The 144179-nt window shown below is 41.1% G+C and overlaps 1 protein-coding gene across 4 annotated transcripts; it reads left to right on the top strand.

Moving 5' to 3' along the window:
* The first annotated feature begins 29405 nt into the window (after positions 1–29405).
* On the top strand, positions 29406–141098 carry LOC117766407 (alpha-1,6-mannosylglycoprotein 6-beta-N-acetylglucosaminyltransferase B-like). Of its 4 annotated transcripts, none has more exons than XM_034593414.1 (18): positions 29406–29968; positions 36293–36405; positions 68941–69091; positions 77834–77943; positions 80581–80657; positions 80846–81025; positions 83154–83318; positions 89594–89763; positions 115386–115517; positions 126693–126826; positions 127863–127993; positions 129006–129011; positions 131409–131564; positions 131801–131947; positions 132571–132687; positions 135685–135759; positions 138218–138501; positions 139118–141098. In XM_034593414.1, exons 1-18 carry the CDS (start codon positions 29901–29903, stop codon positions 139314–139316), a joined length of 2415 nt encoding a protein of 804 aa, XP_034449305.1. In that variant the 5' UTR covers positions 29406–29900; the 3' UTR covers positions 139317–141098. The 4 variants fall into 4 exon arrangements, with proteins under 4 accessions (XP_034449305.1, XP_034449296.1, XP_034449322.1 ...); XM_034593405.1 differs by having other exon boundaries at positions 131406–131564; XM_034593431.1 differs by lacking the exon at positions 129006–129011.
* Positions 141099–144179: the final 3081 nt, after the last annotated feature.

The following is a 144179-nucleotide window of genomic DNA, read 5'->3' as shown; positions in this document are numbered from 1 at the left end:
ACCAAAAGACTATTTCCTTTTTTTCTTATTCCAAAAGCTGGCCAATAAAACAGCCGAATCGACAACACGGCATCGTCAGACGCACCCCTGTCTACTAACCAATCAATGTCAAGTAAAGGTCATGCAGGTGATGATGACACAACGTTTGTATGTCATATAAAGGTCTTTAGTGTTCTCCCTAAATAACAATATGATACCAAAACTAAGTGGATCAAATGTAATAAGGACGTGAACGTTGGCTCACACCTTGATCCAGACCGTCAGGTATGAACACCTTGGCTTAATTAAAATATTTTTTGTTCAATAAATATGAACATTAACTTAAATATATTAAATATACTATAATATACTCAAATAATTTGCTGGTCTTCCTTTGCTCTATTTGCATTGCCAGACGAAAACAAAGCAAGTATTAGTCAATAACTTTTGCTTTGGATCCTGCATGTGTGTCATGTACTGTATGATACCATTGTTCTTGAAGACTGATTGTGGGAAGAGGGGCGTCAGGTTTCCATCACATATCTTCCATTTCTTCCCTGCCAGAGTCTGATGAAACTGGCAGGGAAATATTTTCCTAACTTGACAAAATGCCTAAAGTGTGTGCACTCTTTATACGAACATTCATTTCAAACATCAAAGTCTGAAAATGAATCTAGTGGTTCTGCTCCCCACTGACTTTTACATCTTTGTCCGACAGCCTCGGCAGAAAGCAGCAGGGCTTTGCTGCTGTCGGAGCACGGCTTGTCTTGAACAGAGCTCTGATCAAGGTGATGGTCAAAATCAATAAAAGCTTGACAAGAGAGATTGCCAAAGGCTTGCTGGGTCACATCAGTCACCTGAAATTACTAAAGCAACAGGAAAAATGGCTGCAGAGCTGACGCGGGAAATGCCAGAAAGTTTGGCACATGATTTCAGACAAAGTAGGACGAGCGTAGAGGTAAACACAGGCAGGAAATGTCATTGGGTCACACACCTTTTACCCTTTTCTTCTAGGAACCCGCAGAGGAAGCTGACAATTGGGCATGCACGTGTTGTATGAGCGAGGAAACACAGACTGGACTAGAATAGAATCAGATTTACTTGTTCTTGCTCTTTTTTATAATGCAGCTTCAAAGCAGCTCTGTTTAAGTAGTCAGATGTATTATGTAAATGGTCCTTACGAGGATGCCTCATAGAATTATCACTTGCCTAAGTAGTAATTAATTCTAAGTTCAAAAATTTTAAAAGCTTGTTTGATACATTGACTATTGTTAGTTTTAAAATGTCTGAAGAAAGGCTGCTTTTAGACAACATAATTTAAAGTTAATTAAATTGCTATAGTGTTTAGTTGCTAAATTATTTATTTCTTTATAACTCATCTGCTGGTGTTTCTATTGTTACTGTCCCCTGTGCTGCTGTTACAAGGCAAATGTCCCCATAGTGGGACAAATAACAGATTCTTATCTTTTCTGATCTTATCTTATCTGACAGTATTAGCAGCAGTAATACCTTCAGTTTTGTATTCATCATTTTTTTATGGAACAAAGATGTTATCTGGAAGCTTCCCGTCAATGAGGAACAATCGTGTTTACATTTGAGAAGAGGAAGACTGGAAGGCGAGAGCTTCCTGTTTCTACACTGAAGCACTATGCTTCCTACAGTTTGCTCCTATATTTTAGGAACATTGTCATTTTGCCTGAGAGAACTTCCAGCAGCTTCTGTTCCCGAAACTCCTCTTGTTACCTTTCTAAAGAAAATTGGACCAAGCCTTGGACCAAATACAAGCTTCAAATTACACTGGAAAGTTTGCCGTGCTGAGGCTGTCAATTTAGGGCAAGTCTGCTATATTACTTTGGTGTCAAGGGAGTTGCTCCATGGCCGTTTGGCCCAAAACAAAATCATCAGAAATGTAATTTTAATCCAGTTGAGAAAGTTCTCTTGCAGGGCTCCAGGCCTTGATAAGCGTTTGCCAGCATAAGTTTTGAGGAGAGCTTGTCCCCACCGTTGAAAGACTTGAAACTAAATAACACATCAATAACAAATGCCAGCTTCACTCTCAGTTTTTAACATCTGCAGGAAGATGTGATTACTTCCTGTTATTTTGTAGAAATGAGTCGTATAATTAAATAATTTTCTTCTTAAGATTTCTAATCTCTTCTCCTGGATTTTTAATACATGCTGAGGGAAATTGGGTTTTCACGCTGTGAAGTCACACACTTAAAAACATCCCAAATAAAGCTGCTTTCATCCTTAAAGTTGTATCTGCTACACTGACAAACAGATTGATAATTACAAAAGCAATTTTCCTCTTACCTCTTTTCTTTTCTCGTGGATGGCGGTTGAATGTCTTCTTTTCAGCTCGTGTCTCTCCTGGACTAATCCACTTTCACTACTCCACCGCTGCAATCTGCAAAGAGGCATCAGTAATGAGCTGCTGAGTCACTTCCTTTAGTGCAACATATCCTCTCTGAGATACCTTGACTTCCTATCTTTAGTGTATTCACTGGTGTCAAACACAATAGTCTTCCTTCCCTCCTTCCTTCTGCTGCAGTTAAGTGCATGTGTGTAGCATGTGGTTTTTCTATTTGTTCAGTCTAATGTGTGTTATAAATTTGCTCCTGTTTGTTCATCCTAATTATAAAATGACAGCTGTTATCAGATTTCTCTTTGTTTTTGTATTTTTACCAAACTTGTGTGATGGTTGAATTACATGCTTCAAATGCAGTAAATGATGTAGTGGTTCCCAAAATGATGAAGACTCTTGAAATTCAAGCCAATTTAAATATGAACTCTGTGGTTCTTAAAGTTGACATGTTGATATTTATCCCCCACCTCATGTTCTCTGAGTTCATTAAACAGTTGTCAGATATGATCTATGGATCCAGACATTTTGCAGAGTTTGTCTTTCACAGCAGGGGATTTTCTGGGTCAGACGTGTTTACAAGAACAGGAAAGTGTCTGGAACATTGTGGCGAGAGGTAGACGCCTGCAGGAGGACAGGAAGTATAATTCCACTGCGGAAATCACATGTATTTGTTACAGCGCATCGACTCTGGCATCGACCCTTGTTGTCTTTACAAGTTGACATCTTCGGCGGTGTCTTCTACATGTATGGCACTTCAGGAGTTCAGTGCACGTCTGATGTCCCGTTTCCACACTGTTTTGTTTCATTCCCTTTCATATTCGGACTCCACCCACTAATGTACAAAGATTATCTTAGTTTTCACCATCTGGTTTTGTGGAATATGCGCCTGGAGCAATATCACATGGTGAAAGATCAGTGAAAGCACATTGTTTATATCAGTTATGTAATTATCAGTCTATCTATTGATATATACAAGTAAATGAATGTATATGAATTTAACAATGAACTCTTCCACATTTATTCTACTTAAATAAGTTTATTTTAAATATACAATGAGTCGACAGTATTTGACTATCAACAACGTCAAACCACAGAACTAAAGGAAATAACTAATAATGCTTTTATGTTAACTTCCTGTGGCAGGAAATGCATGCAATCTGTCTAACACTCTGCAACAGCTTCATTAGTGCAATGTACATGGAGACAAAGAGCGAAACAAAAAAACCCTGGAGGGGAGGAGTATCTCACCACGTCGGAGATCACAGAGGTTGCCATAGGAATGAATGCACTACTGGCTGACTTGCATATGGACACAGCGATGTGGAAACGAGGTGTGAAGCTGCGAGGGGGACCACCTCGTGTGTAGGATGTGGTGGAGTCCCTTTACAGAGACAGTCACTTTACAGAGACAGTCTCCAGCTCCACAGTGTAATAAGAGCTTCTGGTAAAACTCAGAGTGTGAGAGGTTTGATTTTTTTGTATTTATCAGTGATGTTTTCAATCCTTAATACTGGTATACGACAGAAGAGAAATTAAAATAAAACTGAACTCAACTTAATTATTAATTATTGAAGAAAGTTTGAGCCCGTTTCCTTTCAAGTTGAGAAAAAACTTAACGCTCACTTGGAGGCACATTAGCCTGCCACACCATATGCATTAAGAGGTACAGATTAAAGCCAAAGTATGCGTCACCATATTTTTTTATTTCTTCTCAGTGCTGAAAGGTTCTGAGATTTTCCATTAGGCCTGCACCCACACCAGCACAGCACAATTTACTCGCCCACAATGAGCTGCTGCTTCTGTACGGCTGCAGATGTAATGAGGTTTTAATGGACTACTGTCAATAACATTTTACAACAATTTGTTGCACCAATGTGTTTATGAGCAGAGTTGCACTGATGTTCGACAACAGCTACTCGGAACTTTTAGGAACGACAAGTTGAAGCACTGTCGATGCAGGATTTTAATGTTTTATTCTGTATTAAAGAAACTGATTAAATGAGAAAGACAATTATTTTCTCTTTGTCCCCTTGGAGTGTTGTTACTCTTTCTTTTATTATAGAGGATAATTTGAACCAGGGTGCTTTGGTTGCTCCGGAACATCCGATAATTCAGTTTAGTCTGAACCAAAATCCCAGGTGTGAAAGATTCCTCAGAAAACGTTCCAGGCCAGCGGACCAAAAATTTGTCCAACCTAAAGAGGTGGTCTCAGCTCAAAACAAAGGACCTATGGTGAGGATCGTTTAAAGTGTGAAACATTTTTTGGGGGATAGTTTGGACTTTCAGACCAATTGGAGAAATTTGAGACAGCATTGAACATTGAGTACAGTCTTCACCTCCAACGATGTAATGTTTGAACAATGAGGTTGTTTATTTGCTGGTAGTAAGACCATAATGATATTGCAGTGGTAATGAAATTACAAAGCGATTGGATTTATTTTCTTCATTCAAACAGAAATAATACCACTCGCCAAATTGACAACACACCGATGTGAGACGCACACCCATCAACAAACCACTAGTGTCAAGTGTAGGTAGACACAGCCGATGATGACTGGACGTGCGGAGGTCACACAAAAGTCTCGGTGTGACAACCTTTATTTCAATGTTAACCAAAACTAACCAGAATGAAAGCCCTGGGACAAGTTCGTCAAAGTAAAAATGTGAAAAATGGCCAAAATGGCCACTAAATGCAAAATGGCGGGCTTCCTGTTGCGTTTTTCAAAATGCTCCTTGAGACTTTTTTGTTTGTCTGGTCATGATACACCTGTGTATCGATTTTTGTGAAGATTGGTCAATGTGAACTCAGGCGCTGCGTTCCAGGGGGCGCTGTTGAGCCATTTTGCCACGCCCATTTAAAATTTATGTTAAAAAATGTTTATTACGTAAATTTTCACCACTTTGGTAACGATTTGAGCATGTTAAAGCCCTCAAAAAGCCAATTCATTTGCCTGAAAAAAAAAAAAATAAATAAATAATCCTTACAATTTCAATAGGGCCTCCCACTGTTCGGTGCTCGTTCCCTAATAAATGTCAACAATGAACCTGGGGCCGAACCTTCAGGTGTGAAAACGACCTAAGAATCTGGATTGGTAGATTGACACAGACTATTTAAATCTTCATGTATGACAATAATCTTTCCAGATTTATAAAAGACTGATTATTGTCAACGACCATGTAGAGTTATCACAAAAGCCTGATGTTTATGTTAGATACTTCTCTATGCATATGATAACTCGTTATTACATTATTAGTTTTTGCGTAGTGCTTTATGAGGCTTGTGGAAAAGAATGGCTTGAATATTCAGGGAGGCTGCACAGTGTGATCATTTAGTTCATGTTATTCCGTCATTGCACAAAACCTCGACAGGAGGAGGCTGCTTCCCCTGTCATCTTTATTCAATGTTCCTCTTGTCTCTTTTCTCCAGCACCTCTGGCTTTGTTCTGCCTTTCCCTAGTGGAGGCCTCCTGGCAAGAATGAAGGGATTTCTATGCTAGTGGAGTTTTCTCTCATCAATCCTGTTCGCCATGCTTCAGTCCCTGCCTGCCCCTCCCTCCCTCCCTCCCTCCCTCCCTCCACCCTATCATCCATCCATCCATCCGTCCTTCAGTCTGCCCATTCGCATGCACCTCTCCCTTCCGCAGGTCGGCGAATTGATTGCGTTGAGCTCGTGGAAAAAGGTTCGCCTCTGGGGACAAGCGCTGTCTGCCAGGCCTTCTGTTTTAATGAAAAGCTAAAGCCCCGGCAATCACACCTATACACACGCACACACACACACTCACACAAAGCCCTCCTACATCCTGCCACACAAACAAACTGCCACACACGCATGTGCACACACTGCAGAAACCTAGAGGGCAGATCTGAGTCCATAATTACCTATGCTGCACTGAGTCCCTGTGGCATTTAGCGACTGGAGTTACCAGCTTGTTTGCTTGCTGAATGGAGATTTATGTCGGGATGTCGAGGGGACTCTGCCTTATGTCAGAAGTGAGTGTTTATGGTGAAAATTATATCCAAATAAGGAACTTCACTTGTGTGTGTTAATGGTAGGTTGTTATTTGAAGAGTCCCTTTCTGAGTCTTGCTAAAGCAAAGAGATGCTCTAACAGGGGCGGGGTCAGAGCAACTGAGAAACTAGAGAAGAACCTAATGTCTTACAAGCTGTTGTCTAACAGTGAATCGATATAATGTATTGATTGGTGCTGGGGATAAAGACCTGTGGGTTGAGATAATGTGTGTTCGTATATACAGTGTGTGTCTGGGTTGTGTGCAGCCTTTATTTATGTGTGTATGTTCATATCTACTGCTGACCAACTAGGAATTAGTTCTAGGCATATAGTCCTAGTTAAGGTGTTGATGTTTTAAATGTGAATTAAAATGTTTTCTGAAGTTCTCATTTTTGGAGAATATAGACGGACATTAATTTCTGATTTGATGCAGTCCAGAAACGTTTGGATAACTGCACGCTCACAAAGCTGCAGTTCAGTGAGACAACTCACATTCAAACGTTTATTGCAGCAGTAGAACAGGTTTAGTGTTTGGAGTCTAAGCTCCAACTTAATCACTCCCCCATATGATTATTCAGGAATGATGGGATTGATGAGCAAATACTTGTAACCCCCCGTCGGAGCCTACAGTGGGATGTTGGGGTGGTGGAGGGGCTGAAGCAACTGGTAGCAATACTGCAGCAGCAGTGCGAGCAAAGAGGATGATGGGAAATTTCTCTCTGCTTAAATAGACCACCTGATAAGGTGGGTGTGTATCATAGATGGTTGTGGAGACTGATGTATGTCACATGAGTGGAGCAGCGCAGCTCCAGTTGGCTGCCTGAACTAGCTCGCAGGCGTCGCTCCATATGTAGTGCCCTGAAGTTGTTCAGCTGGAGTGTGTTTGGGTTTGTGTGTGCACTCAGGCACGTGCCTCGCGCCTCAGCTTTGATTGGAAGCCAGACAGACAAGCTGTTTATTTTAGGAGTTGATTTTCCTCCTTTCTCCATTTTTGCATTCCTCCTCGGCCTGCCATGCTGCCGCATGTGGCCGATCAATAATGTAATTCTTAACCAGCGGCTGCTGCGCTGAAGTAATTACCTCCTCCATTATCTGACCACATCTCTCATTATACTGTAAGCAGCCTTCATTAGGGCCACAGGCAGAAAGGCATGGGGGGGGGCACAGTATCACACACACACACACACACACACATTTATACACCAACGACTGAAAAGCATGCATAAACATGCACTACATAGAATTATACTCAAGTGATCAAGAACACAAACAGACAGACCCCTTCCTGCACTCGCCCTCTTCACTTCCCCGCCTCTCTTCCCCTCTTTGCCCAGTCAATCAGATCGCCATTAGCCAGTATTGGTCCCAGGGGCTAGTCTCTCACCGAGTGCACATCTATGGGAGCATTTCCATTCAGCAAGATGGCTCACCTCGTCGCCTCACTGTGATAGCAGAGCAGCCCAGGGGAAATAAAGGCTGTCCCAGGCAAATCAAATCCGCAGCTCAGTGGGGGAGACGATGGCACAGATCAGCATGTTACTGGCCCGTTACGGCCCCTTCTATAGCGCGTCTTGAACCAGGTGGGGCCAGTTTAATGCTTTAATATTCTTAACACCGCCCGGGCTGAGGCTTTGATTTCCACAGTGGGTAACTGCCAGCGATGGTCATGCAAGATACTTTGACACTTGGTTAATAAATATAATGCACGTCTATGCTATGTTTGTATTTACAATATGGCAATAGAGTGCAGCGTGGCTGATAAAAAGAGTCTCTCACTCTCCTCTCTGTCAGACTCCACTACAAAGCCCATTTTCAGCACTTGTACGCTTGTTAGCCCTCTCAGCAAAGGCAACAGTCATGGTGCATTAGCATGGGCCACAGAGATAAGGGCTCATGTGTGACGGGAGCGAGCAGTTCACTGCATCCAGTGACCTTTGTAGATAAGACCAAGACTGCTCTGTTCGCTGCAGTGTACTCGATCAGTGTAAGTGCGGCTTCACAATAACTGAGAGGTGAATTCATTGTGGGATTATACGGGATTAAATAAGAGGTTTTGAATGTTTGTGAGTTATCGTAAGGAAGAGACATCAGTATGTAAGCCTGTTAAAATACACTTTTAAGCTGTATGAGTGTAAATCTTGCTGCTTTCAGCTCTGAACTGGCGTTTTACTGAGGGGATGTATGTGAGAACGCAAATGAGGGTGAGTCAGTTGCTCCAGACATTTTCAGAAAGTTTGCTGCCAAAAAATACAAATATCCTAGGATGAAAATGCAGATGAATATTGCAAGTTGGAAAGACAACAAGATTCTAAAGCTTTTGGTGATGAGGACCAACGCCGGTGAATTTATACGTCATGTCCTGCCTCCTACGTGCTCTACCCAAGCATCAGCCCTCGTCTGAATGTCTAAACCTCCAGAAAATGTCCAGATCCGATTTTCCAGAAATTTCCAGAGTTCATGTCTGAAAACGGCTTAACGGCTTAACGACTGGCTATCAGCCTGATGGCAAGTTTGCTAATGGTGTCAGCAGACTTCAATTAGCTCACCGCCATGCTCAATCGCACCGTCCTTTCTGCCGGAGAGGTGCCTTAAATTGTCTGAAATAGCAGAGCCATTGGGTGTGAGTGGTTAATGGGAGTTAAAACAGAGGGAGAGAGGAGCTGGCAGAACAGGGGCACGACAACATCATGCAAGTGGACAGTTTTAGTCTCTGTTTTCCCAACTCCACTAACTGGCTGAAGGTGATAAACACTTCATGTCTGCAGAAGAGGGGGATGACTTCTGGCAACACACTGCAAATCCATTTCCTTCTAAAACTATTAGGAGTCAGTTTCCCCTGGAACACAAGCACATTTTGTTTCAATTCAGTTCAATCCACTTTATTTCAGGCAACATCCACACTGCTATATGTTTTAGTGTTTGAGCTCCTAAAACTGAGAAGTTTGGAAACGATAAAGCAGTCCTGAGCATTTGCTTCCTGATTGGTTCTTATTAGTCACGAGTGTCACTTTGTCAACACTGCCAGTTCCACCTCATCGTCATAAGTATTGATACATATAAAACTCTGTTTTAGAACAAAAACATATTTTTATGGATGTTGTCTCAGACTAATTATAATGATAAATAAAGTAAGCACAGCCAAGAATGTGTAGTTCAAAGGACTTTTTTTATTTTAACAAATTGCCGCTTTATGCCAATGAAATATACAACAATAGGCAACGGAATTCATTTAGTCCGTATATGTGCACGTCCTGTGAAAGCTTACGGATAAAGAGAAAAACAGACGAAATAGAGCAGTACCACCGAAAATTGTGGGCGGGGGGCAGTGTAGCCAATAGTAGCAAGACTATCTAGTTGGTAAGAAACTACAGGCATCTATATAATGTTAATTTAGCTGCTTTTTACATCATTTGAAGCGAATCTATCTCTTTTTCATACCTAAAAGTAGAATAAATTAGCCTTTAAGGACTGAAATAAATGCATCTTGGTGAGATACTTCCAAAAGCAGGAGCAGCAGGAGAGACTTTGCATGAGCCCCTCCAGGCCTGCAGCACTTCTCGACTGGACACCTCTCTCCGTAAGCATGGGAGACAAAAAAGCTGAGAGAAGAAAATTACTTTTTATCCCATCAAACAAGCCAGGGCCACAGGACTCCTACCCGTGTGCTCAAGTACAATCTTTCTTGGCCAGGAGACATTTAGGCATAAAGGCAGCCAGTGATAGTGTGCCAGATCAAGTATTGGCAAATCTCGGCTGTCTAGATATAGCAGGTGTGCTTTGAAATAGAACCCATTTATTTCTGTCTCCCTGGCTTCTCAAATTTCACTTTTTACAGCCAAACAACACCGGCTGCCAAACAATAGTGAACGGCAAAACCTTGTGCTGCCTCCTCCTGTCTCCCAAGTAAAAATAGAGGTGTAATCGGAATATTCTCAAATAATATTAAGAGCTTGCTTGTACTGAACTGACAACATGTTGGTTAAATTACTATAATTCAATCCATTCGATTCTGAGAAAAATAATTTCCAGAGAAAGCTCGAATGTAGTAGTAGTTATAATACATTATGGTCAAGTGTGAATATCCTCAAACTTCCATTCGTCTGTAGCAACCTGTCAATGTCACCTTTTGATGCGCAGCCCTCCCAGCGATCGATCACTGTTGACAGGAGCCCTCCCTCAGACGTGGGCTTCAGAGCTGATGCCTCAGCTGCAAACTAGATGAGGTGAATGAATGAATACGTTGTGCGAAGAGCTGAGCTTGTCAAATCACTTTCACGTGATACATGATGGTGCAATATTGATTGCGATGTCAGGGATCGTCTTTTTTATTTAGATGGCCTCTGGGTAGAAATACCGGATAAATGCATAAAAAATGACTTCTCCCATGTTACAGTTCCTGCTCACGTTTGAAAGCAATATCAAATTACTGCTGACAAGCTCGTTATTCACACTTTTATATCGAGATAATCGTTAAGTTACATAAGCAAGCGATGCAGCTGAATTAATAGGGTAAAAACATGATTTGATAATTGATTAATACAGAAGCATCAGTGTATGAGGAGCATGTCACTGTTGTAGTTGCCAGGGATGGAGCTAGTTTTATAACAAATGAAACACACAGGGACACACAATCATTCTGACAGGTCGTTAGGAAATAAGAAAAACTGAAATCTGCACCTTTTCTCTAATCTTTTATTCAATATATATGATCATAATGTTTATTGAAAAGAAACTGTAGAGGCAAAAATAACACAATTTGGCACAACTGTAATGTGACCCCTATACAAGCTGCTATTTGACGAGCACTCGTTAAATCGTTTACAATGATTGTGTTTTAAAAGCTATTTTATAGGTTGTATTTTAAAGGTGGTTGTATTATCTCCTGTGTAAAATCGACTCTTAAAGGCTGCTCTACTAGAAAAGCAGATACTGTCTTCTGCTTTGCATGCTTTGAAAATGCACTCAGCGTAGAAGGGTTCAGCACCTTGAAGAATCCAGGGTGTCACCCTCAAGAGCACCATGCAGATAGGATGAGAGGCTGGCATGGTTTTGCAAAATAAAATTAGAAAGCAGGACAGGGTTCATTTAAGTCCAGCAAGTTTTAAAGCAGCATGAGGGGGGGCACTAGAAGGGTGTGATCAGAAGAATCATCACTATCACATAGCATCTGTTTAATCTCTTTACAGATTCTGCATGATTTTGGGGCCCAACCCTTCTAGTTTCCCTTCATAGTTTGACCAATCACGTTTGAGCAGGCTTTGGTTGCACGCAGGTAAACAGTCCCAGGGAAGAGCAAAGAACTCATTGACCGAAATGCATCAGCCATCAACTTTTTCATTTATATGCATTCATATGCAGATAGCTGTTAATAGAGATAACCCAAAATTCCGTGAAGGCCTAACACTTCTACAAAGAGTATCGCTTTTTATGTTTTGTGGAGAAACTTTCAATTTGTGTGATAAAAGAAACCAGTTTGAATGTGAATGGTGTACGGTCAATGGAAGACTGAGGGCACAGTCACAGATATGTGAATATGAAGTGATAAGATACAGATAATCACAAGAGTAACCGAGGTGAAATTCTAATGGAGTCGTAATGGATTGCACTCCTAATGTAAACAATACATAACACTATGAGGCCATACATAACTCTCTAAACATAGAAACATCTGTATGTGGACTTCATTCACTTTCTTGTTATACAAGACAGAATTGGAAAAGTCCTCTTCGATATGCTTCTGGAAATGCTGGAAAAAGCCAACCTAAATAATTCAATCTGTCGTTCCCAGTCCTTTGATTACGGAGGCCACAGGATGGGACACAAACCGGGGGTTCAGGCAGAATACTGCGGTTGAACAGAAAGACATTGTGTGTGTTCTGCAGAACTCCCACTCTCATCTCCAGACAGATGCAGCAGTGGGATTTTGTTGAGATTGTACAATCTTTTTTAGTTCATCTGTGTCACGTTGGGCAATCCTGCAACAACATGCCAAGGACCTCACAGTAAAAGGTTTATCAGTGACAAGAGAGGAGGCAAGGAGAGACAGTCTGAAGTGTGGGTGGTACCAACTGCCAGAGAAGGAAGTTGCTGCGGGGAAAGAACATGAGACACTGTCCTCAAGCCAAAGAAAAAGATGGTCTGGTACAACGTCTTATTCCACATCAACCTGTGCTGGCGAAATATCACAAGGCACCATGGTTTCTTTCCAAATGTTAAGAACAGAATTTGGAGGAGAGATTGAACAGAAGCTTTCCAAAGTGAAAACAGGACTTTTACAAGAGGGCAGAGAAGAAACAGAATTTTTCAATAAATCATTATGACATTTAATCAAGCACAACTGACTGAAGTCTCAATGGGTTTTTTAACCTGGGCGCCCTCCACAGTCTAGGATCCCCACTGTTTACTGGTCACCCCATTCAGCAGACACAGCCTCTGCCTTCAAACGGCTGTAACATCAGATATCATGGTTGCTGTCAGAGGTATTTTTCCAAAATATATTTATTTCTATAGTAAACATCCGTTTGTCGTTATGTTAGAGAAAAACAGCTTCATTTAACATTTTCCATATAATATAAAAGCTATAAGCCTTTGGTTGATTAGCTACCCTAAAATAAAATAAGAATAAAATGTATGTAGCCAGCAAATGTGTTTTTAAGTTTAAACCAAACAGCTGGAGACATCCCAACTCACGCGGTTGATGTTATTTAGCTAACTAGCTGCCGATGATAAAATGTGACAGCAGCAGATGTTATTTTACTCAGCAAAATGTATGATCACTAAAAGATAATTGAGAAAATGAAAATGAAACAATGAAGCCTGGTTATGTGTCCTTCGTTGACAAGAATGTGAATGACAAGAACAAACTCTTTCAAAAATGTCACAGAATTTCAAGTTGTACATTGTGACAGAGTTTAATCACTGTAATTGGATTTGTGTTGTATACGACAACTTGAACAATATATACAAACCAACGTGCATCTGAGTGAAACACCTGATCCACAATAACATTGACTTGGCTAAAATGCACCTGGCTCCATTCACAGCTTTCCCACTCTGATCCACTCTCTCTCTCTCTCTCTCTCTCTCTCTCTCTCTCTCTCTCTCTCTCTCTCTCTCTCTCTCTCTCTCTCTCTCCCTCTGGACTCATCGTCACAAATAAATCTAAATCCTGTTAACTGACTGAAGCCCACGGCCGGTCCTTCCCAGCCAAAAACGTGAAATGAAACTTGACTTCCATTTGCATCTCATCACAATAGCCACTTTATGGTAATGATTCCTTCCTTCTCCTGCTGAGTCGATTAAAAAGCCAAACAGTACAATACTGAGACACCTGCGCTGGATCTTTTAATAATGAACCCTGTCCTGGCTTTGGTAAGAAATGGATTCGAGGCTGCATCAAAGGACGGATAAGACTCAGCTGTTGATTCAGTTTGACTCTGCGATCGCCTGCTGCTCACAGGCCTGTGATCAAGGAGTCTCGCAGCTCGTCGCAGGGCGTCCATCTCCAAGATCAACCACTGTGCCCGCTTGGCCTGCGATCAGATGTTATTTGCAGGAGATCCAGAAACATATCTTTTAATTTTTTTTCCTTTTTCAGTCTTGCATAATGTATTTGAGTCATCAACACAGGAAACAGCTAAAGCTCCATCAATTTTAGTTCTGTAAAGCTCACTCACCCACACTTTTTTAATAATCCCAGCAGAGTTCATGGCAAACGACTGGGAGAGTCTTGACAGGTTGACTGCAGACTTTATAGTAGTATGAAATTAATCCAGAATGACTTCAATTTACAGTAATATTTAGAACCTATATGTAGAAAAACTTGATGAACTGCAACTTGATAAAGATCCATGATGTGACAATAACAACAAGAGTCAGTAGAACTGACAGTAGTCAGTCTCTTTTATATTCTGATGTTGTGCTGTGGTCAAAAAAAGTGAAATTTGGCAGTGATGTTGTTACAGGGTTGTTAACTTCCCTGTTAGTGTCCCAGAGTGTCAGAGAACAGCTGCTGGAAGCCTTTGTTGTTATTGGTCTGTCAATTAAAGCAGATGTAAGTGTCCTGTTATTGTGAAAAGAGCAGTAAGAGTGGCAGACTGTGGGTGTCACCATCAATCACAGTTCATGCTCCTAAATATTGGCATTGACGCCTCTCTTTAACGGGATAAAGGATGCAAGCAACTGAAAGACAAGGATTGATTGGCTTTCTCTCTTTCAGTTGTAGCCAATGGTTATAATTGTGTTTCCTTGGTTTCTAGTATCTAGTCCTTTTACTTTTATTGTGTGTCCTCTATCCAAGGTTACTACAGTTTGGAAATCATGTTTAGCCAGGTGTTGAGTTCAGTTTCACTTTATTTCTCATTTAAGCTCTCTGTCCGTGCTCTGCTTTAATTTTTGTAGAATTTGTGCACATCTTCTGAAATCTTAGGAATACGATCTAAACAGACAAAATGGAGCAATACCATGTGGAAATCATGGGGGCAGTGTAGCCAATAGTTCAAACAAGATGGCCATTAGACACGAAGAAGAAACTTCAACCATGGTGGGACTTTCAGAAGAACGACCTAATGAGTTTGCAAGAAACTACACAGATCTTTATGTTACCTCGCCCGTTTACAATGTGGTCGCTTTGGCCTCTTTCTTAAGAGGTACAGCATCATCATGTTTGTTGTTGTCAGAAACTCGAATATGTTGCCCTCTAGTGGATGTATACCATGCCAACGTAAGAGATGTGGGCAGTGGCGGTGACATCGTTTGAAATAGAAGGATCTCTTCTCGTATGTAAAAGAAGCACAAATGAGCCTTTAGCATGTCTGCATGTTGAGGTTCGCACTCAAAGTACCAATGTGTCTACAAACAACCTCACAGAGCTGTTAGCGTTGGACTCTCAGGGTCTGTCCTGACACTTGGCACAAAGTGGCAATCCAAATGCTATTGCAATCCAAATGTGTGTACACTCTGCTTGTCGCACACAAATGTTCTACTCCACATGCTTTCAATTTCACAAGTGCACATTTCCTCTTCAGAGACGTGTTCTCTCCCACTACCTGTCAAATCCACCTTTATAAAAGCAATCCACCAAGGTTTAAGTGCACCTGACTTTAAAAGGGAACACCTCAGTCAGTCAGTCACCCAGTGCTCTGCTTCCAGCAAGCTAAACTCTGTCACACAGTACTCAGGTGAGATTGTAACACTTTTAACACTGTGATGCTTTTACTTCTATGGCTTGCATGTAGTTTGGTACAATAGAAAAGCTGAGTTAGCAGAAGACTTTACTCTGTGTCTGGCTGTTAAGTACGTAAATGACAACTTCCTGGTGGCAGTGCGAACTTTTTGAAAAAAAAGTAGCAGTAATAAAAAATCGTGTCACTTATTTTTGGCCTGCACAAATAACAGTAAGGTCACAACGTCTATAACTGACGGCCTGCAAGATAAAAATGTGTTTTAATGTGAAGTTACTGAAGTTCCATAGCTGCGATATCTATGAATCTCAAATTTAATGATTCCTCCAAACTATTTGTTTTTAAATGAGCTGCATAGGTGTTGTGGATGGACCACATTATGCCAATGTACAATTACAAGGTAATTATGTTAAATTAGGTTAAACTTTCACAACATTCATTTTCTACTTTAGTCTTTATAAACAAACATTTACATACAAATTTAGATAAGTTAGTTTTATAACTGAGAAGAATTAGTTACACCACTAAGTTCACTTGTATTTCTGTTTCAGTCTACACTAATATGTATATAATAATTTGATTAAGTTTTGCAAAATCAAATAATTCTTGGTTGTCTTTCTGTCCTCACAGCACAGAGACTCTCTCCACACCACTACCCACCTGCAAGTAACACCTGCTCTCATTTGCTCGCTGTTACAAAGTGGTTGTGGCCCTCCGCACACATCTACTATCTAGATTTATGGGTCTTGTTTCGGGCCGGCGAAGAATGAGAATGAAATTGGACGCATTTATTCAGCGTTGTATAAACAACAGAGTGAAAAACAACGTGTCTATGCTGAAACATCTTGCTCTCTCTCTCTCTCTCACTCTCTATCACACACACACACACACACACACACACACACACACACACACACACACACACACACACACACACACACACACACACACACACACACACACACACACACACGTCTTGCGTGTTCGATGACGCCAGCAGCTGAGACCTCCCCACAAGTGATTCATTGCTTTAATCACTCTGGCTCTCCAACCTGTTACCCGCCTTGGCAGGGTTTGACACATCACTGCCTTCGTGGAGCCTTTGTGCCATTCGTCCTATTTAGGGAACTGTCTCTACTCTCGACTATTAGATATTGGAGGTACAGTGTTGTGTCGAGCCTGTTAAACACGGCACAGGAGCATTTTCGTTTCGCTGAGAGACCTGCTATGTTGTCGTCCACTATTTAACTGAGGCAATGGAGGGTTTTTCTCGCACATCCCTTAAGTCATGCATGCCATTTGACCTCATCGATGGGAAAACCGCAGAACATGGTTAAAGAATATTTATCCCATTTACTGACCAGAGTTTTTGTTCTGATTATCTGGATTTCAATTCCACCTCATTCTGTTTAACTCGCAGTGGCCTTATACCCACAGTGCAGCAGCAACCTTTATAAACGTCCATTGATTTTGCCCTGGTCTGTCTTTTTATTGCTGCATAAGGTAGAAAGTGGATGGAATCAATCACTCCTCTTTTCTCCTTTCAACAACCAAAAGGTAGAGACCTGAGTAGCTCTGTAGACACCAGTGGATCAGGAAGTCCCATCATATCCCAAGTACATTGCTTCTTCACTCTGAGGGATCTGAGGGGATTGATGCAGAGTTGTGAAAATCCTCCTTTTGTTCTCTGAGGTTTTTTTTTTTTATATCACAAAGAAACTATAGTGTATAGCAACGGCAGCTGCTGTGCCACTATGAAGGAAACTGTAAGAAACTAAAGGGAGAGAAGCCTTGCAGATGGCAGTGAGTTATTTTCAGAGTACATGAGGACACTGACACTGACACTGGCAAGTGGGATGGTTGTTGGCTGAGTCGGTCATCTTGGGACTCAACTCTCATGCAGGGATAAGAGGTTTAACTGAAGTCAGCTCCAGACGCTCCTGCTCCTGCACTGTCTCCTCCAACCAAATGATGTGACGATGTGATGTGGGAGGTTAGAGGTGAGACCAGGAACAAGCAGGGCGTGCAGCGCAGCTTTGGAGTTAGCACACTATGGGAAACAACTATTGCAATCCCCGTGTATGAGAGAGGGAGACGAGGGTTCTGCTCCAGTGAAGGAAAGCCAGGAGCTTCAGTCAGAGGTGTTTGAAGCTGGAGTTCACTCCTCATGTTGTTTCTTAAGTCGCCAGACTTGTCAAAGAGGGATGACTGTTTAAACATTCTGCATCAAATTTTGCATTTCACACATCGTCTGTATAATGTGTTTCTTTCTAATTAATTTGATATTCAACATAATGCATGAGCCCTCATATCTGTGGGCATTGATATGTTGCTCTGAGAACATTCACTTCTGTTTTGAAATCCTGCTGCTGGAGTTTAGACTCGCAGTGAGTTTTATAGTTCATTTCAAAAGTGCTGGGGGGGGTTAAAGTTAGATCTCTGTTGAGGCCACGTCCACATTATCATTGGAAGACATTAACTTAATAGACCTTACTTTGTGCGCCGGGTCCATGTTGTGAGAGTGAAGAGTTCCTCAAAACTGTGGCCTCCCTGGCCTCCCTGGCGAAGATATTATTGTATGCTCTAGCAATAAGGCTTTTGCGCCTGTCCGTTGGTTGGTTGGTTGGTTGGTTGGTTGGTTGGTTGGTTGGTTGATTGGTTGGTTGGTTGGTTGGTTGGTTGGTTGGTTGGTTGGTTGGTTGGTTGGTTGGTTGATTGATTGGCTGGTTGGGTTGTCAACCGGATTTTGCAAAGAACACAGATTTCCTTGATTTCCAGTGGAAGGACGGGACATGCAGTAAGAAAGAAGCCATTCATTTTTGGCATAGATCCGGACCATAGAGCATTTTTGACAATTTTGCAGATTTTCCAGGAATCATTTATGGACCTTGATAGAAAAAGATTAGGCATATTTCCCACATAGCTAAATGGTTTGGGCCCAGATTTTGCCTCCATCTCACACCACCCACATCCCACATCCCACAAGCCATAGCAATACAGCTGTTGGTGTAGCTTGATTGCATTTAAGGGGACTGTTGGGCCTTGGCAACTATATTACATGCAAAGATCAGAATAAATTGGAGAAATGAGAGGCTCTATCTTGCGTGTATGTAAACTTATACGCAGTACTTTGAATCAAATTTCAACCTGTCATGTATTACCAACAGTTTCCTCTGTCAGGGCAGTATGTGTGTTTTTGTGGCTGCTGGCTGCCCAGGGTGTTAGACAGTCAGACAGAATAATTCAGTTTGGATCAAAATGTTGGGATCAGCTCCTTTCTGTCTCCCGGAGATTGCTATGAGAATCTTGTCACCTCTGTGTACTCCATCCTTGCCCCGCTGCCACAGAATGGGATGGAATGTCTGTCAGTCACATTGTCAGCATTTGGGCTCTCAGCGGCCCCCGCAGGCCCTTTCCCCTTTGGCGTTGCTCAGTGATGTCCCACTCTGATGACTGCTCCTTTCATTCCAAAGGCTGCTGTCAAAACAGACTGCCTGACAAAAGTGTTCGTCTGAAGAAGTGTGTGTGTGTGCGTGTGTGTGTGTGTGTGTGTGTGCGTGTGTGTGTGTGTGTGTGTGTGTGGAGTGTGTGTGAGTGTGTCTGTGTGTGTGTCAGTGTGTGTGTGTGTGTATAAATGCCTTCATCACACTGCACAACTTTTCTAAGATAACAAATGCAGTTACATTAAACTACCAATATTGTATTTGAAGTGAGACGTCTGTGCATGCACACAACCAGAAGCTTTGAGATGGTGTAACAGCCGTCAGACGTGTTCACAATCCATACTGCTCATGTCTCACATTTCCAATTCAGTCAGTTCAACTAAAGATATGAAATAAACGGTATATCTAGGTACGTAGTGAAAGTAATCAGAGACAAATGAAATGTGTGTTGACATACCAAGAGCTCCAGGGTGTTCCCAGTCAACTGTCATCATCTATTATAATTTTAAACCCAATCAACTCCTTTTAGAAACTCCTTATAGTATTTTCTATCTAGCACTTTGTGTTTCCATTGCTGTAGGCACAGTTTAATAATTTCTATTGCTCTCCCGACACACGTAGTACTGCTCATTACTACTCTTACTGCTGTCAAGCTTCTGTAGATGCACATCTGGGTTTAAAAATTCTTGTGTATGTATTCTTGACCCTGTGTACTTAAAACATAATCTCATCTCCTCAAGTTCTAATGGCTTCTGTATGTCGAATTCTTGAGATTTTTTTTTTCCCACTTTACCACAAAGCTTGACACAATAATAATTTAGGCTCAGTTGCTCTATTTTGAGAGCAGTTCTTTTGGTTCTATTTCCAAATCCCACACAGACTCACAGGGAGCCACAGTGTAGCTGTCACTCACGCACTGCGGAGATACTGAGGCTCTGCACTGAGACGGCACCTTGATGTTTGCATGTTCATATGGCTGTGTGTGTGTGTGTGTGTGTGTGTGTGTGTGTGTGTGTGTGTGTGTGTGTGTGTGTGTGTGTGTGTGTGTGTGTGTGTGTGTGTGTGTGTGTGTGTGTGTGTGGTGGGTAGGTGCGCGTGACACCACAAAGGCACAGCGAAGTCAATCTCAAATGCAATGAAAATGCAAATTGTCTTTCTCATGTCGACCTGCGCTGTCAATCAGCATCACGATACTCCATCGCCTTTCAACCGCTCACCAAACGGCCCACAATCAACCCGGACGTGACCGGGACAAATCACTCCGCTGAGCCATTTTCCTCATTCATTACAGATAAATCAATCTCCCTTATTGTTATGTTCTCTCCTCATGTCCATTCTCTATTCCTCCATCGATTTCTGTCATCCCTCCATTTGTCTGTTTTGTCTTCATCCCTGCTTTCAACAGTTTCCCCTCCATCTGATCCAGAGGGAGGTTTGTAATTGGTGTAAACAAAAGTTGTTGGAGTGAAAAAACGATCAAGCCTACAGGTAGCTGGAGGTGAATGGGATGATTAACGATAAGTAATTAACTCTGGGCTCTGTTTTCAATTACAGTTCAGAGGTAATGGATTGTTTTTTGTTTGCTTTTTGTGACCGAGTCTAGACACCCAATTAGCCTGTCTTTGTTTGGGGGACCAGGGAGAGCAGGACGAAGGGACTGAGTATATGAGACAAAAAACGGGGGGGGGGGGGGGGGGGGGGGGGGGTCGGGGTCTAAATTAACAATAGAGGCTTATTTCATTGCCTCGTGAGCTTTTCTCTCTTTTGTTCTTTCGATTGTAAATCTTTCGGCAGCAGAATCCCAGAATCTGGCTCAAATCAATCCTGCAGCAGAAATGTAACTGTCAGTCACCAGCGGTTTTCAGTTTTGATCGAACAGTACCACAGGAGTTTATTCCTCTGAGATGTGATGGATTTGTGCTGTAGACCAGATGACCGACAAGAGAAGACCGTGGTGCCACTTGTAATAAATAACAGCAATATACACAAGTCCAGTGTTGTTTCATCAACTGGTGAGAACTGGGCCATGTAGAAAACCCTCAGTACAGGGTCTTTAAACATGCAATATCAAAAGCCAACACTTGCCCATTATTTACATTTGCAACATCAATATTTATTTTAGAGTCATGTTTCTGTCCCTCCGACTCCTGAGGGCCTGGCTCTGTAGTTGCTCCACTATATTCACCAGCTAGCTTAAAGGTGCTATATTGCCATCCATCTATCCATCTATCCATCCATCCATCCATCCATCCATCCATACATCCATCCATCCATCCATCTATTCATCCACCCATCTATCCATCCATCATCTAGAGCTGGAGCCAAACCCAGCTGACATGCTGCATATAAATTGCCATGTTAAAATGTAATAAACAAACCGATTGATTATTGCTGCCTTAATTTATATGTATACATGTTTTTATAGGACCAGTTGGGTGTTCTTATGTCATACTATTCTAGGAGTGTGTTGCTCAAAGGAAGTTTCAGCAGTCTGAGGTCTAAGCCAAATTGAATTGAGTTAAATTGAACTGTTCATCCTGCTAATTGTGTTGGTCTATTGCCAGTGTTTTGTCCCAGCAACAAACCTACGGCCCAGACAACTACCAGGGTGTGTCCCTCCACCAAAGCCGTACAAGGAAACGCACAGAGGGAATGTCCCACTGAGAGGACGAACTTTGGAGTGTAACCTTTCAGACTGCTGAAGCCGCAAATTATCTTTGGCTGCACTTTGGAATACGTTCTGCACCGAGAAAGGACTTGATTTTGTTAATGAAGGTGTCACATCACTACCACTTGTAAAAGCTGATCATATCCTTTAATTTGAACGGTATGGATGGAAAAATACAATATAATTTAATTATACTATAAGAATAAAACATAAAGTGAATCACAGAGGGCAGATAACAGAGCTGCTTTGAATGAGGTGATTCTTTTAGGCATTGTGCTTGTTCAGCTTCACTGCAGTAAAGTTGATAAAAACACCAAATATGAAATAGTTGATCTGGTTGTGCTCTGTAGTGCCATAGAATTAGAAATATGAACTCGTATTTTTCTTTTAGTTAACCCAGCAGATCTACTGTAGTTGTTCAGACACGGGGACAGGATCAAATGTTTTTTTGCTGAAATGCTTACAATGTTTATTTGTCTAATTCTAACTGAGGCCATGGGGTGTTGTCTCGTTTTGGCCATCTGTTACTTCTGGTCACATGTTGCGTATTGCGACAGTAACATGGGTTTCTCCTCTCTGCCAGAGAAAGTGAAATTAGACCGGCTGCCACGGGTGCGTGACACTGATATGTAATTTGTGTACGTGATCAGAGTTTGGAGTTTGATCTCAGTCTGTTGTCCTCGTCTCGACTCCTCCTGTGAGAGCAACGCACCGTCATAATGCATAAATCACTTGATAGGAATCACACTTTGTTTGGCTGACTCGTCCACGTCGTCCCAACAAGATGGATTTAGAAATGACTTTGACCTTTGCCGGCTCCAGAAAGAGAAAATCAATTTATGCTGGTGTCCAGATAAACAACTTCTCCATCGACTCACAATGCTGGATCATTAGCCTTATCCATATGATATCTGTTACACCACTGTTAGAGGAAACCCATTGAGTAAAAGATACTTTCAGATACAGACTATTATTGGGATGATTTCTAATTCATCATTTAACAAGAAGGAAAAACAAGTGTAGTTTAACATCATATAATCCCAGGTTTCTTGTAGATCACTGTATATATAAATTCATAGGCTTATATGTATTTTGGTATCATCATTTATATCATTTGAATTTCAAAAATAAGTATTCTTCAAGTTTAAATTGGAATTTTCAAATGAGAGGTTGCAAGTGAGGCTACAATTAATTGATCATGAATACAACTCTTGAGTATTGATTAGTTTTGTAATCATGCATCACTTTTTTGCTTCCACTGTGAAATTTGCTTTAGATTATCCATGTGAAGATCAACATGCTTGAGATAATCCCGTGTGCTGTTCATTGACATTTGGAAGTAAGACAAGTTACTTAACCCTCGCATAGCACAAGATTATCGGTACCAATCATCCACGTCTGCTCAGTCTTCAGTCCGGAGGAATCCGACTTCCAGCTGCTAAATCAGCCTGTTGCATGAATCAGTCCATATGTGCATGTAAACAAAATCCTACAGAGACCACCACCTTTGGAAGATCATGCAGCTCCCTCAGCAAAAAGAAAAATATTGGCACGTTCTCAATAAAACAGAATATCTACACTACCGTTCAAAAGTTTGGGGTCACCCAGACAATTTCATGTTTTCCATGAAAACTCGCACTTTTATTTATCAAATGAGTTGCAAAATGAATAGAAAATATAGTCAAGACATTGACAAGGTTAGAAATAATGATTTTTATTTGAAATATTAATTTTGTTCTTCAAACTTTGCTTTCGTCAAAGAATGGTCCATTTGCAGCAATTACAGCATTGCAGACCTTTGGCATTCTAGCTGTTAATTTGTTGAGGTAATCTGTAGAAATTTCACTCCACGCTTCCTGAAGCACCTCCCACAAGTTGGATTGGCTTGATGGGCACTTCTTGCGTACCATACAGTCAAGCTGCTCCCACAACAGCTCAATGGGGTTGAGATCTGGTGACTGCGCTGGCCACTCCATTACAGACAGCATACCAGCTGCCTGCTTCTTCCCTAAATAGTTCTTGCATAATTTGGAGGTGTGTTTTGGGTCATTGTCCTGTTGTAGGAGGAAATTGGCTCCAATCAAGCGCTGTCCACAGGGTATGGCATGGCGTTGCAAAATGGAGTGATAGCCTTCCTTATTTAAAATCCCTTTTACCTTGTACAAATCTCCCACTTCACCAGCACCAAAGCAGCCCCAGACCATCACATTACCTCCACCATGCTTGACAGATGGCGTCAGGCACTCTTCCAGCATCTTTTCACCTGTTCTGCATCTCACAAATGTTCTTCTGTGTGATCCAAACACCTCAAACTTTGATTCGTCTGTCCATAACACTTTTTTCTAGTGGTGCACCGATGTATCGGCCGTATATCGGTAGCGGCCGATATTCGCCTCGTTTACTGCTATCGGCGTATCGGTAATAAACTTGACTTTCACCGATAACATTGGCCGATATTCATTGGTATGTTTTCTGCAGCCTGCCAATCTGGCATCCAGATTATGGTACACTGACGCCGGGTTTACACCGGGCGCTGAAGCGCCGCGCAGCGCAGCGCCAAGGAAAGCCAGGCGGCTGCGCGCTTGAGAATAACGCTGCGCGGCGCGGGGCGGCGCTTCAGCGCCCTGTGTAAACCCGGCGTTACACACCAAGAAGGCCACATGCAAGTAATAAACAAATATCGGTATCGGCTATCGGCTAGATTGTTGTTTTAAATATCGGTATCGGCCAAGAATTTCCATATCGGTGCATCCCTACTTTTTTCCAATATTCCTCTGTCCAATGTCTGTGTTCTTTTGCCCATATCAATCTTTTCTTTTTATTGGCCAGTCTCAGATATGGCTTTTTCTTTGCCACTCTGCCTAGAAGGCCAGCATCCCGGAGTCGCCTCTTCACTGTAGACGTTGACACTGGCGTTTTGCGGGTACCATTTAAAGAAGCTGCCAGTTGAGGACCTGTGAGACGTCTATTTCTCAAACTAGAGACTCTAATATACTTGTCTTCTTGCTGAGTTGTGCACCGGGGCCTCCCACTTCTCTTTCTACTCTGGTTAGAGCCCGTTTGTGCTGTTCTCTGAAGGGAGTAGTACACACCGTTGTAGGAAATTTTCAGTTTCTTCGCAATTTCTCGCATGGAATAGCCTTCATTTCTAAGAACAAGAATAGACTGGCGAGTTTCACATGAAAGTTCTCTTTTTCTGGCCATTTTGAGAGTATAATCGAACCCACAAATGTGATGCTCCAGATACTCAACTAGCTCAAAGGAAGGCCAGTTTTATAGCTTCTCTCACCAGCAAAACAGTTTTCAGCTGTGCTAACATAATTGCACAAGGGTTTTCAAGGGTTTTCTAATCATCCATTGGTCTTCTAAGGCGATTAGCAAACACAATGTACCATTAGAACACTGGAGTGATAGTTGCTGGAAATGGGCCTCTATACACCTATGTAGATATTTCATTAAAAACCAGACGTTTCCACCTAGAATAGTCATTTACCACATTAACAATGTATAGAGTGTATTTCTGATTAATTTAATGTTATCTTCATTGAAAAAAACTGTGCTTTTCTTTGAAAAATAAGGAAATTTCTAAGTGACCCCAAACTTTTGAACGGTAGTGTATATTATTCAGTTTAGTCTGAAAAGCATATGATTTTATAATATTCCTAAAAATAAATTAAATGCAATCAAAAGATTTGGTTTTAATATTTAACTATTATAATACCTGTAACATTTTATTAAGACATTTTCTTGGTGATATATTGCACATATTATATATGTATGACTTTAACTTTCTTTTCACATGCCTTTGTACTGTACAGTCCGGACCAAACACCACTATAATCATTTGTATTGTCCTTATCCCTGTAACTGTATGTCTATTTCTATCTAAATGTCCTTAGTGTAATTGCTGTACAGAGTCAAATTCCTGGCATGTGGTCACTTGGCCAGTAAAGCTGATTGTGATTATACTCACACTACTTGCTCTTTAAATTGCTTCATCTTTCCCCTCACTTTCAACTTATTATGTTCAGTGTTATGGAGTCAAAATGTCCCTCTATGTTGAAATCTACTCAGCAATAAACTTGATTTTGATCCTATCATACATCATAAGATGTATTGTGATGTACTTTTTCCTTTTGTATGCCATAAGCTTGATTGCAGTTCTGCACATGACCAATGACTAACTCCCACCATGCATCTGTCTGAGGCTTGTTTATGTTCCAGCGCTATTATTCTCAAAGTCATTTCTCCCTGTTGGTGAGAGAGTTTGTTGCGACTGAAATCTGATAACAACTTTTTGGACCAGATAAAAGAAGTTCTCGTGAAACACTTCAGACAAATGTGCCTGTATGCTCTCCTCTCTTTGTCCCTGTCCTTTGAAAGACAGATTGTGCTCCTTTTCTAGTTCTGTCATCCATCCTGGAAGAAAATGTGTTGAGCATTCCACATGTAAGAAACACTTCCTCTTGATCCATATTTCACTTGCTCAGTGTCTCTTTGTGTGTGTGTTTGTCTTAGTGTGTGATGGTCTTCAGGCTCTTTTATACCACAGCGATGTCCTATTTGTATACTGGCCAATTTTGAAAGTAGTTTATCTTTCAAAAAATAATTATCCTTCAAATAATTCCTTCATGTAACTTATCATAGTAAAATGTTTTCATTTTTTTCATATGCTAAATCTTTTGTTGCCAATATTTTCCTTTTGGATATTATTTTGTAATATGGTCACACAGGGCAACATCAGAGAGGAACTACGTTTATCATATTATTATTGATGGGTTTCCACCATCTTGTAAAGACAGAGTGGTCTTATATGTTGGATTATCCCAGAAACCGTGCATTGATGCATTTTGGGCAGGAAAAGATATTGACCAGATATTGATTAGCTGACAGATGAAAAAAAAATCCACATATTTTTGATTAGTTTAGTTACAGTGATTCAACAAAGTTTAAGGTCCTGCAGGAAACAGTTAGTTTTGGTGCTTATCTGAAACAGCTTCTGTACCTACTGCTGTATTCTAATGTAAAGCTATATTATGCAAAGATAACACATGACAAATAGAATAAATAAATAGATAATTGTTTTCATGCTCTAACCCCCTGCCCTGCAACTGTCTTTATAATCATCACAGCAATAGGGTATCTATCATTTGCTGAGGCCACCAATAAACCAGATGGGAGGGTTACTTATAAAGAAGAAGAAGGCAAAGAACAAAGCAGCACAAAATGAAAGTCATACGGCACCAAATGTGCGGCACGAAAGATGATGTCATAATCGCAGTGAACATCAGGTCTGCCTTTTGTTTTTTATTACACATCGCCTCCTTCGTCTGTGCCTGTGGGTGGATTTACAGATTGTTGTTAGCTCAGCCTCGGGCGAGATGCTGATTGAAGGTAGACAGCTTATTAGGAACAAGCACTGCAGAGGGAACTTAACCAGCTGAGGGGAAAGAGGACCAGACCAGCAAAACAAAAAAGCTACATATTATATCTGTGACAGGACCTGTGACACCTCCTCCGCTCTAGAGCTGCAGAACTGGACTTAATACCTCTTCCACTGAAATAATAGGCTACACTTCACTGCTGCAGTGGGCAGCTCTTGTCGTTTATGAAAATGCATCTATCCTGCCGACAGTATAACATTTTTTAAATGAGTCCTTAGAATTGGGAGCTGGGTAATAACATCTATATTTGCTTTGTAAGAGTCTGAAGTGAGGTAAAGTATCCTGCCTGTGGGTATTCTCAGCCTCTGACAGAAGGCTTTTCAGACTTCGCTGATTTCTACCACTGTGCAGAACTGTTCACACAACCCATAGAGAGGGACAGCAGGCATGGGCGTCGGGGCTGTCAGTCATATCCACATGTACCAGTGGTAAGTGATGCATGAAGGCAGTTTGAGATTTCACTGTCATCTTCGGTCTGGTTCCCTGTGGAACTCCCCCTTCTGCCTCCAGTTCTGCCCCAACGCTCTGCTGGCCACAAAGATTGTATAATCTGTGCCACAACTAAAACTGACTGCTGATCATTAAACTCAACAAATAAGGTTGTCCAGAGCTGTAGCTCAGTTTTATAGTGTCATTAATTGTATGTTATGGGTAAGTTGAATTTTTAAGTGGTGTTTAAGCCCATTTTTGACCCATTATAAACAGTGCTGCAATCTTCCCTGTATTATTTTAAGGATGTATACTACACAGTGTTAATACTACTAAGATTACTACCATCACTACTGCTGTTTCTGTGATTGTAGTACTCTAGTGGCTGCAGTAACATTGCCTGCCGCTGGGGGCCGCTGCTGCATCCAGTTCACATTCGCTGTCCGTGGTGCTGAAGTGCTCTGCTGCGATGCTCAACACTGTGACCATCACATAGACACACAATTACAGTATAGATCCTCATGAGCAAAAAGAAGCAAAGATAATCTCATAAATAACCGCATGGGTTTATTATATTCAGGTGGAACTGTGTGGATTGAGAAATCTACTCTGTGTACAGAACAGTTTTCCACACCCATGTCAGAGTGAGATTAAAATAATAAATACATAATTTTCTAGTTTTCTAATGACTGGGTAGCCCACCACCAATGTTTCTATAGTTCATGGTACGATAAATCAATGTTCCTTTTAAAGGCTGCGTGGAGGAAAAGTAGGTCTTAGTAAACTGGTCATTGTTTTATTCATTGTTCTGAGGCGGGGACAATGAAAGTTGAGGTTCTGAGTGCTTTGGTGTCACAACAGTGAACTTACAAAGCCGCAGATGGCGCGGTGCAGAGGCGACTGAGGCTGCAGAGGCTTCACACTATCAGATCTTTCTATTATTGTACAGACCACAGTCAAGTCAGCCAGAGGAAGATACAGCTGTGTAGGAAATGATGGGAATCTGCCTCCCAAGTAAAAGAACACAATGCTCGCACTCAGTAGTGGTTTAACTGCTGCAGTCTATAGGCTCTGTGGTCAAAACCTTTTCTTTTTAAACCAATGAACTCATTTAGACATGCTTTGTAGAGTTTCCTCCCACAGTAACGACAAATCAGAAAACACAATTAGGAAATTATATCAAATAATGAAAGAGGCAAACAATAGGACAAAACAAAAAAACAATTTGAAGATTACACAGCATTAGGCGACAAATACAAGAATAAAAAATATACAAATTAGAAAAGAGGAAAACCAATAAGGAAATAAATCATAATAAAATGATTACAATAGTCGGTAAGATCAGAACTACATGAAAAATAAATACATAATGATATTCATAATAATTTGTATAGTACCTTTTATAAACAAAGACAATGACAACAACAACTGAAACCTGGTTAAATGTTCCAATGTTTGTCACTTGCGACTTAAGTGTTACACTTAAAATGATGTGCTTCATGTGGAAATAATAAACATAATATGTTTCATCAGACAGACATTTATATTTATTTTCAGTCAAATGTCAATCTATCCATTCTTTTGGGACGTTTTTAATTGATTCAATAATTTCGTCTCGATGATGGTGATGATAATAATAACTTGTAATAACTAATAATATAGCGCCTTTCAAGAGACCCAAGGACGCTTTACATGTGTTGGTAGGGAAGAAAAAGGAAAAAGAAAGATGATGATGGTTATTACTGTTATTGTTGTTGTTGTTATTATTACACAGATATGGGGAATTAAATACAGCCTACACGGTTTGACATGATTGCTGCCAGTGATGGAGAAGTAGCCATTACTGTGAAGGGGTGGACAGGAAGTGGAAGACTCAACCGTTTCCACTTTCCCTCTAGAGAAGTGACGGGAACCCGCGGCGGAGTGGACGCACTCTCGCTGGCTTCTCCGTGAAGTTGACGTGTCCGTGGATCCGGCTCCTCGCTCTCCGACAGGACGGAGGGAGACTTTCCAACGACTCACACTTTTATTCACATCGTGACGCCATCTTTTTGTGCGCACACCTCGCGCGGGATACGACTCCGTGACTCCAGGACACGAGCTGCTGCGATGCGTTCGCCCGGAACAAGGGGACTTACGCTGTAAAGGGACATTTCCACACAAAGGACAGGAGACTTGCTGAATTAAACTTCCCACCATTTCTCCCGGAGGCGGAGAAGGAGCACCCGTGGGCGCCGGTTTGGTCTGAAACAGCCGACTCAACCCGCCGCTGTGCAACCGCTGGACGGGACGCGGGCAGAAGAGGAGCAGGACATGTTCGGACACCTGAAGTTGCAGGTCGGGAGGTCAACGGCGATGTCAGGGGTCCGAGGTTTTGGGAAATGATTCCTGGCTGCACCGACGGCAAAATAATGGTCAGAAGATGTCTAGTGACGTTCAAGCCGTTCAGGTGAGAGACGAACCCATTCCCCACCATGCTCTTCTCTCAGCCTCCGGCTCTGGGCTCCATTTAAATGCAAAGACACTAGGGCTGGGAATCACCCATATGCAATACATGGTCCACGATAAGGATAATATCACGATACATTGATTCTGCGATAATCCATATAGTGCAACACCATCGTAGACCTCATGGTGCCTCAATACAAAATGCCCCCCGAAGAGGTAAAGTGCAGGATTTCCGTATTTATTATTCACTGCAGTTTGGTGTCAGTTTCACAGAGTTTGACACAAACTTCAATGAAACAATGTACACGTTTTTTAAAATCTTACTGCCTCTGTAGTCTTAGACAAACACACAGTAACTTGTCACTGTCCCCATGTGCCGTCGTTTCAATGTAAAATATACAGAAACTGGCAAAAGTCCTAACTATAGGATATATATATATATATATATATATATACACACACACTAAATTACTAAATATCAATATTTGGTGCCAGCCTCTCAATAATCGTGTCTCATGAGTAAGATAATTTGCCATATTACAATTTTTTCCCTCATAATATATATATACATATATTATATCACACAGATGTCCGAAAGCTGAACAGAAACACGAGTTAAGAAATGACACTGTGTGCAGCCTGTGCGTGTCTGTGTGTGTACTTATTATTGTGCAGGGTCTGATATCGTCTGGGTTTTTTCCAATACCGTTGCCAAATAGATACTTTTAAAACCATACTGGTTCCTAAAAGGATTTCGAACTGATGCTTTTTTCCTGTAAAGCTCTTAAAAAATGCACTTCACAAAATCACTTAATAAACAAAACCTAACCCAACTACAATAATTTAACACAAAATAACAGTTTCAGTGCTTAAAACATGCCATCAAGGGTTAGAGACAGCCACAGTGTCGGCTGGTGAGCTCAGCATGGGGTCACGTAAGAAGTCAAACATGGAGCATCCGTCTGCATTTAAATACATCCGTGCGTCGCCAAGTGCTTCATGATGTCACGCTCCTCCCTTTACACAGAGTTGTTTTTAAACAAAGCAAATTTTTTACTCGCCTCCTGACTCCACAGACTGGCGTGCGTGTGCGTGCGTGTGTCAGCACTCACCCAAACACATGTCAGATGTTGAACTCCAGCAGATGACTTAGATTTAGATTCATACATTAAAAGATAAAGGGCAACCCACAGTGATAAATCATGAAGGAGCACTTGTAAATATAAATGATGCTGTGGCACCAGTCAGCCGAGCTCTAACTTAGTTCCTCACTGCATGGGTAGCTCCATTATCACTGTGTGTGGCTTTGTTTGTGATGGTGTAGAGAGGGGAAACGCATATTAACCACTTAACCAGCTGATACTCTCACATACCATTGGGCCATGCTGTTCCATTGAGAAATAATGGCGTCATTTTAAATCATTAAATAAATCATTTTTTTCTGAATAACGGGAGTTGGAGAGTAAAAACTCATACATTTTCCACCTGCTAACACTGTCTTGGATTTTCAAAACTATTTCCCCTCTGTGCTGGAGTAACGGTGCAGCAGTTGTGCAGCTGCCATCCTCAATAACATGTGAAAAACTATGATGATAATAAAATGTGTGTCAGTGATGTTACATTCATGCTGTAATGAATTGCTTTACCTCGGCAGATCAAGCATTTATACATTCCCATTTAATTGAGCAGCTCTGTGTCAAAGCTACACTAGCCTTGACAGCGCAGACAGACATGGAGAGCTCACTACAACTAATTTTTATTTAGAATGAAACCAGATCTGTAGCGCTGAGCTTAGCTCTCCATCATTTTACCGTGAATGGTAGGTGTGCTGTCATGTTAGTTTACGGAAAAGGAATACAACCTGGGGAGAAATTAAGTTTCCTGGCAAGGGTTGAACAAATTGTAACTGGGAGATGTAGTGAAAAATTATTTCTTTCAAGTATAAAGGCTGATTGTTGCTCCTCCTTGTTGAAGAAACCAGTCAATTTGTTGTTTTACACACATAATGGATGGAAATTAACTAAATAATGTATTGTTATATCTCTCACTATGATTTCACAATACATTAGCAGAGATAGATATTTATTGAACTTATGTTTTATTTCTATTAAAGTAAAATATATAACAACAATTATTGAGACTGGTTTGTTGCACAGGACTATTGTGAATATGAATTTTAGATCACTGAAGCACCAGAACAGTAATAGTAGGCTTTTTTCCCCTGGCAACACAGACCGATAACTTTTGGGCAACAGGATATTAACTGACAACTCTGGTCTTTTGACAAGACCTGGAGCAGTAAGTGTTGCAGAAATATGAAAATCATCATCGACCCAAAATGAAGGCTGTGTGCAGTCACCTTAAATTGCCAAATATCTCCAAGACTAAAGACTTTTTAAGGTTCCAAGAAAAGTTTCTTGGAAAACACCTACACCGCGACTCCTCCACGCCTGGCAGAACTCCTCGCTTTAAATCATCTACCTAGAGGCATGTGTGAGGAAGCCAATTAGCTGATAGCAGATCTCCTTCTGATCCAATTATAGGGAGCAGAGCATTTATTTTAAGCCTGTTAATTAAAGACTCGTCAGGCAGGACCGGGGCCTAATCCTCTCATATCGCCCACCTAACGCCACTTTGTAAAACGGCTAAATGATAAAGAGGGGAAACGATCACCTTAGGACGGCATCAGACCAGTTTCCGCACGCTCGCATGAGCTGACACTCACTTTCACTTTCTTTTCCCCTGTCTTTCCATCAGTGTTGTGGCTTACAAGCACCACTGTTGTCCCCCTGTCCTGCAAACATACTTGGATCACAGAGATTGGTGATCAGTAAAATCAGCCCTTTTGGCTTCATGCCCTTTTTGCAACCCCTTTATCAAACCTGTCACTGGGCCTCTTCAGTTTTCCTTTTTGTGATAATACAATGCACCGAGTGTGAGAGTGAAAAACAAGTAATGGGTCTTTTGAAATGTGTTGTTCTAAATCAGTTCACTGGTTTTGTCAGCTTCCACTCTCTCCACACTCTCTTGGTTTGCTGACCAGATGGTTGTATAGTAAGTGCATAATCCATGCAGGTATAAGTATCTCACCCATGGCCTTATAGTTATGACTAATAATCCTTTGAGCGTAATGATTGTATGGGATTGGATTCACATCAGTTACTCTTTGTGCTGCTCTGTGGTGCTTTGACAATGATTGAGCTATTCCAATTCATTCCTCAATATGCCTTGAACAGATGGGGGTAATATTTCATTATTTCATAATGCGACAGCATCTTAGGAGGGACAGCGTTCTGCTGTATGAGAAAACACAGTGAAGCTTAGACTGTTGTGAACAGTCCCCTTAAATTGAATCAAGAGGCACCAAATGGCAGACACTCATGGGCATCAGTTTCCTAAATATGCCTGTTTTTCCAAGATCCATGCATTATTCCCTGGGGAATCATTCAAATCACACACAAAAAAAACTTCCTATCTCGTAATGTTAAAGAAAGAGATAAAAACCCACCCTGGATCAGTTCCTTTGTCTGTATCTGTGTCAACATTAAATGGGTTCTTTCTTGGTGCATGTTCTGCCTTCCAACCAAGTTTTGTGGAAATCCATTAAGTAGATTTTGTGTAATCCTGCTGAAAAGGAAACAAACCAGCTGACAGGAGTGAGAATATAACCTCTTTGATGGAGGTAAATATTGATAAAGAAGTGCTCCATGCAGGAGGGGCTGTTGACTTGCTGACTCTTTGCTTTGAAGCCTCTTGCTGTAATCCTGATGATCGCAGTGATCATCACATTAAAGTCTCTAATAATCGGCTTTCACCAGCACCGAATCGAGACGATAATCATAATTGAGAACTCCCTTTGTCTTGTTGCCAGTGTAATCAGCACTGTAATTCACCAGATCCAACTCCAGCTCAAAGTGGAGTCTGATTACTTTGCTTACAGAAGGTACGGAAGATGAAGATAAATGACCAGTTTAACTGTAATGACTGTACAACTGGTTTACCTTTTAGGAATGATCAGACAACTGTTATCACGCTTGCTGCATCCCTTGATGAGCCTTGATGATAATGATACTTCGTTACCAATATTTTCTTTATGTTGTGCGGGGGAATAAAAAAAAGTTTCTTCTCCAAGAAGCTGCATCCCTCTGTCTGTCCTTGAAGCCATTTGAGTGCATTATACAACCCAGGGCAAGACACATCAGCTCTGTCTTGGAATATAAAGTCACCCTGGGAGCTTGCCAAAACGCAGAGCTCTATACTTAACAGATTATTCAACATCATCTTGATCCCGTTGGGTCAATCAGATCAATCTGGCAAATGTTCTTTTAAGTGGTTATTCATGCGTTGGTGTTGATAGGAACTCATTTCTGACGGCCTCATCAATATTAAGAGGTTTTGCTCTGAACTTTGCGTGACTGGAGCTGCTCAACATTCCAGGAAGTGCTGCCAGATTTCACACTGGGCCGCACATTCAAGCAAACAAGCCCTCGCCTGGCTTTGAAGAGATCGCAATAGTTATGAATAATGCATTCATTTGTTAAGTAAAGATCAAATTTTCCAACCTCGACTGCACAAGTTAAAAGTTTAAAGGTTTACCTTTGCAGGGTTGGCCTTAACCTGTGAAGTGAATTGGGATATTTATATAACAAAGCTCCTGTGAGTTATTTTTCGTCCTGCTGTTTTATTACATTCCAACCACTGCTTTAGATACCAAACAAATGATTAATGAACCATAGACTTCATATAAAGATGGTCGACATGATGGCTTAATCGTCCCCTGGTGGCTGGCTGCAGTAAAGGTCATAAACCCCAATGCTCCATCTTAGTGGATTAGAGTGTGGACAACCGACCCGAGAGCCTCTGGTCTGGGTTCAGGCAAACATTTTTGAAATGATATCTGTGGTTTGGTCGGTCATGTTGGCTGGCCGGATTTTTTTTTACATAGCACATGTCCGTAATCGGGGAAAACAAGCAATAACAATAAGTCCAGACACAGGAAACAGAATGCAAAGTGGAGACACATCGTCCATCTTTGTATAGAGTCTATGAATCAATCTTGGGGAAATTGCTTTAGCTTCTAAAAAATGTGGTGTAAGTGGCGGACTGTCAGCCATTCTCTGTTACGTAAGAATCTTCTCTTGTGGGGTATTGGACTTGTTAGTCACAGAGGCTGACAGGTATTTTGTCCAGCGGTTACGAATCACCGACTGCTCTGCCTCTCTGGTTCCCTAAAGAGTCTCGGCATAACAAGATAACCTTTGATCCATATACACTGAAGAGAGTAACTTAACAAAGGCAGGATTTACTGATACAAAAGACCTGATTTTCAACTCTTTAAAATCAAAGAGCTGATTCTCTCATGGCTCGCTAACAAGGGAGAACCCGCACAAGTCTCTTTTTGTTTTCCCCCTCTGAGGAACGGTAGCTTTTCAAATATACGATCTCCGACACAGTGGAGTAAAGCAGAAGTTTATATGCTACAAAGCCAGGTCTGTAGTGTAGATGTGAGTCTCCCCTCCTGAAGGATTTTTACAATTTGATGCTTCGGCACCCAGCAGGACACTTTATTAACAGCACAGTGAACTGTCCTCTGTATATATTTGATATCTCTAGATGCCAGTAACTCGCACAGTGAAGAAACGATTGCATTGTATGTTGTGGCTGACCTACTTTTGTGTTGTACAGGGAAGTGAGACCATGTATTAAGAGACTTAACTTGGCATGTTAGCTATCTTTAGACTCATTATTCACCTTAAACGCCCTGATGTTTTGGGCTATCTGCGTGCGGCTCCTGATATTTCAGAAATATCATTCATTTTGCCTGTACTTCGGGACAATCTGCTTTTCCCTTACTTTATCCCTTGTCCTAGTTTTAAGGCCAAGCAATAATATAACAACATCAAAATGTTTCAAGTGCCTTTAAGCCTCAAGTTTTAATTTTCTTGATGGTCTTCAGTTATGCCTGCTGTCTTTCTATCCTCCCCTCATCTTTTGCTTGCTGCAACATTCTCCCTGATCTTTGCATCTCTATTTTGCGTTCCTCTTTTTTTTTTTTTTCTCGCTGTCGATCATTCTGTTCTATAAAACCTGTCTTCCATCATTGTTGGCCTGTTCATCCGCCTAAATTATTCCTTTGGTTTTTTAAATCTCTCACCCTCAATCCACTCCTTTTTCTGCCACCAAATATCTCACCTTCTATCTCTCTCCCTCTCCTCATCTAAAAATCTATTTACCTGCCCACCACATGAATATATATAACATAAATATGTTGGTTTATATGAACTCCCCTTTAATCCATCCCCCTCTGTCCTCCCTTGTGTTGCAGGATATTCGTGGTGGGTATAGGCTTCTTCAGCCTGTGCTTTCTAATGACCTCTCTGGGGGGGCAGTTCTCAGCCAAGAGACTGGGGGACTCCCCCTTCACCATCCGCACAGAAGGTAATGACATGTGCTGTGTGTGTGTTTTCCTCTATGAATGAGCTGAAATGTTGTAATGTCACTGCACATTGAGAGGCCATAATTCTGTGTGGTGTTGCTGGTGGTTCACTGCCAAGTGCCACCTGGTCGAAGCCCCTGTCACTGGACACCACTAATGAAATATTCTGGAATATCAGGATGTAACAAAGAATTCATAAAGTAAACACAAATGCCTTTGGACAACCGGTGAATTTGTTAAACATTGCATTCATATAACCTTCAGCAGGAAAGCCGTTTTTTTCCCCGGAGTTGCTGTGAAGGGGGGAGAGATAAATCAACGTGCTTCTAAAAGAAGATTTACTGTGTATGGCAAGTGGGACATAAACTAGAGAGGCCAGCCAGAAGCTCAGAAATTACAGTTCCAATTCCCAGCAGTGACGGCAGGGTGGGTGGCTAATATTATATCTGGGTTTCACCCTCATTTCTGCAAGGATTCTGCACTGACGGCAGCACTGTTCTCTCTTTCACACAGTGGGACTGTGTGTGGGACTGAAATATTTGAAAAGGCATGTGAACATACTGTATATGTTTGGTGAGCAGTTCTTTACTCAGCTGACATCACTCTACACCCAGACAAAACACTAGAAACAGGATTATTCCACTTAATGGTCAAAACTCATTCCACTTTTATCTTGCTCTATCTTTGATGGGCAGTCCAGTCTAAAATGCATTTTACAGATCCCATCAGTCAGGATTTTCTTTGAGACTTGGCGTCACATGGGAGTCCATTAAAGCGAGCCTATTAAGCCTTTGCTCTAGCCACAAGTGGAAATTATGGTATGACGACATTGGATTTCCCAGCATTTCCTGAGTGCCTGAGTTGACTACAGAAAAGTAACATTTGCCTCTGGTTGTGCCTGATCTAATAAGGCTGTAGTAACCATTATAAGAAATACTGTGATATGACGAAGCACAAACTTTAGCACTAATCATGTTACTAGTGTAAATATGGGAACATGCAGATTTGTAAAAGCAGGGACAGCTGTGGTCAGATGTCTCAGTTAAAGAAACTGAGAGCAGCGCAAAATGCATTAGAAATGACCTGGGAGTAAAGCTCACCCTGTTAGAGCCCACACTCTAAAGGCACTTTCACATCCACCTTGTTTGGTCGGGACCTTCTGACTTTTCAGCTCAGCCAGAACCAAAATAACAGGTGTGAAAAGTGCCTATAGGACCTTTCTCCAGACCCATGGACAAATATTTAGTCTGACTAAAAAGAGATGGTCTCGGTTCAGATTAAACTAAACAATGGTTTGGTTTGTTCAGTGTGAAAATGCTTTTTTGGGAAGGTTTGGACTTTCTACTACTTGCAGGAAGACAGCTTCAAACAATAGAAGAAAAAGAAGCATAAGCAGTGCACATGATTGCTCACAGCTTCCAACAATATTAATTTTGAACAATAAGGACATTCATTTGCCGCTTTAGAAGTAGAGTTGAACACTGCACCGGAAGTTGGCGATGCTCGGAATTATACCATGGATATATTACAGTGGCAATGAAATTCAAGAAATGACCTGGTTCATTGATTTTCACTATCCACTAACAACACAGCAACGTCAGGCGACGCCCCTTTACAAATTCATCTATGTAAAGTTTAGGTAGCAGCAGCCCATGTAGGAGATGAAGACAGGACGTAGGTATGTCAAACAAAATTCCTCCGCCTAAATAACAATGTGAAACCAAAGCTAACGGGATCAAATGCAAACAATGTAACCAAGAGATGAACCTTGGTTCGGACATAGAGGTGTGAAACGTAATCGTGACAGACACAGACACAACTGTCAGATAAGTACAACCCTAATAACCATGGATCTTTTTTATATAACTGCCCACAGCACAGTGGTTGTTGTGCTCATGTTGCGTGGACATTGAAGCCTGCCTCTGGCAAAGCCATATCTCACCAGTGAAACATCATTAACACATTGGCCAGCCAGCAATATCGCATAACCTAGAGGGAAGGCTGTCAGACTGTCACTGGCAAGACAGTGGGGGGAAATGAGGCGCCATCGTAATCTCCTGCTGTACAAGGTGCGAGGATAGAAAGCCAGAGGTCATTTTGCGGAGGCCGACCACTTCTACTGAGTTGAAAGTAGAAAACCTGTGTTCTGTGTGTAGCACGTGTGAATGCTTTTTGTGGTCGAGGAATGTAATACATCAGTTTGCATGCATGTGAGGCCAAGTAAAAGAAGAAAAAAGGAAGGAGCAAATATTACTATAAGTGTGACTCAGTCAGGTGTTGGTGTGTGTGAGCATGTGGTGTGTGTTGCAATCAGTCACAGTGAAAGATGAGTCACTGAAAATGGAAACAGAAAATAGCAGATGTAACTGAATGCCGGGATGCAGAAACATCTTAAAAACCAGGTGCTGTGTGTGTGTGTGTGTGTGTGAGAGAGAGGGGGATAATGGAAAGGGGGGGGGGGGGGTCATTTGGGATTACTGTGTTTGTGATAAATTGAGATTTACTGTGTTGGTCTGATAAATTAGGATTAGTGTGTATGTGTCAGTGTTTCTTAGTCAAATGTACTTGATTAATCAACTACTCATGCGATGCAGCCGGGGAAGACATCTGGAGCAAGCTCATTAAAACTGTGTAGTGTCCAACTGTGCTTCCCCTGAGGAGCTTACTTGTGTGTGGGTGTGTGTGTGTGTGTGTCTGTTTGTGTGTGTGTGTATCACTCTGCATGCATTTGTGTGTATCCACTTATGTATTTAAACACTTTTCTGCTTGTCTGCACACAAAAGATCTCCAGTATCCCTATCATCCACAGCGTGTGTGTTCTGTTTGTGTGTGTGACCCACTGCGTCACCCTCTTTCCTCCCTTTTATGCAGTGTCTCTGTGGTCTTCTACCACACACTGTTTTCGCAGCTTCCTCCTTTTGTTTATGTTTTTATGTATGTTTGTGATGAGCCGGCAGGAAATTGGCTGTTCAATGGGGCGACAGCAGCAATGTGGGACAAGATTGAGACCAGAGAGACTGAGAGACCGATCCATCTGCTCTCTGAAAATCAGACCCAAAAAAAACAACTGGCCCTTTCATTAAGCCTCCACTTGCCACCTGCACACACACACACACGGACACACACACACACGGACACACACACACACACACACACACACACACACACACACACACACACACACACACACACACACACACACACACACACACACACACACACACACACACACACACACACACACACACACACAGTTTTCCACTGTGTTTCATTAAGTACATGTAGCTTCTGGCAGATTTCTCATGGGGAAACATTCACCATCTTGCATTGCACAGTTTTCAATGAATCCTACAAAGCTGAGCAATATAATTTAGTGATGAATTTATCACTGGGGTCGTTTTCATTTGACCTGATTTCACTTTGCTATTCAACCGTTTTAGTCATAACGGCGTCTGTGACCACCTGACAGATGCCAAGAGAAACCTGGTACTGAAAATAATCGTTCAAGCCAGCAAATGATCATTTCACTTGCTTTACACTCACCAAAGATGATTTTTAACAGAGGAGTTTCCACTCTGCATCATTTTTGATCCTTTTTTGGTGTTCCTAGACCAAAAGAAGATCAAGGTATTGGTTTCACACCACTTTCAAAGCTGTAGCTATCACACGTATCATTTTATCCCTGTTCAACTTTTCAGCACATCATTATCGTTTCAGTCTTGGGATCTTAGAAGCTCTGAATTCAGGCCGCCAACGTTGAGAGCTGTGAATCAGTCTAAACTGTGACGCTAACATTTCCATTAGCTCAAGCAGCAGCAGTGCAGAGCTGTCAACACAACCATCAACTGATCTGATCAAAATACTGACTTACTGTTCTCATCATTGTCAGTCATCATAATGCCACTTTTGAGTGTCATGAATTGTTTCCTAATTAAATTTGAGCATAAGTGTCTGACAAACATACCACTAATGCATTCATTAGTCCAACTTTATCTTTAGATTTAGATTTTCAGTTACGTGCTTATTTCAAGAGCAAAAGTTTTATTCCCAAATTGGAACAAAGCTTTTCCATTGAAAGGTTATTTTATCACGACACAACATTGACGGCTGTTTTCTTTTGTCTGCTGCCTTAGGCTCTCTCACTCTCTCTCACTCTCTCTCAAACATGACCTCTAAATGGAAACACTTCATTGCAACAATGGGGTGGGTGTGCTTCTTAAAAAGGTCAGTGTTTCCTCAATGATGATGACTGAATTTGGGAACTTTTAAGTCTTTTTATACACAGTAGACATTGTGAACTCAAAAAGTCAACTGCTTTAATCTGCATCAGTTTGGTCCCTAAAAGCCATCAGCAATATTTAAGTCATTACTGTCCATTTCTATAATTCCAAAATATGACTCATTTCAAATGTCATTTTAAAAGAGTGGGTGTGCTTATGCTGCTCATCATCATCCATCATGTGTTGACAATCAAGCCATCAAGAACACAGTAGTAGACAAGTGCCTCTTTTGTAAATTCACAGCATTTCATCTCACATTATGCCACAGTCGTTTTTATCCAGATATGAGCTTGTTGTTTGTAAACGGCAACAACCAAATGTGTGTAGGGCTTTGTCACCTTAGCGGGAGTTGCACGGATAGCGATTGTTGTATTGGCTGAATTTCGCCCGCCACCTCTCGCTTCTGTGGATTATCGGCTTCCACCGGCGGTCCAGAGTGCTGGGTTTTCACTCAAATCCCCGTCTCTCCCCAGTCACTGACAAACTCATCAACAGCTGCGAGCGGGAGATGGAGAGAGGGAGAGGCTCAATTGTGAAAATGAGGAAAAATGGAGAAGGGAGAAGGAGGTGGACGTAAAATGGAGATTGTTTGTGTATTGTGTGTGTCTGTGATTAAACAAGAGATTTCTATATGAGACAGATGAAAAAGATGGATAAAAGGTATAATGACTCGGATTTATTTCCCTAGATTAAAATAAATCAGACATAAGAGAGATGTTAGCTTGATCGGAGACCTTCCCTGTGGAGCTTGTTCATACTCTGCAATTCATTACTTTAACAAGGACCCATGACAGTCCTTTTACCCCAAGCATGTTACTCACTACACTGTTTGTTGAATCTGAAAGACTCTGAGCTTTCTGGGTGGGTCCCTGATGGGAGAGAGAATATAAATTTATATTTCTGGGTCATTAATAAATTTCACATTCCTCTCATCTGTGTGTTTATTGGCCAAATGCTCATGAAAACCGTCATCCACACTCTGTAATTTATAAAACGGAAGATTTATAATTGCCCCAAGGAGAGCACTGTTTACATCCAAGCGGGAGCCGAGACAAATCGCTGTTTGACTTGCATTAAACTCGGTTCTGTGATGTCCGTCTGAAAGTTTCCACGCCACCAGTCAGAAAAAGACTCACTCCAATGTGTCACACTGTTGTCCTAAGAGGACCTCAGCTGAGTTTACGCTGACGGTGGTAAACGCAGCTTACGGGCAGATACTTACTCATCATGCATATACATTAACACGCATGTACATCAGTATGCAGTAACTGGTCAGGTTGAACACGGCATACAGCCCCTCTCTGTGGTCCCCTTTCATGTTTTTTTTCACGCTGGATGTTCATCTCTATCACACATTCCCTGCAGTTATGTTTCCTTCCCATCACTTCATGTCGAACAAATCTGGCATGACAATCATTCGCGTGTGTGTGGCGCTAGGTGCAGCAGCGGAGCCACTCGGGGAGTTCACTGTATCAGTGCACTCGTAGCCTTGGGAGTTTGAATGGACTGTGTGTGTGTGTGTGTGTGTGTGTGTGTGTGTGTGTGTGTGTGTGTGTGTGTGTGTGTGTGTGTGTGTGTGTGTGTGTGTGTGTGTGTGTGTGTGTGTGTGTGTGTGTGTTCGTGTTTGCATCTGGTTTCATGAGTGTGTGATTGTCTCCTGGTAACACCATCAACTAAGTGCTAGAAATATCAACTGGCTTGGCAGTGAGTGACTGAATGTGAATGTGTGTCTGTCTGTTTGAGTAGGTGTGTATTCCTGACTAAGTACAAATATCTAGAAGACAAGTTAATATTTTATAATCCAGATTGAGGAAATGTTTCATATACTAGATTAAACTTGATAACATACCTTAATATGGTTTTACTCATATAATTAAAGGATGGTTTAAGGTAAAGTTTAGATTAAAGACTCAGTGTGTAGGATTTATTGACGTCTAGTTTTGAGGTTGTAGATCGCAACCAACTAAATACCCTTCCCCTCCTCCCCGCCCATGCAAATGTGATGGAGAACCTGTAGTGGACTTCAGGTAACATAAAAATGGGCTTCACTCGAGCCAGTCTTTGGTTTGTCCATTCTGTAGAAAATGGCGGTGCAACATAGCAGACACTGTGGAAGAGGACCCGCTCCATATGTAGATATAAAGGCTTAATCTACAACACAATTACTAGTTACAGGTAAAATCTCAGTATAATGTAGAGCAGAAATGTAGGAAGGATAGCACATTACATGGTCTATTTTTCTACCCCGAAAATGTGTCCCACCATGAGTACAATTGTAGTTTGTACTCAAAAAGACCAAAATGTAAAATCATAAATTCCTCCACTCACACATCCCATTCAGCAGGAGACATGAATAACATGATGATCCCTTACCAGCTTCCCACGAGTGAACACTGTGTGTAAAGACCAAACCAAAAGCAGCTAAAAAGGGGATAGTTAAAGCTACACGGCTATGAGAAGTGGATTTCAAGAGAAGAGTAAGTGTTTTGGTAACTCTCCTTTTGAGGGGATTTATTAGCCTTTGTGGTTTCAGTGCTGGTTAGATACATTGATATGTCCAAATAGCTGCCATAAGTTGTTTTCGAGAAAGTTAAGTCCAGTCATATACGCTTATCTGAAAGAACTTAACATTTACAAGATGCACAATCATGCAGGAAAAGCTTTGCTCTCTGAGGGCGAGTACCAGTGCAGCAGTGACGACAGCACTCGAGGCCCATTAGACTCAAAAACATAAACTTTATATTGGTTAACAAGAAAAAAAACAGCACCCAAAACCTATTACCAAGGAAGAGGTGGGAGTGAAGGTAGCTCTAAAAGAAATGCTGTTGATATGATTGTACAGTTCCAGCAGAACGAGAGGAACCGTGATCGGTGTCGGGCCCTAATTGCCACGTGTGATTGAATACGATTGGACACAGTCAGCTGGTAAGCCGAGCAGATGTTGAATGAGCCACTGATGGCAAAGCAGATGAAAAAACTGATGAACCAGCTTATACAAGCAGATCTGCCGTGCTCTGACTGACCTATGCTACGCTATAGCTCCTCATTTGTGAGGGTAACACCAACAGTCCCTGTGCAGCTTGGACTCACAATCACCAGCATCAGAGTTCGATTCCTGCATCCTGACACAATGACACTATCACATATTATATGCATTGGTCGCTGTGTGTTGTTGAGATTTTGACAATCGGTGCACACATTCTTGGTCACGTCCGTATGTGCGACCTACACCATTACTGACGTGTTCTGTCCCATGAAGGATGATTTATGGTTACACATTAGGACAAAGGTCATCGTTGAATCGTTCTCCATCATCTCCAAGGGATAACTCTGACCATCCAGAGTCCAATAAAAACCAGCAGCACACACATTATATCCCCGACCCACAAGTGCTACATTTTGGAACTTGGGCTGCGACTGTTGAAAACACCTGGACTATTACACCTCTTTTCTAAAACTTTCCTTCCCCTCTTTGCAAACTTCAGGACATTCACCATCTTATTCCATCCTAAGGCAATTCCTAACACCAATACATATTAATGAAAAAGCCTATCCAATTTCCAAGTAGAGAGGGCCATTGTTCTGACCTGAGTGCTATTACCCGGCCGTAAATGAGAAATTTCTCCACAGCACATTATATTATGGTTATGTCTGTGGGAAGGTTACTCTACGGCAATATGCTGTCTCAATTACCCGACCGGCATCAAGCTTTGTCTACAGGTCGCTAGCTCATCATTTCCTCGGCCATAAGCTGGTTATTTTCCTCGGCCCTGATGGGTCATACTCAAGCGTGCATGTGCTTCCTCTCTGCAGATCTACTCTAATGGTGTTTACGAAGCCATGGCCTGTGTTGCCGAACTGTTTTGGGAAGCTAAGACTACTGATTGTATTATGTCTCTGTTGAAAATAAAGGCGGCTGGTTTCTTTCCTGGTGCGGCTGATAAAGTCATAAAACACACCGAGCGTGACTTGAGATTATTTCTTTCCCTCAAGCCACCTCTTTTTCCCCCTGCCACTTTCTCCTTCCCTCCAGCTCCTCATTCTCACTCATTTCTTTCCCTCGGAGATGAATATGTTCAGAATAATTGCCGGCTGTAGCTTTTTTCTGTGTTTCCTCTGCTCCTTTCTCTTTCCCGCTCTGCGTGTCGAATTCAGTTGGACAGTTCCTCCACAGCCGAAACAGACACTCCTGCCTTTGTCTGATAAGTCTGACAGTGCTGATTACTGCAATGCAGGGGGATTGATTTATCAGATACAAAGTGTGAAGCGGAAGTGGGCGAGGAAACATTTTACTTGGAAACATTTTAGTAGCTTCTAAGTGACAGATTTGACTCAAGTAAATCATGAAGCTTGGTTTCAGATGGTTACCAGACAACCATCAGCCAAATATAGAAAGCCAGCCCTTCAGCCTTTTTTTTTTTCATGTGCAGTTGCCCCTCTGTCTTGTGTTGACTTGTCGTCTGTTGAGAAACATCTAAAATTATCTGCTTTGACATGATTTGAAAATATGGTGCAAAGGCATCAGATCCTAAGATACTAATGCTAAATGATCATATCATTGTTATTATATTATTGGTCTCATGTTTAGAATATTATAAAGGAATGAGACCATCGTCATGATGCTGAAAAGCTTTTATGGCCTCTATATGCCACACATACAGTCAGGAGCGGCTGTGGCTCAGATAGAGTGGCTGATTGACAAACCACTACGTTGGCGGTAGGCGGTTTGATCCCAGTTTCCTTCATTCCCTGTACTGAAGGGTACATGATCAAGACACTGTACCCCAAATTGCCCCTGATGAGTGATGTATGCTAGAGGAAGTGCTGCTCATAGATGCACTGTATGAATGCTTGTGTGAATGTGTTGATGGCAAAATTGTACTGTAAAGTGGTTTGAGAGGTCATCAAGGATTAGGGTTGCAAACTTCCGGGAATATTCAAAGTTGGAAACTTTCCATGGGAATATATGGGAATATACGGGAATAAACTGGAAATTTTGTGGCTAATTTATACTAACTGTATTTACCTTGTCATATACAGACATAAATATAAACATTTTGTTTTGTCATAAGCTGATTTGAGCCCTGAGGAAACTTTGGGCACTTGACTATATGCTTCTGCATCTTTGTGGCATTCTTAACATAGGTCTTTGCACAGTATTTGCAAATGTACACAGCCTTTCCTTCTACATTGGCTGGGGTGAAATGTCTCCACACATGAGATAGTGCATGTGGCATTGTTCTGTAGAATAAGATGAGAAAAAAGCTTGTAAAAAACACTAATGCAATGCCAGGGATATAAATAGTTAGCTAAACAATTGGAATCGTCTTTAAAAATATTTTACAATTGATGGATAAATGAATAGAAATAGGCTAGATGAACAGATGAACAATCCTCAATCAGCATGCTTATATATTTTCCCCAGTAATATCATCAAAACTTACCTGACTAGTCCTTGGGCTAATGCAGTAGTGTGGCCTCAATAGCCCTGCTGTAGTGTGCAGGATGCTGGGAATTATCTGTGCATGTGATGGAGAAATGCACAGTGCAGGGTTGAAATTCAACGTTCAGCGTGTGCTGCATTCCATACATCTTTAAAATAGAGTTTTGAATTATGTTTTGATTGCTCAGCGTTTAATTTGCGGTAAAACATTTTTTTCAAAATTCCCGAGCTTAACTTCCCATGGAAAGTTTCCGGAAATTTTCCGCCCCTTTGCAACCCTATCAAGGATAGAAAAATTCGATATAAATACAGGCATTTACAATTAGTGTTTTAACAGCGTCGCCCTGATGCAAAGAACGACACGATGCCAAGCTGCTCTTTTACCAATGAAGGCTTCCATAACAATACTGTGGTGAAATGAGGGATTGATTCAAAATCCTTTTTATCTATCTCAAGTAAATTCACACTGAAAACTAAGCTGGGGAAATAGTGGCAACATTCAGTTTATCACAGAAAAGAGGGCAATTTAATTTTGCAGTTGCATTATTAATATATATCATTAACCACAGTCTAAGTCTCAGTAATCAGTAATATCTGGCGATTTAAATATAAAAATGCTAAATTAAGTTAAAATTAACTGGTGGGCTCATCATCACAAGGGGACATGAAAAACAGTCCGACTGGGGATTTGTGAGCAGTTGCTATAGAATTGGCATATGACATACTGCACTCCAATGATGTATGCAATCCAAAGATGACCCCTGATAGAAATGAATAAAAGCAGAACTAAGCCGACGCGAGGAAGGCATGCATACGCGTCCATAAATAAACTGCGTACGTAGAGCTGATTTTAGATTAGGGGCGCAGCATATCTCATATGCTTTATGTACTGTATCTGAGCTGCTTTGTTAGATATGGTGCTTATGTAGCAGTACATCGCCTGTGAGGGCACTGGTGCTATTTCAGGAAACGCTGCGAGGAGGAAGTGACACGTCTCTAAGGGCAGTGGAGATGCAGTATAGATGGATGAGGAGAAAACAACAGATGAGAGAGATGGCACTAATAAGACTCAACTCTACTCGGCTTGGCCTGTTTGTTCTGTTTGATTTACATTGTTTGCTGCGGCTCTCTTTTCATCTTTCTTTCACTCCCTCTCTCTTTTTTTGGTGTTTTGCTTTGGCCTCTAGTTGGAGGGCAGGAAATATGATTGTTTGTCAGCAGGGCAAGTTGCTTTGGAAGTTTGATGTACAGGGGCATTAAAGGGCTGACATGTTGCTGTTAATTAAGAATGAGTAGCAGGATGGATCACTGTTGTTTAATATGATGCCGCTAATGGTCTGATGGGTGATCTAATGTAAAGTATTGGAATTTCTCAACGTGCACACATTAATAATGAATACATCAAATCTAAACTAATGCACTCCCTCCCTCTATCTTTCTCTGAGTGAAACTTTCTATCCAACAGTACTTCACCTTCTTCATCGCTGCAGGATGAACACACGAGAGTTCATTCTGTCAGGTAGAGGCACAGATCGAGAGAAGCACCACAAAAATAAAGACCTGAAAGACCGAGATTTGAGCAGGAGCACTACTGAGTTTAAGAGCTTTAACGGATTTAACCTGAGGTGTGTGTGGGTTTGTTTGTGTGTCTGTGGGTTGGGGCGGTGGTGTGGGTGTTGTATTTTATATCCTGGTGTGGACTTCACTGGAATACAATTATAATCTGACTATCATATTGATTATGATGTTTACACAAGCTGCTAGAATATTCCATTCATATTCCTGTTTCAGGGCCTAATCTGATTGGCTCATGTCAACATCGTGTCCACTACATCGTAGGTCTGAAGAATTTAAAAAACCCACCCAGAAGTAGTTTAATGCACAGTGCTACAGTATAGCCCTTTATGTGTTTTCTGTCTAATTTTGCATATGCTTCAACACCTCTTTATTGTTAACACTCTAATCCAGGACATGTGTCGTCAAGCAGTTGGCAACTCATATGTTTCAAAAGCCTGTGATAATCATTGATACAGCAATTAAGACATATACATGTCTACATAATGCAGCTATGGTTACAATACTCCATTTGTCTTTATGAGTAGAGATGAAATGGTGTTAAAATGATGTATCATGATAACATTGACCACAATTATCATGCTGACTGTTCAACACAAACTATAGTAATTTATATTTATATAATCATTAAAAAAATACAAATATTTTCCTTATCTATCGATAATCGACAACTTGTTACCTTAAGTGCAGACGTCGACCCCAAATGTCAGAGTCGGGACAAAATATCAGTGTTCGTTAGATGCTCAAACTTTTTGCGAAAGTGGAGGTTAGCATTTGTTAGCTATGGCCAGAGATTACTGTCAGTTCTCCTGCTGTTACAGCCCCCACCTACCTGCCAATCCTTCCATCATGTTTCTACCACACACAACACATGCTGCACTTGCTGTGCCTGCATCTTGAAGACTTGCTGACTTTGGTTGATGCTGGACAGTATCAACCAAATCATCATGGTTATAACGGTAATTAAAGATTAAACGCGTGCGTGTGCTGTAAAGCTGACTGGAAGGAATGGACAGGGAATGCTGGAAGCAACAGGAGAGTAGACAAAGTCTCAGTGTAGAGTAGCTAAGATGTTTCCATTTTTAAAGCAGGGGACACATGGGCACAAAGCTAAATTAAGACGCCTGCCTGCTGAAAACATTACAACACTGAAAACATTACAACACTGACTTTCGCACACTCATCGCACACAGTCAGTTGAATTCGCTCAACCAGTCTGGCCTTCTCCTATCTTCTTCTGTCTCTTTCTCTCTTTAGCCTCCGTAGCCATTAATCACAAAAACATGCACTTACATAGTGTAATTTTTTTCCTCACCAGTAGCAGACACTTCTTAATCCATCATTAACCTGAGTGTGTGTGACACTTTAAAAACAACGTTTTCATTTCTTAATTTTTACATTTGCAAAAAGCAGCATAAAGAAATAGAAAAATGAGGATTCATCCACCATCACTCTCCTGCAGCTGCTGTGAATTGAGTAAAACAATGAAAAAAAAGACCAACATGCCTCCACCTTGTTTCCCATTAGTTACCTGTGGCGGCCTGCATAGTCTCATTTGTCTCACCACAGTTTCATTATGAAAAGACATTTTTTTCCACCTCTCATAACGATATGAAGTTAGATTTTAATAACGTTGCTTCATTGTAAAGCTGTGGGTAAAACTCTTTGCCTGTCTTTCTCTCTCACACACACACACACACACACACACACACACACACACACACACACACACACACACACACACACACACACACACACACACACACACTTATCAATCAACCCCATAAACAGGCCAGGTCTACCTCAGTTCTCAGCGCAGCAGACAGCTTATCTTCTGTTTTCTATCCACATGTCCACACTCTGAAGATAAACTGGTGACAGTCTATTAACTGTGCGACCCGCGGTGAAGAATTCCCTCTCAGCTGGTCCCAGGATTTCTTTTGAATGTTTTACTTGGAGTGTTCATTTGTCAAACATTGTTGTCGGATAATGGTTTAACAGTTAATGATGAACATCCCTGCGTCTTGGAACCATGTGGCAGTAATAATCACACCTGCAGCATTGATATTAGACATTGATACACACATGCTGTGCCTGATAATATCATAAAGCTGTTAGCCGTCAGTCTTGTTACGCACACACACTCACAGAAGCTCTCCCTAATGACCACCTTATCAGGATAAGTGTCCGTTAACTGATTTATCTATACCCCTGTGACATGTACTCAGACAATGATAAATGATGCAAACTGAAGAAGGACAGAAGGTGAAAAGATTGCAGTGAAATTCTTCTTTTAATTAAAAGCTTTATACTCTTTTTGAAAATCGTACAGATATAGGAATAGAATTAAATGTACCTGACTCAAACTAATACTCAGTCGTTTAAATTATTTGTAGCACGTCTTCATAGTTGATAGTGTTGCTCAGAGGGAATTTATCTTGTGAACTCATGCATGATAAAGAAAGCATCACGCAGGATTTTATAATTTTTCAGTTAATGAATATTTCATGGACTGTTTTAATGTAATGGATGCTCAGTCTGAAAGACATGTTATGGGTAATATGTGTATTAGCCTCTTGATAATAAGGCGCTGGTATTTATTAATGCTTGTGTTTACTATACAATGCTGTGTGTGTGTGTATACTGTATTAATATTGTAAAACATTTCAGGCCGCATGCTGATTGAAAACAAGCACTCCATTGTTCTACCTAGACGTGCTGCCTGCTGACGCCTCTCCTCCACTCAGGCATCTATTCGGCAGCTTACTGAACTGATCTGGTAGCATGTGTGCTGCTGTACTGACGAGCCTTTGGCTCTTCCTCTCCCTGGGAAATTTTAAATGGCATTACCTGTCATCTCAGATGATAGGTCCCATCCACTTTTCAGTGAATAAAAAACACACAGAGGCCCAACAGAAAAAAGCAATGTATGAAAGGTTTTCCCAAATCTCTCATTCACTGTTTTCTGTCATGTAACATTCAGGTTCGTCTGCTGAGAAATGGATCACGTTTGAATGAGAACGGCTTTAACAAGCGCAACCATTTTTCCTTGTCAGTAATACTCCCCTTACAATACCTGTGGCAGCGTACAGTCACTTTCCTGGGATTTTCAACTGCGCGACTTGAATCATGTTCACTTGAAGCACAAGTTGAGCTGCAGTGACACAGGCGAAGTATGAAACACCAGTCTCTTATTATAGCTTTTGGCTCATAGCAGTAACCTGGAAATAAACAAATCTGGGGCTATAAGTGCACTGTGCTTTGTGTATTTGTCTAAATGTATGTGGGGGTGTGTGCTTATGAGGGCATTCATGTCAAGGTACTGTATCTCCTCCTGTGTGCATGTGATTTCATTGGTTTATTTTCTTCAAAATTTTGATGTAATTTTTTTGAAATGCCTTCAGGCGATCAAGCTGGATTAATGCACTTTGATTGATCACGCTCATTTCCTTAATGGGTTCGCTCAAGGCGGCGTCAGTCTCGATGGATCAAACTATAGTTCATATCAGTCTGTGAAGAATCAAATGCGTCCGAGTCAGCATATTAAGGATGGAGAATCTTGAAATATACACATGAACATGCAGTTCAAGCTGGAGATTATTTACACGTACACACCAGTGGTCTCATTGTTTCCAGACACACAGTATATAGGACATCATATTCACACATGCACCAACTCCAGCTCTCTCCCTCACACACACACACACACACACACACACACACACACACACACACACACACACACACACACACACACACACACACACACACACACACACACAGAGCTAACTATACCCACAAGCTTTCGAAGCAGCTGAGCTCACACAGTTTAGCAAGTCGATGGATAAAATTGCCTCAAGCCCCTCAGCACTGCTTTGTGCAAATAAAATCCATGCTACATTCATATCCAGTGAGCATTTTCTCAGCAATTAAATGTACATCACACTTAACACAGTTAAATGTGCACAGTTGTTAGTGTATCTTCTTTTATAATGCTCTGAGATTTTTTTAACCTGAGAATATTATAAATCTGTTTCAGTGTGAAGGGCGGCCTGGTGGTGTGGTGGTTAGAGCTCTCACAGGTTTAAACCTGCATGTTCTCCCCGTATCTGCGTGGGTTTTCTCCAGGCACTATGGCTTCCTCCCTCAGTCCAAAGACATGCAGATTAGATAAACTGGAGACTCAGTAGGTATAAGTGTTAAATGGTTGTTTGTCTCTATGTAGTTGTTCCTGCGATACGCTGGCGACCTGTTCACGGTGTAAAGGACAAGCAGTATAGAGAATGGATGGATGTTTCAGGGTAACAAACCCAATGATGTGTGTGTTGTTGCAACATTTCAACAGTATTTCCATAACACAAACTGCATATTTCATTTGTGTGGTGTTTGTCTATATTATCATCAAATTCATAATCTCTCTAATGCTGGTATATATCAACAGTCTATCAAGTGTTCTTTAGCTACAGCCATTTCTCCACTGCCCAGTGTTATTGCGACATCCAGTGCCTTGGAAACAAAGCCAAGCCACTCAAAGAGAATTGCGATTTAATGATATATATCATTACAGTGCACATTTTAGCCAATAGGTGAGGTAATTAAATATATTAAAACGGATGTAAGATAAACATTGCTTTACAATGTCTTTAAAGATTGGATTAAATCAAACAGAACAGTTGTGTTTTACTGATCTGTCAGGACAAAGATTTCAATCGTGTTCTACCTTTTGTACCAATCTCCGAGCCCATTGTCTATAGTCTGACAATGAGTTAGCATCTGGGACCACGGCCAGTATTTTTGGGCTTCCGGTGTAGACAGTGGATATCCGGGCAAGACGTTTTCAATTTGCTGTAAACCATCGACCGACTGACGAGTCCACACAAATCAAGTGTTTCTCTTACTTTTTAGGCGGTGCTTCAGGGCTAGACGACATGTTGACTACACTGTTAACAGCTATCTGCAAATGGATGCAGATGAATTAAAAACCTGAAAGCTGATGAGTCAAAGTGTTCCTCCTCTTTTGCTCTCCACATGGACTGTTAACCTGCGGGCAAACATGATTGTTTAACAAAAACCAGAACGCTTACAGCCCCTCGCTGGTTTTGTTTAAAAAAAATAAAAAAAATAACGTATTGCTCGAGAAATGAAAATGTCCTCGACCAGCCAGGTAATGGTTTTAATCATTTGCTTTCATAACATTTTGATACCACACTCTAAAAAAAGCAACAAAAGAGATTTTATGATGTTAAAGATAATAGTAATGTCACACTAACTTAAAATTTATAAAACTTAAAATATAATAATGACTGAGGTTGAGTTTTACAGTGTAATTACGCTCAAGCAAACTGATGACCAAAAATAAGTAATGTGTTTCAGGGCTAAGAGAAACGTACCTTGCATTGGATACAACAGTTTCTCTTCATTTCTCTTCTAGTTACATTATGCCTCAAATATGGAGACGGAAAATTCACATAAGCACACACAGTCTCATTTAATATGCCACACATTAGGAACTGGTAATGCAATTATATATGTATTGGCCTTCGTATTCAGATACATAGGAACAACACAAACACACTTGGCACTGTCTAGTCGCCGTCATCAATATTTCAAAAGAACATCCTCCTCAGCACAGGGGAATTAATGAATAATTGATTAGCCATCCTGTGGGATTTAATGTGTGTGTTCTTCACCATGCATGCTGTTGTGATTTCTGTGCTGTGCCTCTGTGTGCATGTCAGAGAGTGGTGTGCGCATGTTTCTGCTGTGCCAGCTACAGTATAATCAAAGCGCACTTTCAACTTTAAGTGACCAGCAATGCTATCAGCACTCACTTAGTACCAAATCTCCGGTAACCAACAACTCACTCAGCAAGGAAGGATACATAAAGATAAATCTTATTTGTGAGAATAAAGGGTCGTTGTCGGCATCAGCACAATAAAACACTGTAGTGTCTCAGGTAGCTGTAAGATAATGCAATCAGGCAGCGACCGCAGAGCGTCAGCTGCAAACGGAGGCTTATTGAAGCCGACGTGGCTGTCAGATTCAGCTGAGAGGGAGACCGATCAGAGTCGAAGCTGTAAAGTGTGTACGGGTTGATTTAGGGAAATGTAGCGTTAATGAGAATTATCATGCGGAACCAGCTTTAATTATTCGACCAGCGATAAAACCTCAGAGTCAGTGCGATAAAACTAATAACCATTTATCTTGGTGATCAGTCAAGAGTGTCTCTAAAGCACAAATTAACTTAAAGAAAGAATTAACTTGAGCTGAGGTAGAGCAAGCAATAAGGAAAACATAACTGCATAACTACATACACATATATAATGATGCAACACTGAAGGAATGGATGGAGGTAGTAACAGAGTTCGGCTGCGACAGGTAAATAAACAAAAAAGCCCTTTACTGGAAGAGGCTGGTGAAAGTGGTTGTAATAGTAGACTCTGGTTTGGTTTAAGCAGCCAATCATTTAATTTTATAATTTACCTGGCCTGCAGGACATATGTATAACCTCGTATTGTTGGTTAAACAATGTGTATTGATTTGTATGATTTTATTAGTGGGTCACCTGTTCATACACATTAGAGGACTCAGATTTGTTATCATTACTTCCACCAAGTAGGTTGGGGGGGGGTTGCCCCTGGTTTGTTTGTTGGTTTCTCAGCAGGATTGCACATTTACTACTGAATGTTCTTAAAAGTGGGATTTTTCTCACATTCTTTGACACTGTATTTGTGTTTTGGTCAAAATGTTGGGCCTTGACTGTGCAGTCTAGAGAGTGACCTTCTAGTTTTGTATTTGCTTTCACATGATCAAGATAAAAGCTTTAAAATAATTTGTGTTCCACAGCCAACTGATTTGAAATCTGTAGAGAACATACTGTATAAAACAAACCCCAATGTCCACTGTAGTTTTATTCAATCAAAGTTAAGTCAGCAAAGAGAACATTCATAACCTTGAGTGGATGTACTGTTTTCTGTTGTTACGAGGTGGAAAACACAGATATGGTTTGTATGAGTCATACATAAAATCATCATAAGTGTTTCATTATTTAATGCATGTTTGAGAGTAGCTACCTGCTGCGAGCTGTGCTCACTGAAAATTTAAACAGTGGCCTCTGTTTTCTGATTTACTATTATGTGAAAAAAGCCCTCAACAGTTGCTGCTTAAATATTCCATTAGCGAGTTAAAGTTTGGGGGTTTCAACTTCAAAAAAACACTTATGGCTGTTGCAGCAAAATGCTGGAGCAAATATTTATCCCAAATTTGTGGAGCTTTGTAGAATATGCTTGCAATCTAACAAGATGTATGCTTGTAACAAAACATTTGTAGGGCTTTAGTGAAATCTGTTTTTTGCAGTGTGAATAAATGGAACTTTATATAAACAGCAGGAAATAAATGAAATGTGTGCAATAGACCAGTGTTTTTCCACATTAGTGGCAACAACTGTGTTGTATAAAGTGTGCCATTCATTTTATATTCTGGCTCTGTAGCTATTGGCTAAAATCTGTCAGATAAAAACCTTTTCCACTTTACGCTTGAACTTCCCCAAACCCAGCTGTTCATTTCAACTGTAAACATTTGTATAGCCCCAGTTTGCAAAACAGCCTCCCAGTATCACGGGGCCAGATGTCCATTCTGGCTCCAACAGTGGTATGTCTTTCCTCTCTTACACATGGTTTCACCAGTCCTCTGCTTCATTACCTGTGAGTCAGAGTAAATAACGGGATGAGTGAAGGTGCCAGGGCGCTGAAGTGTGCCATCGAGAAATGGCTCCTGCCAAAGCTCTCTGCACAGAGCGAAGCCTTGACAGATGCTAATTTATCTGCTGAGGGCCGAATTATAGAGAAAAACACTTACAGCTCCAGAGAGAGGGAGAGGTAGAGACTGTTAGATGATATTTAAGGAGAATTGGGAGTAAGGGATGCCAGGAAGGAAAGTTTGAAGATGTGGGGAATAGCGGGGATAAAGAATCTGTGAGCACATGGAATAGAGGGAGGAAGAGAGAGATAATGGAGAAAGACATAGAGGAAAAAGAAGAGGAACAATCACGGAACAGATTGATTTCAGGGGAACAAATCTATTCATAGTGAAAATTTAAAGTATCCATACAGGATGAGAGCGGTACAGAGTGTTAGGAACATTATTTTATTCCACATCGCATACAAACTACCCTCTGGCATATAATGGCTTTTTATAGAACTGTTGCCAAAACATGTTGTCTGAAATGGTTGCACAGACGACACACGATAGTTCCGAAAAAAGGTCCGTCCTCTTAGGGCGTTTTCACACTGAGTTTGGTTGCGGTTTGTTTTTCGCCCATGGTGTGATTCATTAAGGCAGATGTGAACACAGTAATCACACCCGGCTGCAGACCAAAACAACTGCGCCGAGACGCTTTAGAGGAGGTGGTCTCAGTCCAGATCACAGCCTAACTATAGGTATAAAAACGCCATGTGTTCTCACAAAGCCTTTCAGCTCTAACACAAATGAAAGGGGAAAATGAAGGATGGATGAAAATGAAAGTTTTGTATCAGGAAAGTTTATTTTACATCTAATTTTACATTCCTGATGTTCAGTGCTCCCTCTGTATGACACGAGTACGTGAATTGTGAGACTGGCCTCTGGCATGAATCTTGTTATTTCTGAAGAGCCGTGGGATGACCGCTGAAATCCACTTGTCTTGAACCAGCTTTACTCCCCCCCACCCCCCGTCTGTCTTATCCTTCCCTGAGGATTCCGATATAACCATGTTTCATCGTGATGTTGATTGATAGGAGGCTTTCAGGGGATGTGGTGGAGAGGCAGAGGAGAGACAGTGCATGCGATTTCTGCCTAAGGCTTGGACGTCATGTGCCCATCAATCTCACCACACTAACCATGAAACAGATTTTCTGAAAGTTAGGATAACTCCAACTTAGCCAGTGTGACTCTGGGTCGTGCTGACTTTATGCTTTCAACCTTTTGTTGTAGAGATTTGGGCCAAGGTGATAATTATATATGAATAAATAGTATGGAATGAATAATCTTGCGTCTGAAAGTAAATTCAGAAAGTAGCCCCCTGAAAAACCTGCTGAATACACATGTTGATTAACTGACCTGTTGCCACATTCATGTCATATCACAGATAGTTAATCTGAATTACAATTTCCTGTCTTGTAAATAATGTTCGTGCCAATGTCCAAGTTGTTACTAGGATTGTGTCTCTGATGTGGCTTAGTAATAGCGAAGTGCCTGAAAACCAACCTCATGTCATCAAATAACATTCATGGTAATCACACTGCAGTTAATTGATAGTGTTAGTTATTAACATGGTAATTTTTTCCATCTCTGCCATTCATGTGATATGAATGTTAACTGAGTGAGGTAAACACATCCACCAGGAGGTGCAGGTACATCCTTCTGTTTTTTTGGAGTTTTTCTCCCACACGTTTCCTGGATGAGAATAAATATTGTCTGCATTTACACCACACATGCACACCCATCACAGAACAGTGTGAAGGTCATGTCATACATCTATTTCCCCTCGAAATGCTTGTACACCCTCATCTGACACTGGCAGATACACACTCTCACACTTTAAACCTCTGCACATCACCAGTGTCAGAGTACAACACGACGCTCCATTACACTAACGTACACTGACATGGTCGTGATAAAACAAGCCCAGCAGTTGTGCGTCTGTCTGCTCTGAACAGCCATGTTGTGCTGAACTAGTAAAAGTCAGCAGAGAAATGATTTCTGAGATACAGCGACTTTTGTAGGTGGAGGAAATTGAAATGAGGGTCACTGCTTCCTTCCCACACGCTTGTCAGAGTGAGGCTACATCCCAACTAATACGTTTTAGTTTTATTTTATGTTGTTAATGTCTGGCATCCACACGACTCCTTCTGAGCCCATAAAACAGAGGCTTTTCTCAAGTCAAAAGTCCAGGGGTTGCATTTTAGTCTTGGTCACAAACAGAGAAAATTGGAAATGATGACTATGACGTTTACACCCACGTTCTAACACATCATTTCCTGGAAGGCTACCCCAACGGACTACAGTTGCTGAATGCAGCATGGACAACGATGCAATAATGACTCACATACTTTACTCACCTTGTTCTCTTTGTTAGCCGCTATTTAATTCTCCATTTTATAAAGCTACATGTGCCTATATTTACGGTTAAGCTATTATTCCAGCATGTCCAGTGTACGTGAATGGTCGTATGATATATATTTTCAAGTGTGGGCATAGTGTGACAGGCGGGCCGGACTCCCATGTGCTGCTGCAACGTAATGGTCTGTATTTATATAGACTGTATTGCAATTCACACATTCATACAGTGCATCTATGAGGGGAAATTCGAGGTTCAGTATCTTGCCCAAGGAAACCTTGGCACGCAGATGGGAAAGACTTGGATCACTGACCTTCTGGTTAGAGGATGACCGCTCTACCCCCTGAGCCACAGCCATTCTAACCTGACAACATGGTTATCTTTTAGATTCGGTGTTTCGCCTTTTTCCTCTGAGTGCCGATCACAGTCGACAAATAGGAAAAAAATCATTTTTCATCCCCATTTTAAATAATTCAATGTTCTCATACGTGTGGTGTGTGTTTGCAATCAAAACCCGACAAATAAACACTGCAACACTCGCATGTATTTCCAAGGAGCATAATCCTATCTGGTGAAGAATTGGGTTGTTTTAGATTGTGGTTCAAGACAACAGTCGCTATCGCCCCATTTCATCACAGTTTCATCAAGACGCAAATACACCCACAGACGCGGACACACTCTGCTTGTCAACAGATTAACCTTTCATGCTGCATATGTGTATGCAATTTAGTTTCTGTTCAAATATTGTTTTTCTATTTGTCCGTCTCAAGTGCTTTGTGTGGGTGTGTGTCTGTGTGTGTGTGCAAGCTGAGTGATGCCAGTGTTTCATCCTCTGTCATCATCATGAGATAAAGCATGATGAATAAAGCCAACAGTGGAGTGAACAAGTGGAAATGAAAGACAAGGGGAAGTATAGAAGAAGATGCAGATGGGAGAAGAGTGGAAATACAATGTGAGAAGGGTCTTGTACACTTGGAATGTGACACCTACAAAGCAAAAAGTACAATTCAGATAAAATCCAGAAACCGTGGGCAAAAGAAATCATGATGGAGGGAGAGGAGGAAGATAAGGAGGAAGAGGAGGGTTTGATTTGTTGAGAGACAAAGTGCTAGATTACAGCGATTACAGAGTCTTTCTTCATCCCCTCCTCGATCACTTCGAAACTGAGAAGCACAGAGAAGAGAAGTGACAGAAGCCGTCAGCATTAATAGGCATTGTTGCGGCCCCTTCTTTCTTTATGTCTTTTAATATCCTCTCATCTCTCCTCATCTCCCATCAGGAAATCTAATTTGCCTTGACGGCGCTGAATGAATTATGAGAAAATGTCAAAACCAAATGAACAATAAATATTTCAAAAGCCAAACCAAGAGGGGAAAATTAAGATGGAGACAAGTGTTTACATTTTACATCGTCGCCAGCTGGGCCCATTCTATTCTATAACGTGGGGTACAAATGAGCGTATTGATCATCCCATCATTTCTGGCTTTACATCTTACTAAATTGTCTTTTAGATCATTGGCATTCATTGTGTTTACTTTATAGCCAGCGCGATGTTTCTCTTCCTTCATGCTTCATTTGCTGCATTTTCATTTGCCTTCTCACTGCTTTCACAGAATACTTTCATTCCCAGCATGCAGCTAAAATAAACCCACCTCCATCCCACTCTTCTCCGTCTGCACTCGGTCCTGCCGTTCCTTAGCTAATGAACAGTGGAGCTCCTATGCCATAATAATTAAACGGCATGTAATTTGTACTAATTGAACGTAGGTGTAGAAATGAGCAGAGGAGATGTACTGGAGAATGGAGAGGTATAGCGCGGCATATAAGCGTCACTCTGTCTGTCTGTCTGCCCCCTTGAGAGAGGAGTATTACCGTTGATTGTGTTGTTTCCTTCACTGCAACGCAGAGGGAGGGTTGGAGGAGAATGACGAATCAGGTGATCGTGTGAGAACAGGGCATGAGGGGGATGACGATGAGAGAAAGACGAGGGTAAGGGGACAACAAGGGAGAGGTTTAGGGAGCAGTAAAGAGGGAGGATGAAGAGGAAGTGGTTGGTGTGCACAGGTAAACATGCATCATGTCTGAATTACGTGTGTACGTGTGTACGTGTGGATTGTGTATAGCCCCGTTCTATATTCACTGTATTAAACAAGTGCCTCCTTAACCTGAGGAGCAGGGGGACATACTGCGGTGATGATGTCATCTCCAGACAAATCCCTGAGCTGATCGTGAATTATGGGAAACAACAGGCAGGAGGCCATGACAGCAGCCGTGGTGATTTTCCTGCTATGCTGCATTTTCTGACTCACAGCTTGAAGCCTTGCATTCAATTTATGCTCACCGAGATTGGAATATCTCAATAAAGCAAAAACATTCATGAGCCCACAGAGTCATGACGCACTGGTGAACCATCCCGTAATTGCTATATGTGTTAAAGCATAATTTCCGGTCTCAACTGATTTTAAACTTGTTGAGACAGGTGTCTAATTTTTAGGTGTGAATTAATATCACAGTTTTGTTTTAGGGTGGCGGATGTTCCTGTTTAAGTAGCGTTCTGTCACGTTTGCCTCGGTGTGTGTGTGTGTGTGTGTGTGTGTGTGTGCGTGTGCTCCTGTGACAAAGTGACATCTGCCTTCAGTTCTGCAGTTAATTTAGCTGTGTCAACCTCTATCCAGCAGGCCCTTCTGTCAGCTTTCATCAGACCACAAATGGTTTTCTTCTCATAAATATTCAAATTCTGCCTCCCTCTGCCTCCCCCTCCCTCCCCCTCCCGCGATCCCCTCCCCAAACCAATCAAACCACCATCCTGTTCTGGCACAAATAATAACCTCGTGCACGTAGACGTATGTGTGTGTTTGTGTGCAGTCACATAAGTCAGCCCTCATGTTCGTTGTGAGCAACTGCAAACAAATTCAGAGAGCCGATCATAAAGACCCAATCGCAAAGAGTGCGTGCGCGCACACACACACACACACACACACACGCACGAGTGGCTGATGGAGGGTTTATAGCTCAGAGCTGTCTCAGAACCTCGGCACATATCAAATGATAGAGTTGGCTCTAAGATAGTTTGATTTAAAAGACGGCTCTCGATTGCACTTCAGATGTAGAAATAACTGTATGTATTAATATTTCACTAGACTTGGGCCTTACTAATCTACATCTAAACACCTCTGTGAAAAAACAATTTAAGAGAAAACACTTGTTTATGATTCCTTTTTTCTTGCTTTTAGAATTTGTGAAGTTTAATTTCAATGCGATTGAATCCACCTTTTCACCCTGCTGCCCTGGTGTGTTTCCTATTACACACACACAGACACACACATGTGCATTCAGGCTGCTGAAGCACTTTAAGGCTCAATCACACACTTTTATTAGAAGAAACCCCACTGCTTTAAACCCTTCTTTTTTTGCTAAGCTTTCAACGGTAATAGAGGAATCCATTCTATTTCACCCAGCACACATTACATACTGCAGTCATACAGATACTTACATACTATTCAAACACACCCCTGCCCTCCCTATGTTCTTTTATGTGACACCCCGCTGTGCTGAGATATGAAAAGTCCTTCTCTTTTGATGGTGCCGTCGACGCAGACAAATGTTGTTCCCAGCCTCGGTAAAATGTAAATTTTTGAACTCAGTGACATAAAAGGATTTGATGGAGGGAAGTCATAGCTGTTTTATATTGTGTAACCCCTTCTGCCATTTCCATTAGCGCAAAGTCAAGCAGACGGTCACGCTGAGGCTATTTAATGAACTCCTTTAACAAGTGCATGCACACACAGACACGCACACACACACACTTTGGTAAATTTAATTTCCAGTCACTAATGCTAATTGTTCTTACTATCAAGATTAGGATGCTCAGTAGCTCAAAATGGTCAATGGAAAACAGTCAATGATTGGTGTAGGCTACTGACACGCACGCACGCACGCACGCACGCACGCACGCACGCACGCACGCACGCACGCACGCACACACACACACACACACACACAGTGCATCAAATATTCAGTCCAGTATGGTGGCCAAAGCAGGACACTGTCTGTGAGTGTGTATTTGTGTTGATTTTATACCACTCCATTACAGTGCGTGAAGACAAACCCAGCATGAAATAGAATGCCAGCAGCTCGTTCCTATTAACTCACTACTTTCACTCTCGTCGAATCTTAAGACAGCTTTAATCGCAGTGACATACAAACAGGCAGCCAAACAACAAACAACAAAATAATTACTGAAGGGATGAAAATGACTTGTTTGATCTCTTGAGATAAGTTATTGAATCATGCATATCAATTAGTTGCAATGCACATCTAATTAAAGTAAATGATATGGTTATTTGATGTCAGTTTAGGAGTCTACACATTTCTCTAAATATTTTGAATCTTCCATCTTATTACTTCTACCAAGGAGGATTTGTTTTTTGTCAGTGTTTGTTTGTCTGTTAGCAGTATTAAGCAAAAAGTACTGGATAGATTACCACGGAACTTGGTGGAAGGATGGGTCGGGAGATATTTGAATTTTGGTGCAGATCCGGATCTGCGGTTGAATTTATTTTTCATTTTCTTTAAAATTTTGAGATAGGGTGTTTTTCAAAATGTCCTTGATTTCTCAGAGATTATTACATGGCTATTGATAATATAAAGAAATCCAGCATATTTAAGGGACTGATATTTATGAGTGTGTGCAATTTGTTGCAGATTGATATGAAAATCTGGATCTAGTGTATTTAATGTGTTTTCATAAGGGGACTGTTGGGCCTTGGAGGAGGTGTGTGCTCTACTGAGTGACCTTCTAGTCTTAATCATTGACCTTTAAGTTGCCTTTCCAGTAAAATTGGAACTGCAAATCAACGAAATGAACAAGATTAACAAAGTAATCGACACACAATGCGTTATTATTAGCACAACTCCAAAACACCATTGACTTCCTACAGCACACTTTGTCTTCCATCCTTGTGTTCCATGATGCATCTTGTTAAAAGTTGCTCATGTGGGTGTTTTTGTCCTTGAGCTAACCATCACTATTATAAGCTGCTCTGACTCCGAGTTTGAATATTTGCTTTCCGCAGGGACCTTAATATAATGCAGGTCTCAGTGTGTCACAGTGCAAGTGAAAGACCAACAAGTAATGGAAACGTTATCATTTGTGTGTATGATGGCAATAGATTCATAAGACGGAGTGGGATATTTGCAAGCTGAATAAAAAAGTGAAAGCAATTAAAACACTGTCAGCTCACAATAGTTTTCTCTAACATATATATGCCAGGGCCATGAGAATTAAGAGTGATGGGAAACAGACTTTTTGTCATCAGTGATCTCTTTCATGGTCGGTGTCAATCATGGTCTCTTTTTTCATTAAAGTAAAAGTTGTTCTAATACCACTTCAGCTCTTTTTCTTAACACTACAATAAGAACTGAAAGGCATTTCGCTCTTAAGTGATAAGTAAATTGTGCTGTGAAATCTGTGCAGTAGCTCTACATCACAAATTCATTGAGACTAGTGCCTGTTCTTAACATGCCTGTTTGGAATGGGCTGTTTGCTTTACCTACTGTATGGTCATACTGGTTGCAGCTTTGTTGAACAGTAAATGTGACCTGGAGTAATCAAGTTGTGGAAATACAGACGGACTAGGTACGGACTAGGTGAGAACATGCTGGCCTCAGTCCACATTGCCCTGAAGCTGCACCCCCACTACTGAACAAAGAGCTGTTTGCCCATTTGTACAAAGTTCGGTGACGCTTGACTCAGTATGCAGATCCCTGAATTGGAGAATCTGTTGTTGACGCCATTGTCAAGAATGCACCATTGCCTTCATTGATGACTTCACTTAGATTAGTGAGTCCCAACACCCCCTGCGACAGAACATGTCAATAGAAATAATGAGCTGAGTTCTTCAACAGTGAGGGCTCTTCTGGAGCCCTTTTAATATTTTTTATGTAATCTGTGATTGACATTGACAATGAACTTATACAAACAATATCCTGAGGCTCAAGACAGAAACCCGGAGGGGGAAATCGAATGCTTCTTGGCTTTTTGCGTTTCTGCAAAGTGCTGTTGTGCTGTCAAAGTCACAGTCACACACACACACACACGCGCAAACACACACACACACGCACACACGCACACACACACAACCATTTTTGACTCAATTGCCTTTAAGCTTGAGCAAGTTTAACTCCCTTCATCTCTGCAGTAATGTTACTGCTGCTGCTTATCTTCTATCTATTCCATTTTGCACTTTGTCTATGGCCACAGTGTCCTTACATTACACCAGTGAGGTCTGAATGAGGTTTCATATAATGGGGGCCGTCATTTTTTCTATATCATTTAAGCTTTCATTTTAAATTTTACTGCTTTAGTTCCCTTGGTCAAACACATTATAAAGATATCATAAAAGTGAGGCTGAGGACCCACTCTTCAAAGGAAGACCTCATTTGTTACAGCCGGTCATTTGCCATCCAGAGGAGAGCAGCTTCTGTGACTAAGTTTTGACACAGAGATTCGTCAAGAGACAAAGACTCACAGAGAACAATTAGCCCCCTGACCCAAAATGATATTTGATACATGAGAACACGTGGAAGACCTGTTCCTTTTTACCTGCAGTGGTTGAATCATTCCCATTTGTTCTGTTGCTGCACTGCTGATCATCACAGACGTTATCTTGGCGAGTACTGATATATTATACTGTGTTTACCAATCTTATATAGTCTCATCTGGTATTTTATTAACAGCCACCCAGACAGGGAGTCACACATTTTAACACTAATTCAAAGCAGCACGATTCTTTGTTAAAACAAACAAACTCTAAAACTGTGTGTGGGTGAGGTCATTTGAATGCTTTGTCAGAGGCTTTGCCAGGGATGTAATTCCTTGGGAAAAGCACAGAAGCTTAGAGGAGCCTTTATTTGTTCCACGCTTAACATAAGCTATAATTTCCCCAGCTTGGCCGCTCTTTTAATTTGCTTGACCCTTGACGGGGATGCCATCCATTATCAGCGCGTCACAAAGATCATCACGGGACCCATCGGCACACCCTGACACAGCGATCCATCACACCAAAGGATATGACACTTTCAGTCCCACACAAATGCATCTGTCGCTGTGGAGATAACTCACTGAACTTAGGTTTCCATCTGCCGCTGGAGGCGAATGGAGGCAGACAATGACCTTGCATCAGCGCTGTTAGGCATCGAGCCCATTGGCTGTAATTGCCTGTCAAGCAGCAGACATGGGCTTTGATAGAGCGGTCGGACAGTGTAATCCAGGTGTTTACTGTGTCAATGTGGGCTCTACCAAGAGCTCTGATGGGGGCTGGAAGGATGCACTCTGACCTTTGTGCCCCATCTGTCCAGAGCTGTATCATGTTAAGCTGTTTACTGTGTGTGTGGTTACGGAGGATTTAATGACGGCCTCATATTCAAGTGGACAGATCTCCCTTAACTCTCCTCACTTTGCATTATCACATGTGATAGTGAAGGTGTTTGGATTTTGATCACTTTGGGTAATAATTGCACCTGACATTAAAATGCATCTATAGCATACACACTGAAATCAGTTTGTCATTATTGTAAAGTAAATATCTACTTTTAAAAACTGCCATTTCTTTAGGAACACCCCATTTGTCTTGTTCATCATGTGCCAGCATCCTGACAGTCCATTTTTGACAAGTGTTGTGCTTTACACTTTTCTGCCATCTGTCTTCTCTGTGTTTGTCTTATTGGATTTTTACACACAATGATAAATCCGCTGATGGCAGCGATGACACTGTTGTCTCTTGCTCCTAACCACCAAAAAGTACAGCGCATAACCTCCTTTAAAACACTTTGTACAAATGAGTATTAGCAATATACATTTCTTCAAGTTCAATATAGCTAAATTATAAATCATATATAAATTGCTAATGCATTGTGCAAGTATGGTGAGACAGTATATACAATAATAATACACACTTGATCTATCCCACATTTGTAAACGGTTCTCTGCCCATGAAGAGTAGTTTAAAACCATTATCATTGTCTTTAATATGACAATATTAATAATGATGATGATAATAATACCATTACAAGTTAAGAATGAAATATTGAAGGTAAACAATAGCCAACAATTAAAAGCAGTTTGAAGATCACACAACATTAGGGCTGAAATATAAAAATAAAAATATTAAAGATGAGAAGAGAGTAAAAACCAAATAAAACAAAAGATTCTTAATTAATTAGAATAGCCTGCAAGATCAGACAAACCACAATTTTTGTTTTTAATTTCTTTGAACCTGAAACAAATCAACTGTTTCACCCAGTCCTATTAAAGTGTGTTTATTAATTAGCTTAAGCTTTTTGAACTCTTCATTCAAGTAAAATTGTTTCTTTTGGTTTAGAATAATATATATTATCCCATCTGGGGAAAAAAAGCGATGAAGAAGCTTTAAAAAAGTTAACATCTCTCCCAACCTCTGCTTCATCTCCTTAAAGGTACTACATGTCTCTTGCTCTTCCTTGTCTGTCATTATTCAGCTATTACAGTTAATTTAAACCAGGAAATCTATAGTTAACTGTGCATTTCTTTTATTACCCCCTCTTTCATGAGTCACTGTTCTCTCACTGAATCTCTTAAATGTGATGAGTTAAATAAGGAACCTTTCCATGTGCGTCTCCACCTCTTTGTCACCTTCCTCCTCGTTGTCGACCATTATGGCTGAACTCACAGACTCTGTGAACCTGTGAACCTGGCTGTGTCTGTCTAATCATTCTAATGAGGTCGGGTACATCTTTTATGCAGCTGGAGTTTATTCTACCTGTCTCCATTACTGCGTCTATGTGTGTGTGTGTGCTCCTTTGTGTTGAGAATCTCTTTTCAACTCTGATGGCCAGCTCATCTTTATACACACACAAAGCCACACACACAGAACTCCTCCTCTCTGTTCTCAGAGAGATCACCCTGTTTTGTTAGGTGAAAGAAATAAATTGGCCACCACACAGACAGGGACATAGAAAGGAGCAAAGAGCCTCGACGTAATTAGTTCCTGGCTTTTCATAACTCAGAGTTCTGGTGAACGTCTCATATGAAAAGGTTTCAGAGAATATAAAGTTAAGCCCATATTCAGACATCAGACTCTGGAGTGTCTGGCCTGAACAAAACCCTATTTATGATGAGAGATTAAAATAGAGCACTGGGTAACATACTGTGCTGAATGCTGAGGAAACAAGAATTAAAGCTGTACACATACCAAGACGTGGGATTACCAAAAGTGTTGGCTTTTAGACTTTAAGGATTTACACGCATGCTCAAGTGAAGAGGAGATACTCTTATTTGGTCCCACTGTAAAAGTGGGCTTTCTGTGGAGTGACTGTCTGTGTCAGCATCCTGGATGCTGCAAAAAATGACACTTGACAACTCAACTAAAAGCTGTGATTGAAATCTTGCGAGCTGATGGAAGAGGGTTGGGGAAGGGAGCCAAGATGGCTTAAGCAGAGGCATGTGTGTGGCAATAGGATCACAAGAGCCTTTTTTCGGACATCAACTCGAGACATTTCCCGGAGTTTGCCTTTCACATATGAAGAACGCAGCAGGAGATTGTCCAGGTCAGACGCACGTCAGGAGCAGTCAGATGAGGAGTGGTGTCTGTAGAGCATCATGCAGGAGCCAGGACATGACGCATACATAGCTCTCAAATCTTGTTGTCTTTCCAACTTGACCTCTCTGTTGGAATCTTCCACATGTATGGCTCCCTTTTGTTGTATACGAATATATTTCACGCTAGTTGCATGTAAGAAACATCATTAAAAGGCCCATCTGCGACATTTTGGACATTTTCCTGCTATATTCTCACATGAGCTCACTCACTCTCCATTGATCGAAGTCAAGGTAAAAGTTTGAAATAATCGCGATATTGATTTGAGGTCATATCGCCCAGCCCTACGTTCCGCTCAATCATGTTGTATGTCTGACTCGTGTAACTACTTGACCGTGTGACAATGTGTTTGTAAAGGCAATCGTTTCCCTCAGCCAGAGACTTATCGTATCATATCCTCTATTACACGTGTAGGGACCTTGGTCGCCATGGCAACCACCACTGGGGATTGTGTTACAGACCGAGTGCCACACATCTATAGAAGATGACCTGTTGGTGATGTGTGATTCAAAAGATCCCAAGGACAAAAATAAATCCTTCACAAAAGCAAACCTTGAAGCAAACATGGGAAGAGAGGAAAGAAAAAAGGTTTACACATCAAATGGCGAAAAGAAACGTCCAAACATTTATTACATTGGCGTTATGCATATTGTGAGGGTTCAAAAGGCTTCAGCTCATAAAACATCTTCTTTCAGTCTCTTTTACATATTGATTTCAGGTTCATTACATGTCAGCTGCCTCAAACAGTATTCATATTGACTGTATGTAAATTGTTTTATTCAGTAAACTACACCGTATTCCAACAAAGAGATGAGGGACAGAGGTAAAGGATCAAACTACGACAAAGTTTGGATTTCTGATCTACACCTCCCTTCTGGAGTATTGGCCTTTATCTGAATGGATAAATAGGGTCAATCTATAGGTAATACTCTCCTATTGCAACATCGCTTTTGCAATGAATGCTTATGTTCTGTTAAATAAAACCAAGTGAAACGTATTGGCAGCCATTTAAACAACCTGTGAACTGCCTATTTCTCCTTGTTGGTAACAGGCCGGCCAGAGGCATTATGTTTTCAAGTTGTCCGTCTGTCCCACCATCATGAAGACAATATCTCAGAAACGTCATCAAGGAATTTCTACAAATTTGGCACAAACCTTAACTCGGGCTCAAGGATGAACTGATTATATGAGTCTGAACAAACATGGGTTTAACTTGACTGGTTGCTGAAGACATACAACCAGTTTTAAAATGTGCAGAAATTGAATTAAAGACTTGTGCATTGTTTGGCTTAAAAGAGAAGAGAATTTACTTTTTATCTTTGCTGCCGTCTAAAGACAGTTGTCCAAATCAAAATCACCGCCAAAATCGACTGCAGCATTCTGAGCCAGAAGAGCTGCAGGCTCTGTGGTTATTGTACACGCTGTTCCACAAGGTTGCCATGCACTCCACTGTCCAGCTTTTCATTCACCTCTTGCCTCCTTCCTTCCATGTCTGTCTCTCCGCTCAGTGCTGGGGGGTGTGGAGTCACGTGGCGTGCTGAGGAAGATCAGTGACATGCTGGAGGTGATTCTGAAGAGAATGGACAGCCTGTCCAAACTCGACAACACCTCCACCACCGATGCACGGCGTCTGGATGAGCTCAGCTCTGCTATCAACAGGTAAGTTGAATATTCCTTTCATATTACAGCTTACAATTGTAACTACAAATCATCAACGCTCCCCAGATGTAAATGGTTAAGAGGGAGAGTAATTTATTCTGATGCCTGCAGCTTTTTCCGTAAGATATGTTACAGTCGCTCCAGTCAAGAATAGACATACACACCAATACAATAGCGCTAATTAGAAATACAAAAGAGTTTGTACGAAAATAGATATCTGCAATATGATACAGTATGTAAAAACATGTCAATAAGAATGTTGAAGACATACAGTTTAAACCATTATACCGTATACACACAAGGTAAGACGGATATTCTTTCCGAATAAAGTTCTAAATATGTTATACTAGTAGTGAAGATCAATCCTTGTTCAGCTCACAATAAAAACAGGGGAAAACAAAAGTCATTAGAGAACAATGCAACCATATTTTACATGCTTTATCTTTTAACCTGCAAAAACACCAGATATTTAGTTCAGTTAGAATTTTAAAAAATCCCAAATGCTTCTCTCACCAAGGAAACTCTAATATTAGCATAAATAAATGGATTCGATGGCTTTAATGAGGAGTATTGTTGCACTCTAATCAACAACAGTTTAACATCAGGAGTCCTATTTAAGATTTATTCCTCATTGTGATTCCTACTGAACATCGCCTCTCTCTCTCTACACCTCCACCGCTCCTTATTGTACTTCGCTCTCATCTTGACTCTCGTTTTTTCTCCTCCTCATGTAGTTACTTGTGGAAATTGCTGCCTATTACCTCAGAATTGCTGCTGCAAACAGACAAGTCTTGTATGACCTTGCCGCTACTGCTTTTATCAAACTACTCCTCTCTTTGCCCCCTGAGCGCCAAAACATCCAATTTGTCTTTTCTGCCTGACATTCTCCTCATTCCGACTCCCTTCATTTCCACGCAGCCCCACTGCACTCGCTGCAGCGGGGGTGATGTGATACGCACTGACAGAAATCCCCTCACTTCCTCGAACTTTGCTAAATGATCCCGGATAAACGCTCAGGTTCAGATCTGCGTCGAGGCACTAGAGCGGAAGGATGGAACGATTAATATGGTCTGGCATCGGTGTTAACTGTAATCAATGTCTAGTAATGGGCTGTTTAATGTGGAGGAAGCGGCTCTACTCTTAGGCGAGAGGTGCAACTCTGTGCCTATTGTCAGGGACTCTAACAAGGATGGTACAAGGATGTGTAACTGTAACTGAAATCAATTTGCAGTTATTGCCTTGAAGGGGGCAGTTTGGCTGCATGGAGGGTTATGGTCAGGATGTAATTAGGGTCAAATTCAAGCGCTGAAATCAATGGTGTGTGACCATCCAGTTCTAAATAGGTTTGTGAACAGTTTGCCCGTTATCACAAGACTTGTTGTCAGCCTGCGATTCAACAGATAAATACTTAGATGTATTGCGCCTCTCGGAATTAGTCCAAAATGATAGGATTGCATGATATGTGGCATATTTCAGATTTTCTTAAACTAACCATGTTGGTGATTATTATTTTTACATAACCACCAAAATCTCCATGTCTAGGACTTTTAAGTGTAATGATTCAATGGTATTCATTTCATTGAATACCCCTGCATGTTTCATTTGTAGATGTGCTATTGTTTGGGTGAAATATAGTGTTACTGGATCCGAGTAGCATCATACCCAGGTTTTAGTTGGGATGTCTGAGTGGCACAGAGGGAAAAGAGCTATCAGCCACCACTGCAGAGGGCCAGGCTTAATCCCCAGTCACAGTGCTTTTGGCATGGCTAGACATCCAATTACACACAACTGGCATTAAACCAATGGGCCGCATTTATAGCAGAGAACGCAATTTGTGATTTGCTGGTTTTCCCCCCACCCAAAATGAAACAGTCAATGACTAGTTGATAATGAGAAACAAAGATTTGTGATACTTTATTACATTGCATTCTGTGATCACGGTGCATAATGTAATCAGCTGCAGAAATGGGTTCTTCTGGATCAGTGTTATGAGAGTAGTAGTACAAGCTGTGATCACACCAACCAAATAAGTCGAGAACCCATAAGAATGACCACAGCTCCATTTTACTTGTCCAAGTTATTAAAGAGTCTCAAATTCCATCATCTGAATTTTAGGCCACAAAAGTCTTAAAATATTATGTTCTAGGTCTTGATTTTGTTTTTTTTGCGGCATACATAGTTTATGTGTCGTCTTTCTCAACGATACAGATATTAGCAGGCTGTAATACAACTGCAAACACGACCGTCATGGAACTGATAACTGAGTCTACAAACACCCTGGTCAGAATTTATCTTTGTAAACTTGGCCGTAGGAAAGACTATCGATTCTCATTGTCTCTGCCTGTAGTTTGTGAGATAACGTGGGGTTTCGAAGGTTATTCTCTACTCAGCTACTTTGCCTTATCTTTAAAGGTGGAGAAGTGTAAGTAATTCTGGGACTCTGATGATCCCTCATATTTACTTGTCATGGGTCTTCATTTTTTCTTTGTTTTAAAAACTCTTAGGTTTACCTTGCTGAAACCCACAGAAGCCCTGAGGATTATTTTAGCACTACATTGTAATTGAGGCAAACCATATAGTTTGTATGGAGATATGTTCTAATACGTTTATAAAAATCAAACTCAAATATCATTCGACAAGCAAAAGAAAACCAAGTTCAGTGATTGACTTCTGCAACATGCTGCACGTCTTACTTTCTTCTGAGCTGAAAAGTAGCTTTTTTTTGACAGCAGTACTTTGTGAACAATATGTAATCATAACCAGGACTTGCTGTGTAAAAATCCATTTCACGTTTTTTTGAGTACAGAGTTGTTTTGTATGGGCTAAATGGATCCTTGGAATGAAGGAGCTGTAATAGCTGGAGTGAAATTTCTGATGCAGAGAGCAAAATGAAAAAGATATTGACCAAGGAAATTGTAGTGGACACGTAGCACACACACACAAGCACACACACAGATGTTGCAAAGATAGAAGAGCAAGTAAATGCACACACACACACACACACACACACACACACACACACACACACACACACACACACACTGAAAGTCACAGTGACAGTCATTGGACTGAAGTCTCTCTTCAGTCCAATGATTTTCATTTCTCTGCTCATATCTCCTCGCCTTCTTTCTTCAAATGTTCTGTATTTTTTCTACCTCTCCTCTCTTTGCTCTCCATTATTGCTTTGTGTGTTTTTTTTTCCACTATAGTCTTGATACTTGATACTCTACTTCATGCACTCACACTCCATCACAACAGTGGGGAAATGTGCTTGAAAGGTTGGTGTGAGTGACGTCGTAAAATGTGATTTCTTTTTTCTTTTTTTTGGCCAGTGGGGAGAGGAGCAAATAGGAAGAGTGAGCTTAATAAAAACACATCTCAAATCCAGGCCAGTCAGGCACGCATTCGCAGAAAGACACACACACACACACACACACACACACACACACACACACACACACACACACACACACACACACACACACACACACACACACACACACACACACACTGGGCGGGAGTCTCATCTTCGTGTGAGCTTCATTGGTGCTGACACACTCCCGTGTAGTGGCGAATGGGACTTGATGTCTGAGGCCCCAGTCTGCGATTTGCCCATGGGGTAGCCACTCGTTAGGGCAGAAAATGGAGAGAGACCAACAAGGGAGGGAGGGAGGGAGGAGGGGAGAGAGAGATAGAGAGAGAGAAACGGACAATGCAGAGCCTGTAGAAAACAAGAGAAGGTAACATGAAGAAGGATGGGAGAGGATGCAGAGTTGATTCTCTCCATTTTACTGTGCAGCAGATGAGAGGGGAGATGGCTAAGTAAGTCTCCCCTTAGGCGTGCGCTCTCTGAAGATCACTGCTCTGGCTCGACTTTACCTATTTCTCCTCCTTAAGTGGCCATCAAAGCTCCGTCAGCAACAACTTTTATCCCAGGAGGCCTCAAGCACTCAAGTCAGTGTCATAGTGTAGATTTGCTGGCAGGAAAGAAGACAATTCTTCTTTAATTTCTTTTATTCATGTTTCCCCATTTCAGTTGCTCTATGCATAGATGTGGAGGAAATAAACCATGGTGCAAATTCTGTTCTTTGTAACAGTGTAAAAAAAATCTAGTTCATGCCTGTGTTCATTCATGCTTGTGTGTGTGAACATAAGTGGAATAAGGGCTGCAGAGTGACGTCTTATCATGACGTCAAGACATCAGCCGAACACCAGAGCACACACGGCAACACCTTGTCACATGGATCTGTGGCCCTGGACGCCGCTGGTTGATGGGACCCTGTCAGAGCCGTCCACTTGCCGTGAGAGGATGAGCTCATTAGATAAAGAGGGAGGCAAAGACAAATAAGGAGAACATGAAAGAATATTTTTTTTATCCTGATAAAACTTCTCTGTAGTTATCATTGATTTTCTCTCACCCCCCTTCTCTCCATGTTTCCACTCCTGCTTGGCACACGCCAGTGGATTTCCTCCCCTTGTTTCTTCTCCCCCTTCTCTTTCCTCCCGTTTTGTCTCCTCTCTGCTCTCCCTCAACTCAGTTTTGTTTCCCTCGTTTGTAAAAGAGCCAACTGTCTACGATCATCAAAAGGGAGGAAGCTTCATTGCGAGTAGCGTGCAACAGTGGGCCATCAAATATGTATATCCTCGTAATCTTTGATCGCGATTATTGTTTAATGTTTCAGCCAAGCTGTTTTGTTGGCTTCCACATCAAGGCGCACAGGATGCTTTTATTTTATCTCATTCTGTCTTGACAGAACACTCCCCCTGGTACTCTCGGTCCATTTGCAGTTGATGGTTGATCCACTCTTTATTATCTGCCTGCTTTCATTTCAGTTTCTCCTCAGCTCTCCTGCTGTATGTTTCTATATCTGCTGCTTTTTCTTCTTGCCCTCTTTGGATCTGCTTGTGCAAACCTCTCCAGTCTTCGGTCTTTCATCCTCTTCTCTGCCTTAGTCTCTTTGACTCGCTCCCTTTCTCCTTTCCCTGTGTGTTCTTCTCTAGGGGATAGGTTCACATTGTAGCAGACGTTTGAGGGGAGATTAGAAAGTCGCATCTTTTGGAGGCCAACTTGAGCAGTCACTGTCGAGCCCTTTCCAGAGAGAGAGAGTTTTATGGTAACAGCGGTTTCTCAGATAAGCAAGCAAAGGTGTTTTTTCTTTCAGGCCAAATACATTACAAACCGTACATACACACACGCACTGGGAGCTTTTGTTCGATGCATTATATTAATGTCTTAAAGGGGACATAGCATGCAAATTCCACTTTGTTAGTGCTTCTACAGGTTAATGTGGGTATCTGGCATGTCTACCAACCCAAAAACTCTGGGGAAAAAACACTCGCGCGTTTTGTTACGGTTCCTCTAAGTCAGAAACGTCATGCTTGAGTGACTCGATTGAGCTTCCTGGGTTTTGTGTCATAACAAGGCACTGGAAGTCTCCCTACATGGCCTTGGCCCACCCCCCACCTCATCCCCCCCGTCCCCCCACACTCGTTACGCCGGGTTTACACCGGACGCAGCGAGGCTGCGAGGCAGCGCAGCGCCGTTCCCAAGCACGCAGCCGCCTGGCTGTTCACACGGGACGTGCATTTCTCCGCGCTGGTCAGCCCCATAGACTGTATATATAAGGTCAGCCCGCGATTCTGCTTTCTCCGCTTGTTGTTGTACCCGTTGAATGTCGGCGTTCGGGGGTAAATGATGGTCTTCATAGCCCCCCCCCACCCCTCTCTTTCTCTCTCTGTCTGTCTGCTTGTGTGCTTGTAGTGGATGGGCAGAGGGGGACATTTAATTATGTGATTGGGAAAATTAAAACTCCAGGACAACAGAAGGGGAATACAAAGTATGGGATGCATATTTGATAATTTATATCATATAAAATATGTAATTTATATCGTTTAAAATCATGGGGGGAGAGGGGGAGGGGGGAGCTGGCTCATTAGCATTTAAAGGAACAGGCACTCAAAACAGGTCACTCTGTGGAGGGCTGTTTTATACAGGGTAAAAAGGGTGCTGTTTTATATGATCCTTGTGGTATTTTGACCAAAGTATGTTACAGACATTTCATTAAGACCCCAAGGAACCATATCAACTTGTGGTAAAATGGGCATGCTATGTCCCCTTTAAGATATTTTTATAGCCTAAACTTATACTGGCTCTCATTGTAAGATAATAGAAAGTCATAACTCTTACTAACACTTGCTGTATTTGCTTCACTTGCACTGAGTTGAGGAGTGAAATTATAATTACGTCTGTCGTATTGCTTTGAGATAACTCAAAAGCATGTTAGCTTTTTGTTAGCAGGTGACCAAAAAGTAATTTGCAGCTTTATAATCACACTGACAATAATGAAAATGAAGGTCTGTCTTCGATTAACCTCTGTGGGGCAGAACGCAAGAATTGTCCGCAAAAAAATATGAAACTAGAATAAGAGGCCATACTTTCACCAAGGCCCAACAGTCCCTAGTTAATTTCAATCCAGCTGCACCCAATTTCACACACTCATAAATATGTCCCATTTTCTCATCCAGATACATTTATTATTTGTTCAGAAATTGTAGAAAACATCAAAATCATCTTATCTCGCAATGTTTGAGAAAGTAAAACAAAAATTGAAGTAATGACTCCCTGATTCAGATCCGCACCTAAATGTATTGGTTTCTTCCCTGATCAAATTCAAACAAATTCAGATGATAACATAACCTCTTTTACGGAGGTAATGATGCCACATAATAACAGTTGATGGTTATTTCCTGGTGTTTTCATGTCTATAGCAGAAAACTCTATGTGCAGTCTGGTTTAAAGAGACAGGTGTAAGTGTCAGTATCTCACAGTCTGAGACCGTGGCGCTCTGCCAGAAAACTGTGGATTGCTCCCTTCAGGCTGGGAGAGAGTCAAGTGGAGGAGTTTAAGTATCTTGGGGTCTTGTTCTCGACGCTGCTGTATCGCAGCTGCACCGAAGGAGACATTGTTGCAGAGAATGCTCAGCCTGATTGTGAAGTTCTCCATGTAACATCTATTAACATCCCATTGTTTTCTGCCTGCACAGATGTCTTGTGCCTTCATTTGTGCCTACTTGCTGGTTTAAACCGCCACTTACGGAGCTACTTGTCACCATATGGGATTCTTTAAAGGTCAAAGTCTTGTGGGAACAGAAATGATTTATTTGTGAAGTTTAAAAACAGCAGGAGAGATGCATAACAATTTAACACAACCAACAAAGAGGACAACAATAACATTAAATAAATGAATTAAAAGCAAAATGCTAAAATAAGGTAAAGCCATATAAATATAAGTCTCAACCTGTTTTAAAAGCCAGGGAGTAAAAATGTTTTTGGAGGCAAGTTTTAAAAGTGTCCTGAGTTGGTGAGGTCCTGATGTGGAGGGGCAGTAGTGCAGAGTAGTGCAAAAACGCTAAATCTGGAAATCATTCCTAAAATGTACTGGGAGCCAATGTGAGGAATCCAGAGCAGGTGAAATATGGTCCTTCTTGCATCTGCCCGTAAAAAACTGAGCCGCAGCATTTTATACTCGCTGCAGTTGAGACATCAAAAACTGTCTGACACCGTATCACCAACACAACACTGAAAATGTTCCATATTATCTTGATGAGTTGAAATTCACTTGAGAATTGGAACCCCCATACGTGCAGTCCGCGAAGGAACGCAAACAGCAGCCGTACTCGATGTAAAAGCGACAAAAGCACTCTACATGACTTCTTAATTTCGCGTCAGCACAGTTTTACTTTTTGCAGACAGCTGTTGCCCCTGAAATACACTTGCACTGGGGAATAGCGTCTTGTCTGTTGCAGCAAATATATTAAAGAGCACGCAGACACACTCAGCGATGCTTACGTGTGACACTTACAAAGCTGTTAATGGAGCATGGAGACTGCCTGTGACTGTGATGGCTGTGATGGCTGTCTCGCTTTTTGTTTACACTTTGTTAAGCAACAAATGCACTTTCCTCGCATATTCCCTCGGTTCCATGATTTTTTTTTTGTGTTCGTTTTCATGCAGCTGCTGTTGTTGGTTAGGTTAGTTAAGCAGCCGTGCACACACACACACACACTGGACTCAAGTCATTAAATAGACTTAATGGGCACAGCAGTATAACCGTGTATGGGCTTACAGGCTTGGTTTTGCATGCAGTCTATTGCTCACAAACCAGATGCAATCAAACACATAACATACACATTTCCCACACATCTTATTAAGTGAATGGAAAGTCTCTCGCCCTACAAAGGCAAGTGGTATTAACAGCGCAGGTCTTTTTCTATTTCACGCTCCAACCAAGTGTCTTCCAATTTGCATCCTACCCTAACACTTCTACATCTGTTGAGATGTAAAAAAAAAACAAGGGAGTGAGGAGAAGCAGAGGAGAAATGGCAGGGGAGAAGAGAGAATAGAGTGAGACAGAAACAACAATGAGACGGTAGTGAAAGGGTGGAATAAATGGAGAGGAGAGAGACTGGTCCATGACGGAAGTGAGCGAAGGAGAATGTAAATTAAGGAAGGGACTGAAGGAGGAAGTGAAACAACTGAGGTGATACCAGTGGGAGAGGAGAGAGGTTTCAAGTATCAGCTGTGTGTGTGAGTGTGTGTGATAGAGATGCTTTACTTCAAAGCAGAGCTGTTTGCTTCTTCTCCTTGGCACTCTGCTTTGAATTGAGTTCACATTGTGTCAGTAGTGTAAGTCATTGTCACATGCCTTTATCTCTTCTTCATTGTGTTTGTGTGTGTGTGCAGGTTTCAACCAGCCGGCCTGGTGGAGAGGATCCAAGCTATAGCCCAGAACGTCTCCAACATGGCCATCAGGGTGGAGCAAATACTGCAAAACAGCATGGTGCAAGGAAGAGGTACATTGTCATTATCATCACTGTGAAATACCCTCGTATTTTACCCTCTTATTTTCGACACTCAGTTGTAAGAATAGAAAAAAAATAAGTGCTCCATATACACAGGCTTGAGACCTCCTGCAGCGGCCGCAGGTTCAGTTCCAGCTCGGCCAAATGTCTTCCCTACTCTTTCCCCCATGTCAGGCTTACACTCTCCTATCAATATACAGTAGGCCAAATGCCTAAAAGAGGTGAGGGATATAGTGAGTGTATGATTCATGATTCACTTACACAGCATCTCTCATACTTTATTAAGCCTGGGGGAAATAATCTAGGACTCCATTGTACTGCGGACCCAAATTACAACAAGCTAAATAAATGAATATAAACCACCACTATATAAAAATAACTATAAATAGGCATATACGCCATATCTAACACACACATCCAGAATTATTCAACCGCCTTAGATACATTGTAAAAACCTTTAAAGCCACACATGGCACCAGCCAGTTGCAGTGACTGCATGTATGGCAGAATACAGGCAGACCACACAAGTAAAAAGTACACAAAGAAAACTGATCTGACATGGAGAGATGAAAAAATCACTTGGTCGAACTGAACTGCTGAAGATCTCAAATGTGTTGGATTCCAGTTTTCTAATTTGACATGTAAACTAAGAAATAGAAAAAAAAGTGAATCACTCTACATCCCACTCCTATTATGTTCTGCTTGAATCCCAGCTGGACTCCGGGACAGCTGTCAGCTTGACTGGAGCAAAATGAAGCTGCTTGAAAAGAGAATGGAAGAGAAAACAAAATTGCAGATATACAGATACACAGTGAGAGAAAGAGGCACTTGTTTCTTGCTGATTTTCCTATTTGCACAAAAAATACACACCTACATTCTTTTACACAAAATCAAAATAGTATTGGAACAATGCCTGATTATTCCACTGAAACATCAGTGCAGATCATGAACCTGTGTTTGCTGAATTTTTTCCAGCATTTACTTGTATGAAAACCAGCCCAGGAAGAGTTGATAGTGAAATAGTTGGCTCTGCTGTGTGCTGATGTCTTTCTCTTACTCATTTTTAATCAAATCAATAATATTAATTTTAAGCTTGTGACAGTTCTGTTCTCACTCACTCACTCACTCACACACACTCACACACACACACATACACACCATCATAATCATTCTTTCTTTCTTATTTTCCTCTCTGTTTTTTCTTCTCTTAAGGGTAATTGCCCAACATGATAATAAATCAGCATTACATCTCCTTTTGTTTTCCCCTGCTGCATCTGCGGGGACGATGGCACACGCCAAGATGAAAAGGCTGCTGCTTTCTCTAATCACAGATGAATTGAAACAGCGCCGGAGGACTTTATTATCATACGGCTCAGTGGCGGGTTATTTATCTCATGGTCAGACGTGTGCGAGAGGCAGCGACAGCGAGAAAAAGAGGCGCAGAGGACATGATTAGAATTTCCTGCCCCCTCAAGCACTGACAAGGCTTTTATGTTCTGTCTTGCAAGGACAGGAGTCAAGTTTTTATCTAGTTAGCTGACCGCATTTCCAATTGTCTCTGCAGTGGTTCCTATTGTAATCATATTTGTAGGCTGTGTGTGTAAGTGTGTAAGTGTGTGCGCGTTTCCAGTCAATGGAGAGAAGCCCCAGGGAAGACTTATGTGGAGAAATGTCTCTTTTTCATTAGGCAAATGGAGACAGACGGAATCTGGAGAGAAGGCAAATGTGTTGCTCCAGAGAGAGACAGAGGGAGTGAGGGAGGGGCTTGAATGACACAATGAGAAAATGAAGCTGCATAGGTTCTTTCACGGACAATATATTTTCAGTTCTCTCTCTCTCTCTCTCTCTCTCTGTCTGTCACTCTGGCCCCTTCTTTTCCTCACATCAGCAGCAGAGAGACAGTTAACTAAGTCAGTGAAGCAATTAATGCAGTTCAGTGCAGCCTAAGTGAGTAGACATATTTGCTAACGTAACCCTAGGACACTCGGCAGCGGTGGGAGACGAATGGCTGTGCTGCCTCGTCCATCCCGGTGAATAGCATGCACCGCAGTAGAGCAGATGTAGTGCAATGCACAGTGATTTATGGGCACCGGCATACACTGGAAATGATGATGTTAACCGAGAAGGTGAATCTTGCCATAAAATGCCCACAAACGAGTCGAGAAAAGTGGTTAATGTGATTGATACAGTCCTGTTGGTCAAACGTTTGTCGATGGTCATTTTGTGAAAGTTAATTGATTCAAACTTCCATTTTAAAGGGGATTTGACACGCACCATATGTTGGTCAATGAGCTGATTGATAATGTTACACTGGCTCATTGCTGTTGGAATCATTAGTTTCACTGGAGAATAAATATTCACATTAGAAGAGATTTCAGTGAGCTAAGCTTGTGAGCCTGTAGACTAATGAAGCAGCAGTAAATGTGGGTGGAGCAAACTCGTGCGATTTGTATTTCAATCACAAAAATATGCCAATGATCGACTGATCGTTTATAGTTGGATTTAATAAAAGTGGAAGTTGATCCTGGTGTTTTGCAAGCCGTCTTCTAGTAGATCTCCAGCTGACAAAAAATAAATGAATGGTTTATAACTGAAGATTAAAAAAAATCCCTCCCTGTGTTTTTTCAGCAATCAGAGATGGGACATCAAGCCAGTGTGACGTGCCAAGAGACCCACGCTTCCCAGAGTGTCCTGGGAAAGTAGATGTAAGTGTCAATCTGTTTATTATTATTCGAGTAAAGTTGGGCTGTTGGTTTCAAAATGTTTCTCACTGGAGCTTAAATTACAATTTTTTCCATGACCTGGTAGCAAATGTTCTGGAACCACTTTGATGGAGAACATCTGCTTGTTTGTTTATGTGTGTGTGTGTGTGTGGATGCGTATTTGTGAACAGTGGATGCGTGCCCGTTGGACATCAGACCCTTGCTATGCCTTCTATGGCGTTGACGGTTCAGACTGCTCCTTCCTCATCTACCTAAGCGAGGTGGAGTGGTTCTGCCCCCCACTGGCCTGGAGGAACAACAGCAGCCCCCCCACACAACATGCACAGCTGCCAAAGGCCCCCAAGAGACAGGTGAGGAGACTACATACAAACATGCATGTACATGTGAATATCACCAGACAGCAAAAGACAACAACTATGGACATGTGAGAACGTATGTAGATCTATTTAGAATCAGACCAGGTGAGTGAAAGGTGTTAGATAGAGTAGAAAAGAGTCTTCTGAGCAGTCAATCAATATCATTTTAATGCTCAATGTTAGATACGGACATGGAGCCTTCTGTCCTGTCTCTGTTTATTTTGTCAGTATTTATGCACGTCTTCTGGAAGCTTATGGATACGACAAAAACAGACACAAGTGAGAAGTACCACCGGAAATTGTAAGGGGCAGTGTTAGCAATAGTTCAAGGGATTTCAATGGTGCCAGCACAAACACAGATACAGTGTATGAGAGTATCTCTCTCTGTGTCTTAATTAAAGTAAAAAAACACAGTTTTCAGACTTTAAAACTTGTTTGAGTTGTAAATCTAGAACTCCGTCGAGTCTACAGCGAGAATAAAATCTGGGTTTGATCGCATCATTGCCAATCACTGAGCAAATTTCTCTACAGCTGTGAGGATGTGCAGGATTGGGCCTGACAGTCTGATTCACTCCAGACGGTGATTTGATGCCGCGCTGCCGTATGAAAACACAACCTGTATTCAGTGGTAGCGGTTTCACAAGGAGATATGACAGAGCATATTTGGCCCTGTTTAAATGTTAGGATCTGTCACCAGGACAGCTGGAGGCCCGATTGAGAGTATATTGATCTGTTCTTGGCCTTTACTTCACTTAACCTGGATACTGACTCTACCCAGTTAATACCCATGAAAGCAAGTTACATTTTCTTTTGAGGTACTTCACTCTTAAATTATTGTGAAGGTAGAAATTAGGCCAAACAAATGTAATTAATAATTACTAGTAACCATTACTGTGTTTCGTCACATCATTTTCCATTTAGTCTGTAACTACTCTCTCATTTAATTTACTGTAGAATATTTGTTGAAGACAAATAAACCACATATAAAATCAGCAATGTCTTTTCACTCTAGTATTTTCCCTCAATTGTTGCATTTCTACCTTCCTCTTTAGACAGCCTGAAAAGCACAGACAAATTAATAAATAGTAGTCATCACAATTTCTGCAGTACCAATCAAAAGCAGGGGGATGTGGGTTGTTTTGCTCAGGAGATGCTGTTAAGTAATATGAGCATAAGCAGTTGGCCCTCGCGGCTATATAATAGCTAACCTTCATCTGACCTTGTTCACTCTCAACCAATTAAAACAGGCCTGATCCTTCTCATCCTTATCTTCTGCCCATGGAGGTCATGGATCAATGCAAACCTTTAATTCCTTATACAAAAACTAACACAAACCAACACAGTGTGTGCTGATAGCCTGTTTATAATTTAGTAGAGTTTAGAAGCATATTAGTCTGTTCTGAAGTTGTTTCCTTGATGTGGATACATTAAAAGTTCATGCTGTGACTTTTCCTCAGTTGTCCTTGCCTTGAAAGAACCACTTAAAGTCATCATACTTAATTTAACAGTCAATCACAGGAGAATTGTATGACCTATATTTTGATATTACCTTCTTTGTTCCTCACTGTGATGACACAGTACAACCGAGGCTGCACTCTGGGGCAGAGTCCGTGCATAATGATGTGTTTTGGATTTGGATGGACGGAATAAGCAATGTCTTAACTGCACACGCACACACACGCACACACACACAGAGTTTAAAGTGGTTTGTATAAGAGATGTCACAATAACAGAAATGTGGGATTTAAAGATGGACGACGTGACTGCTCCACAAAAGTAAAGCCAAAGCATCTTGATTGCCCCCTGGTGGCTGGTTAGAGTACCGCTTCCTACATGTTAGTTGAGGGGACATGGACCAAACTATACAGGGAAAATACTATACACGTCATATAAATATTTCTCAAAGGTTGTTTTGTAAAGAAAACCCAAAAGTTAGATAGATAAACTGAACCACAAGACAACACGAAGACAATTACATGGGAATCTGTCCAACCGCTGTTGACACACCAATTACAACCTCGTGCTGGCGTTAAGAGAAAAGTGAATGGATCAACAAAGTCAGGAGGATTCATCCTCTGGAAACCATAATAATCTGTTCAAATATCCTCCTTCTCCCAACCAGGCTGCTTTCCGTACAGACCTCTCTGTACTTCTGGACCAGGTTGGGACAGGAAAGGAGTCACTCAGCTTCATGAGGCGCCGAATCCGCCGCCTCGCACAGCAGTGGGCGACGGCCGCCAACCGCCTGGATGCTAAGCTGGAGCAGAGATGGAGGGACCAGAAGAAGGTGAGAGAAACTGAAGAGAGATGAAGACAAAGTACTGATGGATAGATGATAGTGGATGCATGTTTTAGTCAGGTACCATAATAACTTTTTTTGTCATGGCTAAAAGTGCAGCTGAGAAAAGCTGTGAAACATGAAAAACAAATTCAACTTGCAAAGAAAAAATTAATAATGGGACTCTAAATGATCTACCAATGTCTCACAGTGAAATGGGTGATTCCAGAAAGCTTTTCCTTTCAAAGATAATAGTTATGGCAAAAACAGTTTTCCACTGAAGTAGTTAGGCACAAAAAGCTTTACTCAGATGCTTCTTGAAGGTTCTCAATTTGAATGATAAGATCTATTAGGAGAAAAAAGATAGAAGAGGTAATGATAGGTTGTCATCCATCGCTGCAGTCTGCATTCTTCCGTTGTAGTTGATGTGTCTTTCAATGTGTCTTTCCCTTTTAAAAATGGTTTCCAAAGCTGTGTACGGTAAATTCAAAATTGAATCCAACATTTGGTAAACCTCATTTTGTTTGCATCTAAAGCTTTTTGGCATATGCATGGCTAATTTGTGGTTGTTACCATGTAAGTAAGGAAGGTAGGAAAGAAAGACAGAAAGAAAGAAAGAAAGAAAGAAAGAAAGAAAGAAAGAAAGGAGGAAAGAAACAGATAAATGAAAAGGCGGAAGAGGATGCCAAGCATGTGCCAGTGCCAGAGGGAGAAGAACAAGAGAAGTGGGGAAGGATACTGTAGAATATGGATTAGGAAAGGATTGATGGAGGGAGATAGGGGAGTCGTGAGGCACAGTGGAGATGAGTAAGCAACAAAGACCAGACTGGGCCAGTTTTCCTGTGGATATTTCATTAGAAATTGGTTAAAAACAAAGCAAAATGTAAGGCTGTAATTTAAAGGCTTACTTTTCCAAATGCCAGCGAAAGCACGATGTGATTAAAACTTCTTAGAGTCTTGCAAACTTTTTGCCTTACCTGTGAAATGTCTTTTCTGCAATGAATAGACTCATAATCCTTTAGTTGAGAAACAATGATCAATATACCAGGTAATGCAAGAAGGCAGATCAAGCACACATGCTGCCTCGTCTCTCTAAAATGTTTTCCTCTGCCTCCATCTCTCTTTAAAATAAGTTAACAAGGGTGGAAATAGTCCTCCGTCACTGTGATTGATGTTCTCCTTTCTTGCTGTGCACAGAGGGGATTTGTTATCCTCGATCACGGTTTGTGTGGCTGCTTGAACAGAATATATGCCACCGAAGCTACTGCTGCTATCTCAACAACAGATGTCCTGGTGTTAGTAAGAGATGGCCTCGCCTGTCAAAAGCTGTTTATCACAATAATTAGCAACGGAAGTAAAAATGTGTTCCTATGTCTGTTTTTTTTGTGTGTGTGTGTGCTAATACTGCTGCTGCTAGGATATCACTGCAACCAAAGCTAAGGGCAGAGCCCCATTTTTTATTTCATTTAAAACTATTTCTGAGTTGAAAATTAAATCTCCGTCTCTTCCAGTCAAATTTACCTTCGTCCCTCAGCGGAGGATTTAATTTAAACTTTAAAATAAGCGCTGTTTGAATTTAATTAACTCTGACCTCCTGAGAAACAACGAAGCTGTCTGATGTGAATTGACTGTGGCCCTGTGCTTGCCTAACCAATGTCTTTGACCAAATCCCCACTTTCAATAGCAACTTCAGCATTCTGCCTCAGTGTGCAGTCTTTGCAGTTCCAATAAGGCTCTGTTGATTCGGTTCTGTGTCCTTGTTTATCTTTTTCTTTGATTGCAAGCGGAGTTAGAGGTTTACTCACAGAACAAATAAATCATTCGAGCAGAGGCCTGAGTATAAAGAGAGAAAGGATCAACAGGGAGAGGAAAATTAGAGAAAAAGCAAGAGGATTCTTTTCAGCCGTCAGCGGCAGTCTCAAGGACAGGGAACTCTGAAGCTCGAGTTGAAGCAGAAGACATTTTCTACGAATATATTCGAGACGTTTGACGGACGTCGGAGAGATTTTGCGGAGTGAAGATGAAGCCTATGTTAAATATTCTTGGAAATCTCTTTTATTTCACAGCTAATCTGTCAATTTCCTCAGTGATTGAGAAATTCAGAGAGAACACAATCAACCCTTTGTGCACTTAACTTCAAAGCAGTTTCTGAAAACTCTTTTTCTCCATTGTTGTTATCAAACTTAATCAAAGAGCCCGTTCAACCACTTTAACGTAGCTATTATGAAACAGACTGCTGTTCTCTCCTTTCCGCCTTATCAAGGAGACATATTCACCTGAGCTGTGGCATAATGAAAAGGTTTTTTAGAGACAGCAGAGCAGACTCAAAGACAGCGACCTTAACCCCCTGTTACATTACATTTCATTTAGCTGTTGTGGCAATCTGTGGCAAGTGCCTTTGTGTACATCTGTGCCTGCTTAGTGTGCACTGAGCTGTCAGTGTGTTTGTCAGCATGGGAGAGTTCATTGACCTCTGACTGATGAGATGCAGATATTTGAGGAGACAAATGGAATAGAAGGTGAAGTGTGGAAGCGTGTGTGTGAGACAGAGAGAGAGAGTGTTTAGCTGTGTTCAGACATGGACTTTACTCTTGATAATCTCCTGACATTCTCCAAAGGGGCTTTATGTAAGAATGAAAATGTCAGAGTGAGAAGCTGTGGATGTTCTCTGGAGTTTCTCCTGCCGGATCCCTGGTAAAAGCTCTGGATAATGCCCTCTTTCTGGAGGATTCACTACGAGGGAGTGTACATCTTGATGGCGTTTCTAACATGCAAGGTAGAAGACACTGATGAAGATGTCAACAGAGAATTTGGTGATAAGGGAGACGCGTGATCTCCACAGCGGTAATTAATAAGCTACGTCCTGCATGCTGCGCCACCCCTCACTTGAACAATCCAGAGATCTCTATGTTATTTTGAACGTGTCTGACCTGGAGAAACTCCTGCTGCGTTGTTCATATGTAAAGGACAAACTTCAGAGAAAGTTAGAGCCCTACTGTGCGGATATCCTCCAGAGTTCATGTGAAAGTTAGAAGGAAAGCGGTTGGAGGAATATGGCAATAAGGGTAGAAGGAAAGACGTGAGGGGAAAGAAAGAAGGGAGAGGACTCTGTAGAGGGGGATAAGAGAGAAGGTGAAATTAAGGGTAGAGTATTGATGGCTGGCAGTGCCAGCTTGTGTTGCCACCCGTGGACTTCCATCAAACAGCTGCGACCTTCACAAGGGCCACAGTGCATGAGTGAACTGGGTCACGCACACACACACACACACACACTCAAGCACATTCAAATCGCTTACGGATGCTGAGACAGGCATTAGCATTCTTGTGTGGTTAGCCTGTTAGTGATGAGTGGAGCAGAGCAGAGCATAAGTGGTACCACATCCTTAAGAGCCACTTCAACTCCCCTGCTCTCGTATGTAAGCACCAAGGACTTTCCAAGGATTTTTTTTCTGAGACACACATCTGTGTTACAGTACATAAAACATTTCTATCATCAGCACATGAAAGACATGAAACAAGATTAACTTTTCAACAGCCTCTCCCAGATATGTAATCAGGAAACATGTTTCAGAGCAGCGAGGAAAAGACCTTGATTTGTGCCATTAAAGTTGAACACACAGGCAGGCAGATGGGACGTTGTGAAGGTGAGCGAAAGGTTTGAGCGTGAGTGTGTTGTTATCGTACTTCTCGGTCCGTCTCCATGGGTTTGGCAGGTCTTTGTGTTCGATTCCCACGGGACATTGACAGTGGCGAGCAGCTTCAGATCCGGTTGAGAATCTCCCCCGAGCTCAGGGCGAGTGTGTGGGCATCCACGCTGAACACACGCAAACATGCCCAAACACACACAGGGGTCTGACTGGAGCTCACTGATGTGTGTCTGTGTTGCTCTGAAACAAATACAAATGAACAAAAATTCAATCGGCACACACGCACAAACACCATCTGGGAGTGCCGTAAGTCCACGGCATAAAGAGCTCCACTCTAGTGTGTGTGATCGGTTTCCTGGGGGAGGCAGCTGGCCGTCATACAGGAGTTCATGAGGAAGTACAGCTTAAGCTTCAGAGTTAGTCTCTCTGTTGCTCACTTCCCATTGTGTGGCTTTCGCAGCCGATGGTTTTCAAGCGAAAGCACAGGCAAATATGTGAGATTGAGTTGGCGTTGAGAGTGTGTACCAGTGATCTGCAAGGGCAAAAGCAGTGCGATCAGCCCACGCTAGTTTCTCCCCCCTCTTCACTCAAGCTATCGATCTCTACTCTGTGATATAAAGGTTACTTCTCCTGATATGTTTTAAGTGAACTCCATTCTAATTGTACTACCAAATACAACAGATTTGACATTAGCTAATTGAGATAAACACTCACTGTTGGAGAGAAAGTGAAATCCCTCTTTAGCAGTTTAGATTATGGGTGAAAGTTACCACATTTTGCAAAGCGTTCATACCCCCCTGCCTTTAACTTTGCATTTGTGTGTGTGAATGCCAGTTTTATAGAATTAAGTCCACAGTTATTCAGCTCTGCTGCCATAATATAACTTGATATTTCTCATATCCATGTGTCGTTGTTGGCTCCCTCTGTCTCGACTTTTGCATGTTGGCCAGTGTTTGTGCGATACACCCTCACCACTGCCATCACTGCTAAGTCAAGAGCGTCAGTAGTATTGGTTTCATGAATTCTCACTCTTGCCATCTGCCACCCAAACTGTAATTAAATTTCACTTATCTTTTTTTATGAAGCAGAAGTTAATAGAGCAGGCTCATTAAATCAGTTTTTTTTTTTTTTTTTTACGCCAGCTGGAGTCTCACTGGAGTTTCACTCTGCTTCACACACACCATTGTCCAACGTTTTACACACATATTAACCATGGGACATCAGTGGAATAAGCATTTGTACTGCATGTATAGGGCAGTGTACACAACCTCTTAAAACAGTTGCGGCAAATGTAACAATATAAAACACTGTTCCAGAGGGGTTACCGCGGTTTTGTCTCTGTTTCCGTCTGACTGGATCATCAAATATGTGATATGTGGGGGCGCTGTTTGTTTTGTGTCCTGTGGGGGCGCATAAGAGAGCACATTGCAGTAAAAGCTCTCGGAAGCTTCTCATCATTACCTCAGTTGTGCAGGTACAGACTCAGGAGACACGTACACTGACATACTCGCAGAGAGAGAGAGAGCTACAAGGCGAGAAGCCGCCATCAAACCTTTACGGCCAATTCCACAAAGTTGACCCTGAGCTCATTAGGCATGTTGCATGATGAGAGTTGCGGGCTCCATTTGCCAGCCAAAGCAGCGGGAGGTGTTCATGCTGCGTTAGCTAATCAGGATTACTCAGCAGAGCAAGGTTTGGACATGGCTCTGTCTAATCCGCTGTGAAAAGCAATGTGTTGCTCATTTCTCGGTGGGCTGCTCTAATTATGCAGTTGCCAGGCGCACGTGTGACAGGACTGTATAGCCTGTAAAATGCAGATTTGTAAAATAATGCAACAAATTCACTGTGATAAATTCCTTCACATATTTTATACTTTTCTAAAACAGAAGGGATTTTCCCTTTTGGTTGTCAGGGAACTACTAGCAGTTATCTTTATAGACATATGGTTCATGGGAGATGAGTTTTACAGTACAGTCCATTATGATGGATTTCTACATGTGCATGCTATTCCATTGGGGCATGGGGGGATGAGTCATTGAGGATTTCAAAGAATTAGTTTTCAGTTTCCATAATTTCTTTTTGGAAGAGTCTGAAATTCTAATGATTTTAATCCTCAAACTCATTAAAACAGTTTGAACGGCTGAAGCTTAACTTTCAAGGGGCTTAACTTTGCTCACACACACACACCGGATATAAATAACATAACATGAATCAGATTGAATTAAATGGACTTAAAAAAAACATTGCGAGTATCAGCCAGACATGTCGCTTGTAAATTGTGTAAATTTAATGGGAAAGACTATGGAAACCTACTGTCTTCTCTATAGTTTGCTTATCATCAATTGTGGGGGAGTGCGAGTAATTCCCAGACTCTGATATTCCTATATGTCTAGGAATCTGTCTACATATCTGTTGTGACAAAACGTTTGTTTAAGTAAGTACAAGAAATCATGGCCAAAACTATAGGAATGAGACAGAAGGATAACTAGTATCTTTTAAGTATATTCAAGTTTTTTCAGGGGTATATTATTTAGTTCACAGAAATGTTTTTTGCAGTCTGTATAGCTCTCATCTAGAGAGTCCATAGACATTTCATCTGAGACAGCCACAATACATTATGTCCCTGTCTTTCTCTAGATCCTGGTCCATGTCGGCTTCCTGACGGAGGAGTCTGGAGATGTTTTCAGCCCCAAGGTGCTGAAGGGGGGTCCGTTGGGAGAGATGGTCCAGTGGGCTGACATCCTCACAGCTCTCCACGTCCTGGGACATAACCTGAAGATCTCCATGTCTGTCAAGGAGCTGCAGGGGTGAGTCACTGTCTGCTAAATGCACCTAACAGGTTCAACTGTTAGGTATAGATGGATTCATGGATGTTAACATTTAGCTGCTGATTTGACTTGTTTGTGTTTGTAGGCTTTAATTAAGTGATATGAGATATGGTGTATTTTTGCAGTCATCAAACGAACCCTTTGCAGCGAACCAGTGTTTGTTTCTCTGTAGAAAAGAGAAACTAATGAATGTCACTTGTTATTGTAAAAACTTCAAACACCAGGGCTGTGATAGTAACAGTTATTATTAAAATTGTTGATGATAAAGGATTAACTGCTGAAAACCAGAATAAACCGCCATCAGAAATGAGCTTAAGATGAACCTTATCCCAATATGCACTCAAATTGTATGGGTGCTTCTTTGGGACATGCTCCACCCTTCTTTCAAAATGTCATGGTAATCGGTTAAGTAGCTTTTGCCTAATCCTGCTAAATTTCAAAGAAATTCAGACAAAATCTGATATATTCAGTTAAAGAAACATGTTTGCCTCGAATAGTTTGTGTTTTATTGATTCGCAGGACCAAGGCTACAAGTGTGCTACCTTTCTAACATCACCCTGTGTTATTTACAGCCCCTGATGACAGCTTTGTCAACAAACCCGTGACCATTTACAATCCTCCCATAATGGGACGATTGTGCTCTTGTGCTCCCACAGATTCTGTTTCAGAATGTGTAAGAGAGCATTGTGATCTAATTTCACTTCATCCCCACTTACTGCAGAGATTAGGCAGGAGGCCCCGAGGTCCCGTTGATATATTTGTCGCCATATTGATCCCATATTGATGCACTCCACAGCATCTGTCAGTGTGACTGCGTTGGTGTGTCTTTTCATCTCCTGCGTCAGCACGCTTACATGTTTCTGCTGACGGATACAGCTGTAGAGCCAACACACACACACACACACACACACACACACACACACACACACACACACACACACACACACACACACACACACATACTGAGGGGGGTGGATGGATGTAAATCTGTCCTGTTGGGAAAGATCCCTCAGGCTTGTTCTGTCCAGGCTACGCAATATCTACTTCATGGCTTAGACTGAATAAATCACACAGGCCGTCAGGCTGAAGATGGATGGCTAATGTTGAACAGCAGAATTATGAATAGGTATGAGTGCGAGGGAATTGTACGGTAGATAGGCAACATCTTTGTTCAGTCTTGATTGTGCCAATAGTCTTTGTCTTTCTGCCATCACTGATCACTGCGATGACACCACCATAGCGTATAGATCAATATAATGATGTCTGCAGAGACCCCGCACTGCACGCGGCATTTTACGACGACCATTTCCTGAGACAACTCTCACAAATCATAGCAGCAGTATTGTATTGACTCGCAGCCTCTGGCAGTCATTTTGTAGACATATAACACGTCTGCAGGGACCAGGAGAGAGCGGGAAAATCTAGAGGAATTTTATACTTAAAGAATGAGTTTAGAGATGGCAGGGACTCGCACAAAGGCTCGAGTTCATCTGTCAGATTTTAAATGGATGGCAGGATCATTTTCAGTGCGTGCTTGTCACCGTAGTATCTTGGGGCCCACATTTTAAAACCGGTCTCTCTCACAAACCCCGGCTGTGATGTTTTCTCCGGCGACTGTGCAGCAAAATCTAACGTACAATCATGAAGAATAATTTTTCTTCCCCTCACCAACATGGAATGGCTTTGGAGGGGAAAATGGCCTTTAGCTTTGGATTACTTGGTGAAACAGTGCAATCTTTCTTCAAACTGCATTTGAATCATGACTCAGTCCTTTTAAAAACACTTGTGTGCCAAATAGCACAACAGCTTTGCCTCCTGATGTCATTCTTTCCACATGGTTTGCTGCGGGAAAGTGGAACAAAGACGGTTTATGCAGTGTGTCCAATCATTTCTGTTGATGCGTCACTTATATTCTTCTCACGCATTTAATTTATTTTCGTCGCTATTTATTATTTATTATTATCAATAAGACAAAAAAGGCTTGAACTAAGTTTTCCTGTTACAAAGATTTTCTAACCCTTAACCTAACAAAAATGATGTGGGCTTTATTATTAATGATATAAAAAAAATGTATAGCTAGGGTTAGGCTTACATTTCACACTAGACCTGATGTTATAAATGTTATAAATGTAGCATGAAGTCCTAGAAAGGATCCATTCAGTTAAACCATCAATGGTAAAATGGGCAAACATATGCCACTTACAGGTAGATACTTTCTTTTTAGTGCTATCATGCTACATAGTTTCATCCACATTTGATGGTAATGATAAAAATAATAATAATAATAATAATTATTATTATTATTTTATTGTGCTACTGCTCTAGTAACAATCAAAGCCACATTTGTTCAAGGTCAAAGGTCAAGGTTATTGTGACGTCACACCTATCATTACACTTCACTACACATGAGTCTGGACAGACAGGGATATAAAGTGTAACTTTACTGGTTGGCTGAGGCTTGACACTGCACGGTGGTAATTGTAGTTTATTGAGACTTCTCAAGCAAAGAGATCAACATGCTTTCCAAAGGTGAGAAGTTTGAAAACATAACCAGCATTATAGGACAAAAAGAGAAAAATTATCAATAAAAGAAAAAAAAGGTGATATACGAGGCATGAAAGCAAAACAAGCACAAATGCTTTCCAAGTGGGAGAACATTGAAAACACGATCAACAGAACTCACAATGAAAGAAAATAAAAGATAAAAAACGTTATAAAAATAAGAAGAAAGCCCAAAGCCACAGATCTCTGATAGCTGTTAAGAAAAGCCCTTCAATAAAAGTAAGTTTTGAGACAAGTTGGAAAGGCAGCAACAGAGTCAACACTTTGAATGTCTCACAATTATTTCACACAAAGTGTCCCTCCAATCATCACATTGTAGCTGCTGATGCTGATGTATTGTGCATTGAGGTCAAGGTATTGTCCTTCAGTGTGATGGAAGTAAAGAGGCGTACTGGCAGATTCCATTGAATTGATTCAAGTGAAAATATGTTAACATTCTTAAAACCTCCAGATAATTGCTGTGAAATACATCAATTATTTGTACTTTTACACTGATGCTTTTATTTGTTCATCAGGCTCCGTAGTTTCTTTCTCTTCTTACTTTCTCTTGTGAAATTGTTCTCAATCTTATCCAATTCTGTAGACATAATGTGATTCATCCTTTCTTCCCATCCTTAAGAATGTGCAACAAGACAAAGACAGAGGAGATATGAAATATGTTTTACCCTAAAGACAGACAGGTGGAGAGACGGATAAAACCAGGCAGCTTCACTTTCCTCAGGGCAACATGAGAACACAACTGAACAAGAAGTGCAGAGAGTCCATCCACCTCCGCAACTCCGCAACTCCTCCACAGTGGTGTGTGTGGGCGGAGGGGGTCATGTGTGTGGTGCAGACTGCAATACAGTGGCTTCATGGCCACAACTGAGAGTTGTGATTGGCTAAGGAGAGAGCCGAGGGTAGCTTTAATTGGCCACTGAGGGTCTGCTTCTTTGTGTATATAACATACACCTTGTATAGATTCCTGTCAGCTGTGGTCAGGTGGCTGGACACTATTCAGTAGAGAAGCATAAACAGAGCACACAGAGACTCATTAATGTTCTGTTCATAGACAACGGCTGAAAGTGATAATAGACGAGAGCATAAAGACTGAAACTGTAACTTGGGATGCAACATAATGAAGTATAAATCTAAATTATCTGAATTCTACTGTTGGTGATAAAAAGCTATTTATTCATAGAGATTTCATTTTTTGTGCATTTTCTAAATTAATGTGATGAATTGCTGTCTTGTGGTCTGCAGGACATACTGACAAAGGCAATCATACACTTATGTTCACCATTTTTCTGTGACAGTGTAGACATGTCTCACTCTCAGTGCTGTCACTGCGCAGGTGAAAACGTGTGTGGAGAAGCCGACTAGGAAGAAAAGGGGAGAACAGGAAAGTGCTGAGTTGGCATCTGTGGAGTTGGGGCCGGAGTCCTGTTATTCAAATATGCAAATAATGGCTCTATGCAGTGGATTCTTTTTTTGTGAAGGCTCATCTCTTTTTTCTAATTTAGGACTCATTCATTCCTTCATTTATTCACAAAGCGGAAATTCTACTCACACCACTTACTTGCCCACACACACACACGCACGCACGCACACGCACGCACACACACACACACACACACACACACACACACACACACACACACACACACCAGTTAATTCAATACGGATTTTTGCATCTCCCTGTCTTTGCTGAGTGTGCACTCCTCACAATGTGGGCTAACCGAGCGAGCTCGACGAGCTGAGTTCAGTGCCAATTAGATTGAAAAGGCATCTGAGATGTATTAGTGTGAGAGGGAGAACAGACAGAGCTGAGGGGGCCATACGTCACAGGCTGCAGGGTCCAGATGACTGAAAGCTGCACCAGTCATTGTGAAGGTGGATGAGCAGCAGCTTTTTTGTCCGATCCTGTCCCGACTGTAAGGAGACATACAGGAAATTAAACTGAACAGTGACAGACCCTGGCACAGGATAAAAAATACTGCAGTGTATGGACCGGAGCGCACACCGCAATCACCATGAGGTCTGAAGAAGTAGTTATCATACCGTAAATTGAACCTAGATCTAAAGATGCGACCTCTAAATGTGATAAAATTGCTGCTTTGCTGGAGAAACGTGTGTTGTTGGCCTTCATAAAAAACTATAAGTGCAGGTGTTTGGACATGCATCTTATAATCTCAGTGTATGTTACTTTATAACCAAAGGCAGTAAATGTGACATAATGCGTCAGTAAACAGATGTGATGTGTGAAAAGCAAAATTGGAAAGACAAATCAGAAACTGGACAAAATTACATCACAGTTTCTGTTAAAATAGTGTGAAATTAATCTGATTTATATCTAAACACTGTGTTTCTCCACATTTGTCTTTGTCCACTGAAGGATGCAAAAGTTAATCAAACAGTCCTGTGTCAATGCTGTTCATGTTGCCATTCATTTATTACAAGCCTGCGTTTTACTTCCTTTTATTTTAGTATATGACAAAAGGTGTTTATTGAAGTTTTTTCAATGATGTTTATATACCTTGGAGCCACTTTGTTTTCCAGTACTTTTTGCTATAAGCTATTTTCAAAAGTGACTTCTCGTGGTTTTTAAATGTTTGCTCCCTTCCTACACTCTCCCATTCCATCACTTCCTCAAACTCGAGGTGTCAAGTTTCACGGTCTCATCCCGACTGTAAAGGTAATGGGTCAGTTGCCATGGAGATCAGAATCTGGGCTATAGTTGATCACTAAAGAAATGAAATAAGAGTTATATGTTTACCTGCTGCAATAGTGTTGTCAATATAGTTTTCACAGTGCAGTCCGACCCATCAGTGCCGAGTACTGATGTGGTAATCATGTAGTTATAATCCTTAACACTCATGGGTCGGAACATCAACCTGTTCCAGACATTGCACTTGTAGGCTGTCAGGAAAAGTCTGTATTCGCCTGTGTACATTACCAGCCACATTTCCCTTATATCTCAGTTTTGCTTCCTCAGTGGTATGGCTCTCCCTTCTGTGCTGCCTCTTCCTTATATCAGTCAAACCACTGAACCATTCACATAATAAGCAAATCTCAAAGAGCATTAGTCTGTCTTTCCCAGAGTTAAATCCCTGCACTGCTTTAAGCTCTTTCTCACAGCAGTGGTAAGCGGGTGAATAGGCTTGTGTTTTATCTAGTGCAATGATTTCAGGTTTACTGTTGACACTGTAGCCTTTACACTGAACTGACACACTGTATCTAGGTTCTATGTTCTGTGCAGAGAGGTTTGGCTTTTATTCCATTTGGATATGCAGCAGTATCAGAAGCCTGTACTGCCTCTAGTGTCAAAGCAGGGCTACCTTTGGGCCTTTAGCCACATCAGTAGAGCGGCCCTGCTTATGTGTGGACTTAATCTACCTATTGGTCTGTATGACTTGTGTGAGAGAGAGTGTTTTACAGGAAGAGAAAGTCTCTGTATGCTCCTGTGAATCCATGTATGTGTGTGTATATACTACAGCGGCTGCAGCATCCTGTAAAGGAACTAATGCTAGTTTCCATCATAAGCTCATTGCTATAAATCTGAGGCTTTGGCCCAGAGATGGCTTGCATAACCCAAGAGATTTATGCAAAAAGAGCGTTCTACAGAGGTTACGTAACGCCCCATAAAATCGGATGTGTCTCTGGATGGGTCTTCAGATTCTCTCGGCGCCACACTTGTTTCTCCTCTATACTCTCCTCTCTGCCTTGTGGGAGCTGTAGTTTGACCATCGCTGCATCTCTTCACCTTCTTTTAATTTGTTTCTTCCTTCTCTTTTATGTTTTCTAACAGGGTCTCCAGGTAATTTCATCTGTTTCTCAATATCAGTGGACCAGATGACCTTGTTACATAACATGTGTCAAAGACTTTGAATTTAGAGATGTGGACTCTGCACAAGTTTGACTAAGAAAACATGTTTTTTCTGTCTGAAATTCTACAACTGCACCATGCAGATTAAGTGTGTGGATGTAACGGGTCGTTGTGATTTTTTAAAATTAATTTATAAGGTGTATTCTACTATTTTTCCACTGTTTTATTTCAGTTAAACATATATAATGTAATAGAGTTGCTAGGGGTCTCTCAATCATACAACAACAACAACAAAAAAAAACTAGTTTGATGATGTTGTAAAGCAGCGTGGGATCATGTTGTTATATAATAAAGTTGTATTCACGTTACGCAGAAAAATATAATGGTTGTGATCCATTACCCGGGTAACTGGCTAGCAGTGTATTATATAGGCGAGCAAAAACAAACATCCTGTTACCTTGAATAAAACTGGGATTTCTCTGGGTTTGAACATTGTTGGAAACATTTTTGAAAATGTAAGTAAGCAAGTCAACAAAATATATAACATAGGTGTAGTTGTTTTTTGACATTTCAATGTAGAATTGTTACATATCTCTAAGCCCATGAAAAGTCTCGCTCTATGTATCTCTGTGCTCAGGTATCTCTCTCTCGCAGTCTCCTTATGTCTCTTCTCAATCCATCACCCACAATCAACTTCACTCCCTCATCTTCCACCATCATTGAAGTGAAGCTTGTAGGGAGACTGGAGTCAGTGACCTCAGTTCACCTCCTGCTCTCCGACAGGCTGGCTTCAAGCCACCTGATTATACCTAACCCAAGCAGATAGCAGCGCACACACATACACACGAATCCTCTTTAAAACCCCAATCATGCCTCCCTTGCCTCTCCCACACAATTAGGCTGTTCTCACTTTCCTGACACAGCTGGTTTTCTCCTATAGTTTTCATAAGTTAAAGGCCTTTCTGTTCCTTCTGGCTTTGTTGTGTAAGTGAGGAGGGAAACAATTTGCAAAGCAGCTGACGAAACGTTATCATACACGTGGCCGTAAATGCAGCGGAGAAGCTTCTCCTATTAAAAATATCTAACCTTTGGGTTATGTAAGGAGTGTGTATCCGATCCCTTTATTCAAGAGAACGTGCTGAGGTGTGTGAAACTCTTTTAGGAGACTGGAGGGGTAGCTCCTTATTGTAGGCAAAACTGTAGCGCATTAACATTTATCAGCTCTGTGTGTGTTGGTACGTGGGAAGGAGTGTCAGCATGTCTCTTTGTTAAAAACTAGAGCGTGCAAATGAGTAGTATGCTCGGTTGGCATCATTTTCTCTGCTTAAAGTGTGTGAGATGGCAGAAACAAACTGAAAACAACCTCCCCTCCTCTCTTACCTTGTGTCTCCTCACCTTTTGTTTATTTCTATCTCTATTCATTCATCCGACTCCTTTCTTAATCTCTTTATTTTCTGTTACCCCCAAGCTTATTGTGCTTGTTATGAACTTCCCAGATTTTTACAGCATTTCATCACCCCTGACTCCGAACTCCTTACAGACACACACACACACACACACACACACACACACACACACACACACACACCAGAGTGCACACATTGTAATGATGTGCTGTTTCCTTTGTCTCAGATTTGAAGCACTGAGGGCGAAAAAACACTAGTGGCCCAGAGGGTGACTATCTTTTGTTATTGGTGTTGCTTTGACTCATATCTCTGCATGGCATTACCTCTAATTGGTCTGCATGACACAACTGGGTCTTGGAAACATAAATAGGACAAGCGGCTGCTTGTGCTTCTTTCGCTGATTTAGCACATTATACTGTATGTCTGTGTGTGCTGGTGCATTTAGTCTTGTATAATTGAGTTTTCACGGCCTTAAACATGACGGTAGTTTTATAACATAAGGAAGAGCTGGGTCATAGTTTGAAACAGGGTCTCTATATAAAGATGGACGACATGACACAACCCCAAAAGTCAAGTCAAAGATTCTCAATTTCCACCTGGTGGGTGGTTGTAGTATACGTAGGTCATACCCCCACCGGGGGGGTGTTGTTGGTAGATGGAACATGGACCAAACTAAAAAGTCAAAGTAAACATCAAACACATTTTTCTCAAGAATGGTTCCTGTCATTTTAGATAATTCCTATTACATTGGTATATGTCTAAGTGCTAATTTTACTCGTAAGTGTGGTTTTAATTAGTTAATTGATGATGATTGACAGCTGATTAAGGAGGACCATCGCAACAGTGGCTCCATCCCCTGATCACTACTGTGCAGACTTTGGCTCCGAATGCACAAGATGGCTACGTTCATATCTGGAACATTTTGCCATGATTTCTAGATTGTGGAAGGAAGCTGAGAGGAGTCGTCCATCTTTATATAGTATGATATTTTCACTTCCCACAACAGGAAGAAGCACGGGTGTAACACATAATATTAAGTCCTTTCTATTTAGCATAAAATCAGTTGTTAAAAAGATGTAAATTCATCCATCACATATGCAATCATTACTGCTCCCATGTTTAACTGTATCAGTGATACATCTGTGGCTGTACACTGGTCTGTCCCCTGTGATAATGGCACCTAGAGTTACTCTGAAATTAGCTGTCATTCCTCCTGTCACCTGAGACAGAAAGAAAAGTGGTTCAGGCAATTTCAACACACGGTCACACAGATGCCGCTAAACGTTTATCTGATCCCAGCTGGCTGTCACTGCTAACCTTTAATGGTCCTTTTTCACAGCAGCCATTTCGACATGCCATAGTAGGTAAACACAGGTCATACTCTTCACATTCATTCCATTTCTAATTCTGTTCAGGAATCTTAATCAGTGATAGTAGCAACCTGTTTGTTATTATTTCTTGTCAAATGGCGGCTGTGAAAAAAGGTGGATTTTTTGGGGACTGAACTTGTAAAGTGTGGCATTGTGGTAGGTTTCTAACATCTTGCTGGGTGTGTGCTAATCCTGATTTACAAGTACAAGTAGTCTATGGAAACAATGATTTGTGCAACCAACACTCATCTACTTGACTGCGTGTGTGCGTCTCAAATGTGTACTCAACGAATTATGGGAGCATTCACACCTGTACTTAAACCTGTCCACTTGTGATTGGATCACCGGAGGCAGATGTTGATACCAGGTCTGAACCGGGCCTAAGTATCATCAGTCATGTCTCGTTATCAGGTTACGGGACATGTGAAATGAGTACAAGCGTGAATGTGGTCTGACGAAAACAGAGTGGAGTCTATGTCTCTTCGGAGAAACTAGTCTCTTTGTAATTTTGGCCCATTAAATCGCTTTGTCTAGAGTGACTGAGAGAGAAGCGGAGGGTTTCCATCTTCTGTTGTCGGACTAGAAAAAGGAGCTCAGGGATGTCAGCCTCTACCAGCTGCAGGGTCCAAACTGTTGCCTCTGGGTGAACAAAGATAAAAAAAAGAAAAAAGAAACGCTTGATGGACAGGTACAGAAAGGGGATGTGTCTGAGATGAAGTGTGTGTGTGTGTGTGTGTTGCATGGGAGTGTGTGTGTTTCCTCATTCCAGATCCAGGCGCTGAGGGCTTTTCAATCTCCTCTTACTGTGCATGGGATGGAAGCAGGGGAGGAGAGTTCCAGCTCTGAATAGGCGTCAAGGCCCAGGGACATGATGAGCCAAGCTCCAGTAAAACCGACAATATCAGCCATTCATCATTCTCCTCTCCTTCACCGGGCTTTATTTTTTAGGAGGATGTGCCTGAGGCGGGCGGAGAAGGGAATAAAGAAAAGAACAGAGGAGAAGATGCATTAAATGTAATATCATGTAGAAACACATCTGGCTTTACACGACAGACACCATCATTATTCAATGTGATCTGTCTGTCTATCTGTTGGCCCCATTACAGCCTTGTCCCAATCTATAAACCAGGCTATTATTGGCTTGCAAAAAGTAAAAGAACTGGCAAAATTTACTGAGCAAGAGATAATGATATTAAACTATCTAAGAAGAGATAGGGTGAATTTGGGTAATCTTGGACATTTTAGGCAATTTTGACTTCCACAACCTATTCCAATATCGGGTGTACTGTATTAGATCGACATATTATACCTTTCTGGACCGAAAGAATGTAGATATTATTCTCAGAGGAGACATGACACAGCTTTTAGTGTTTTTGTGCCAAAAAAGAAAATACTGCCTGAATTTGATAATCTGGGAAACCTTGCTTTAAGCATGCCAAGCTCAATATTACCAAATTTTAAAAAGCATAATGAAAAAATGACCAAAAAAAAGCTTTATCACATAAAAAAAATTAAAAAATTCTATTCAATCAACAGCAACAATAACAGTAATTGGAAGTTTGATTATCAACAGAACCTTATGTGATTACCTTGCTTTTAACCTCTCACACAACATTATCGATGATCAAAAGTCTGATATATATATCAATATATTGCTTATGCATTGTGTTAGCAATGTGAGGAGGTATAAAACATAATTGTAGATTGAAGATTAGTAAAATGTTTTGCTGTTTAACAACTGTTTGTCATTCTTTGCCAATTAAGAAGAGTTTAAAACCACAACCTTCGTACATGAGCAAAAATCTGTCATATAAAAATAAAAATGTGACATTTATTGTAACAATCATCACTAATTTATAAGTTTTTATCTTTATATGATTTTGGCCCAGTAGATACTGTCTTATAGACAAGCAGATGCAGCTTAATGTAAATGTGGGTTGTTGTTTTTTGCATCAATGGAAACATGGTTGAAGATGGTGACAGCACTCTGGAGATTTTTCAGCCTAGTACTGTCTGTTGGTGTGCTGCGATATTTTTATTGCCATCTAGTTTTACAGGAGTTCTCCAACTTGTCTGCAAAACTTGCATAAATAAAATCGTGGCAACACAAGGCAAGATAATGTTTTAGCCCAATGCATGATGTGGGGACTTCAGAATGAAGGAAAATGAGAATGGTTATTCTGACTAATGGTTTTTCTCTACAACAATTTTCAGCACATTTATCAAAACCAAGATAATACTGATAACCATGGAAATTTTGCTCACTGCAACTCTGTTAATCTCTACAATGCAGATCGGTGTGTTGGATGGGTTGTGCTGCGACTGCATTCGCCTTATTTTGGATACTCTCCCATTAAATTTATCCAAAATGTACATGCCTATCTTATGAGGGAGTATTTCATATACAATATGGCACATTTGTTATACAGGCAAGTAAGATACCAATAAAAGTGGAGTAACTGACATCATAGATACTGTGGTTGAAGCTGAACGAATGAATTACATTCTGGGTTTAGGACAAATGGGTGGCTTGAAAGACCATGAACCACATAATGGTTCTTAATTGGTTCTCAGTGCAGTGTTGCATGACCACTACAGATAAATCAGTGTGCAGCACCTGCAGAGCAAGCACATAGTCATCACTTTAGATGTTTGGAAAGTATGCAGTCAAACATTAAAAGAACCAGTAGTCAGGATCAGTAGTTACATCACCGTAAAACTTTGAAGTTAGGCGGTCAAATCCAAGGGATAGTGTTCTCACATTCTGGCCTGCTTTTCACAAACTATCTTCTTTTGACTTCTATTAGTGATTCGCTATGAGCATTACAGCTTCGTGTTTGTACCCAGTCATTGTCAAGTCTTTGTTCTTTATCTGCCCATTAGAAGATTTAACTTTATCTGGGCGTCAGTAAGTTAAATGACAATTAAACCAGAGAAACCAATTTATCAACAGTCTGTGCCAAGCGCTGCTAAAAATGGGGTCAGAAAGCTCTTATTATCCACATTTTCCTGTAGCAAGTTGCTCGTTAGATATGTATCAGAGCCTTTGTTATCTCCACTGTCATTGAAAAGAGATGCGAGCCAAGTCGAGCATAATTGGGTTTGGTGTCTCCACCTCACAAGGCGTCTTTGGAGTTGTTAATAGTTAACGCGAGAACCCAAAACATTTGGCTCCATAACGCTGTCACCGTCTCCTCCACCTAATGGCTTAAAAAGCGACGTGCTGTCAAAGCCTGGCTCAAACTGATGTCAGTACACCTGACATCTCTGCGCCATCTCCGCGAGAAAATTGGGCCATCTTAGGGCAGTCAGCCTTGAAATTAGGTTGAGCAAAGAAAGGTGTTGGTTTCACTAATAAATAGATTGCCGTCTTTTCTTTGCCTTTCACGTTTTTTCCCCGTCTTTGTGTTACTGTAGCCTTTTCCTTTATGCATGATCTCTCTTAACCCTCTCACTCTATCTCGGGTTTGTGCAGAAAATTTCAGAGAATAACTGAACTCAAGAAAAGGCAGTTATAAAATGCACTGGCAGTTCTGTCTGTGGATGCCTACAGTATCAGTGCCTACAGACACTGCTCCAACAGCTCCTTCCACATTGTGTTGCTGCTCCATTTGTCTGATGGAGAGATTTTAGCAGATGTATGATGGTCTATGACATGTCCTCTACATTTTTTGTATTTTTTTGTGAAGGACAGATTCTGAGAATCTTTCCATCTTTGTTAGGTTAACGAAAGAGAGACCAGGAACAGTTGTGTAACCATCACAGCACAGCTCCACTAAGTCTGCTTACAGTGATCATTTGGGGTCTTTTCGCTCATGTTTGGATGGTGAAAAAGTTATGTTTTTACCAGCTCTGTTGGTAATTTACGTGTAAATGTCTGTGGATACCTTCCGACGAGGTGCATTCAGATACTGTCGGAAATGCTAACGTCCGCTAGCTTAGCCACCTCTGGTGGACTTTTAGACTTAAAACTTGGTTTAAATGACCTCGTTTCGAGTCGAATATGAATGTCGGGGCTTCCAGACACTTTGATGAAACCACACGAGCAGTATGGGGACATGTTATGTTTTTTGCTGTTGTTTTATTACGTCTGAAGATAGGTCACTAATCAGCTACACTGTTTACCCCTGAAACTCCAAAAGTGTTTTGTGGACTCAAACACTTCACCCGCCCACCCATCGGCATAGGGATGAGTAGATAATGAGTGAACTTTCATTTCTGGGTGAACTATCCCTTTAAATATGTTGTTTGTGTGTATGTGTGCACTGGGATGTGAGATGGCACTTCCACACATACACTCGACTCCAGATGATTTGCCAGTGTAAGTGTTTGTTCCTACACATACATCAACATGCATGTGTTCGCTCCACAGGCGTCTGCCCGCTGTGTCACTTGACTGGCACTCTGCCTCTGTTTCATTCCTGCCTGAGTGCCAGTGGCAGGTTGCAGAGTGGATTTATCTGATCTGCACCGTGCGTGAGAGCATAATGATCATCTGCCCAAGTATCTGTTTACACACCCAAATCCAACCACATGCATTTTCGTGTTCGTGCATGTGTTTGTGTTTGTGGTCTCAAGTGTGTTTCCATCGGTGTGTGTGTGTGTGCGTTTTTAGTTCCCTGGACTTCGCCCTTCACAACCAATGCCGATTCTTATTGTTCTTGATTTAGTGCAATGAGATCAGGAGTTGCTGACGAAGGGGGAAAAAAAGCAGACCACCTGATGCCTGGGGAGCGAGCAGGAGCAGGCTTTATTAGCACAGGATGCATATGCAGTGTGTGTGCATCTGTGTTTATGTGAAATTGCTCATCTGTGAATTAATTTTTCATCCGGAAGAACTGTTTTTTCCGTTCTTATTATCCATTGTATAGTTGCCCCTCTCTCTTTTTCAATTTAAATCACGCACGCACGCACACAAACAAACACACATGCACACACACGTTTCCTCAGAAAACGTATACCCCCCCCATTCCTAAATCTCCTTTAAACTCTTAATCTTTCCATCCAACTTTGCCTGATCTTTTCTAACCTTCTCCTCCTTCCTTCCTTCCTTCTTCGCTCCCTTAATCTCTCCTCTCCCTCTCTCCCATTTTTTGTTCCTCTCTCTCTCTCTCTGACGAGCTGCCCATGACTTACTTCTCCTTTCACCTTGCTTCCGCATCTCTCCCTATCTCTATCTGTCTCTCTCCCCATGCATCTCTAATGCTCCCTCTCTCCAATGTGGCTCTTCATCTGAGAATTTTATTATCTCTGACAGGGGTGTTGGATTTTTTCCTCTTCCTTCTTTAATCTCTGAGTCATCCCCCCCCCCCCCCCCCCCCCCCCTCTCTCTCTCTCTCTCTCTCTCTCTCTCTCTCTCTCTCTCTCTCTCTCTCTGAGAGATACCATGATCCATGATACCTTGCGGCTCCCTTATGGACCCTGCCTTGGATGATAACTGCGGCCTGTCAGCTGCTTCAAGCTTTGCTGTATATGTTCGTGTGTTTCGGTGCATATGAGTGCTTGTGTGTAAAAGATTGTGTTGAGCGGTGTGTGTGTGTGTGTGCGTGTGCGTGTGTAGGAGAAACGTTGCCAATATAGATTGCAATCCCCTTGCTGCAATCAAAGGCTGATGTGGAAACAGGTGATTACATGAGTCTATGATTATGTTCCTTGTGTGTGTGTATGTCACAAACCAATCATGTGGTCATGTGTCACTGCAGGTGAAGATGTTGCTCTCAGTAGACAACACTGAGAAAACGTGTGTGTGTGTGTGTGTGTGTGTGTGTGTGTGTGTGTGTGTGTGTGTGTGTGTGTGTGTGTGTGTGTGTGTGTGTGTGTGTGTGTGTGTGTGTGTGTGTGTGTGTGTGTGTGTGTGTGTGTGTGTGTGTGTGACACCAAAGTTGAAGGTCATTTCAATCAGCGCTGTCAGATGAAGTCACCCCCCTGCCCTGACTGACTGACAGAGGGCGAGACGGGTTCAGCAGCCAGTCTGTCAGATAAGCAGTGAGGAGGGGTAGCAGGCAGCAGCTGTGACTGTGTATCCTGTGAGTGTGTAAACTTATCAAAACACACTGATGGTCATGTTTGGCATCAGATCCACATCAAGTCTAGATTTTTCTGAGGCCTGTTTCACTTCATATTCGCTCCATCCAAAAAGTGCTCATAAATACCTTCTGGTTGAGATCTTTAAAAGAAAAAAAAACTGCTCTAGCAGGTTCATCTCTTTTGGACATCAACATTATGCAAATATTTTGACATTCAATGTTTGACACTGTATTTTAATCTCGTATTTGTTTCTACATTTTTCTTTAATTATTCAAAAAAGTCACAACAAATATAAACAATCTACTGGACATTCCAGGACCACCACATTTCTTATTCTATTCTTATTTCAAAACCAAAACAACAATTTTGATCAACATTATAACCTCATAACAACAATATCTTTGTTTTGACGTCTTTCTACATGAACGGCAGAGATCAATCTGCACATGCATTATACATGCAAGATTCTAAATCCTCACTCTGCCAGCAACGAAAACTAATATAGAGAACAATATGGTAATCACTTGTATTTCCATCCAGGAGAGTGGTCCAGCCAGGAAAGCACATTCAGAGATTAAAGATGGTGTGAAATAGAGCTGCGTGTAACTTTCATCATAACTGGTTTTCAAGATTTTCGCATAAAGTTTTGAGGGAAAAGTTTAGGTGTTTACATCCCTAACGATTTCAAAGAAGGGTCGTGCAAAAATGTAATTGTTAAACCAGAAAAAACTGTCTTGAAAATGTTGCCTTGGTGTTGCATAAGGTAACATCAAAAATGTGTCTGCCTTTTAAAGTCGCTGAGTTGAATTTGGTTAAAGTTTATCAGCGTGACATGATGACAAACTTGTGCAACAGCAGCTTGATCCTCTTATGTGTGAATCCTGGAGGCAGCTGCAGGCGGTATACTACTCCCATTTTAGGACGAGAAGTCTACGTTCGAGCTCTTCTGGAAGTTAACTCAGTGGTGTGTGTGTGTGGGTCTGTGTCTGTGTGTTTGTTAGTTAGTAGGTTATCTTTATTCTACTGTGGGGAAATTTGTTGTACAGCCAGCAGAACAATCACACAACACACTTCTAATGGGCTGTTTGAGGGTTAAGACTTGGTTTTAGGGTTAGGGTTAGAATCAGGTTTAGGTGTGGGTTAGGCATTTACTTTTGATGGTCAGGGTAAGGGGCTAGGGAATGCAATCTGCAAATGAGTGTCCTCACCAAAATATGTACAAACGTGTGTGTGTGCCTGTGCACGTTTCTGTGGCTGTGAGAACAAGTGGTGGAAAATCTGCAAAACTTTGTTCTATGGGCTAGGGAAGGTTAGATTAAGGGGCTAGTGAACGATAGACTTATAAGATGAGCTGTAGGCATAAACAAACTAAGAGTTCAATTTATTATTTTAATTATGTCATTGTAATCATAAAAACATGCATCATTATGTTTAATGAATGGTTAGATAATATTACTGGTGTAATGAATTCCGATAGCCTCTGTCAAAGCAACATGGCTACAACTAATGAAATGAATAATGCATGTGTTAACTACACTGTATAATGTGCAAACGATCAAACATCAATAATATTATATGTGGTGCCTAAATCATTGTTAGGACTACAAAAAGATTTGGGCAGGCCCTGGTAACAGAGTATTTCCTTTTTTAGTTTACATTTTATGAATATTTCAGCTACACAAACACACACACACACACACACACAAACACACACACACATTAATCTATGCATTTCACACTGGGCTTTTGTGCGACCACTAAATTGCTTCTCAGGAAATCAATTCAATCAGATGGTATTGAATGGAATAGCTACCGTTTATAGCATAACCAGCAACATTTACACACACATGCACACAATTGCAAACACACACGTGCAGCATTTATCTTGATAACATAATGTTCGTATACTGAGCTTGAACAGAGTTGTAAGGATTTGCAACAGAATCAGGTTAATGGGCTAAAACCAGGGTGCAGGGAGAAAACTGTTGAAATGGTTTAATAGAAAACTTCTTAACAATAATATTAAATGTGCAAGAGCGAATGTCCTTTTTTACAAGACCGGGGTCCAATCACAAGTCCAGATTTCCCAGCCCAACTGGCAGACGGATCACCATCTAATGTCCTAGCAAAAATAGCAGGAACAGAGCAGCAGTGTGGTGATGCTGCAGAGATGGTTTGTTGATCCTGAGCAGAGATTAAAAAGCACATAAGCAAGGCAGGCAAAACGAAGTAGCAACAGGTTTACAGGTAGTTTGACTCTTTAGAGTTTTTAAAGCTATTTTTAAGATCTGAGGATGTTAATAATATCATACATAAAGGGAGGTAATGTCCACTCAGACGTTTAAACTGTATCCTGTTTTTCCATGAACATTAGAGTTCATATAGCTTATGATGATATAAATATAAATACCTTCTTATTTCTCTATATCACTCTGTGGCAAATATAAAGCAGAAATCACTCATAAAATCAAAGTGATGTTCATCACATTACATCAGAAAAAGCTTCTTTTTGTTTTCTAATAATGATGAATTAATTTGAACAACAATATAATCATAAATCATATTTAAATACCTATAACATGTAATAAACACATGTTATATGAGGATATGTCTGAGGAAGCAGGTCAGCACAGAGAGAGCATCACGGTTGTAAAAGACCTTCTCCCATCCATCTTTTTGTGCAACAACCAAAACACTTCAGTTTGATTAACGAGTGCAGTGGAAGAACTGCTTTTTTCCACGTCCTACACATGTCCTTGTATTTCCTGTTTGGCAAGTTTTTGTTCTGTCAAGAGTGGACGTTGCCCTGCTCAAAGGTTTTATGATCACTGGACCATGCCACATCACCTTCAGACTGTGTGACACCGTCAACAACAACATGAGCAGTCTCTCTCTCTCTCTCTCTCTCTCTCTCTCTCTCTCTCTCTCTCTCTGTGTGTTTGTGTTTCAGTACTTTAAACATAGACCCTTCAGAGTGAGGACATTTTGGGAAAGTGAGGACATCTTGACTGGTCCTCACTTTTTCAATGGGCTGTTTGAGGGTTAAAACTTGTTTTTTATTGTTAGGGCTAGAATAAGGTTTGTGTTAGGGTTAGGCTTTTAGTTTGGATGGTTAAGGTTAGGGTAAGGCACTAGGGAATGTATTATGTCAATGAGTGTCCTCACTAAGATAGAAGTACAAACCTGTGTGTGTGTGTGTGTGGATGGATGCCAGCCAGGAGTCAAGGGAACCTTGGGTAATTGGACTCCTGTGTGGCATTGCATGGCACTGGGATTGCGCCTGGGACGGCTGCCATACTGTGTGTGTATGTGCCACTGAGGGACACACACACATCCACCTCTGACTACACCCAGGGGATCAGAATCTGGCAAACTTTCAATTACACACATGCACAAACACATGGCCACGCATTAACAGACAGCACACACGCACATATGCAAAGTGCAGCAACACACATAAAGATATAAATACTAAAATGTTGTAGCTGGATGTCAACATGCTACAGTTAGCTCGGATAGATTTATCTGTGAAAGTTCTCGTATTGATTTCATTCCCTGAGCACTAGCCCTTAATTTTCACAAACATATAATTCTTTCAGACTTAATGGCTAAGTAAATCAGCAAGACTTCAATATTCGTATGCACCTCTTAAAACGCCAAACCTGCTGCATATTAGGTGTGAAATTTATAATTTAATTCTGTAATATCAGAGAAATTGTTAATTGATCTGTCATTTTCTTTATTGATCAAGTTTTCTCCATAACTCGCTATCATCCATTTTATCACATCAACATTTGTGCCGACTGAAGTCGATAACCTGCTGAGTTGCTTTAATCCCTGGACAGAAAAAAGGTAAACCTGGTGATTTAGGTTAATTCATCTGTCCAGGTTGTACCCATCATCTCGCCCAATGTCTACTGGGATTTATTTTAGCCACCCCAGGACCCTAAAAAGGATGAGTGGTAATAGATAATAAGTTTGAAATAAAATTAGAGTAGACTAATTTTCCATCCATCCATTAGCTGTAACTCTTATTTTTTGAGGGTCATAGGGGAGAATTATTAGATAATTAAAATTGGAAGAGTGGTTATTAAAAAGAGATTGAATACAACATTTAAAACGCTGATTATGTTTGGCCTCAAGGTCTAGAAGGGTCCAAAGGTTGTGTTAATTAACAGTTAACTAGATGTAAGTGATATGCTTGAGTTTTGTTAGTTCTGAAAATTGGATCACAGTAATAGATCTGATGTTGAAACATAGATGAGGTTTTACGTTTTTACGAATTTGTCAGAGCTGTAATTCAATTCATATTAAATCATCAAAATGAACAAGGGTTCATGTACATAAGATAATGTACATATGATTTTCATATAAAAAATGTCTTACTGCTGATTGAGTATGAAATTTCAAAAATAAAACAACATAATTCTGACCTATTATTACAAAATACAAAGAAAATTAAGTTATCCAAAAATATTGAACAAAAGGTGCTGTGTGTAGGTTTATACAACATTAACATTAACACGTGTTTACTAACCAGTCTAAAAGAAACGTTCAGCACCAAACTCAAGTCCTTTACTTGTCCAGCAGTGGAAAGCAAATCCAATGTTTTCCATCACTTTTTAGCTTATACCAAAGTTAACATGCTAACCAGCTAGCTCATCCTATCACTGTCCATTACAAGTCCCTAATGTTCAGTAGCGCTGCTCACATGGTCACAGGGCGTACTACAAACTTTTGTCTCAGCAGGTGACCATCAACACCACGTGCTCCCAAAAATGAACCACGTTCAGCAGCAGAGAAAAGTTACAAAATCACATATGGAACACACAACATTCTATACCTTCCTTTGGAATATTACAATAGTTTTTCTTTGTTTGAGTTTTCCTATGCAAGGTGTTCGTTCTGTACCAACCTCTATCCAAGGGCACCTTGTCGAGTTTGGCTTTGTTGAAAAAAATCTACCTTTGAGAGGTTGAGCATTCAATTTTGTATCATTTAGAAAAATGACCTTCGGTATTCCTCAACAAATGGAAAAGTACATTAGACTATTTCAGGAACAATCAAATATTTTTCACTCAAGGCTGCTGGTCGGCTGAATAGCCATTGCTGATGAAAAATGAACCTAAGCATCTGATTCTATTCTGCCATATTGCTGTTTTCTAAGCTGTTGCGACATCACAATCTGCCTGTTTGTATATTTATTTTTCTTTCTGTTGTTCTTTTGAATGTTAGTTAGCATTACTACAATAATCCAAACCCTTTCTCACTGGTCTCATTGTCCCCCTTCTCTCTGCTATGACAGAGAGACAGACAGACAGGGAGGTTAATGCAGGAAAACAGAAGGACTGACCGAGCTCCAACACTGTTACTAAAATGGATTATACATGTTATGTTATCGCTGGCTTTCCTCTAAGAATACCCAGAGATGGTACAGCGATCATCATGGATAAAGGCGTTATGTGCTTTTGATGGAACACCAACTGTGTGTTTATGTGAATGCCTGACTGGGTTTGTTATTCAGAACGTGGATGAGAGTAAATGTCCAGCTGTCTGACTATAAAGAGACTCATAAAGACACACATAATTTAACAACATGTATTACCTTGTCAATAATATCTATCTACTATACACAGTAATGTGCCAACTGTAAAAATAGCGTCCACATAAACAAACTGTCATAGATGTAAGACCGTAAAACATCTAAAAAATAGTTTCCTTTTTATACTTTTGGCTCATTACGTACCTCCATTGGGACAGAGTTTGATTTGTATCTTCACTACTATTGTGCTACATTACTTTGCGGACATTTAAGATATTTTAGTGTTTCATACTTTTGAATCAAATTGTTGTCTTCAAGTTTTGCAAAATTTTATTTTAAAATATAGTAGATTATGACATGCCATAGTAAACATGCAAATCTCAGATAAACCCCAAAATAATGCAAAGCATATCTGATTTTTACTTGTATTTACAGCGTAACATTCACTAAATATTTTGACCACGTGCATGGCTCGAGCTAGATTGTCATTTTGAAAGAGTCGGACATACAAAATAACCTAACTCTCTCCAGCTTTGCAAAATCGGTTAATAATCTGATGCTTTGAAGAAAGACACATGCAGTTAAATACTAAATCTTCATTGTGAGGTCTAGTAAGCACACGTGTAAGTGGTTTGTCCAAAGATTTGTAAGAAAAGAGTTAATTAACAATTCAAATGAATGAGTTTGAAGCAGGCGTCCTCTGTGTAGCTGTGTTGACCTTGAGGACCAGATTAATGCATGTTTTTATGTAAAAGTTCTATAACAACTCTGAAGAACGCTGAAAAAAGCTAGCTATTCCTTCACATCCCCTGAAATGTGTTCGGTTCTCATTGAATACATTTTGTTAATACATCCTATACATTGTATCACTAATGGAAATAAGAGTAATGAGAGGCAACCTCCTGCAGGCAAAGTGCTCACTTGAGATCCCATCAAGCTATTCCATAATATGTTGCTGGGAATGTTCTGGATTCAAATGTAAGACAAATTGTCATATTTCCAAATCCACTGAACACACTGTTTAGATTGAAATGTTCTTTTGTCAAACAATGTGTTAAGTTTCAGCAGTTGTGGAATTTTTGTAATTTCATTTACTACTACTGTATCTATGTGCAGTTTTGAAGTTTTTGTCTTTTAATTTTCTGCTACTTCACATTACATTACCTGTAGATCAGTGGCAAGCAGAGGACTTTTTAAGTCGCCTGATGTTTAGAGACACCAAATACTGTGCAAATTAAGATTTCATGGAAAGCACTAGAATGGCACTAAGTAAAGCGCATCGCTCCACCAAGTCCAACGAATTGTACACACACATGATTTTATTCATAAAGATCCATGAGTTATTCTCGGAGAATTCAAGGAATATGTTAAAAAAACTTGCACTGTTAAAGAAAGTGAAAAAATAAGGATCCACCCCCTAATCCAGATCCGTACCAAAATGCTTCTTTCTTAGGGTATGCTTCATTGCTATACAAGATTTCATGGAAATGGGTTGAGTAGTTTTTGAGTAATCTTACTAAAAACAAACAGACTAAAGTATAACCTTCTTTAGGGAGGTAATAAGATAACTGCTTAAAATCCATTGCTAAAAACTTCCCATACGTAGAAGCCTCATGCTGCAGTAGATGGTTTTACACTAAAGCACCTTTAAAATGTTTCACTTTTATCACCAAACTCTTTCATGTGTGTGTTTCCACTGCTGTTTGATGGTGGTTAGCAGCTGCCAGTAGAGCTGTGTCACAACAATATCTATCGACCCTTTGGATAAGCAGTGCAGCCAAAAAGACTCCATTGTAAAACTAGCATAGCAAAATAAAATTCACTGGGGGTACGAATTGCATTACAGTCTCCATTAGCCTTTGGCCTCATCTGTCACAGGAATAAGAGCTAGCAGACCACTCACAGGTCAGATATTCAATAGTAGGTCTGTCAGCATGGTAGCAGAATAGCCCTCAGTCAATACATTGAAGTTGAAACTGAGTCCATCAAGGATGTGTGGCTAGGCACAGTACACCACACACTTACAAATATTATTTGTGTGTGTCTGTGGCAGATCTCACAGCACAGCAGGTATAGATTATACACACACAAGCCCTTGTCTCTCACACACACACACACACACTCAGCACATTGGATATGAATGTATCGCTCTCTATTTTCTCTCATCTCATCTGTTGTTGCTGCTGTAAGCTACGATGCAGGCAGGTCTTTTCAAATTCAGCTCTTTTCATCCTGTTTGTTTGAATAATTTTTCTGCCAGAGGCCTCCTCGCTGCCCCCTGGCTTGACTTTGATTGAACTTAGCATTACCCACGTGATGCTATCTGATCAACAAACACACTTTTTAATTTAACTTTCAGTCAAAAACACCTTTTAAGTGTTTGACTCCCCAGGGAAATAGATTTTTAACTTTGATATGAGAAACTCAAGGCAAGCAAGAACGTAAACAGCAATGGCCATTTGTTTATCAACTTGTTCAGTTACTTTTTCATTGCAGTCGTGCAAAGGGACATACTGGCTGTCGTTCATCATCACCTCCACCAAGGAAGTTATCAGTAGGATTATACATAAAATACTGTCATGATTTCCTCGGCACTTGGTGGAAGCATGGGACATTGGCCAAGAAAGAACCCATTGAAATTTGGTGCAGATCCAGACAAAGGTTTGGTTGTTTTCATATTCATAATACTGCAATGCATTTTCTGACATTTTCACCATTTTCACATCGATCTTGATGAAAAATCCCCAATAGGGGTGCTGCTAGCTCACCTGGTAGCACAGTTCACCAACATATGGAGGCTTTAGTCCTCCAGAGGGATCAGTTCCAACCCGGCACTTTGCTGCATGTCTTCCCCCATTCTCTATTTAGGGGACTGACATTTATGAGTGTGTGCAATTTTGTGTGGCGCAATTGCATTTAAGGGGGATGTTAGACCTTTGTGGAGGTATGCGCTCCATTGAGTTTACTTTCTAGTTTTTAATGTGCCTACTATGGTTAATTTTCATACAAAACACCTGTCTTATATTGTTGTGTGGCTCAGCAGGTTGAGTGTTTCAGCTCGAGGTTCAGGGCTTTTTGATTTCTTCAAGGGGAATGCATTTAAAAACAAGCATACTTTGTTCTCATCAGTTTCTATCTTTAGTGCGAGGATCTTTCAGCTGTGTTGTCTTTTCCAAAGATGCACCTCTCACAGATCAGGTGTCAGTCAAACCTGCTTTTCTGCTGATGAAGTTCAGTCTCTGTAGCTGCAGCTCTTTGTCAGCCATCACTGCTGATGCTAACCACGCAGTTCTTCTGCTGATGCAATTCTGCAGTCGTTGTTTTCCAGATAACTGGAACATTTATTAAGGATCATTTCATTCATCATTTCTAGATATTAAGGCTTTTAATATTTCAAATAATTACATCTCTCTTCTTGCTGGCCAAATTTCTTTGTCCCCCTATAAAGAACTGTCAAATCAGCTCTGTGAGGCTGTACTTAGTAGAGCAGAAACCTTGTCAGACATTACACTGCTACCATTCTGATGTTAAGCAGGTACATATGTTTTCTGAACTTGTGCATGAGCAGTGATTGGTGGTTTAGAAACAGTAGCATTTCGTCCTTCCAAACTTCATTACAAGTGCAGCCAGAGGAGCAAGAATTTTCCTAATATTGCCGTGCATACTGCTGTCAGATCATAGTGAGGGTTTTAGCAAATATGACAACACTAATTCATGTACATTTGTACCTTCTGCACCTTTAAGTGAAAATTAAAATATTAGATGAAATGTGATCTCCTCTTGGCACCAGATGAAAAGTGAGATCATTATCTCATAAGTCATGAGGATCTATCCTCTGATTACCATGAATCTCTGTATCAAATGTCATGACAACCCATCTACATCTGGACCAAAGGGATGTACCAACCAATGGACAATCAGACAGGGCTCAACACAAAACACAAAAATACATGTTTTCTTATCATTAAACTAATATGCATTAAACATGGTTTCAACAATTAATCTTTAAATCATGAGTTCAAATGCTTTCATGCAATAGAATGTGGTGCTGAGAGAAAGTCACTGTGCAGTATTTAATAATGTTCTACTACGCATTAAAGCCTAGCAGTATCAAGTTAACATTAGGCAGTTCCAATCACTGTGGTACAACAATTATTAAATACTGTAAACACATTTTTGGATGTTTTACACTTCAGTGCAGCAGTTAGAAAATGATGCAGTAGCATACAACACATTTTTTAAATGAGGCAAATGCTGATAATTGCAGCAGAACAGAAAGAGAATATTATCAGGGAATTACAGTCCATAAGATGCAGTCCAAATAGAGAGTGTCACACCTGAGGTCTGTATTTTAATAAAGAAGCTTAATCATACTGCCACGCGTAAATCAAATATACTGTAAAACCTCTTGTACATGGTTTTTGCTCAGCAGGAGGAATGAAAGAAAATGTGGACCATAGACTCTGAACTCTGCATCAATAGGACTCAGGATCACAGGGATCAACCATAAACTGGTAGAAACCGACTCCTCTCCTTTTCAATTTCTTTGATTCTGGGACATTTGAGAAAACTGAAAAAACCCTCAGCACTTGCTCTTCACATATTGATATATATGATCTCTACTGGGGTCAGCTCGACCTCGGGAAGAATAATGTTGTATAACTTGTTTTGGCCGAGGTCAGCTTTAACCCTCTCATTCCCATTTCGTTCTCTAAATAAAACCAAAATGTTTTTGTCTGAGTTAATGATGAACGCTCGGATGCTCTGGCAGCTCGGCAGGCTGAGGCGCAGCTTGTGAGCTCACAGTTGTTTTTAGAGTGAACCTTCGCTCTTCCCTGTCATGTTCCTCTGCTTGTCTAAACTGATTTACTTGTGTGTGTGTGTTGCAGGTTTCTCGGAGTGCCTCCAGGCAGAGGCAGTTGCCCACTCACTGGCCCGTTGCCCTTTGACCTCATCTACACGGACTACCACGGCCTGCAGCAGATGAGGCAACACATGGGGCTCTCGCTCAGAAAACACAAGTTAGTGTGTGTTTGTGCGTGTGTTTGAGAGAAGGAATGAGTGTATATCCATGTTCTCACTGTGTGTTGCTTTTGCAGCATATAGTTGTGTCTGTGTGTGTGTGTGTGTGTGTGTGTGTGTGTGTGTGTGTGTGTGTTGTGAAAGAAAATACGCGTTTGTGTATCTGTTGTGTGTGTTTACACAAAGCTTCAGTTGCGCTTCACTGCAGTTCTACTAAGAATTTACCTGTCAAACCTCCCACGCGGTACTTTAGTAGACAAAGCTGTTGGTTGCTGTTTTTCTTTTTTGGCCTCTTCTCCATTGTTAGTCCTTCATTTTTTGACAGCTCTTCATATATGTTCTATTATTTGTGCTCGTAGTTGGTTTCTGTCATGAAGACTTCTTTCTAAGGCTAGAAACCCAATGATTAAACCATGAAGGGCCACGTCTAATCAAAACTGATTACACTTACACAGCACCACCCAGTGTGTGTGCTTCTTTAGTCAAGTATATTTACGTGTGTGTCAGGTGCGTGTTTATAGATGTGTGTATGTCAGCAACTTTCCTGGCTGAGAGGGAGGTTTATTGGCTGTGCTCATGGATTAATTATTGCTGGTAATAAGGTGTTCACGTCTCTGCTGAGATGTCTGAGTGTAACTCACTCCGCTTGTCACACCTGCACACCTCACACACTTTCTCCCTCCACTGATCTGCATCCAGCTAAATGACCATAACAATATGTCGAACACATATGACTCTCTAGCAGAACCAGACTCAATGTGGGCAACATCTGCCTCGACCGGTTGGGGTGAGCAGGGAAAAATTGGAAGGAGAGGAGAGATGGGTGGAAAAGAGGAGAGATAGGGGGGAAGGGGGAAGAGAGGAGAGAGAGACCAGTAACACGTATCCACCATCAGGTTTCAGCTCTGACTAGTTATAATGAAAACAATAAGAGTATAAAAATCGTATTAATGATAGCAGCAACAATTTATATAATAATTAATTAATAAGTATTATTGTTAATATAAACATAATAATAATTGTTGTTGGGGGGAGGGGGGACAGAGAGAAGGGGAGAAGTGCTAAGTGCATGATTGGAATTTCCCCAGCAGTCTAGACCTATAGCAGCATAACCAAGGGATGGTTCAGGAGGACTCACCTGATCCAGCACTAACTTTAGGCTGTATCAAAAAGGAACGTTTTAATTTTAAACTTAAATGTAGAGATGGTTTCTGCCTCCAGAACCCAGAGTGGGATCTGGTTCCACAGGAGAGGAGCCTGGTAGCTGAAGGCTCCACCTCCTGTTATACTCTTACAGATTCTTGGAACCACAAGAGAGCCTGTGTTTTGGGAGCAAAGTGATCTATTTGGATAATATGGTGTTATGAGCCCTTAGATATATGAAGGGGCTTGATTGTTAAGGGCTTTATATGTGAGGAGCAGGATCTTGAATTATATTCCGAATTTTACAGGGAGCCAATGCAGGGAAGCTAAGACAGGAGTAATCTAATCTCTCTTTCTAGTTCCTGTCAGCACTCGTGCTGCAGCCTTCTGTACCAGCTGGAGGCTTTTCACAGACTTACTGTGACATTCTGATAATACAGAATTACAGTAATCCAGTCTAGAGGTAACAAATGCATGGACGAGTTTCTCAGCATCCTTCTGAGACAGGATGTTCCTAATTTTCATAATATTGCTCAGGTGGAAGAAAGCTGTCCTAGAGACTTGTTTTATATGTGGGTCAAATAACATGTCCTGGTCAAACATAACTCCAAGGTCCCTCACAGTGGAGCGAGGGACCAAAATAATACCATCCAAGGTGACTGGTCAGACAATGTTTCTCTAAGATGTTAAGGGCCAATTACAATGACCTCAGTGTTGTCTGAATTTAGAAGAAAGGACGTTTTAGGGTCATCCAGGCCTTGATGTTCTTGAGACAATCCTGAAGTTGAACTAAGTGATTAGATCCATCGGGCTTCATAGGAATGTACAGCTGGGTGTCGTCTGCGTAACAATGGAAGTGTATTTGGTGCTTTCCCTCAAGGGAGCCTATATAAGGTGAAGAGTATAGGTCCAAGGACAGAACCTTGTGGAACTCCATGACTAACTTGTGTGTGCATGGAGTTAACATTGTTAACATTAACAAATTGAAATCTATCTGATGAATATGATTTAAACCAGCCTAATGCCGTTCCTTTAATCCCTACATGTTGTTCCAGTCTGTAACAGAATCTTGTGATCTATGGTGTCTAATGCTGCACTAAGATCCAATAGGACGAGTATAGAGACAAGTCCATTATCTGATGCCATGAAAAGGTCATTGGTAACTTTTAATAGTGCTGTTTCTGTGCTGTGATGGATTCTTAATCCTGACTGAAAGTCTACCATTACTATTTAAGTAATTACATAGCGGGTTAGCAACAGCTTTTTTAAGGATTTTGGAAATGAAGGGCAGGTTTGATATGGGTTAATAATTAGCTAAAACCTGTGGATCAAGAGTGGGCTTTTTAAGCAGAGGTTTAATTACTGCTACCTTAAAAGCTTGTTGACAAAGACATATTAATCAGATTCAATATGGAACTGTCAATTAGGGGGAAAACTTCCTCAAAAAGTCTAGTTGAGACAGAGTCTAATAGACAAGTTGTTGGTCATGCATCATTACTCTTCACAGCAAGAATAAGATAAGTGTTACATGTAGTGCAAGATTAGAAGCATATGACATTGACAACTTGAGGTCTCTGAACATTATCACACATGTACCAATCACCTCTACTACTACACACACACACACACACACACACACACACACTAGCTTATTATCGCTGTTGTTTGAATGCACTCAAATTCTCAACAGGAGGGAGGTAGTTAAACACAGAAAGCAGAGGATTCAGGAAAAAGAAGCGAAAGATGAAAGATTAGTAAGATGTTGAAAAAGAAACAGGCTTGAAATTTTTTCCTTGCTGTTACAAAAGTGTGCTTAATGGCTTTTGGCATTGCTACAAAGATGGAAGAACTAGGCCATGACAGTCATGAGACTGCATCTACTACACAAAATATTCCAATAAAATATCCGAAACAAGAATTTAAAGCTGTGCTACAGTGTATTTGAAAAGAAAACTGCGAAGCACTAGAGCATGTTTTCCTCAGAGGTCCTCCATGCTGTTACTGTAAAAACAAATAAAGGAGCTTTCTCCCCTGGGACCTGAGTACACTTGATGTCATTATCTAGTTCCTTTGATTAGTGGGATCAACAAACCGCACCCTGCTTTGCTTGAACAGGTGGTCTTAGGTATGGTTCTTGAGTATTGCAGTATGGTTCACATCAGCCATGAAGATTACTGAACTAAAAATCACAAGCGGACTCATGTACAGGGTACGATGTGATAACTATTCAGCTGTCCTGTTCTAACATGGCCATGACAGGACCTCTGGTCTAATGAAGGAATTCAATTAGTAATTACCATAGACTATAAAAATAGACGACACGACAGGTCCCTAAACGTAAAGCCAAGTCATCTTGATTGCCCCCTGGTGGCTGATAGCAGTACAGTTCTTATCACGCTTATGTTTGTTCAATTTTTTTTTTTTGATTTTAAATTATATTTAACGAAAGTAAACGTACAGTCTATGGTATTTACATTTGGGAGTGTACATTCGATTCTGCTTTTCTACCCGAGAGCAGCAACCTAAACAAATGTTGCGTAGTTAATGAAACTTGACAGGTTACAAACCAACCAGGTGCCAACCACTACCTACTGTATCAGAGTGTGTAGATAGGCAAGTGTGCTTAGTACAGAGCAACATAACTAATGGTGAGTTGAGGTGCGTGTTGTACTCTGGGTACGAAGCAATCGTACTTAATATGAAAACGCCCTGAGATTGAATGTCCAGCATGAGCCTTGTCTCCTCCAACTACCTAAAAACAGCATGTTGCCACTTCCTTTGTCCAACTCTCTTCTCTCTTGGTGCAATAAATTGACATCTTCATCTACCCCCTGTATGTGATGGCAGCAATTGACATTTTGCTTTCCTTGTTCTGTCTCCAAGCACAAAGCCACAATAAAAGAGAAGAGGGCATGTCCAAGTGGGAGGCCTAATGATGTGAAACAGTGAGCGGAGAGACTGAGGGGGGTGATACAGTGAGTGTGTGCAGAGATGGCAACAAAGGAGAATAAAGAGCTCCCGAGAAAGAGAGACCCCACAAGACAGAGGGAGTGGAAGGCATCAGGAGTCAACCTGACACCACATAAAAAAGGGCTCCTCCATGTATTTTTAAAATCCAATTATGAGCAAGAGAAATGCATTACGAGTCGGTCGGGAGCTATTTTCCCAGCACACAACCTGTTTTGCTGTCTCCCTCTTTCTCACAAGTTCTCGCACTCTCTCCCACACACACACACACAAACGCACACACACACCTAATCCCACAATTCCCCCAGACGAGATGCCAGTCAGCCTGCAGTCTGCATCTAATTGCTTGCTGAGGTCAGCAGCTCGCAGCACCGTCATTACTGCGTGGAGTCTTGATTTCTGCTTTCCCTAACAGGATGTGACTTCGAGTGTTTGTAAGAGACGGTCTCTTTTTGTTTGCCCAGGAGTTTGCAGTGAGGGTATTATCTGGGTTTTTCAGCAACACAGGTGGAACATGGAACATCTATTCTCACTTTCACGAGAGGATGCACCTCAGTGATTTTCAAACTTATGGAGACGAATGCTCAGGATATTCATTTATTTGTGGACTCGAGAGCTCAGGTGAAGATTTGTTAACACACTGACAGCTCAAATATACAGTCAGATGTTTGATATGTAGCATACACCATTAATTTGTACTGTAGAGTGTAAAACCTACTTTCTCTCCAGTATTTCCCTACCACGTATCCATGCCTATCCATTTATGCTAACTCAACCGTTCCACTGTTTTTAGTCATCGTCACCTTTTTGTAATCTATATCCTTCAATTTCCTTTTAGTCATCAAACGTCTCCATCTGACTTTATCAGAGAAACGAGCGGAACAAAAAGCCCCTCTTGATGTCCTGTTTGTGCCACGTAGACTCTATATAAAGATGGGAAACATGTCTCCACTTCCTCCTATATTACATTAATTATCTCAGATACCGGTGCCACCATATTGCGCTGTCTACGTCATTTGGTTTGCACAGTAGTGATCATGGTGTGGAGCCGCGGTACCAAGGTCTCGCTGATACACACACTCGGCGAATTGCAACTCAGTCGCAACTGTCAAACATGACACTTTTTTTATAGCATCAAATAACTCATTGAAAATAAACTTACGGAAAAAACAAGTGAGATAAGAGCTACCTAAATGACTGAAACACTGTCATTGAGAAACATTTATTTGTATTTTGACTTTTGAATTTTTTTCCATGTCCCATCCACTAACAAAGATGAGGCGATCAAGATGATTTAGCTTCACATTTGGGGAGCTGTCAGGTCATCCGTTTTTATACGGTGTATGACAATAAAATAGAAGAAATGAGCAGTGACAAACGAGCTGTGTTTTACCTGTTTGTGTTGAAGAGGAGGAGACCTCTGCAGAGAATTCTGTCTTCTGGTAAAAACCTCCTGCATTATGAACACTGAGGGAACCTAAACATAAAATGGCAATGAGTTGGTAAACAGTGAAGACAACATGTCCTATGTTGATGAGAAAAGTGCATGAATGTTACATTGAAGTTAGCAGCGTGTGAATGTGTTATTTAATGATACAGCCGCAAAAGTGTGTGATTGACAGACAAGCTGTTGAGCTCATGTTGTTAACTAGAAGCAGGACACTCACACCCCCCACCCCATCCCAGCTGAAGACAGTTTTCATCCAGGTGGACATTGTCGGCACTAGTGGAGGTGGACAGGTCAGTGACATACCTATTCACCCCCTCCTCTCCCTCTCTCTCGCTCTGTGTCTCATCTCGTTAGGTTTCACCAGTCTAGTTGAGCCCTGTGCACTGAAAGGAATCATTAATCAACTGCTCTGAGCTTTGGGGCCCTTCAGCTCCCGTTAATTACTTTTGTTTTATGTTCCCACTAACATCCACATTCATTTATTATGCCTGGACAACATGGTGTTCTCCTGTTTGGTGTGTTGTCGTTGGTGTGTGCGTGTGTGCGCGCGTGTGCGCGCGCGAGTGTGTGCGTGCGCGCAAGTGTGTGTAGCCGTGCTGCCGTTAAAGATGCTGATAGCCGATAAGAGACAGTCTTAAATCACACCCACTCATCTTATAATAGGACTAGCATATTGATTTTCTGTGCATGGTAAATTTACTGCTCTGCTCGAGGCGGATTGGAGAGGATATCAGGGGAATCCTTAAAAACAAATAAAAAACCCTCCTCACTAAGACAGAGGATGATGTAGAGCGCCTGTACTTCCCTGGAGCCTGCCGACTCTTTGGGGACATATTGCTAACTTTCATCAATTTAGCTTAAGCCAAAGAGCGAGTTTCATGGGAGGTAATAGTAGCTGCTTGTTGCTTTTGATTATGTTGGATCTGTCTTCTTGCTCAATCTCCCGTTCACTGCTCTACGGTGAGATAATGATTCCCTACAACCTAGTTACTGTAATAAATTGGTGTTGTCCTCTCCATGGGGAGTTGTTTTGAAAATCAATTTTTATTCTAAAGAATGATCTCACTTCGACTATCAACTATTATTCGACTTTATCTAGTTTGCAGGGCCTAAATGCAGGCGTAGAATAAAGGCATAGGTGCAGCAAATAGTATTTAACTTGTTTGACAGGCCTACACTCTCTGGTTGGCAGGTTGGAGGGCAAGCAGGCAAACAAAGTCCAAATACTCAGATGATCAAAAAGGAAAACACAAGGGAATCACTGGGGAAGTAGAATTGAATCACTAGACTGGGTAGACGAACAGAAGTGAACAGATTACATCAGAGGAGCAGTACGAGGCTAGACAGACTGAGACAAACTGGAACACAAGAAAAACAGAGAAGACAAACAGACGAGGACTGGAAGCACAGAGACCCAAATACACAAGGGAGGTACGGATAATTGGACACAAGTGAAACAAGGCAGTGCAGACGAGTACAAAAGAGGGAAACGAGAACAAAATGGAAAGTAAAACAGGCAAAGGTCACAAGGTAAGCAACTACATAAGTCCAAAGTGTAAACACAGAGTTCAAAAAGTCCATAAGAGTAATTTTATACTCTCTAATAAGCCGTTTTCAGACATGAACTCTGGAGAATGTCCACAGAATTGGGTCCAGACTCCAGAGTTTGCCTGCGTGTAGGTGTCTTATATTCAGTTTTTACTTGGAGACTCACACGGACATTTGCGTTCTATACAGCCCCTTCTCTGGTGTACAGTTCATGTTGGAAAGCAGATATAGTTGGAGATCATGACAGACATATGAAAGCATACTCTACCTCCAACAGCTTGTTTGTCATCTTTCTGATTTGAATAATTAGTTTCAATGGGTTTTATTAGTCCAATGTGTTTGAAAAGTTTCTCAACACATACTTCAGACGATCTATTGTCTCTTAACCAGTGGCTCAACTTTGAGGCCCCTGGACAACACTTTACCAGCTACTCTGGCATGTTCTCGGGCCTCTTAGCAGCTCTCTACCCCTGTAACATTCAGAGTTTACCCAAACTAACAGTGCACCAGCTTTTAAACGGACATGGACAGAGAGGGAGACAGAGGTTTCTGGTTGGCAATAAACTAACACAATCAACTGATAACTCCTCAGCTTAATGCTTTCACTCAGGCAGTAAATCAATATCTTGCATGTCACTTTACTGCTGTGTCTCTTGTGGTGTACTGATGTGGCTGTGATTCTTCCTATGCACCACTGACAGCAAACTGCATGGGCCACCTCTGGACCGGAAGTACAGAGTTATCAAAACAAAAGGCTTGAAAAATGGAAGTGTGCCTTTTTAATCAGGCAATGAGCCACATCAAAATGATTGGAAAACATAGTGTTTGTATTCGAGCCTTTGTGTGTGAATGTGTGTGTGGCAGCTTGTGGCTGACCCCAGCAAGTGAAGCTGTCAAAAAACACAAAGAGAAATCGACTCAAGAGGAAGGAAGATCAGACGCATGTCCTCACCAAGGCTCATTTAGAGCAGGTCAAGTTCGACAACCAGCATCACCACAGGCCAAGCAGACAGCCCGTTCCAAACAGGCATGGTTTAGAATGAATAAATGTATCTAAATAAGATGAATAGTTCTAGAATAAATGATAAAATCCAGGTTCTTCTTACTCCCCCAGAAAGGCGAAAGCTGTTAGTGACAAAGCACCACCCTGTCATACCCCCCTCACCTCGGCGGACTGTTGAGCCTCAAGCAGCCGTTTAACCCAGATTAGCCCCGTACTCTGATCTCCCGATAGATGTTCAGCTCAGCTACTCCTCCGCTTATCCCCTCTTCTTCCACTTTTTCTTTCGCCCTCCTCCCTGCGGGACCTCTTATCTGTGGGCAGAAACATTTTCACCGTTTCAAAGCCAGCGAGAGGTTAGAGGGAGAGAGGAAGAGGGGGAGACGGTAGACAAGGGCCACTAACATTTGTTTTTAAAAATGGCCTTTACAAACAGAAACACAACATTTACAGTACAATTTCATCCTCAGTGCCTCTAAACCAAGCTACAGAGATAAGTGCATGTTTTTCCGAGTCCCTCTTGCAGATAAACCTGTTTTTATATCCAAGCTCTATCTCTGTCAATTTAAGGGCTCATCTCTTGCAAGCTGCACTCAATGACAGAAATATCACCAGCAGTTTAAAACCATGGTCACCTTGTCTTGAATAAATCTTGAATGCCCTCAGAGGATTTTCTTCTGTATTAAAACTCCTGAAAATATACACACATGAAAACAAGCACTGGAAGTCTGTGTTTCTATTTGCGGCAGTTGTCTGCAGCTAAATAAAACACTTGAGCACAGTTAAGATTGCCTTGCTCATTCAAGGGGACAAGTTCCTGGCTGTAGAAAGCATGGTATCTCATCCAGGCTTTTCCAGCTCAGCTACAATGAAGGGAAGGAATGGAGGACTTTTTCTTATAGCTGTCAGCTTATCAGAATCAAAGGGTGTTTACAGTAGTGTTCGACAAGTACAGGGAAGAAATCCATCAGAGATTTCCCATAATTTCTCCACTGCGAGCTGCTTCAATAGACCATTAAGCAGAATAGAAGAAAAACATGTTGTATTTCAGTGTTTGTTCAGAAGACTCTCTGTGGATTTCTTAGACAAGAAAAGCTGGTTTAAGCTACAGAGACAGTTGAAGGCATCAGTTGGCCAATATGCTGTAATCTAACCTTGTTAGATATTTTACTTTTACTGTAAATTTTAATTATAATATGTAAAAAAAAAAAGAAATGAAATTGCAAACAAATACAAAATGTTTGAAATATTAGACTTTAGACTTAGACTTTGTATATTATATATTATATATATTATAAAATATAGAAATATAAACACAGACACACCCCATCCCCCAGATTCAGGCCAACAACTCCTACAGCATATTATTGTATAAAGGTCCTTAAGGTTAATTAAAAGTAATCAAGCCTCAATAATTGATTCCTTTATTCCATGGACCCAAGCAGTCGACAACTCCAAGTGTACAATGTCCAGGAATGTCAGAATCCAAGCACGAAAAGAGAGAGGGACTTGAGAGCTTTCCAATGCTTGGCAACCAAAGTTTTTTCTGCTGTTACATCATTGAATAGAAAGGCCCAAATTTCTCAAGTCATTCAGAATGAATGTAACAGGTGAGCAAGCAGCTTGATTTGAAACACCTTGGAGAGGATAGAGGCGACCGTCTTCCAGAATCCAACACTCCCAGAACATGTGAAAATACTACTAATTACTTTCAAGGGACGAACAGTAACAGTAGAGTCAGCTTGATTTTACTGTTCTGTTTCCACAGATTATTCCCTCAAATGATTTAATGTGTGGATCGGCCGTCATGTAAAACTTACACCAATTCAGTTCAGATGTATCTGACAGTGAATGTTCAGTCCAAAGATAATGATGCAGCAGGAAGTTGTATTTTTCTAATTCAATCCTCATTTCATATGATAAATAATATCCAACTATTTTACTACCAGCATAACAGCCTGTCCTATAAGATGTGAACATTCACTATTACTGTGAATACATGTACATCACAGTCATTCCTGCATTTATTTGAAAACAACCACTCATTGCCTCCTTAGGGCCGTATTTTTGAAGCTTCTCAAAGTACACGGAAACACAAAGGAGGGTGGCTGGAGGGAAAGGGTTGTCTTGAACACCACATGATTTGAGATATTATAAATATATGAGAATATGTGGAAAAAAAGTCGCCTGTGTGTAGGTTCAAGGCCAGAGATGTGCCAGGAAACAGTTTGTGTGCAGCTTTTTAATGAAGTATTCAGAGCCAATAGCCTTTAAGTGCTCTTTGGACACTCTGAATGTTAGTGGATTCTTAAATTCTTTCACATTCTGGACCAGTGAGTCGGTTCATTGTGGCCAGAGAGAAAAGTCAATTTCTTGTGTGGGTGTGTGTGCGTGTGTGCACGTCAGAGAGCACATACATATGTCTGTGTATGATGTGGGTTGATGAGCAGCTTCAGTTGTGCTTCAGTGCAGCACTTCTACTCATCATTCAGCTGTAAAACACATCAAGACTCTATCGCTCCCTCAGCCTGGGAACCTCAATGATTCTTGTCATCTTCATGTAAAACCTCCCACACTGCTCTTTGTAGACATCACTGTTTATGTGTGTTGATCTTTTTTTGGCTTCTTCTCCATTGTTAGCTTTTGTTTTTCACTTTTTGACAACCCTTCATGATGTAATATTATCTGTGATATTAAGCTGAATATTGTTATTATTTTGTGTTATCGGTTGATTTCTGTCATCCATCACTGGATATGGAATATTATAAACCATGTTTTACATTATTAAGCATTTCTGAACTGTTTCTGAACATGAACTCATCACTCATTTGAGAAAAATGCATTTTAAATTTATGAGGACATGACATTCTAAATTATAATGTTGTCAACACAGATATGGGTAACATTCACTGTATAGATATACATTAGTTATATATATATTATGTTTAGGTGTTTATATCCTATGAATGTTGAATATGGTTTGAAACAAATTGTTCCTGATATTTTTTGCACAGCGGTTTCATTAGAAGCATTCAGCTTTAAAGAGGTTGTCCTGTGTCTTTACAGATGTCACATCCGAGTGATTGACACCTTTGGGACGGAGCCAGCGTACAATCATGAGGAGTATGCAACCCTGCACGGCTACAGGACCAACTGGGGTTACTGGAACCTGAACGCCAGGCAGTACATGACCATGTTCCGTAAGAAAACATTTAATTTAATTCTGGGATTATTTTGTTTAATCTTAATTTAATGTGTTTTCAAACCCTATATCATACATGTATGCTATTTTTTTTTAATTCACATGTGTAAATCATAAAATATATTTAGTTTTGTATATTTCAACCTTGAACTAGTAAATTCTCTGAACTGTCACCCACACACAACATCTGTCATCAGTGTTGACAGTCCTTCTGACTATGATAAAAAAAACATGACTCCAGTTCATTGTTTTTATGCGACTTTCTTTGACAGGTCTGGCTGCGTGTTCACATTAGTTTGACGTAATGTGTTTAATGCAGCTATTTGCAGCAACACCACAGCTTATCGTGTCCCTCCAAGCTGAATCTGTTCTTTTTCTCATCTGCTTTTCTTTTTCTGTTTCACTCCGCTGTGCCACTTAACTCTCTCCGCTGCTCTCACGTTCTGCTCTCAGCAGTGTCATGTCCACTCAGCTATAGCTGGCTCTCAGCGGCAGGATCATTATAACATAAATGTGTGGCTAACTGTTTCACACCGTCCTAAGCTAGAGGGACTGACTCAGCCTTTATCAGCTTCGTATGTGTGAGCGAGCAGCCTCCGTCATGAGAATCTACTCTAATGACCAATTATAATGGCTGTGACTGTGATGGTACAGTGAATAGATGGTTTCAAAAAAGTCGTTTTCCGTGAGTAAACGGCAGAAATAGAAACATGTCGCAAAAATAAATCATGAATATTTCTTTTTATTAAGTAAAACACTTGAATTTAGAGCCAGTACTTAAAATGTGTGTCTGTATAACTTGTCCTACTGAGGGGATTTAATCCCGACAGCAGCTGGCTTTATGACATAAATACTTAGGGAGGCAGTAATCACAGAGGCAAACAAGGATCTATGTGCTCTTTTTCTGTCTTTCTTCTCTGTCTCTCACTCACTGTGAAACTCTCCCCCCCCCCCCCCCCTAACCCTTTGATGCTCCCTTTACTACTATCCTGTCTTTCCCTTTTACTCACACACACACGCACACACACATTCAGCCCACACACCAGACAACTCTTTCATGGGCTTCGTTTCCGAGGAGCTGAATGAGACAGAGAAGAGGAGCATCCAGCAGAACAAAGTCAACAACATGGCCGTTGTGTATGGAAAAGAGGCCAGCATGTGGAAGGTACGGACAACAAATATCACACACTCAAAAACTAAGAATGCTTTTGTTGCTGCCTTAGATCCTGAAGTTGTATAAATGTTTTTTTTTTTTTAGCAAGGGCTGTTAGTTCCCTTAGATAAAGGCAACTCCATTACTGTTAATGTTTTGTTTTACTGCTATTGTTAAAGGCTGAATAAAATATGCATTAAATAAATGTATTTGCATGTGGGCGAAAAAGTATATACAGCACACACACACACACACACACACACACACACACACACACACACATATGTTATCACCAATGATAATGTACATATATGCAGTATATTTATATGCTCATACATGTATGTTCACCATGCATATATGACTGTATACCGTGCAGAGCCCTGATAGTTATGTGCACATGTTTTATGCACACACATAATCATACATACATAACACGTATGTATGACTACACACATACATGCATGGTTCCACTGTATGTTGCACTGTTATAATCAAACGGGATGAGTCCTCTGTGAGTGCTGATGCACACAGATTCCCACTTACACTCACGCACTGCAAGTCCAACCATGTACTGCAGTGTTAACAGAAAAATCCATCATTTTGCACAGCGTGCTGTGTGTAGCGTTAAATTTCAGCTTTATGCGCCTTTATATACACAATTTACACGCTTTTGATTTACAGGCAATTTTCATCTGGAAGCGTTGCCTGCTTCCCTCAGCATGGTGTAGAAGGGCACAGTGGTGACTCCATTGTTAAAACGGTTATTATAGAGAAGTTGGCTGCCTCTACAATTACCTGCATTTCTTTATATCTGTGCGTTGTGAAAAAAACATTTCCATGAGGGGGAGTATAAAAGCACAGTATTCTGCAAACGCCTGGTGAAAAGGCAGAACAAGTAGAATGGGTTTCCTCATTGATTGTATTGTTATCGTACCAGACTATGCACATTTATATCTGATTATGTTTTCTTCTTTCGCTCTCTCTTTCTGTTGTGCACCATTGTATCTGGCTGGATGCTCATTAGCTTCAGGTAAGAGCCTGTTCATTTCTATAAAAAGCCCTGTTACTATATGTCCATGTCACAGCCAATGCCAATGCCATTGCAAAAAGGCACAACATACTGTTAACATGTTCATAAACACACACACAAGACATCTACACAATTTTTATTACGTCTCATTTGAGTAAAGTGATTCATGAGAAACTACTTGTGACAGTGTACATTCAGCTGCAGCACTCTCATCACTCTTCAGAGCTCAATGCATGACAGTGATTATCTTTTTATCCTCCCACATGTCGGAGAGCACAAAGACTGGTCAGGCAGCCAGTCATTTGAAGGATGTGTGTTTTGTCTAGTTAACCGATGATTTCGTCTTTAAAAATTAAACTCTTGACAGCATGCCGTGGTTGACGTGGCCAACGCAGCTAATGGAAGCTGCTGGTCTTCTCAAGTGACTCCCACCTCATTCACAGCAGTAATTTCATCATAAAATATGAGTTGTGAATCGAGGCTCCCAACCTGTCATCTGAACCACATAAGCATCTTGAATGAGAATTCACTTTATTGGATTCAGGAAAGTTTATACTTCAGCTACCACAGCAAATGTTGCCTATGACATTATAACATTTGTAAAACTCCATCTTAAACTCCGTCTTTTTCTTGTTGTAAATTCAAAAATTAAAAATGTAAAATAAAAAGATACAAATAAGTTAAATTAAGCATCTGTAATAATAATGCAGCATAACATGTCTTCTACATGGTTAATACACATACAAGATTCCGACTACCTTTAAATTAAAATAAGATTTAACTTGATATCTTGACTGCATCCGTCAAATATATATTCAAGACCATTTTGCAGAGTTCTTACTTAAAGGAACTGCTTAGAAATATAAAAAAGTCATTCAGACAGTTGGACCAGGTTTTGCAGTTAAAATGCAGCTTGGTTAGCAGAGATTTGCAGACATCAAAATGATCATCTCAAAATTAGACTCCTGTCTTTGCTGATCACAGACATTCCTCTGTTTTTTATTGTAATCAACGTCGGTGATATTTGATGACAGGAAACTTGGAGGATGCGGCTTAGTGTGTAATTCTCCCTTTATGTTGATTGTAATCTTTCGACTTACAATGCAAACTGGACTGCACTGGTTAATGCCCTGAAAACCCATTTTCTTAAATCCACATAAAATGAGGTGAGCTATAAAAACCAGCACAGCAGAACATACTCATTACCATTCCGAAACTAATGCGTGCTGGGAGAGTTGGACACACGCACACGCACACACACACACACACACACACACACACACACACACACACACACACAGCTGCGAGAGCCGGCTATAAAATCTACACTCTTCCACGCATGTTTCCCCGTCTGCTAATTCATGTTGTCTGCTGCACTTAGCGCTTGAGCTAATCTCCTAATTGGCTGGGAAAATCCTCACAGAGGAAGCTATCGATCGCCACAGCCTCCTATTATGGCTGCGGGGGTTCCACCACTGAGCAGGGATACAGTAAGCTGCTTAACACCGGACAGCCAGTCAATACTCTGGCCCCGGGTTATGCTCCATTCACATGATTCAATTTTGGTTCTTAGCTCGTGCTGGTTGTTGTTTTTTTGTTCTCCCAAAGCCGTAAGCTTGACCTTGACTTTTTAAAGTCTGGCTTTCTCACACACAAATATATAATGTTAATATTATTTGGAAAAATAAGCAGAGACAATTCGTTAAAAGAGGTTCACCTACATGGTGAATGCCACACAACAATAATGACTACTTCTATCTTTCCCTTTAGGCTATTTTAATTGCATTATGTATTGTTTTTTTTCTTTTGGTAAACACTAACTGATTTAATCATGTTATTCTTTTGCCAACCTACTTTTAAATGGGATTCTGAATCTCAGGGCCTGTTTTTCATCCTTAAGAGCAAAGAAGTGTACCTGTAGGTAACAATGCAAAGTGTATCCAATCCAAAAGGTGTCTTATGAATAAAATAAACAGTGAGAAAACAGGGTTGTGTATGCAGAGTGGTTCACATGCTAGTTTCTCCCCATTGTCTCTTCTCCTTTTTTTGAGAAACTATACCGGATCTACACACCATTGACAGATTCGTCTTTATTTTTATGTTGCAAATTACAGAATAACAGACATGTTTGTACCACAGACATACTCTTAGATGTGACACACACACACACACACACACACTGACACCAGAAGCTGACAGCCGCACATTCAGACAGCTGACAGCTCACACTCAGATCAGAGACAAAACAAACACAGCAAACAGTTTTTGTACTCTGGAGTCTTTAAACATATTCCTCTCTGTGCTGTTCTTTTCTGGTCTTTCTCCATAAACGCTCCTCCTCTTCACCTCTTAACCTTCATCTCACCAACCCATCGTTTTCTCCTCCCCTCTCAGCAGGGTAAGGAGGGTTTCCTGCAGATTCTCCACATGTACATGGAGGTCCACGGCACAGTGTACTATGAGACTCAGAGACCTCCGGAGGTTCCAGCCTTTGTGAAGAACCACGGCCTGCTGCCCCAGCATGAACTGCAGCAACTACTGCGCAAGGCCAAGGCAAGAGGCTATAGAAAATATTACCTGCACACATAGTTTATCTGTTGCTGTGTGAGTGCACACAGACACTTCATCTGCAGCTTCTACTCTGTCTTTGTCACAGGCCTCCACTCTTATATTTATTCAAAGCTGGATTTATATATATAGATATAGGTATATCATTATAATAATTTCTATAAAACATGTTGAAGTGATAACAACAATTATAAAATGGCATTTGTGATTTTGTTTTCTAGCTCTTTATTGGCTTTGGTTTCCCCTACGAAGGTCCCGCCCCTCTTGAAGCAATAGCCAATGGCTGCATTTTCCTCCAACCCAAGTTCCACCCACCTCACAGCTCGCTCAATCACGAGTTTTTCAGAGGCAAACCCACTTCTAGAGAGGTAAGATCATTACATCTGCTTCTCCCCACCATCAGTCACAGATTAGAATATGTTAGCCATGCTGCCAGGTAACTGTATTCATTGGGAGATCCTTTAAAAAAACATATTATGCCTTCTCTCTAATATAATATGTAATAACTGTATAATGTTGCAAATGGACATCCAATTTTAAAGTGTTCAAAAATTCAAATATTGTGGTTAACATATTTCAAAGTTTTCCCTGTGAGGGTGCACTGACCCTGAGAAGGCGTCTGGATGTTCAGGATGGTAAAGGCTGCCTGAGCTAACTTTAGCATACACTGTAGGTGCACTTTGTATTTGATAAGAAGCTGCAACATGGCGTCATTCATGCAGCACCACTTATGTTCCTTCTAATGATTGTGAACAAAACTTTGGTTAAATTCCAGTAAGCCATTATTTTGGGTGAGTGCATTGTTAACATCCCTGACATCCTTTCAAATCCTAGACATTTTAGTTATCTGAGCTCTGTGCCAAAATTATCACATTTAAGAAATGTCGAAGTTATAGCTGTGAAATGTTTTTATTTCTCAACACGTCAAATGAGCATGGTGTGTATCGGTAACAATCAAACTGACTGCACGCCTGGCATGTCTGTTCTGAAGGTGTCGTCCCAACACCCATATGCAGAGCAGTACATTGGCAAACCTCATGTCATGACAGTGGACTACAACAACTCCCTGGAGTTTGACTCGGCCATCAGGGAAATCATGAGGACCAAGGTACTGCCACCCACTGTGCACTGCAACTTCCACAGATACAGGGACTTGTAAATTGAATAATTAATTGTGTTAAAGTATGGAAAGTGTTTCAGTTTAAATATTGATTCGGTTTAAATCATTAATGAGGAAGAAATGTTTCTAATGTATAAATATAATTGTTTGAATCTTCAGTGTCACTGTACATACAACTAACAATCTAGTTAGTTAATATGAGGGAACAAACATAACAAGTCACTTGGCTCAGGTCTGTAAAAGAAAGTCATTGGTAACGTTTATTAATAATAGTTCTGTATGGCTTGTGATAATAAATGTCTCTTCTTTTACTCAGTGAGGTTAGTTTTATACATGACCTTTGCCATTAAGAAGCTGTGATGAAGATTAAAGAGCTTAAACCGCTGCAGCTTTGCCACCGTGGAGTTTTCCAGAGAACGTTTTCCAGCATGTAGGAAGCAGCCTGATATCACAGAGTGCTGAACTGTTCCACACAGGAAATGTGGGCTGATGGAGAATTTGTGGATGCTTGGAACTGTCATGAGTGGGAGAAAGGTTAATTATGGAGTCAACCACACAGATTGGATCTTTCTGAAAAGAACAAAAGAGGGTGGGATTGTGAGAAAGAAGAATATACAGACATATGATATATTCTGGGCCTCTCACACATTAACCTTTCACATGTCTGGATATGTGGATGTATACATGTATGTAGCTCCAACAAGTGCATGAAACTGCCACTTTCAGTTAATAGTTAATAAGCAGTATATTACTCTTGTGCACGTGCTTTTAAATGTCTGGAGAACATGAGCAGGAGGTACGTGGGAGTCCAGCAGATAATTATTTTCATATTTAACAAAGTTACAGTACAGCTGAAGAAACTGTGACGTTGTTGCCAAATGTCAACCCATGAGTTCGGCTCTGGCATTATTTATTTCCACTTCTGCCTTCGAGCCAATTCCAGGTTGTATCACAGATCCAACAGAGAACTGATTTTAAATGCATAAAGGGCACTGAGGGATCATTTACAGTAGGTAGACAGGAATGCGCGTGTGTGTGCGTGTGCGTGTGTGTGTGTGCGACGTCATCTCCTCATCTTGTCTGTGTTGTCAGAGAAGCTACAGCTCAGCAGCACCGGCTGACTGCTCTGTCTCCGTCTGCACTGTCAGACCACTGAGAGCGAGCTGATAGACCACTTCACCCTTCACTGGAGGCACAGTGCCCCAGCAGACACACACACAGAGTCAGATAAAATTCTACTGCTGGTACCTTTTCAAACCCAAACACACAAACACCTAACCACAATTGGATCATAGAGTCAGCAACACTGAAATTGCACAGGTCAGGTGGATCAGCTGTGAGAGCCTTACCTGCACATTACAGCCATTAACTACAACACAAACACACACACACACACACACTGTGTGAGGCTCATGTTCATTCTTGCAGGACGAAGCAATCGCTGGCAGACAAGCTCATGTTCCAATAAATCCTTTCTCCATAGCTTTCTTTCTTTTTTCTTCCTTTATGACTCATCCTTTGTTTTGTTATTCCCCTAACATCCTCTGCTCCCCCTTTTTATTTCTGTATTTTTCAGTGTCTGTCCTTTCTGACCTGGTGCTTGTAGTGAAAGACCTTAGTGCAGATTATGTTTACATCTTTCATTTATTTATGCTTTTTTGCTGTAAAAAAATATATATATAACGAATTAGCCACATGTGAAAAAGTTGATACCTAAATGTTTGGTCAATTTTTGTGGTTTCAACTACGTAAAATATTATTAAAAAATCTGTTCATTATCTGCTGTTTCATCATTGATGATGACTGACAGGTGGCAGATCAATGAGACAATGAGTGAGGTGAGGAATGGCTAAGTGAATCAATGTGTTGCACACAATGAAGTGTGATTTATCTATTTGAAATAACAGAAAAAAACTTATGTGGTGGTCAGTGTTGATATTGTGGTGGTGGCCACAAATTGAGCTCAGCATAAGTGCAGTCAGGATGATGATTTCTATGTCCCATTCAATCTCAATTCTCTCCCACTCTCCCTGCCTTCTTATACGCTGCCTGTTGGGTCACCCTTCTCCTCCCTAGTCACACCCAGTCTCTATATCCAGTGTCCACTGGTTTCATTCAGAACCACAATGTCGAGAAAAGTGAAGAAAATAAAGAAAGGGAAAGAAAACCCATGTTACTTCCTGTGGATTGTTATTGCAGGGAGCTTGTTTGTGTGTCACTCCTGTTCACGTTTACTTTCTGCTCCACTTTACAAAGGAGATTAACATAAGGCTTTGATCAGATTTGCAGTGTGCAGAACTTTTTAAATTGCATCATCCCTGCACACTTGCTTCCCAGTGGTTTTCGTTTGAAATGGGCCAAGTCTGATTTCACATGTGGGTGAACATTAGACTGCTTTGATTTCAGATTGCGAGTGCAATTTACCGAGTTGTGTATCACTTACAAAGGCAGCCTGCCTGTATAAAGATGTTGCAGAGGGCCTTTTGTCACTTCAAACCCTGCCAATTCGAAAAAACAAAATATAAAGCCATTTATTAAATCAGCTTATCAATTTACATCAAGTCTTACTATGCAATCATTTTACATTCATCCAGTTATGTCGCAGTTCGTTGGCACATATTTAACACATCAGTATTAGCTAGAAACGCAAAATAATATTATAATGTTTCCAGCTTGTCTGTAATTAGGGCCAATCAAAAGTGTGCTTTACTCACAAGAGCTGCACATCACAGCAGGGTATGATCTATTGGTATGCAAATAAAGTCTAATGAGTTTCCAAGCAGTGACATGCAGTGATTAGGCCGCGTAGAAATCTGACAATAGAAACCTTTCCTCTGCTGAAATTAACAAGGAGGAGAGACAGTTTATTGCAATTAGTGTGAACAATGGAGGACAGCAAAAAACGCACGCAGCAGTACGCTCCAAATATGGAAGAAATAACAAGGACTGTGTCTGTGTGTTTCTGTGTGTGTGTGTCGTTTTCAGGTCGAGCCGTATCTGCCTTATGAGTACACCTGTGAGGGGATGCTGGAGAGAGTACATGCCTACATACAGCATCAGGTGAGGGCCAGTCCATGTCCACACAAAAGTGATTGCAGTGAACGCTATTGAATGAATGTGCTGGTATATGTTGACGTGTACTCGTAGAATTGTCTGTATAACTGGTTGTGTGATAGAGACGTTGATGGTGTTGTGTGTAAATTAATGTTTTTGAATTTGGTTTAGATTTAGTGTGTACCTGCCCAAGGACTGCAGATGGAAATCATCTCTTCTCCTTTTGAGATGAATGTTTTTGTGCATTGTCCTTGTTTAATACAATTTTATTAAACTTTAAAAAAACACCCGCAAGCACGGATTGTCTCCTATAGTCACCACACTTCCTTCTCAATCATACATAAACTCTTTCTGCAGCCGTCAAACTCCCCACTCTGCTCAATATTTCATCACTGTGTGCATTCAACAGCCTGTGTGTGTGTGTGTGTGTGTGTGTGTGTGTGTGTGTGTGTGTGTGTGTGTGTGTGTGTGTGTGTGTGTGTGTGTGTGTGTGTGTGTGTGTGTGTGTGTGTGTGTGTGTGTACTCCATGTATGTAGACTTGTGATTAATCTACGCGCTAACTCTCATTACGAACCACATCTCTGCCCTGCGGCTCTAAAGCAGACGGCCTTCTGACACTAATGAGGAGGGATGAAGAAGGAGAAAGTGTGAGGATGATAGTGATGGAGGGGTTGCATGAAAGAAAGACTCTTTTTTTAAAAGCTAGATGTCAGACAAACTGCAGAGCGTCTTTCAGCAACCTTTGTCGGATCCATGGCCGCCAGCTGGTTTGGACACAGACACAAACAAACGGTCCTGTTAACCAAGATTTTACATAGAAACAGGTGCTTACTGCGGAGGTCGAGACGCCTCACACAAGCGTATTCATGGAAAACACAAACGCAAAAGCCACACAACAGAAATACAAGCACAAGGGAAGTGAGAAACAACAGATGTTGACAATGAAACAGGCAGAATTACTTTGTGAAGAACTGGTGAAGCCCCATATAAAATGTGATTCTTGTCTAGTGGAGGTGTTATGGTACAGGTGATTTGAGCACCCAAAGGTTAAGAACGCACCAAATAGACAAGCATCCCATTTTAACTGGTGACTGGTTTGTCCAGATTTACATAAATAACGGCTCAGCCTACATCCATGACTTGACCGCAGTAAGTAACTGCTTTTGTTGTCATCATCTGTTTATCTGTCATTCACCTCTGTTGTGGTTATTATTTCTGTTTGTTGTTTTCATTTGCATTCGTGTTTTCCGTTAATTCCCTTCTGTGAGATGTCTCAGCCACCGTATCTTAGGCCTGGTGAACCTTTTTGTTTCACTGTGTCAGCGCATTTGCATTAGTAATAATAATAATAGTGGCAGCTGGCTGAGATATCGGCTTGTTTTTGTCTTACACCTATATTTGAATTGGAATAATACACGTTTGTATTTTTTTGCATTCAGTCCTGTAAAGCAGATTAGACACGTAGGCAGCAGCAGCACAGAGTGGAGGGGCAGCTCTGCTCTCGTGAACTTGCACCGACATTATAGTTAATAAAGGTTGAACTATTTTAAATTTGCCACCCTGGCACGCTGCCACGTTACCCTGGCAAACGCAGGAATCAAACCAAGTGAAGGACAAAGTGTTAATGTTGTCTACACCAGTCATTCAGATCATCATCAGTCTGGGTTTTTTTATGCCGTGTATAATATATAGTTAAACCTAACTATATACAATGAGAAGAAAAAGGTAATTAAGCGTGAATGTATATAATGATGGATGAAACATCTCCACTTTCTCCCATTGGAGAAAAGTTAAGCTAATAATATCGTAGCTACATGTGCTGCCATCTTGCACTGTTGACATCATATTGAGATAGAGTCTGTGGTGTGGAGCCGTGAGATTCTGACAAAACACAAAGTTCACACTCAGGAGTCAGGCTGAGCTGTCAATCGTGATATTACACCTGGTTTTAATAGCATCCAATTAAAACCAAAGTTACTGGGAAAAATGATCATAGATTTATTTCCGGGGTCTTTTGACTTCTACTCCACTACATAAATCAGCAAATATCTGTACTTTCTACTCCACTACATTATAACAATATGTTGTGTTACATATTCATATTGTTATTTTATATTCTTAATAGTAATCAGTAAGAAGAGGGGGTAGTTATTTTATGAATATTTAAATGCAAAAACTGTCATACTTTTACTTTTGTACATTTTAGTATATTTATTTGTACTCTTACTTTAGTAAAATGTTTGAGTACTTCCTCCGCCGCTAAGTACAGACTGTGATATCAATGTCACTGGGCAGCAGACACAGGGGTGAAGATTTCTATGTGAAAGAAGCAACAGTTAATATGCTGTCCACTGAGCTGCATCGTCCTTCTGCCTATAAACACAGTAAAAACAGCCTTAGTCCAACAGTAGCAGCACTAAAATATAACTGCTCAAACTAATTCTTCTAATCTGTCCCCTGCAGGACTTCTGTGCCCCAGAGCCTCCTTTCAATCCAGCCAACCTCTCCAAACAGGGGTCTGCTGGTGGCAGCAGGACAGCAGGACCTCTGTTCGTGCCCATGCCCAATTCCACCGCCCTCGGTTGGTCATCCAGTGTGACGGCTCCGCCTGCCTGGCCTCCTCTCAGGTCCCTCAGGCTGCTCGTATCTCAAGAGGGCCAGTCCTGTGTGGAGGCATGCCAGTCATCTGGGTTCATCTGTGAGCCCGCCCACTTCCGCTTCATCAACAACAAGGAGGCGCTGCATGGGTACGTCCAGAAGGAACTCCCCGTCTGACAACCAAACCGAAACAGTTTGGTTGTCAGACGGGGAGTCTACCTGTTGATACTTTTCATGACGACATTTGAATTTCGCGTTTGTCTTTCCCACGACAATTATAGTTATAGTGTGATATCTCATCATGCATTCTCATCTTTGACTGCATTAAATATAAAGAGCATCTTCAGCAAATAAATAATTAGCTCTATAAATTCAAATAAAAAATACAGTGTCTCTCTCCTTCATTTCACCTCTGTTTCTCCTCCTCGTAGCTCCCGTCTGTTCTCTGACACCAGTTCTCTTTCTCACAATCACGTCTCATTCCTGCAGTTTTTCCAACTTTTCTTGTCACTTCTCCACTAAATTCCTTTCCTCTCTTTTAAATTTGGCATCTGTCGTGCGTTGAAAGCGCTGAAACTTCTCTCTTCCTGCGTCTCTACTCTCTGTTTATTTTGAGCTTGTGCCTAATAAAGATGACTTTCATTACTTTTTGCTTTCCTAGTTTCAAAGTTATTCTTTGAAGAACACGATGAAGACATTTTCTCTGTGATTAAACCTGGTGAATTGTTTGTATTCATACCTCTGCTTCTCTGGTTCTCTGTTCAGGTTGGAGGTGCAGTGCGATGTGGTCGACTCGGAGATCAACCACATCCTTCCCGCCTTCTCCGTGATGCGGAAGGAGTGTGGCCTCCAGCGGGATCCCCTCCTCTTCAGCTGTGCAGGTCACTCTCCCAAATACAGACGACTTTGCCCCTGCAGAGACTTCCGCCATGGGCAGGTGGCGCTGTGCAGAGACTGTTTATAATGACAGGGCATGTGAGGGGCAGACATAAGAATCAGACAGATAGGCGGGGCAAAGGACACTGCGAGGCAGCCTCAGCCAGAGCAGGTGAGACACGTGAGCTGATGGTGCAGTGACGCAGCCTCCCCACTGAAACTGTAGGAGGATGAGGAACGGGCATGCAATGTTTTACAGTCGGCCTGGATAGGTGCCGGTTTGATTGTAGTTGTTAAAGCAGTTGTTCTACTGTAACAGGCTGGAGACGTATAGAAGCGAGGCTTCTTAGAACAGGGTAGCATGATACCAGGTGTCAGTACATGAGGGAAGTTTACTTCACTGAAGAGTAAAGGCTGGGTTACATCTCTCCAAGCCAACCAACGTTTACAACAACCTTCCGACTACAGAATAACAGTTCCTACAAGATGTGAGACACAACTTTTCATTTTCTGAACTGAAATAAGGGGTTTAAGTTGGAAAATGTACAACTTACATGACTGCAGAGAAACTCGGTATCAGTACCGCAGTTTCAAATCCATGACAGAGTCCTCAAATATCGCAACTCGGAGAAGGCAACCTCGGGTCAATATCCAATCTCCTCTCGGCACTTGGACAAAGGATGATGGACAGCTGGTTATCTCCCTGACTCTTCCCTCCCTCCTCCAGTGACGGATGGAGTCATTTATCTGACTGAACCGCAAGACTGAGGCAACGTTGGTCAATGCAATCATCTCTGGTCACAAAAACAGAGAGACGCAGGACAGAGGACAAAGATAAAGGCTACAAGATTATTTTTCAATAAATAAACCTTCAGAGCTCTCAGAGGGATTTTTAAAGAGTCCTGCCAGGCTTCATGTTGGAAAACAAAAATCATAAAATAAAAAAATCTGAACAGATGACAAGTGTTGAGGTGGGTTTTATGTTGTATCTGCTCTGCACTGTGTTCTTTCTGAACTTGTTTTCAGTTGGAAAGTTTCTCCTCCTCCTGCACCTGCCCCCCCTCTTTCAATCACATTTCTATTAATTTAACCTGAGTGCAGGAGGCAACGTGTGATCTTTTTCACATCAAGTTGTCAGCCAGCACAGGTCAAAGCTGTCGATTAGAAAGTGACAGAGAGAGGAGGAAGAAATCAGATTTTGGAAACTGAACGTCCCAGTATTTTGCTGATAGTGAACAATGTACTTTTTCATTCCGACAGAAGAAAAGTTCACGTCCGTGTTCTCGAGGTCGTCTACACAGGAAATCAGTGAAGCTGGAAAGTTCCACTCAGAGAAACGGTCACCACCACACATTCACATAGTAACTGTTGGAATAATGCAATAATGTGAACATTTTTACTTATTTAGCTGCTGTATTTTTGAAGCATTTTTTTCATTGCAAGTCATTTGCATGGGAGTTGAGGTTTTAAATATCATTTAGTATTATTTTATTGGTTTGACATGGTAAATCTTTGAGTTTAAAGTTATAATCCTTGGCAGGAATCCAGATTACCATGGTAACAGCAGTTTAAGTCTCGTTGAGTAGCGTTTGTCTAAAATAATAGAAATATCAGTTTGCTGTGCAGCCAAACATATTTACAATGTTTAATAATTGACCTTTATTCATTAGGTCATGAAAAACCATGTGATCTGATTTCCTGCTGCACATCGTGAGTAGTTTTGCACACATCAGCTTAGCATCTCCATCTTGTTCCATTGCTCCATGTAATGGAACTGATCTGCTGTCAAAACTGCAGAAGTTCTGTACACCTGTTTTTAAGAATGGCACTTCCTGTTACTGCTTCACAATAAAAGCTACTTTCTGTTTTACCCTTTGAATACTTTAACAGTGAAGTGGCAGTGAGTTGTTGCTCATATCAGCTGATGCCGTCAGTGAGATCAAATTTGAAACAGTTTCATGCACAAGTGGTTTCCTGTGAAATCGGTGATGTGTTGATATAGGCAATGTGAATTCAGCTTCTACATCATATTTTCACACTGGCCTCAGAACTCAAGCCTCTCTGATACATTCAGTGGGTCTGTGGTGACCAGACGTCCTGGTTTGACCGGGTCAGTGTCAAGATGTGGCTCCATGAGCAGATGTCCCAAATCTCTGTCCTGCTTTTCATGAAAACAGGTGGTATTGTTATTAATATGTACTCTTCGTGTGTGTGTGTGTGTGTGTGTGACTGTGACACAGCTGCTCTTGGGATGAATCCCAGCGACTATAAAGCAGAATTCAATGAATAATAAATCACAAGTGTGAATGCCAAAGTAGATTCATCAAATCCTCATTGACCTGCTCGAGCATAGGGAGAAAAATGTCACCCCCATTCATCAGCTCACTGCGATCGCAATTTAACACCAGAGGCAACTCCAACTGCGATGAGCACTTTCATCTCCACAATTCATCCGGAAATATTTACAATGATAATAAAAAGGTTCTTAGTACTCGTACAGAAAATCAGTCCTTCCTCTGCTACATCAGCCGGCTGCAGCTAATGGAGAGGTTGCACTATGATGATCATTCATATGAATTAAAAGTCATTACATGGATTTATACCTAGTGAAATATGTTTTGAGTAAAACGCACAGCCTGCGATTAGGGATATTAGATTTAAAAGGTCAACATTTAGCTGCACTTAGAGTTGGATGAGAAAATTGTTGCCACTCTCACATTAGTATGTTCAACAAGAAGCTGGAGCCACTTCTGCAGAAAGACTGAAAAACAGGAGGAAACAACAAAGACGGGTCAGATAATCATTTATAAATCAGCCCTTTTCTCGTATGTTGGTGTCAATCTTCTCATCTAAATCTCATGCAAATACACACACATATATATATATATTTCCCCTAAATGTCAAAATGTTCCTCTCAGGTTAGGGAAAGACTGGCATTGGTTAAACTAAAATATCAACACCAGCTTTCAGTACAATACAGGAATTCGAACACAGGCGTACAGTGAAGATATGAAACACTTCCTATGCTGTCGCATCTCCCTAACCTTCACACCTTTGTGTCTCACTACACTGCATGAACCTCACTCTTTCCTGTTTGGCAATGAATATAAATAACTGATGCAAATGAGCCTAAACACGAACATAACTCATGGGAGACAAGGTTCATACTCGTGGTTTGGTATAATATCCAGTTATATTGTGGAAGAACGCTCGAGACACTGAAGCACCGAAGCTTTTTGTCCTTCTCCTGGAGTTTGATCTGCTCTCAGGGTGACTTTCAAACTTAATGCACACAGCTACCTGGAAGCCAGATGGGGATTTTTTTCCTACAGCTGCATTTTTTTGTAGGACCCCCATCAAAATATCTTTTGACATGCCTCTGAAGGACAAAGTGTGAGAGTGTGTGTGGGTGTGTGTGAGGGAAGATATAGCACAGCTTGAATCTAAGTAGTTGTCAGAATACCTTCAGGCTACGATCCCAGCTGAATTCTTTCTTTTTCCAGTTTCCACAATTCATTTTGACTGAATGGGACGGAGCATTCATTTTGACTGAATGCTCCGTCCCAACAGAATACCATGAACATACCATGAACACAAAATCAAAGCCAAAGAAACAATGAATGCACAAACAACATGTCATATCTGGATGTAAATATCTGCCTCTGTTCTCTGCCTTTGATTTTTATTTTTTTTTACAGTGGAGTTAGGAGTTAGTGAGCTTGTTCAGGCTCAAGCTGCACTGCATGAATCCCGTGGCATGCCCCTCGCTCCACAATCCTCTCATACACACTCTCCCCGAGATGACGGTCTATTTCATCTGCAAAGATTTCCCATCCCTCCCTTTGCTTGTCAATGCATCTGCCCTGCGTCAGTGTTGCTGCCCATTGATCCAGCCCCTCCGCCACCCCAGCATCCACCTGTAAGCTCCGAATGGGAGGGGTTAAAGATATTTAGGCCCAATCCCATTTCACCCCTTAGCCCTTCCCCTTTGTTTTGCGCGTTCATGTGTAGGGGTAGGCTGTCCCAATACCCAGAATGCCTTACGAATCCCCGGCAAGCTGGGAGAGAGACCCACAGATGTATTATTTTCTCCATTAATAAGGATTTAAAAATTACGATAATTGTAATATCTTAGTTTAATATTATTTCAATGTAGAATGATTACTTATTTCACAACAACCTTAAAATAAAAGATGGCGACCGCGCTAGCGTTAGCATGCTAGTGATCTTCTTTTTTTTTTGGCATGATAGTCCCGTATTTTCACATAATTTCATATCGCATTTAAGATCTCAACAATGTTATTACAATGACATCCCTGGCAAAACTGTCTGGTCTGTGTACACGACGTTTTCTGACGACGTGTCGGGTTTTCGCGACGACTACTGATGATGTAACGGCTTCTTAAAGGGCTGTCCCCTATGGACAGCCCTTTAAGAAGCCGTTACATCATCAGTAGTCGTCGCGGTAGTGGTTTCTCTTAGGGGAAGATTTACACCGCTACCCCTTTTGACTCCAATTCAAGGGTCAAGACAACCCTTGAAAACAAGGGTTGGGTAGGGGTAGGGCTAAGGGGTGAAATGGGATTGGGCCGTACTCATCCCCCACAACATAGTCCTGCACTAGGTCACAACAAAGTGTGTAATGGGTACAAAACATATTAAAATAAAATCGATGTTATTATCACATTAAAATAAATGCTCGAGCACAGGTAAAACTAAACTAAATATGTGCGGGCAGCTGGTGAGAACTAGTTTTTTCTGCAGAGATTGTGATATTGTGAAAGCCCACGTCACTGCCTTTTGACCAGCTCACTTCTGCTCAAATAACTGTCATTACCAACTGCACACTGTCAAAGTAACTCAAAATGAATCACATGAAGACAGAAATATCCGGGGGTGAATAATTTCTCAGTGCCTTTGCTGCTTCTGATAACTCACTGACAGCTGCAGG

Source organism: Hippoglossus hippoglossus, chromosome 1, assembly GCF_009819705.1.
Source record: "Hippoglossus hippoglossus isolate fHipHip1 chromosome 1, fHipHip1.pri, whole genome shotgun sequence".
Classification (NCBI taxonomy): domain Eukaryota; kingdom Metazoa; phylum Chordata; class Actinopteri; order Pleuronectiformes; family Pleuronectidae; genus Hippoglossus; species Hippoglossus hippoglossus.
This window is presented reverse-complemented; position numbering and strand designations above follow the sequence as displayed.

Excerpts from the sequence above, each read along its gene's own strand:
- LOC117766407 (XM_034593405.1), top strand. The coding sequence starts at position 29,901 with ATGATTCCTGGCTGCACCGACGGCAAAATAATGGTCAGAAGATGTCTA. Across the intron at positions 126,827-127,862 it reads GCAGTACATGACCATGTTCC|CCCACACACCAGACAACTCT; the intron begins GTAAGAAAACAT and ends ACACACATTCAG. Across the intron at positions 138,502-139,117 it reads AACAAGGAGGCGCTGCATGG|GTTGGAGGTGCAGTGCGATG; the intron begins GTACGTCCAGAA and ends TTCTCTGTTCAG.